Here is a 113674-nt window from a genome sequence, read left to right as displayed (position 1 = left end):
TTTGCAACGCAGAAAATCTGACAATTTCTATTCAGAACATAAACTCACTGAACTCAGACAGCTCTTTGTTTTATTGTGTCTTTATGTTGTGACTAAAAAGTCAATTTTACATTCTTGTTTTCCACAAATGTTCATGGTTTTGTGTTAGGCATGTTCCTCTTTCACAAACACCACTGTAAAGGTATCTGCTTGGCCACATTTTGAGTTATGTTGAGATAAAAAAAATATATATACATATATAAACCTCTGTCATGATAAAAACAAATACAGATAAATAGTGTTTTAATCAACACAAGACCGACCTTCAAACCGGCTGACTGTCTTGTGCCTTAGAAGAATGTTGGTATCTACCACATCTTGCAATACATAATAAACCCGACTCATCAGACGGGGCCAAAACCAAATGTATTAACAATCACCACAGAGTGGTTACTGTAGTTTTACGATTTATTTTTGTCGTCTTCTATACTTTATACCTCTGTTTCACTATGGAATCATTATTGAAAAGTATTTCATGAAATGTGTCACCTAATGTCACAATTGCACTTGTTATAAGCACTATTTAAAATCTCAAGAGCTGCCATTGTCATGAGGTATTCATCCTGGTACCGCGTGACTCTTTCAATGACTACCTTTGACTTTTAGCCTTGGTGATTTCAGAGATATCACTAATTTAATAATGAGTTACTGTAATGAGGAATGCTGTGATTTACACTTTTATTTTCTCTGAAATAGATCATCTTAAAGGCATGACTGTTCAGGCACACGTCAGGTTCAGCTTGCTGCCAATCAATTGTTCATGCCTGGAAATGAATGGGTATTTTATTGCCATTTTATTTATTTAGAGGCACCCCTGTTAGCAGATAATGTAAATAATTAATTAAAAGCAAGCATCACTGTTTGCTAATTGTAAAAATAATAGCTTGACAATTTTTAAAGGGAAAATTCGCCACCTTTTTATATGGATATCCAAACAGTGCTGATGGTAAATGTAGTCCACTCAAGAAATGTATTCCTCAGTGCATAGCATACCACATGCGGGTCGTACATGTGCCTGCATGTACCTGTTCTCTTTTCGTCTAATAAATATACAAAATAGACTCTCAAAATGTCGATAAAGGAAATATTCTTACTCTGTATTTTTCGGTTTAACGTTACTTAATTCCAGTCAGTTATTCTAGCCTTTAGCGACCTTTTAGATGTCGCAGCTGCGCCCCAGAGACACAGAGAATCTCAGCAACAACTGCAGGCGTTTTTCACACTTTACCTAAGAGAGAGATGAGGTCTAAAATCTGAGTCTTGAAAAACTAATAAAAACATACATTTTGTGCAGTTGCAGTATAGTTATAGGTTTGTATGACAAAATATATTGGTTGTCTATCTCAGTGGTTCACAACCATTTTGGCTTGTGACATCTTAAAACAGAGCGATGTCCTTGTGTGACATTTGGTCTTCAGTTCAGATTACAAAGAAATGCAGTGTTTTATTTTTAGAAGTTTTCAAGAGGTGAAACAATTGAGTGATTCATTAGAAAAATAGACTCTGCATTTTAACTTCAAAAAACTTTTATTACAATCATACATACAGGTTCCAACCTCTGCAATTCTAAGCATTTAGGAGCTGCTGTAAAGCTCCTGGGGAGCAACTTGGACTTCAGTGTCTCGCTCAAGGACATTTGGACATGCAGGCAGGAGGAGCGAAGTGGTTGAAGGACAACCAACAAGTTGTTTAGGTATAGAGATAGTTCAGTCTTCTCTGTTGGGCAGAAAACGCCTTTTACAGTGCAACAGATTCCACTCTTCTCAGCAATGTGCTGTATCACTTTATTTTCTCCAGTTGTTCCTTGCAGATTTGCATAAAGGAGAATTTATAACATCAAATCATATTTTCATTTTACTGTTTTGACGTTTTCACACAGGGATGTGGTGCTGTTCACATGCAAACGGATCAAACTATCATCATTTGAGGCGGTTGTTGTGGCTCATTTCGAAGGTTATGTAACCACACAATCAAATGGGGGATGATATGAAGGATGAATCCGTAGCCTGCTGCTTCACTGTGTTTACCGTCATTATTTTGCCTGAAAACAACACCAGCTGCTACAGTATAACAATGAAGAACTCGACACACATCAGACTGGTCAGTTATATCTCTGCTTTATGTGTGAAAGAGACGTTCGGTTACCACGGATCATCTTAGTCTCTTCTTCAACTGTCTTTTTAGCAAAAGTAGCATCTCATGTTTTATCCTTGAAACACATTGCCATGCAAACGCTGATGTGTAACATTAACAACTAAACTATGTTACCATATACGAGGGGAAATATATTAGAATTATTGCTAAAATAGTGTTGGTCTGACACAGTATCATACTCCATCTGTCTTCGTGTGCAGATTTATGGTGTGTTCATGTTACGTCTCCATCCAGACATGAGGTAAAACTTTCCTTGCTGAGCTGCCGTTACCACGTTTATCTTTGATTGGCTCAGCTGTTACAGAGCTGTGAGATCAGTGATGTGACTGGCCGATAAGGTTTTCAGGTGCAGTGTATCAATAGAGAAGAAAAGGGAGAGGATAGATGCCACCTAAACGTATTAATAGCTGTTTTCAGACTGTGTGCTAAAACACACAATAAGCCTGATTACCCTTTACAATAACTGACTATCAGGTAGACAAACTCATTGTAATATGTAATAATTAGGATCAGTGTATATCATGAAAGAGTGGCATTAAAATGTGCCAGAGGACACCAAACATGTGCTTTTAGGGACAAACCTTTTCTCCAGGAGTTCCTTTGCCTGGACCTGCCTGTACTCATTGGGATATAGCTTTAGATAAAAACATAAAACAATGCACGTTATAGCTTACAGTCCTAAAGAACATTCATATTAGTCGTTGGTGACCAACTAACATCTCTTAATGGCCCACATTGAAACCAACACGACATATGTTCTGCAGAACAAACAGGTGTAGGCAGAAGCTATGCCAACCTGATGCTTAATGCCACTTTAAATAGTTGTGTATATTGACATTAGTGGGTGTTACTCGTTTGTTGCTGACTGTCACAATGCTGCCATGACTAATGATGCATTTGTAAATGTTTGATGCATGAAAATGTGAAGGTAAGATATTTAATGGCATTTTAGAAATAACAGCAGAACCGGAACAGAAGCAGGAACCAGGAGTAGATCCCCCGAGATAAATTCAAAACAACCAAATAATGGATTGATGCTCACTTTCTGGTTTATTACTTGTGACTGTCACCAGACACCCTCATGGGGGCTTCTATACTGATAAGACCAAGGACACTTTATTGAAACTTTCACACCCAGTTTAGTTCTTTAATCATTGACCAATAACCCAAACAGATATGCATGTATACTGTAAAGCATGTTATATATTTAAATATATTGGTAAAATATTTGTTTACAGTACTGTATATTGTAAATATGTTTGCTAATTGATTGTGTTGCAAATGTGTTAAAATCTAAATAAAGTGCATATGTATAAAGTAACTAGCTGTCTGATAATTAGAACATTTCCATGCATATTATAATGAACTGAACTTATTTATTACCTTATACTAAACTTTACATAACTTATAACAGTTATGGCACAACTGATCTACTTTGTAGATCCAAAACATGAATACATGATCTATCCTCTGTGATAAATTCACAAGCTACTGTGTGATATACACATTAAACATAATTATAATTCAACAATATGATATTCATTATTCTGAAACGGACCATTCCTTTGCTTTTGTTACGTTTGAGCATATATTGATTCTAAAGCTATTTTAAGTAAAAGTAAAAGATACTTCTTTACAAACACTTTCCAGAAAAATAACTTGCGTCATCTATTTCATGTCCATTAGGGTGTATCATTTTCAGCACACTATAAAAGAGTATTCCTTTTTGAGACGACGTAGCCACTAACAAATCTTGTAATTGCTTGTGTTTACTCACCTTTTAGTTTTTCTACAGTCTTTAGTAATAATTCACTTTAATTGTCTGTGTTTTCAGATGCAGTGACTTCAGGATTCATGTGTCCCTCTGTTCAGCCAAGGCAGGAATGTAATGTTACGATCAATTCACAATAAGCATACCGCCATGTTAGCTTGCTAAACACAGAGTGTGAATTGCAAATGCTAGTAGAAAAATGTAGCAAACTTAAACTAACTCAATTATCCAGTGCATACGAAGGTTTACTAGAGAGAGAGTTCACTGTTTAAGATGGTCTTTGTGAACGTCACCTTCACTTAGTGCAAACAACAGTTTATCGTTGAAAACATGTTTGTTATGTTTGCGGAAACAACTGCTTTCCATCAACTTTTATGTAAATATGTTTATTTCAGACATGATTTTATATATATATATATATATTCATATGAACATAAACTGCACAGACAGTTTGTGCAGACTATGAAGGTGGAGAGGTTCACAGATGAGTTAGCCAAGGCAGGACAGAAAGAGCAGAGGGCACCACACACCGGCTGTGTCGTCGTGTCATGTGACGTCTGAAGTACACACTTCAGACGGTAGTCAGATAGAGTAGCCAGGATGCCTAACTAGGGAGCCTATAGGATACATTTTCTACAGCAGCGACATTTTACTTTATGATTTACTACAAGACAGTGATGTATTGTGATGTCAGTGTGTGGGCTTACATGGAAAATGATGGTTGAATTATGTTTTTCTTTATGTGCATCATATCCTACCGGTGTGTGTCGCTCTTAACAGTACAAATATTAGTGGAGTGCAAATAATTAATGCAATGGTCTCATCTCCTGTAACAGAAAAAAGACAAGCGTTGGAGACCTCATTTAGATACGCTAGGAGCTCTTATTAGTCAAGTATATTATATAACCATGAACGACTTTTATGGAAAAATAATATTCTCATATTAACAATACTTATAAAATGCAGGACATACGGCAATATATAAATACATGTATGTTTTAGTAAATTCCAGTGGAGCTTTTCACAGCTCAGATCCAGTTGCTGGTCTGTCGGTCTACATTAGCGGCCATGATTCTTTCAGTCTGAAGGCCAGGACTTGTGGGAGCTGGTGGGGCTCCTTGGCTGGGCGTTTGGACTCCCCTGAAAGACATCAAACACATACAATTATTAATTATTCTGCAAGGGATTATGTTTTTTGAATCGTTTGAAGGGTTCAGAGCATTACATCTTGATGGAAAGGCTCCTTCATTGTTGACTTTTATTGGTTTGTTAATATTTTATTTTAAACTTAAATTGTATTTACATTTTTTTGTTTTTGTTATAAAGTAATCATTGAATTATTCAGAAAACATAATCCACGGGAGCTTGATAACACCTATAGGGGGCAGCAGTGCCCCTTCAGTCAGTGCTGCCCACACCCATACTAAAGCCTGGAGTGCTGCCGAGGAACTGACCTGACCCACTTTAAATGAAACAGACATTGCTCACTATAACGTTATGTTGTGAGTGTGACCTGCACAGACTTCAGCCTGCTCACATTTTCCCAGCAGATTACAAGCGGGTGGCTTTTTAACCGTTCAGCTTGTGAAACCAAAGAATTAAACTGCCAGCTAAACGGTTAACTCTTGACTCAACATTGAAAACCAAAGGGGACTTTGCATATTGCTTAAATAACGGCCATACTTGAACTCTACATAACGCTGTAACATTGTTTTTTTTTGTGTTGGTTCTGTTACCCGTGTCTTTTTACAAGTGTGACTACCCCATCTCTACAGAGGAGGAAGGAGGACTCACCACAGGAAGGGTCTTAGCATAGTTCATATGGGCGTAGAGCAGCACAGCTGTGTCGTTGTGAGACGCCTCCAGTGCGATGGACAGAGCATTGCTGCCATCCTACAGACGGAAGAGAGAGAGGGAGAAACAGATGTAGCAGAGAGAGTAAATCTGATCCACATTACACACATTTCAAGACTTCTCCGTCTTGATGAGTTACATCACTCTTGTGATGGATGTTGGAGCTCATTCATTCCCCTCAGTAAAGTCAAGATTGGCCTGTAAAGAACCACAACATCCATTCATCCTGCATCCTCAGCATTTCTTTGATGTAATGGAAGGGGACGTACAATTACAAAAATAAATGTTAGGTTCGAGATATCCTGTGATTTTTTTTTAAAGGGATCTTTGTCGAAATGTTTATTTACGTTACGTGTTTATGTAATATCAGCCGATACGTTATCCGTTTTGTTTAATACCACATATTGATATTAGTAGGGAGTATGAATACTGGGAGAATAATGCCTGGATTAGTGCAGCTTGACACCATCGGCCAAGTCGCACACGTGGAGAAACATTCTAGCGTAGTGTAATAGACGAGGCATGGAAGCCGTTGGAAATGGCTTAGTCTTTTTGTATTTACCAAATTCACATTGGCACAAAGTCTTCATCCGTCCCAACTTTGTCTACTGTAGCTACAACATACTGGGAAACCCTAACTAACCCATCCAGCATGTTCTAGCTAACAAGCTGTTCTGGTAGAACTCTCACACTTTGGCATTCATGTTCCACACATCAAACACATAGACCTATTTAGACAATATTAAGCCAACAGAAGTTATTTAATTTATATAATACTGAACTAAAAGTTGTATACCCTCACACCTCTAGTTAGAAGAATGCATAAATTGAAAATCTTTGTACATCTAACTCCACCGTTTCTTATAGTCATGGTTTGTCATGTTGTTTTTGTGTTTTCAGTACAGCGGAGATGGGGGCTTTCCCAAATATTTTCCATGCCCCAATCCAGCTGTGCTGCACTGAAATACAATCCAGGAGCTGCCTGCGCTGAATGGTCAACTCATTCATGGCACAGATGTGAATGCTCAAATATCAGTCTGCCTGGCCTCTCTTCAAGCATTCAGACCAATCCTCTGTGAAATCACTTTTAAACACACGGCTGTGCAGATTAACACAAAGTGAAGCGAGTAATGTCACAAGCAGCTATGACAAGAGTTTCGGTTCAGGGTGAGATTCCGGCTGTTTGAGAAAAGGGAATGTTCCCACTGACAAACTGATGCACTTACTCTACAACAATTTGATACGTTTGGTGAGTAATTTAAGTCAATTAGTTGACAAAATGATAAATCTGGCAAAGTCTGGATCCTTCAGAGTTTAAAAGTAGTCATTTAGGATTTTGAAGATTTCTTTTAGGATATGAACAGTGGCTGCTGACATGTGGGTCATGTGATGAGGTATACAGACGAATCGTGTAAGAGCCTGCAGGGCATTGTGTCTGAAATCTGCGGTTGTGAATATAGGAGTTGTGGGTTTTTAATTCATCCCTCGGGGCTTGTGAGTAGCCCATTGACTGTTTCCTGTATACAGCACTGCTTTAAGCCGAAGGAAGCTGAAATTAATCTGATCGTGTCTCTTTAGCTCTCAGCCGATCTTGTTAATGAAGAAAAACACATAAGAAAAGAGGCAGAAAAGGATGCAGCAAGGAAACTGCAGAGACCAATTTCCCATGAGGATCCGTTTCCTGAGCACAGATTAAGCTGAATCCCAGACGAGCAAGTGCTCAGATGGTTTTAGCAGACAACAGTTGGCCTCCTCTGTAAGCTCAGTGTAGGTTGCTGAAAGGTGTCCTCAATGTGTGCATCAGCTAAATGTAAATGCCTTACATTATCAATAATGGATATGTCGCAACCAGGCTGTTCCAGGAGCAGTTTGACAATCTCAGCACGGCCATGTTCGCTGGCACACATCAGAGCTGTGGATCCCTCGTCGTCCTGCACGTTAACGTCAGCGCCACACTCCAGCAGCGCCCGCACCATCTCCTGCCGACCATGGCTAACAGCCAGCATCAGCGCTGTCTGGCCCGCCTGCAAAGGTAAAGAATGGAATTTCTTCTTAAGAGAATACCGTATTGTAGAGCTTGTCTTATTGCATAGCCTATTTATTAAGTGAAGACAAAATTACACCATTTACAGCTTGAAAAATATTGCAAAAAAACAACACTGACTTACTGATACCAATCCTACAGTTTCACTATCTGAAATTGTCGACTTTATCGTAGTTACCTACAAAAGGTATTTACATATATAGAGATAAAGTTTCCGAAGCACATTTGCTTTTTCTGCAACCATTCTTCATTTTAATTCCAACACAAGCTATTCTCAGTCGACTAGTTGATTTAATTGACAGATCTGTAAAACTGAGTTTCTCTACAAAGAATCACACCAAAGCACCACTTTAAAAATTGTGTTTACCAGAGATGTGCTCATAAGTTGTATTTAGACATCAGTCATTCAGCATGAAAAAAGCACAAAACAAGGACAAATCAACTAAAGATTAGATGACTAAGACCAAAAAAAACGATTAGTCAACTAATCGACTAAAAGTTAATATCATTTGTTTATGCAACCCAAATTTTCAATGCCAAGGGGTTCCGATTAATGCCTTAAGTTTGTCTTCTTGCCAAAGTGATGAAACTAAATCTTTATTGTTTTATTTAGATGCATTTTGGAAATACCAAAATGCATCTTGGTATCTCCTCTTCAATCACCATAAATTCAGTCATTGTCTTTTGTTCAACTATTTATTCCACTTTCAAGAGACCGGTATGGGTCCCTTTAAATTTTCTGGGGTAAATTGTTACAAAGGACATTCTTGCAACACATAAGTGAATAGTAGCTCAAAACACTTAGATCAAAGGGTTTTCCCGTACAACATCCATTATGGTGATTTTATGTGAGGGCAACCTTGGCCGAAGTCGTTTCATGCAACAGGGCACCGATTCTAAAATTGCATTGCATGCCTTGTGTTTTGTTCCCCACAGCAACAATAACAAGCGCCAGTAATTGAATTTATAGCATCACTGGATATAAATCCAGAGTCCTATGACTTGGCAATGTGAGAGCCTGTCAGGCGCTGTGTTCAAAACACAAACAACACACAACCTGATTAGATCAAGCAAAGAGATAAAACCACTTAAAATACAACAGATTCTCACGAATGTGTCACGTTAGGCTACAAATTTCTCTTAACGCAATCTAACCTATAGCCAATTACTCATCTGGCTTCCTTACAACAACACAGGACAACACAGGACACACTCTTTTAACACTTCCCCCGTTGACGTAAACAGGGAACAAAGATGGCTTTTATCCCCAGAACACAGTTGTGTTTTTTTAACCTTCGCTCAAACTAGCAAGTGGGAATCAAGTAGATATTCATTCAAAACCTGGCTTCTGTTTTGCCTTATCTAAAAAAAAGATTAAGTCACATTGAACTTCGTTGACTGTTTGTGGTTTTGTGTTTGAATGTCACACACTCAGTGGGGAAAAAAGCAAAGTTTAGATTCAACTAAGGAATTCTGTAAAAACTCAACTCTGTCCAATGTAATGCTCGTAACAGCAAATCAGTGACTCATTCACCTCACATGTAGACTCCATCCGATGTTTGGTTTTATAATTGAATATTTTCACATTAACGGTTTAAATAGGTTCAACTTTAACAACGCCAGCTGAGTCAGGATTCAGTCTTAAGTGATAAAATGCTTCAGGCTGTTGGAGCCGACTACAGACTCACAGTAAGTCTCTGTGCTCTTGTGTTTGCTCACACGTTTGTCATTCACACTTCTCAGGTGAAACCTTTTTAAACACAAAACTATCTTTAAAAAAAGATGTTGCCACAAGTCTTTCAGCTGTCACAAGTGAACGCGCATATTAAAGACACGCACAGAAAAGTGGCTACAAGCAGCACTTCACAGTTTACAGTTGTGTGCGTGTGTGTGGGTGTGTGTGTGTGTGTGTTGTGTTCCCCGCTGAACTGTGATGAACTGATGATGACTTGCCTGGCTGGCCTTGGCGTTGACATTGCCCTGACTGAAGAGCCTCTTGACCACAGCCATGTCCTCCTCCTCCTTCACAGTAGAGAGAGCAGCCAGCATGATGGCCGTGTACCCTGCCTTGTTCTGCTTATCCACACAGCACATACCTGCAGGGAGCACATGCTTGTATTACCGCGCATTTAAGCATACATGCAAGTGCACAGCTGTACAGAACACATCGCTACTTACATATAAATGCACTCATATTTACACTAAGTTGCCAGTGAACTAGGGAGGTACACCTAGCTCAATTATTGACTGGATAAGACCTTTTATCGTGTAGAGTGGATTCGTTTCAGAGGGTCCCTGACCTGTGTCCAGCAGCAGCCCCACCACGCCGAAGTTTGAGTGGGAGACGCTGTAGTGGAGAGCCGTGTTGCCGTTGCCGTCGGTCATGTTGACCACATGCTCCAGCAGCGCTGACGACACCTCAGAGAACGCCATCAGATAGTCCGACACCCGGGGAGATTGAGCCATCTTGGCGCTGGAGATACGGAACCACTCAAGCTGGACGGTGTGGGTGCTGGAGAGCTGAAGGCGACAAGGGGAAGTAATATATTATCTATAAGTATACATTACACACATAAGCAGCATCTGTAGGTAGAATGTAATAAAGCTGTGTTTTACCGTAATACATTTAGTCCAGCACTGTGCTAAAGAACACATTTTTATGTACTGCTACTACCCAGCAGTACATAAAGTAGTTAAATTAGCTCCACCTTTACCAGCTGTGTCAGTGATGATCGCATTAATGCATCGATAATTATAATCCAATAATGTATATTAATCTGAAATTGTTATTATAAGTACTTAAAGTACATTTTGAAGCCAATACTTTTGTACTTTTACTCTAGTAAAAACTTACATAAAAAGATCTAAATACTTCTTCCACCACCACTACCGCTTGTTTTTTTGGGGGTTTTTTATTTTTATTTAAAAGGGACCATAAACAGTTTAAACATAAATGTCACCATTCGATGCACTGTACCAGATTGTAGCTTAAGCTAATTTGCATCTGCAGTCCCTTGGCAAGTTTCTCACACACCTTTTCTCATGATTTGGTGAAATTAAAAATAATTGTGTAAACAGTGTATTTTGGCAAAGTCAACGTTTATAGAAGCCGGTCACTCCACAGAATGTAAAGAGAAGCGCTGGATCGTTGTTGAGTTGAAACTCAACATGATCCAGTTCAAGAGCCTTTTCTCATTCTACACACTTGTTATAGTTAAATGAAGCTTATACTGTTTATAATTAATGTTTGCTAGTGCCAAAGATATAGCTTTACAATACAAAAAAAACCAAACAGTTGCACAGCTTTTATCACCTTTAACTAATTACGATTTTGCATAATTCCAAAAATGAAGTGAAGTTAAATGTGTAACTCGGTGATAAATGGTTTGAAGAAGCATGCAGGGACGCACCACTTCCTTACTCTTCAGTGTTTTGATGTCATCGTTCAGGTGGTTCTTCAGAATGAGGCACGCTTCACGCATTTTTGAGCTCAGCTCAAATCTGCAACAAAACACAAAAATGTCTAAAGTTGAAACACAACGCAATTTACTACATTCTGTACATAGTTTATCTTTCCCTGCATTACAAGTGTGTGTGTGTTTCAATGAGGAGACTTGCTCTTTGTCATCCAACATGATTTGGTAGCATTCACATTTACAGCACTACACTTTAATCAGGAGCTCTGAAACTGAATTCACCGCTTAGTATCATTCTGTACTTTCAGTGACAACATACTTCTCTTTCACAGCTTCACATGAATAACTTGTGGCTCTCAGGGTTTCCTCATCAGTGTCGCTCTCGTCCAGGTTGATGTTTCTTTCCTCCTCTGATGTTTCGTCCTCCAGAGCCGCCTCGTCCTCTGTGCTGTCCAAGCACTCGCCTTCTCCACTTTCTCCAGAAGAACTCCCATCTTCCTCCTCCTCCTCTTCTTCCTCCTCTTCTTCTTCTTCTTCTTCACTGGATGTAGATTCATACCTGGGAGACACAAATATTTGCTGGAATACAGAGCAACTTATGCAGTTCACATTTAAGGCATCTGATCTGGACAAAGTGTTATTTACAACCTAGTCTAGACCATCTGTCACTCTTATTTCATTTTTACTGTGGTAAAAAATAAAATACGGTTTCATGTTACCCACCCTCCATTCAGAATGCCAACAAACTGCAGGCTCTTCTTCTTCTCGCCTGCGTTACTCCCGTCCTTCCTCTTCATGATTGATTTCAGCATACCTGTTACCATGAAGATGGATCAAATAAAGAGAAACACAGAATCATATCGTTTTGTTTCCATCACGAGTTATAAGTCCATCGCTGGAGGATTGAGCGGTCTTTTTAGAATACCTCATTTTTGTCTTTCTAGTGGTACTAATTATAAAAACAAGTTGCCTTTTTTGTTTTTATAATTTCAGTAAATATATTTCATATCAGTGTGGGCAACGCTTTATTTTCTGCAATTTCTGAATAATTAATTTCATGGAGAGAATAATGTAATTTGTAACTTTATATTTGGGGGAAAAAATAGATTTTTTTCAATTGCTACATTCGTAAATAATTAATAGTGTCACCTAGTGAGTCTTTTAGCCAGTGCACAAGAAATCAGGTTGTTGTGCAAGAAATGAGAGCTTGCCCAAAGCCAAACAGACAATTCAGCGTACAAGTGTCCACTTAAAACAATGACTTCAAATATTTCAAGCCCATTCCTATTTCCCTTTGAATTAGCACCAGATTACATAGTCTGTAGTTTTACTCAGTAGACATTTCAGGGAACTTATTTGATATTATTAAATCTCTCCATTATGCTCCACTTGTTATGAATTTTAAATGATGTTCTCTCTCTACCATGTGCCCTGGGATGCACTTACTAATGACGTGTTACATTGATGCACCAATGTTATAAAGACAAAGAATTCTACATTTGATGCATTTTGATTAGATGTCCTCAGCCAAATGAAGTTCGACCCAACGATGAAGCTAAACACATTTTAAGTTCTCACCTGTCTTGGTGTTGCTGGCTGCAGTCTTCTCTCCTTGGTCTTCCTCTTTCTTCTCAGCCATACTGACCACCTCTTCTTCTGGCGAGACCTTGTATTCAGCGATGGTCATCTGTCTCTTCTTCAGAACGGTAACTTTTTGCTCCATCTTTTCCTCAAACACGTTCTCCCATTGGCACCCAGTGCTGACCACTGCAACTGGTGCTGGCTCAGCTGTTACCACTACAGCGTCGGTCTGGGTGAATTGTTCGATCTTATCTGCCGTTAAGTTCTCCCCTACACATGCATCGTTCACCTCAGGACGGCACAGAACTGCAACATGTTTTAATGCAGCAGTCATTGTCTCTACCTGGGCATTCACCATGTCTGGTTTGGCAAGAACCCCCTTCTCAAATGTGACTTTAGAGGTTTTCTCCTCCATCTGGACTTTAAGGATCCCCATGTCTTTGTCGGCCACACTCAATCGGTCCTCTAGAGCCACAATGGACTCTTGCTGGAATTTAATGGTGTCCTGTAAGGTATCAATCTCCCGCTGTGCCTCGCTGGTCAGCCCAAGTAGTGACTCCATAACCCAAACTTCAGCCTCTTTTGTCTCCACACTGACCTGTACTCCTTCCTCTTGAACCAGAGGGGCCTCTATTCCTGTGCCTTTATCACAAACATTTACCTCGGTGCCCTCACAAGCATCCTTCACACCCTGGCTGTAGTAGAAAACAACAGAGTCCATTGGCATGTCACCCCCAACAGCCACTGATTTCTTCTCAACAGACACTTTTTCTGGAGCTTTTACTGAAACTTTTGATGAAGGTTCTGTAGCTTTCCCTTCCTTCCCCTCAAATTTTTCAGTCAGTCTTTTCAGCTCGGCTCCTAGGCTTTTATGTCCAGGTGAGATCGGTGTAGTCAAACGACTGTGGATACCGTGGTCAGTTTGAAGAATCTCTGTGGTTTGGGTAAAAGACTCAGTGGACTGTTGCTTCAGCTGAGCCACCTCCTTGGCCTCTTTCTTCTCCTGCAGGGCTAACAGGAGCATGTCTTTCTCTGCACGAAGCTTGGCCACCTCTTTCTCCAGCGCAGGAACACCCTTAACCCTCTCTTCCATCTCCTTCAGCTGTTTCAAGGCTGTAGCCATCTGCTCTCTAACCGTCTGCAGCTGGCTGGGTGGGATCGGAGTCATTGTGGTGCCAACTGCTGGAGTGCTGCGCCCAGAGGTCTGAGGACTGGGTTTAGTCCAGCTGCTCTGCAGCGGCTGAGTGGATGGCGAGGGTAGGAGCTGTTTTGGAGGATCTGCGAGCTGGAAGCGCCCGCCATTCTGGTGCTGGTGGGTTTGTTCCTGTTGTAGCCGCCGGCTGGTTTCAAGAAGAGTGCGCTCCACTCTGGGGTTGCGCTGCGGTGGAGGAGGTGGCACTTTGGCTCCGGCAGACAGGGGAGGAACACTGACGAGGGTCACAGGGGAAAGACGGAGCCCCTCACAGGGTGCAGACCCAAGGCGGTTGCGTGGTGGCGGAGGCGGAGGAGCTCTGCCGTCCTCACTGGCCGGGGACGACAGAGACTCTGTGGACGTCCAGCCACTGGTACGTCCTCCAATACTCCTCTGGGAGAGTTTGACACCTCGGCCAGAGCGGCGGGAACCAATGGGTGCCCGGCGGAGATTGTGCCCACTTTCTATCTCTTCTACGTATTTGAGGAAGTCCAGATCCAGCTGGAAACCATACGGAGTCTGGACGGAGTAGGAGCCTGACTGGTCAGCCTCCTCCTGACTGGGGTAGATGAATGGAGAGCCCAGATCTGAAAGAAGAGGACATGTGACCAAACAATATGGCTACTATCCCTGTTACTTAAATGTGGCCTGTGGAGCACACAAAAGTTAGGTTTACATTTCGTGTTTTTCAGGCATTGGGGCGATCCTTGAGGTCTAACAAATGCGTTAAATGTATTTCCAGTCTCATAAATCACTGGAATAGCTATTGTATTTTGAATATTTCAAATCATTGTTTACAGTACATCTATGTCTACTGGCTTGGAGATATTAGTATTCGTGTCAACCAACTGAATGATAATGTGTCTGACCTGTAAAATAAGTAAAATAAATACACATCAAACTATTTCAAATATATTTAGTTTCCTGCGGTTAAACAGCATTGTTATTACATCTGAGCCATCTTCATGTGGTAAACTCCACAAACTACTGGAGGCTACTGGCAGGTTAAAACAAGTCCATTTGATTTATTACAGCAATAAATTTAATTTAAGTTCAACCTCATCTCAAAGAGAAGTCTAGATATGTTCACAGTCACAACATAAATTGGGATATGAGGTTTCTTACCAGGCAGCTTTGGGTTAACTTGCACCGACTGAGTCATTTTTCAGGACTGGGACCTTTCAGCACACACAGCTTCAAATAAACACCTGGCTAAAGAAAACACAGTGACATTATAATAATAATAATACATCCGATTTATATAGCTAAAGTTAAATAACGAATGTTTTTACTAAAAGGAGACAAAACAAACAACAGGCTCCTTTGCTCTCACTTTCATTTCATAGGAGTTGTGAACTCAATACAAAGTGCAGAAACGCCTAAAGAAGTTTCTGTGTTCTTGTGGCTCATTAATGCGCGTGACTCTTCAGCGATGTTGGACGATGTTGAGCCTGACATCATCCGTAGGTCAGATTGTGTTTGTGTGTTTCTAACTTTCAAGCTCTCTGCCTCTTTACTAGAAGTTGCTTGAGCTGTGAGCGGATCTCTACAGTAAACCTTCTTAACTATAAGAGTAAAATACATGCCTAAAATTAAAATATATGTTTCATTGTGTAGAAACTTCTGGCAGTCAGGGGAAACACCTCAGAACAAAGTCAACAACAAAGAGCTCAACACTATTCACAAACCACAAGACAGCTGCTCCATTAACGACAGCATCACACCATCCAACTCCACTGACAAACCACAGGATTCTTGTCACCACAAGACTGCTGAAACCTGACATACATACGTACGGTTTCCTTTGGGAATAATGTCTGTGCATTTAGACACAAAGAAACTAAGGCGTGTAAAACATCATTGCAAAACAACAAAGCTAAACACAAAGATTATAAGAATTCCCCAAGATTAAAAAGTCAACTTTTAAGTTAATGCATAAACTTATTTTTCTGATATTCATCATCTTTAAGTTCAAAAAGTCTCAACAGAATAAACAAAGGTTTAAAGCTTGTCTTCGTTCAGTCATAATAACAATGTTCTTCTTGTGTTTGTTCCAAACAGACACTAAATATTCAAAAGCTTTAGGAAAAAGTGGGAAAACCATTAAACTGAACATTTTCTGGATAACCGTACACCAAGTACAGAGAAAAGAAGGAAAACATCAACTCAAACATGACAGATTTGAACTTCAAATGAATGCTGTTGTGTTGAAGAGAAGTTCACCTCTCAGCCCCTCAGTGAGTGAATCATACAGCTGGAGTTCAGGCTGGTTCCCTCTTTCCTGCTCCACTCAGCCCTGCGAGAGAGAGACACACACACATCCACCATCAGAAACATATCGCAGTGCAGTTGCACGAAGAGGAAACACTACAGCATATTGACCATATAATCATGGGTCACGTCCTTCACAGTTCACCAGATCTAAACCCACGTATTGGAGATTTTGGACTGACGTGCAAAACACACCACCACCACCACCGAAACACCAAAACGACTGAATACGTCCTGTAAGAATGGTAGTTAATCAATCCAGTAGAATCTTTGCAGAGGAGCAACGAAGCTGTTCAGGAGGATTGTGGTGTTCTACCACCTTGAGACGATTTGTACACATCTGTCAGATTTGTGTAAATACCACAGTGAGTCATTTTTCTCTTTTGCAGAAATCCAAGTATTTTTTCATCTCAACATAGGACGAAGAGAAGCATCTAGTAGACCAGAGAAGATGTGCCATCATGTGACAAGCTAGAGAACGGAGTATGAAAAGGCCTTGATGCTGGACAGCAGGACACTGATGTCAACTGTGACACGGTGTGCATCCACCTGCACCACCACGAACCTCACAGGTGTGTTAAGGTTACTGAGAAAATGATAGACGTTGTCGTCCATGTGGGTCTTACGAAGCTGGTGTGTTTGGGTCATAACACAACTTTGAAAAACGGAGAGAAAGATTCATTAACACACAACTACAGATGCACTGTGTACGTGTTTTCATGTTTCAAAGACAGTCTCAGATACAGTAACTTGATACTGTAACACACACACACACACACACACACACACACACACACACAAAAACCTCACGACATGAAGTGATTCATTTTGTTTTAAACACATACGGATGTGTTTTCCAGCAGCCTCGGGCACATTCCTAACACATGCTGTTGTAACACGCCGGCTGTCCTTCTAGCTGGCTGACTACTGATAACCTATAAACACACACATCATGTGTCGTCTCAGACCGCAGCAGACAGACGGCTTATTGTCAAGGTCAAGACGACAACATTCAGAGAGACAGAGGACTAATTATGACAAATTATATTCTAAGACTAATTCCCAGAGAATAGATCAATTAGAATATGCGGTGGAAAGAAAAAGAATCCTCTGTTACTGATAACGACGTTTCTGCTCAGTCTCTGCTTATCAGCCACAGCTCTGTTTCTCCTCAGAGTGTCAGTTTCTACGCTCGGGTCAAACCACAGTAGACGTGATGATGCTGCGGCGTCCGAGCCAGTCAGACACGAGCTGTACAAAAACCTTTGGTTTACGTTGGGTCTTGCCAGAGGGAGGTAGTTTACTGTACTTTGAGTTTGTTTAGGATCGAATACAAGCCGACCAGAGTTTATAAACAAGTCACATGACTCAAAGATGGTCTACTTTTTGTGCAAATTTAGCGAAATGTAATCCGTCGATGTGGTTGGTATTAGAGGAGATGTAGAAGTTGAGACAAATCTGGCTTCAGTTTATGAAACTAAAAAATGCCTCGTCTGCACTCGTTCTGCTCAGATGTGTCAGTAATCTGAAATTGTTTCCCCCGTTTCCCTCTCCCTTTATTTGGAGCTGTTCCGATGTCTCCAGTACAACCTCAAATGCTAGATCGGGTATCAGAGAGTAGCAGAGCCTATGCACCTATCCTATAGCACCCAGAGCTCTTAAAAAGATACCTGATATTTGTACGGAGACCAGACATAACTATGCATATAAAAGTATGTTTATAAATGTTTATATGGGCAGGGGGGGAATAATGAAAACTGCTGAGCATTAGTACGCTTTTAAAAGACATTTCAGTGACAAATAATTGTGCTCTAATTTTAGAGACCCCTCAAAACTTCCCCTCTGGAAGATGAACCCAGTCACAACTGCATTTGGTTTTCCTACCCCCCACCCCTCCTCCCCGACACGTAGAGCACAAGTGACGCAAATAAACACAAATGATCCCACAGTCAAACTTGCATTAGGCAAGGCACACATTGCTTCTTCCCCATTTGGTGTTAAAACACCATTACAGGGTTAAAACACCATTACAGGGTTCCTAAAAGTTCAGGTTTTGGAAAGCTCTAGGTTAGAATTATAATGCAGACTAACCGAGTCCATATACTGGAATTGTATGATAGGATGAATCGCTGGTTTAACAGCACCAAACTGACAGCATTTACACTATCGTTGTCATGAAATAGTATCAAACTTAAATAGCTTGAAGACACATTAATGTACTTTAATCAGTCATCCACAGCAGCAACCAGAAAGATGAGCATTTATTCATGAAGCTAAATGTGTTGCAAAGTTAAGTAGACTGTTGAACAAACAAAATAAACAAGTCTCTCCTCCTCCTCCCCACTATCTTCTATTCATTATCATCTATTTTATTATCTTCATTCTTTCATTCTTCATTATCCTTCTTCTCATTTAAACATTTATTTTCTCCTCCTTTCTTTCTCACCTCCTCCTTCTCCTCTCCCACATGACTAATTTCTCTTCTCACCCTCTTATTTTCTCACTCAAACACACACACACACACACACACACACACACACACACACACACAAACACACACACACACTCCTCGAGTGTTACTGTTTTTCTCTCTGATTTGATGACAGACAGTAAATTACAGACCTCAGGGAGCTGCATTCCTTCTTTCTACACCCCCGAGTCCTCACCAGCCGAGAGCCACTCTGTCAAGTCTCTCACACACACACACACACACACACACACACACACACACACACACACACACACACACACACACACACACACACACACACACACACACACACACACACACACACACACACACACACACACACACACACGCGCACAACACTGAGTGCCAATGTTCATAATAACACTTGCACAAGCCAAAAACAAAATAACGAAAAGGCCCATAAACGCATGTACGCGAGTGCACACAGCAACAGAAACACAGTGCATGTATTCTTTGTTACACACACACACACACACACACACACACACACACACACACAGACACACACAGTCACATGATCCTGCAGTCAGAAAAAGACGACGCAAAGCTACAACACATTGTAGGCATACCACCTTCATTTAGTAAGCGCTAAACTGTGTTTTTATAGTCTACAGATACATTTCATTATTCTTCAGACTCACTAAACAGCCTTAGACGTCTGTATTTCCATGGCTACAAATTACATGACATTCTTCAGTTTTAATGTAACACCGCAATCAACTTTAAACTGCAGCTGCTCACAAGTCAACACTACAGTCGCATTTCCTAACATTGCAGCCACACGATAATCTTCCATGTCTGCCGGCACTATCTGCAACTAAAAGTCTCTGTGAAACGAGGCAGAATAAATGCTCTGAAGATCAAAACATATTTTAGAAAAACACACATCTTGTAGTTTGTTCATTGTGAAACTCTACATCTGTTTCCATTTGTTGAAGGAATAGTACAGTGTCATTGTATGCTCACAAAATGTCCAGAATTTAAACTTTGGTACTAATTACCATTACAGTTTTCAACTGGTGCAATTCTAATTAATTAATTCCTATTTATTTCTAGAGTAGCCTCTTTTAATTAGTGCACAGCAAGGCTCACGTTAAAACTGAAACGCACAGGGAAACCCAGTGAGCACAACAACAAAAGTCTAGTACATTTGTTTAATTTAAACTGTGATGGATGTTTATAACCCGTTATCATGACTTTGCTTGTGTTCTTTTCCTTCCACTGCTGGACGTGATGGTGTTTGCAGAGCTCAACAATTAACTTTAGTAAGTAAAGGAATTATGGACACATCCCGACAGTCGGGATAGAAGCAGATTTAGGATTATTGCGCACATTTATTTCTATAAAAACATTGATCTGTTAGCTAATGATAGTTTCCCCCCTCGTGCTCAGTAGGAACATGTGACGAGTGGAGAATTAGCACGTCGTCCAAGAGCAGACTCACGAAGAAGAGAACACTTGAGTTGTCCTGCGCTCAGTGGAAGAGGAAATGCTGTGCTGGTTGGAGGCTCGGGGGCCATGTTTTGGAACAGTGACCTCATCCACACCGCCCGCCACACTTTTCCCGAGAAGAGAAGTCAATCTGACAGACGAGGAGAGAGCGAGAGCCGACATCCTCTCTCACTAACAGCAACTTTTACTATCAGAACAGAAATACACACACACACACACACACACACACACACACACACACACACACACACACACACACACACACACACACACACACACACACACACACACACACACACACACACACACACACACACACTGCAACAGAGATACAAACCACAAATATAGCCCTCCACCCCATATGACATTCCAGGATTACAACACTGTAAGGACATTCACAAATTGTTCCTTTGTAATCTAATAGGAGACGAATTAGGAAGAGCAACTGAGGAGGGATCGCTCCTCCAGGACTGAAAGAAGTGCAGAATAGATCAACATGTAAAGCAGCTTGTTCATAACAAATTAAAACTAATTTAATAAAAATGGTATGACAGGATCAAAATCTACAGAACATCTAAATGGATCTCGAGATCAGCTTGTGAGTCAAGAATGAACTTTGAACATCGACTCAGTTGTTGCTTTCTGAAACAGGAAACAGCATCTCGATGCAAATTGTCAATTTTAACAATCTTCAACTCTTATCCCAGTTAACCTTAAACCTCAATACTGCTAATCCTGAACTTAATCTCTTGTAATAGGGAGGAGTAGATTTGGTTCATGTCTTTATCTTTGTGAGGACTTTTAGGCCTAATAGACATATAAATTAAAGCGCGCACACACACACACACACACACACACACACACACACACACACACACACACACACACACACACACACACACACACACACACACACACACACACACACACACACACACACACACACACACACACACACACACACACACACACACACACACACAAACAGTAGAGCCTTTCTGCTGCTGGGATAAATCTGCAGTTTCCTAAAGGGAAGCCCACTACTCCCCCAATAAATCCCCCTCATCACCACACACACACACACATAACCCCTTCATGCCCCTGTGGGAGACCTCCCATTGTCTCCCTGTAGGAACTGGGGGTGGGGGGGTGGGGGCCTGCCAGGAAACCCATCAGGCTGTCCTGAAAGCTGCTTCCTGAAGGCAGCAGGAAAACACCGGAGAGAACGCAAGCAAAAACTGAGAGCTGAACAAATAGAGCCAGTGTGACATAACACACACACACACACACACACACACACACACACACACACACACACACACACACACACACACACACACACACACACACACACACACACACACACACACACACACACACACACACACACACACACACACACACAGCGACTCCCTGCAGCCAACAACAGCACCAAGGCCGAGATCGCATGATGCATCACATGGAGGTTAGATAACGTGTTATCACTTTTGGCTGAAGACTCGAGTGTTTTAAGTGTCACACAGTAACACTCTGTCACCTGTATATATATATATATATATATATATATATATATATATACACACACACAAACACAAACATAGAGTAGTGTGACTTCCTCTCCATCATCTCTTCAACATAAATCACACACTGGCGTCACATCTCTAACATCTTGCGTGTCCTGCTGTATCCAGATTGAATGCGAGATCTTTTTTTTTGTAAATCACCTTCAGGTTGACTTCAAACATCACATGCGTCCTCTGCCTCCCCTCCCTCTTCCTTCCAGAGTCTCCAGCAAACACAATCGGGCACATTCAGCCTCCACAATGAGGCTTTATGCCCGTTTGGTGGCGCCGCTGTTTTCCAGAAGTTTTGTGAGGCCTCGTTGTTTTCTCCACACCAGACGCCCCCGAAATGCCACAAAGTAAATTAAATAAAGTTGCCGGGGAAAAGCCGTTTCACACCGAGCACGAGTTTTCGTAAGAAATAGTTTTCATAAAATACTCACATGCCCACAGCGCCTCTACTACATACATGCGACTCACTTGCTATTGTAGGGCACCAAGTGCTAGAAGGGCAACAAAACAGCTGGACATGGTTGTGCTGCCTCGACAAATTTGGAAACAATGGCCCCAAAAAGGCAACAAATGGAGAGACAAATGAAGAAACTGTGGGAGGACTTGTGCATCGCTTACAGGTATGTTTAAAAATATAAATACTGTAGCCTTTCTATATTTATATATCCTTACTGCTGACCCCGAGGCTCCAGCGCGGCCCTGAATATCTTATAGCCACACGTCATGACGAATCAGCTGATGTGGTCCCGTGGAATAACGTGATTCATGCAGATGTATAATTACATGAACTTTCACTTCGTAGCTGGATTCTGTCTGCATCATTTTACAATCCGTTTGAATCTTTGGCTACTGCCCAGTGTGCTGCGTTACTGAGCTTCTGCTCCATGAGAGCTATTGATCTGTGGACATAGTTGCATAGTTGCTTTGTAACCTTGTATGCATTTTTAATTGATCTATCATGGATTGTGTGTGAGTTGAATCAAGGAACTAAAGGTCTATTCTTTAATCTGGTTTTCATTTCCTGTATGAATGTAAATGTAAAATATAAAGTTTTGCTAATCACATCAGGTTTAATATTAAGCATACATAAATAAAAGATTTGTTCCATTTCGTTTTTTAACCCTTTAAACCATTGTTCCTAGTTAATTACTGAATTTAGTCTGAAAACATATTGAACTCTGCATGTATATGCTAGTTAATTCCCCTTTTATTTATAAATTCATGCAGGATCCATTCTGAAATTCGTGCACGGAGAAACCCAGAGCCAAAAGGAAGATACTGACCATCAACCATCTACCAACAGTCACAAGATAAACCACAAACAACCAGCAGGTCTGAAGAGAGCAGTCAGGGTGAAGAGGGGGGGAAATCCAAAGTCTTTGTTCTGAGCGTTCACCTGAAACTACTAACTTGATTTGACAAACTCAGTCAAAAATCCCACTTTGGCTTACAAATTGTAAAAGTATTCTGGTATATATTCTCTCTTACCAGTAACAAACTTCTGCATCTTTTGTGAAAACTGCATTGTGGTTTCCCATCCAGTAAAGATTCAAATATGTTCGACCACAGAACCAAACGACCTGACTGGACCTGATTGAATTCTTGGAATAGCAAAATTATATGTTTCTTTCTGGAAACAATGATGCGAGCATCAGTTTGCAGAGCTGCACAGTGTCCCAGTCAGCTGCAACAGCAGCATCCAGTCAGCTGAGACTGAGGCGGTCCCATGGCTGACAACCCCAACCCCACCCGACCCTCAAACAAAGCAGCGTTCACAAATCAACTTTTCCCCAATTTCCACTTCTGATGTCACTTTGTATTTTGGACTGAAACACCTTGTTTTCCCTCGGTGGTGAGACACACTCTCCAGGCCCGTTTTCCTAACAAGACAAACTGAACCTTTGTAGAAGCTGCTTTTTAAATATGCAAGAAAAGATGGAGACTGAGTTCTCCATCTAACAATATAGTTTCTTTCTGCACATTTACTTTTTCCTACATTCACTTCAGCTGTTTGTTTTCTAGACAAGCAAATATGGAAAACAAACCAGCTTGATGCATCTCTAAACGCCTCTCTGAGTTGACCTAGATATTCAACAGTTGTCTCTTTCACAACAGTAGCAACTGGAGTCTCCAGATGTTTGATTCTCATAACTACAGAACAGGACCAGATGTCAGCAGCTTTCTGCCCAGAAACAACTGAAATATGTATATCATCAAGTTGTTTCCTTCACTGGTGGAAATTATACCAGTTCAGCATCGCTTTGATGGAGAGCGTCGGGGTAATGACAAGGCACTGGGTGCACGTAGGTCTTTGAAATGTCTCCCAAAGCTCCTGCGAACACACCTTTATCACCATGTGGAAAATACATGTTTGTTGGGCTCTAATTCAGTTTTCCATGTAGGCACTGATTCAGTTAGCTTCTCAACTTTGGGCTGCTCATTACTGCTGAGAGGCAATCTGATGTCTGCCAGGCATTGCAAAACATAATTGAACATATCGATGCCATGCAGCAGACGCCGAGACAATCTGCACATTGATCTCAGCCGAATTGCAAAGGAGACTCCTTTCATAGAATTTGGCTTTTACTTGCTCTTCTTCTGCCGCCTCTTCTGTTACATTACACAACTATTTACCTCCTCGTTTTTGCCGTTTTATTGGTCTGTTTTTCAATATTTTGGTTAGAAAAGGTTGATAAATAATGTAGTAGATTAGTTTTAAGCAATAACGACCAATATTCAGGCTCTTTAGTTCAGACTCTCTCTAGTCAGACTTTCCAATGGACCGTCTGAACTTCTGGAAAAAGAAACAACTTGATGGCTTTTTAGAAAGTGAGAAACTCATCCCTTTATTAATGACTTCACTATAAATGACAAAGAGATGTTTTACAACATGGCTACCCAAAAAAGTTATTATTTTGAATTGCTAATAACTGATCTGTCAAGGAGTAGGGAAGTTATTTTAAAACATGAATAAAGCCGTTCGTTACGACTTTTAAAGAGAACTCTATTAGATTTGTTTTGCCTTTTCCTTAAATAAAGCTTTTCACAGAATGCTTTACAAAATGACTGATATTCATAAAAGCATTACATTTTTCAAAAGTCATGCAGGAATGTAAAAACAAGAATAAAATGAGGAAACAAAAGATAGTTTTCATGTTGGTGGCTGCAGTGGGAACTGAACATGTCAGTGTTGTTCAGCCTCCGTGTATGACTTCATAGGGCAGAGGTGCTTTTCCACAACATTTCCTCCATTATGAGCCGGTGAACAGAGGTGATCTCTGTGCTGCAGAACACGTACTAAACTAGAGTTCAAGGCCTCGCTCTCGCTCTCACCCTCACTTTTTCCCTTCAGGCCTCAGATTCTAAATCTCGTTACGGCGTCAGAGAAAGTTTGAGTACAACCACAAAACGTCTCGCTCTCTTTAGCGGCGCACAAAAACTTTCATTGTTTGATCCAAAAAATTTAAATTGGGTTGAAAATGTTTAAGGCCTCACAGTGACATGCAGGAAGTGTTTCCAAAAGCAGTCGCGGTTTGGTTCTTCCACAGAGAGAAGTGGTCAGCTCAGGCAGGACGGGAGTCTGACCTTTTTGGTGCTCAAGCCACAAGAGTCAAACCAGTCTTTCACCATTTTACCCGCCAAAAAGCCTTTCAGGGTCAAGAATCACAGCCTGTAAATCATGATCCTAGTCTAGACTAAACAGATCCTCCAGATGAATCAACATGCAGCAGTGATTGGTACGTTTGACTTTTTTCTCAGCCTGATGTTAGTGCACACAGTTTGATTAGTGCTTCTTCTTTTCCCAAGCTCTGCCCAAGCACTTCAGTGAACGTGGGTATTTTTAGCCCTGTGTTTTTCATTCAGAATTTCTCAGGCAGTGGCGATAGCAGAGGGAAGAGCGTCTGATTGGACCACCGTGGTAGACGCTGACCTTTTAATTCATACTATTGTCCTGTTTTACTACAGTCATTAGAAGGCATTGTTCCTTTATGTACAGTCATTTGCGACATTGTAAAGGATAAATCTGGTGACATATGTAATTGTATATAACAAATCCTGTGAAAAGACCAAAACAAACAGTAAATTGATCCCACTAAAAAGTCACCAAAACCTGACGCATGTTATGTGTATGAAAGTCATAGAGACGCCTGTAGATCCAAACAGAGACACAATCTTTGACTCATTTTCGATCAGTATATTAAAGTACTGAACACAAGGGTGGTCTGTTGTCTTAAGATCACAACTTAAGTAAATTAAATGATCTGAACATCTAGATCCCTTTTCCTCCTGCCACCACTCACCCTTATTATCTCAAGATGTAATAAATGTGATTCGGAGAAGCTCTTATTCGTTTCTAAAAAGGTCCTTAAGTTACCCCAAACAATCAAACTATTTTCTCATGATCACTACTGAAATATCTCTTTTTTACAAGATAATTGAGTTTTCCAGGGTCTCATTTTTACTGAAGCTGTTCAGAATTACACAAGAGACTTGATTGAATTCATTCAAAAGGCCAAGAGGAAGGACTTCATAATAAAAGATAAGCAGACAACTCGCCCTTCCCTGTTCTGTGTTGAACAGTCCTTCATCATGTGAAAGTTGCACTCTGAATTGGCCATGTCTTGTTTTATCCTTTTGGAGGATAACAATTATTTATAAAGTAAGTTGCATTTCTACAGAACCATGAATCTGGGAATATGTAAGTGCCTACCAGCTACAAAGAACGAAGACAACACAACAGCCTTTGTTTTACTGTTAAATATTTGTGTCATTTCTATTTATTACATTCCACTGTGTACAGTGTTGTGTTCTTGTATTGTAATTGCTCTAAACTTCCTGTCCAGCTGGAAGTCAACTCTGGAGCCATTGTTTTAAAATATTTGAACATGGTGTCTACAACGAAAATCCGGATCAATCAAAATAAGACAAGGTTGTTTTTTTCTACCTTGTGAAAACTAAAGCTACGTGTAGAAAACTCACAGCTGCTTCACTCAAACACACTGAACTTCTGAAAGGCTTCTCCCCTTTCAGGGACAATTGGGAAAGCCACTCCAATCAGAGGATCTGGCATGAAGCTCAAACTGGTCATTTCCATTTTCTAAGCCTGGATGCCTGCTAATTATGATGACAACCTCCTGCTATCAGGTTCCACACAGCTCCGACACTTAAAACTAATTGTTGCCTTAGAAGAATAAAAATTGCTTGAACTAAAAGGTAAACGAACCACATAGATTCACAGAGCAGAAAATGTCTTCCTTCAACTAATAAACAAATGGCGCCACTTTTAACAGGGAAGCTTTCAGACCAACTTTGACACGGCATTAAAAAAACACGCAGCGCTGTCATTAATTTCACAGAGGCCGGTCCAACAAGTAGTGGAAGAAATATACAGAAAAATACCCCATAAGAAGTGAAAGTCCTGCATTCAAAAGCACAAGTAAAAGTACAGAGGCACTATCAACTAAATGTATTTTAAAGTATTAAAAGTAAAAGTACTCAAAATGCAAAGAAATTTTTAAAAAGTAAGTAAGCTCAGTCCGTAAGCTGTTAAATAAATGTAGTGGAGTAATAATTACAATATTGTGTGTGATGGAGTAGAAGTATAAAGTAGCATAAAATGGAAATAGTCAAATAAATGTACCTTAAAGTTGTACTTGAATACAGGGCCTCAGTAAATGTACACAGTACGTTTGCCAACACCTTCAAAACAACACAGTGTCATCCGGAAAATTCCAGTGTTGGCGCCCTGTAAGCGCACAATCCTGGTGCCTTACTTTGTAGCGTCAGCTGTGTATTCGCACTGTTTACTTTGTGATTGTTCTGATAAAAGATTAAATAGTTGCCACCGTGATATCTCTCCAGGAGTGATAAGATGTTGTGACAGACCCTCTGTACAGTGGTTTGGCATCTGTTGAGCCTTGAAACAAATGAATTTGTTACTCAAACTGTTTCATTGTCTAACCGGCTTCTGAAACAACACGTCCCAACCAACGCCCGAATGCCCACTTAAAGCTGCACTCAGTGGCACTTCAAATGGACGTCATTCAACACAAAAGCAATCCAGTGAAGATGATGAATGAGTTTCTGCACACAGCAGCGATTTTATTCTCATTCAGGGGTTTATTTAGGATTGCAAACCCACCAGATTACCTGTGAAACAATGCAGATTCTGACTTTAGTGGACTGACATCTTAACGCTGGTGAGTCCAGCGTTCTCTTCGCTCATCGTGTCACTGCGGTGCAGAGTCACTCAGTCTGGAGGCGCTAAAATAAAACCACTCGTAATAGAGCTAAAAATACGACAGCATGCATCTTATCAAGCTCGTGAGTGAGAGCACACACCCACATTTAATTCAGTTTTAATTGAATAAACTGTCTGTTTCTCTCTGTTCTTAGGTGCAAGGCAAGTATGAGTTAGGGAGTGTCTATAAAAAATAACAGGAGCAAGAGAGGAAATATCCAGAGTATCAAAGTGTAACACTGACCTCCTGACACCTCCAACTAAACTTACAGTCGATCTATTTTTGAGACGACAGCAGTAAGTGAAAACCCCAGAGTCCTGTTTCCCCTCAGCCAGAAAGTTGTCGAGCGGTAAACACTGACTCTAAAGGACAAGCCTCTGCTTACTCATGTCATCTTCGTACAGCAGGTTGTCTCGTGGTTATCAATTTGAGATATTTGCCTTGGTTACATATCAAAAACAACATTAAGAAACACCCTCCAACTTTAATTTCTGTTTCATTTTACAAGAAGACGCTAAAGAGGAAGTTCAACAAAAAGGCCACATTCCTGACTGAAATAAATAAACATGTATTGTTTCTCTGTAGCCTTTTATCCAATGAGTTTAAAATATATATTATATGGTTGCTATCAAATAATTTAGCCATACTCGTAAAGAAGAAACATAAACGTACAATTAGGGACGCACCGATCCAACTTTTTTCAGCCACGATACCAATACTGGGGCTAAATGTGTCTAAATTTAAACAGGAATTGAAATTCCAGTAAGTAACGTATATAGTATATAATATAGAATTGAATAGAATAGATCAGCCACTTTGTCACCAATACCCATTCCAGCTATTTGAGTCAGTAGACTGTATCGGCGTAATATCGCATAATGGCAGAAACGCTGTCCCATCCAGTAGCGGCCATCACCATCGATCAACAAACTGGACGATCTTTCAAAGAAAACATCGAGGATGCAAACACATCGTTTGTTAACATCCAACGTCGATATTATTTTAAAGGATTTAGTGCTTCAGTATCTGCATGTGGCTAATAAAGTATGTTAACGGTTTAGAGAAAAAAGGATGCTGGTTATGGAACATTTACTTTGGTTAAACCTGCAATAACTGACTGGTTTTGGCCACTAGGGAGCAGCAGAAACAAGACGTGAACACAACATTGACATATCATCACTTTTTAAGTTGCTATGTTGAGCTTGATAGCAAATAGCTTATTTACACATCCAGAAGAGTTGTGTTTGTGTCAGCCTAATGGATATAAGTCACATATTAACTGTTTAGCTCTGTATTTGGTCTCTACCAACTATATATAGGGTTCAACACTTCTAACAATAGAGGGGGGGTCATCCCTTGTAGGAGCCTCACCCACAACACTATCAGAGAGATATTTATTCTGCTCTAGTAGCAAGCAAACACTTTATTTATAACACTTTGCAAACAGAAGTCCTTAATGGGAGAGAGAGACAGGGAACAAGATAAGTAATAATGCTAATAGGATTAAGTATTATAGAAATGACAGAGTCTTACAGTAACTTTGTAGGGCTATAAAAAGCGTTAATAGACATATGACTTTAAAGATAGAAACAATAGGTCTCTATTGAAAATCAAAGGATTTTGGCTACATTCCTGGAAGTTAAAAACGCACAAAGAAAAGCACAACATGATTTATAAACACATAAGCGTAGTAGGACAGTGAAAGTCCTGGAGATATTATAGGAGCATCACAAATATTTAGATTTCCTGCAGCCGACGAGTGCAATAATTCACCGCAACACTTTGAGGCTGTTAACTAAATCACATGCAGAGTAAATCTTTGTCTCGCGTGTTCCTGGAGCGTGGCAATAATCAGCTAATCAATACGTATCAGTATCAGTGTGTGGTAGTCGATCCCTCGGGCTGTTTCCTACCTTCTGCCGTGTGTCCGTCCAGTCTCACTGAGACTTGTCATGACTCTCTGGAGAAGGTAAGAAAAGTTTGGGAGGAGAAGATGAGAAAAAAAAAAACTCCTACCCCTCTCACTCGTGTCAAGTTACACAATATATTACATATGTTTTCCGGTTTGGGATTTAAAAATAAAACGACAATGTTGATCTTTTTGTTGTTGTTAGTCGTATATAAGCAGTTGCCACTTTCGTTGTGTTGTTTTCCCCCTGCGTTGCTGCTGCTTATACTTTTTTTTTATCAATTTCACTACAATATAAAATCATTTTTTGCGTACGCAAAACCTGCTTGTGTGGAACCCATGATGTTGCATTGACAATAAACATGATAAGATTTGAGAACAAGAAGTAGACACGAGATTTATTTTCATATAGTGATACATTTTTGCCTCGACTGTAGGATGAATTCAAAATACATGGAAACCACATAAGCTCACTATGAAAAACAGCATTGGGCTGAACGCATCGTGTGGGGACTTGGCTGAGAGTATGGAGGTGTGATGAGCAAGACAACAGAGCCCCAAACTACTCCCTGTGAGCTGTATAGTGGCCGCTGCTCCTAATACTACAATGGGTTAAAAACAGAGGCTACATTTGACTGTGTGCAAGTGTGAAGTAAAAGTTGATTGACGTGTCATTTAAGTTACACAATTATATTAAATACATGCCCAATAATGCTATAGTAGCCTGACATGGCAACAAGACAAATTGTCTGAGTGTGAAGTATGTTTTTTTTTAGCATGCGTTTCATTGTACCCACCATGTGCTTTTATTTTGAAGGCAGAATCCCGTTTGACCCAGTCATTTCCGGTCTAACTGTGGATTTTGACCAGCTCCATTGAGCTTGCTGTTAGTTTGCCGCTGGTTACAGCGCGAAGGAATCAATGACAGACAGCAGAATCCTCCAATCAGGAACGAAAAACACGGGGCCGGGCTGGTGACGACTGAGGGGCGGGACGTGTTCGTCAGTTTGGCCGAACGGTGCCAAAGTGACAAAATGCGTCGTTACATTTGTTCATAGTCGCAAAACAAATGCCAATCAACTGATATATATCATAATGTTTTCACAATATCAAAATAATCCACATACTTTAAACCCATTTATTTTGTTTTAGAAGTCCTAGGGTCGATATGGTCTGTTCGTATCAAAGTCACCCAACTCACACAATATTTTTCTTTTTTATGCCTGTCACAGTTAGAGACGAAACCATATTTGTTTATATTGAAATAAACAGCCAAGACTACAACCATAAAACATCAGAAAGTACAATACCGTCCATCAAGCAGACGAGGACGCTGTTGTCTTTCAGTTTGAAGGCAGTCAGAGCATTTGTGTACCTGAAACCGACAGTCCACAACATAGTACTGTTTAATAGTGCTGGAAAGTACATTTTTGGAGGTAGGCATACTTTTACTTTCCTTAAGTGTTTTATTTTAAGGCTACTTTATACCTGTACTTCACAGCTGGAGTTACTTTAGGTTAGGATTTTAAACAGGGATGTTCTTATTTAGTTTCCACCGCATCCGGCTCAAGCTGTTTCTTTTTACTTCTAAAGTCATTTAAATTAGGCTCATGTTCAGTTCACATCTTTCAGCTTATGAACAGTCCTTTAGATTTAAAGGATTTATTAGGTCTATATGTCAAGCGGCAATATGGGGTTCGTGTTAAGGGTCAATGTTAATTCTTGACTTGAGAAACATTAGTTTGAGCTTTGAAGCTAATATCATGTTCCGGCAGAAACAACCCTCAACATGATACTGTCAAAACACCACACACACCAAGAGACAGGAGGAGTGATGGTAAAGAGACAGATATGTCCCTCAGGAGTTCATGGACCAAACACAGCTAAGGGTAGATTCATATTGACCAGAAACACAATTAATTATATAATGATGTTGCCTTGTAGCTCTGTAAATAAGCAACTGTTTGACGACTTTATAAAGATATAATAGTGAGTTGTTGTGTTGACAGCGTGTTCTGCTGCCCCCAAGTGGCCACAAATCACAACTATCATTGCAGCTTTAAAGAAACTGTAAATGTTAAAGGAGATAAATACATTCAATATAATAGGTTGACACAATAGGAAATTGAATAAAAAAATATTGTTTATTATTTTGTTGCCTCATTTAAATGCAAGTAATGAACACATGCGTGGATGTTTTAGATTTAGTTATCATTTTATTAGAAGATTATTAAAACAAAACTGAAACAGTACATTTTTACTTAATATATTTAGTCAGTGGTTATTATTCCCCTCTTATACAGGTGATAAGTAACAAAGTAGAAGTACATTTAGCTACTATATCTCTAATTTTTACATGTGAAAGTTAGTTTTTTAATAGCTGTATTTACATTTTTACCTATAGTAAGTAAATGTAAGTAAAAAGTCATAAAAAAATCTAAGTATAGTATGTTGAAAAAAGTCATAAAAAGTCATTGCATATTATGTCAACTATTTCTTTGAAGTCATAGTATAGCATGTCTGACAATCATAAAAATGTCAGGAATTCCTGCAAACACTGATCGGTCAGCCACTATCCTACCGGCCCGCTTTCTGGCTCTGGCATCGTGCAGAACACTCACAGGCACCTGTTCCTGGCCTATGAGCCACCGGGCTGTTTGCACAATGCGTTCCAGCGTGTGGTTTGTGTTGGCAAATGATGCTGGGAACCACACAGTGATGGATGAGGTGAGGACACTCTTGATGGTGGCTCCGTAGAATTGGGTGCGAACCTTCGGGAGGATGCTTATCTTTTTTTGGAGCAGTCTGAGGAAGAACATCCTCTGGTGAGCTTTCTCGATTACATAAGATGAGTGTGTCTCGAGGAAGCTGTGTCTATGTGCCTTCACAGAATCCTGCAGCACCTGGAGGCCCCACCATTTATGTAAGGGTTTTCATTTTTTGGAGTGGTGTAGGGAAAACAGCCTGATTGTAAACATCGCTATATGATCAAAGAAATAATAACAGAGATAGGGGAGAAGATTCCAGACACTTTTAAATTCCATAAGCATCAGTCAACAAGCACTTCAAAAGAAAAAAGTAGAACAGAACAAAGTAGGGTTTTATCATGTTATCATACATTTATGGAGAAATGTGCCAACTGTTTTCACTGTTATTGATGTTTTTTAGAGTACTGAGACAAATTCCTATCAACTGTGTCGACATAACAATAAAATATTGAACTTTGACCTCTATCATTCTGTGTCGGTAACTTTGTAGAAACCTTTGTACACACAGTGAGCAACCAGAGAGGGGAAAAAAGAGTTGGAGGCCAAACACCAGCAGCTCTTTATCAGAACAGAAAGCAATTTCCCAGCTGAGCAGCGAATGGCACTGACCGGATGGAGATAGAAGGACACCCGTCTTTCACGTTCAAATCAAAGTCCAGAGACACTGGCAACAAAACATGTTTTCCTCACTGCGGCCCGAAGGCGAGTCCAGGCGAGGCCAAACAGGAAGATGTTTCAAGGCCTCTGAGGAGGGAAAGGAGCTCCTTGTTTGGCTTCAGAAAAACGAGTTCAAGTCATGAATCATAAAATTAGGGGCTGCAATTTAAGATTGTCTTTATTATCAATTTCTAATAATTTACTGTAGTGTATAAGAAGGTGACAGTATCCATCTCATTGATGTTTAAGTTCAATGTGAAATTTGATTTGATTTGCACATTGTATTAAACTAATGTTTGTGTATAAAGATCAGAAATGCCTTGGCAGTTAGGCTACTACAGCTTCAAGAGCTCCACCTGACCAGCAGCAAACTTTCAGGATTAGTTCATGAGTAGATGAGAATTGTTTAAGATTTGGGGCGTGATTGGGACATCCACAGCTACATGTGTTGGTCCTGTCTGCAGCTGAACAATGGTTTTCCCTTTCAAATGACTGCGTCACAGTTATTGATCAAAACCTTTTTACGTCCATACTAGTGATGGTCCCTGAAGATTTTATTGTCACAGCTAACAAAGCTAAGTTTGTGCCCTTTTCTACACGACTAATTATCTTCAAATGAAAAGGGACTGAACCACCATCATGTCATAAACGCTGGCTGGAGGATTCAGTGGCACATGTCAAACTCCAATAACTAACACTAGTCTTGGCTAAAGCAGAAGGTTTTAGATCTAGAAAGCTTTTTCTGCTTTATTTTAGAAATTGGACAATTTCCTGTCGATGTGTACGACTTTACAATATTCTAGTATTGCTTTGTTTCCCTTTTGGTATTGTGTATGTATTTGCTGTAAACTGAAGTTATTGTTGGAATGTTGAATGGAAATTCAGTAAAAAAGAAATTATGAAATGTTTAATCAAGTTTGGTTTCAGCAGATTATTTTAATGTGTCTTTATTTTCTAAATATTCATCCAGAGGCCCTTTTCACTAACTAAAAAAAGATAACTAATTTTGGCACAATACAAAACACATAATAATAAGTAAGTGCAAAGTAGCAGTGATCAGCAACTTACCAGTAACGATTCCTCTAGATATGCGTTTACAAAATATAACAAATAGAACTAAACTAATATGTCAAGTGATTAAACTTTGTAAAATGTCTCCTGATGATGTTTTTAATCTTCTGATGACTACGATATTACTATATAACATTTGGGCCATGTTTAAAAACAAATTTGGATTATTTTCTCATAATTGAAAGATTAATCCCAAAACATAAAAAACAATAAAGCAAAGAAAACTAACTGGAAAAACCAACAATCAATAAGAAATCTGCATGTGGTTACAAGTAAAGTTATTTTCACACACCAGAGGCTTTCCTACCAGTTTCTGGGTAAAAGGTGAACTGTGTAAGGGAAGTGATTTGACCCTCTTACAGCAGAAGGCACGGCCAAGCAGAGCGTTAAGTAATGTGATGGTGGGTGCAGTGAACCAGTGAAGCCCCATGTGAGTAATTTTCTTGACTGAAGCAAAGGTTAATACCTGATGAATAACACCACAAAGAAAAGGTCAAACAGGGTTTCATTTTAAGAAATGAAGCAGAGGTCGGCGAGGTATTTCATGCAATGAGACGCTGAGAAAGTTGAAAGATGAGTTTAGACAGATTGTCAGGTGTAGATTTATTGTTCAATTTATGCTTGTTGAAATGAGGAACCAGCATCCTGTCTTAACAGGACGTAAAAGAAAGACATCATACAGGGAGGTGTCATGTAAAACAGCGCCGGTCCAAGTTGTACCCTACGACTGCTCAAGTTAGTCTAAACAAGATTAAACATGTCAGGATGCTTCTGCTGCCTGTCCGATGGTCAAAAAGTGTACGGAAGTGAGAAATTCTCTCTCTCTAGTCTTTTTTTTCACTTTAAAAGCAAATATTTCTGCCACTTTACATGTTTACAACCGAGTGCAACACGTCTTTCAACTAAATGTTATCCCCAATCAAGCTATTATCGGCCCCCTCTACGATGGCTGACTGTTTACCTCGCTCCTTCAAGTGTGCATGGTTGTCCAGCTATATGCACACTTTGCCTGCAGACGTGGTCGAACATGTCGTTCCAACTGGTTAGTTTAGAGCGCTGCATCTTTGTAAGGCTGTTACGCTCATCCTAAAGAAAACCTAACTGTAAGATGCATAAAAGTTGAAGTCAAAAGTTAGATTTTGATCCGAAAAAGTGAACGAAAAAAATGGTAGTGGTTGGTAAGAATCAGACAAATACAAATTGTATTTACCTGCATATCCATCCTCTGGGGACCATGAATGTACAACATTTAAATTCGATTCATCTACTAGATATCAAAATATTACACAGGATAAGTAATAACTTTGACCTGCTGTAGCCGCTGAAGTGCAATTCTGAGGAATCGCTTAAGTCATTAAAATGCTGTACATCCTCTGGGGATCATGAATGTCTGAATGAGATTTCAAGGCAATCCCTGGAATAGTTGAGATATTTCAGTCTGGATCAAAGTGGTGGACCTGACATCGCCATCACAACAGCCCAAACAATATATAAATTACATAAAAAGCTTGGTTACAAACAGAACTATACATTTGCTAAAAATAAATATAATAAGTGGTTTTATTTACTTAGTGTAGCAGATCATTTAACGGTAAGATACAGGATGATGAACCTAAAGTAGTGCTGATTTAAATCACTATAAAACTATACATTCAGTGTTTCACAGTAGCCATAAAAAACCTCATTAACTCACTGAAGAAAACAGGAAAGGTATTTACACAGCCCACCTCTGACTGACATGCCTTCACCTCTGTTATACTCTTTGATCAGGGAGTGGATGCCTCGAGGAAACAACGCCGCTTTCTAGGTTAAAGTGCAAGCTAGAGAATCAGGTTGTAAAAAAAAGGAAAAAAGAGGCAACCGGTCCCAAAGCAAGAGGGAACACCAGGACACAGATGCTGCGAGAGGGGAAACTGGGTAAAAGGTCAGAGTGATGCATGTGAATGAGCGGAGAATCAACCTTTGAATTGTAAATAACAGCTGCTTTGTTATGAATCCCCCATGACATCACAAACGTTACCTTTCACACACTTTGCTTTTCTGCCAAATTAACTGAGCTGACTCCCATATGTTGAAAACAGAAAAGAGACGAGACAGGACTAAAGACTGTTTTCCAAAAATGACATATACCATTATAAACCAAATAAATAAGTATAAAACATTAACATTAAGTTATGGTATTTCTTTTTTCTGTTGATTTGTGTCCCTTAGTTGAAAAAATATAGATCGAAAATGAATTAGACAGAACTGTGATGAAATAAAATAGTCTTTTAGTACTAGTCTTTTACTACTTTTGACATTTTGGCAAATACACCCATTCACTTTTCAGAGAGTGGTGTCGATCTTCTCATCCTACTCAAGATAAGAAAAGCTAATTTCCTAAACATATGAAACTACTAACCTTTAATTGTGCATGCCAACACTGAGTTAAGCAAAACATTACGCATGAGCATCTCTGTCAACATGTTGATCTGAAATCATACTAGACTAGAATGTATTTTAGTTGAGGGAAATAAAACTGCTGGAAAAACTTAACTAATAATAAGAACATTGGATATACAGTCATCATACAGTTTTCACCAATATCTGAAAACAACAACAAAGTTTTGTAATCTGTGACGATCTGAAATGCCTAATAATCAAACAAATCCCAAATCTCTGTTACGCTAATTTTAGATTTTCTGTCAATAGTTTTTCAATGGTTTTTCCTCATCTGTTGCTTTTGTGAATTGGCCGTGTTGATCTTTCAAGGTGACTGATTAACTCTACACAAACACTCGAGGTTGAAGATCACAACAAAAGTTAAAAATAAATTCTGATCCAGCTGCAGCTCTTCTCGACGCTTTTGTTGGTTGTTCTCGCCCTCAAGCTGAGCACATCAGATCCTAAAGAGAGTTGGGGAATCTTTTCTTTCCTTGAGAGGCTGATGCAACACACCAGACACGTGACAACAGCCTCACCTTTCACACACTAACCCACTGGTGCCTGAAGACACGGTCTACCCCCACCAGCACCACCCCGCCCCGTAATGGAAGCTCATGTGCTGTACATGTGCAGATCTGATGGTACATGCTGTGTTGTTGTAATCTGCCCAGTTAAAATGACCTCGGGGTTCAGGAATGTTTCTGGATGTTTTTGGAAGATGAAAACTGTCAAAGTATGATTTGTAGAGATGAACTAATCTGCAGATAACCAGTTATCTGATGTGTCGGGACAATATTATCAGATATCTGCCGCTCAGTGTCATTCACCTCATTTAAGTCACAGATACCGAAATGCATGTGTACAATGTTTGTTAATATTATTTGAACTTTGCCATACTCACATATTAACGTGTGTTCCAGAAAACCAAAACAATGAGCTGAAAGATGCTAAAAAAGCTTGGTAGAGCTGAGTGGAGCAACAGATTCAGGTGATAATTATGTCAGTATCTAACTGAAGATTTGGATAAATATTATAACTACCACCACAAATATATTTGAATACATCTTCTAGTTTCTGAAAGCCTGAATATTTATTCCCATTTACAGGAAACAGCCGTCATTAAAACAAGACCCAAGGCTGACTCTGAACAGAGCTGCGGACACAAAGCTGCGCCTCATGTAAGCTGAGAGCAGGAGGTTTAGGGATACGTGCAGGACGGCAGCCTGCAGCACAGACGATACGTGCACTGGATCACAAATCAGACACGCACAGTACAAACAATATGATGTAAATGTCCCGAGGCCAAGGCTTTATTACGAATACAAACAAATGAAATCAAGTATCCTGGTTCAAGTGTCAATGTTTGATTTACTTTCATCGTACTGTACTTTGTAACTGTGCAACAAAGTATAGCTCCTCTTTGGCCGTCTGGTTTCATCAGAAACATTCATGACTGCAGAGACAGATCTAAAGTTTAGTTTCAAAATGTGGATGGATTGTCATGAGATTTGGTTCAAACATTCATGGCTTAAAGAGGATGAATCCTAATGACTTCAGTGAACCCAGACTTTTCATCACATCACATTTGTGGTTTTGAATGAAATGTCTGCACCACTATTGGATAAATTGTCATGTTCCCCTAATGATGAATTGTAATAACTTTATTATCTCTTGACCTTTCCTCTTGCAACACCAACAGGATAACATTCTATTTCCTCCAATATTAATAATATATTATGAACTTTGTTGCTTTAAGAAAATACATGTAGAGCTGATTTTCCCATCAGCCTCAGCTTTACTTTGCGTTTAGTACTAATTAGCAAATGTTAGCTTGCTAACATGCTAAACTAAGATGGCAGACATGCTAAATTACATTACATGGTAACATTAGCATGTTAGCATAGTAACATGATGTACAGCCTCACGGAGCGGATATCAGGTCTGTAGATTCTTAGATTAGTTATTATATTCAGATGTTTATGAGTTCTTCATGTTGACATTTTGATTAGCGCTGTAATTACTATTTGTATTTTTGCTATTGACAAATATTTTCTTGATTAATAGATTGTTTGGTTTGTAAAATATGGGAATACAAAAATGCCCATCACAGTTTACAACGCAAGGTTTCGACCAACAGCCCAAAACTCAAAGATATTAAGTTTACTATCACAATAGACAAAGAAAAGGCAGATAGTTGTAGAATGTTTGTAATTAACTTATTAACTAATCTTTTTAGTGCATCATAACTTTAAGAGTTTAAGAAATCCCTTTTAATCTGACCATTTATAATTTTGTCTTGTCTGAGTAAAATACTCTTATAAATGTCACAAAGCCATGGTTTTCCATAATGTACTGGGTGTGTGCGTTTGTGTGTTTCAGTGTCTGGCATATCTTGTGGCATCTGTACCTCATCAGTGAGCTACACCCCGTGCCTCGTGTCTACGTGAGTGATTGTTGGACTTCGTCGCCAGGACCGTGTGTGTAAAAAGGCCTGAGGGTTGAACTTTCCCCTACTTCTCACACTGACTCCTCCATCTTTAAATGTTCTCCAGCATTCCTGAATACTTCGTACTGAAGACAGGCGGCGGCTCGCCTGCTTCACTCATTGAGATAAACAATAATATTGAATATCAGTGTTTCATTTGTGGAGGCCAAAGATCCAAAATCTGGAGATTACATCTTGTTGTTTACGATTCAACAAAACTGAACTATTTTGACTTTCTTTTTTTTTTTTTTTTTTTAATCAATCTGAATTTCTTCACAAAACTTACCAAAATAATAAAAACTACACAGCTATTTGGGTGTTTTGGATTAAATCTTGTTGAATTAACTGAAATATGGAAAACACAGTAGATAAATAGTTTTATTACAATCAGTGTGTTGGGGATGTTAAATGCATGCAAAAAGTTAGATGCAATACTTCATTAATGCAAATAGAATATGAACGAATGAACGCCTGTGATATACAGGATAATTATGTTACATAGAACAACAACAATAAGCCAATTAATTGATAAGTCAGACACTATTGAGTCATTTTGTACTGTTAGGGTTATGTACTGGTTCCAGGATCTCAAATGTGAAAATTCTTGGTCTTAGATGATAATTTGACTTGTTAGTCAGACAAAACAAGCCAATAATGTCACCTTGTGATGTAATCTTTGCCGTTTCTGATATTTCATAGATGATAAATCAGTTAATTAAGTGAAAATAATCAGCAGATGAATCAAAAATGAAAATAATAAGTTTAAAAGGTTCAGCTCTACATAGAATATTTGAGTCATTTTATGGAAACTACAAAGCGCACAGCTAGAAAAAAAAGACATGTAAGAAAATGTGTCAAACTATTTTTTTACTTTTGTCATAAACAAAAAACAAAAAATCAAAAGCAGACTTTGGTAGAAAAGCTCAGTTTGAGCTTTGAAAATAAAACCATCCATGTCAACTTCTTCCATCAGCGAGTGTTTAATCAGTAAGATTCAGACCTTTCATTGCATCATGAGCCAAGTCTGCATAAGGGTGACTACTATGAAAGACTTTCCACTCCCCCAGCCTCCCGTCATCCCACCTCCAAGCTCCAAAAGCCAATCAGAAGAGCCCTCTGCTGCAGCACTGAGCTATAAAAATCTCTCAGTGCTGTTCAGAGACAGACATCAAAACCAGCTTTCATACTGAAACAGACTCAGCGGACACGAAGATGAATATGCCACTGCTTCTCATCCTGCTGTTAACCATTTTGGTGCACGCAGCAGTCGCTTTCCCCACAGACAGAAGAGCTCAGCCTGGCCGGGACAAACACGCCTCCTGGGACGACGTGAACATTTTGGCTCACGGCCTCCTGCAGCTGGGCCAGGGTCTGAAGGAGCATGTGGACAAGACCAAAGCCCAGATGAGAGACGTCAACGCCAAACTGAAGGCCTTCAACGGCACGGTGGCGGAACTGGAGAGGAAGCAGCAGGAGCAAGACGAAGCTCTGAAGGCGAGAAGCAAAGAGGTGGAGGAGGAGAGAGCGAGGGAGAGGCTGGCGGCAGAGCTGGCCGAGGGGGTGAGGGTGAGGGTGGAGGAGGTGAAGACACAGAGCGAGGACATCCACACCAGGATGGACAGACTGGAGGAGAAGGTGGAGGAGGTTCTCAAAGAGCCGACACTGGTCAGCAACAACAGCGATCACACAGGAGTCTCATTTATCCAGGTGAGGAAAAAAAAAAAAAAAAGAGCATTTCTGAAAACAAAATTCACTAGTGCTAGTTACAAAACACAATCCTACAGTATGTAAACTTGTTCCCCATCTAAATACCTCCATGTTTGTTTACATTTGAAACAAAGCTGTACCCCTGAAAACACAACGATGCTGTGAAGCTGACCAGACATTGTATTTTTCCAGAGACTGGTAGCGGCTCAGAACAGACGCATTGACCAGCTGGTGGAGAAAATCAAGCAGCAACAAGACAAATTGGAGAAGCAGAGTCTGCACCTGCAAACACTGCAAATCAAGGTGAGCCTCGTAGGATTGAAGCCAGTGAGAGAGAATAAAACTGCGACCTCAAACCAAAAGAATTAACAAGATGATTGTCAGTGATTCATTATAGTTTCTTGACCTCCAGGTTGCACACAAGAGAGTAAAATCACACCGACGGAGAGATGAAGAGACGGCACTGAGGGGAGAGCCAGAAGAGCTGAGCAGAGACGCATCAGGTAAGAAAGTTTAAAAGTGATGGAGACAACGTCGCTCCGGGGGGGGGGGGGAATGGAATGAGAGAGGATATTGAAAAGACTTTAACCTGCAGTTCAGCAAACGACATTCAGTTTGCAACCATTTGCAGAAAGAGAACACAGGAGCTATTCATTTATCCTGAAGTGACATAGGAACAACAACAACAAAAAATCACCTTTGCACCTGAATTTATAACACTTGACTCGCTGGCAGAGCAGTTCACATAGAGTCCAAAGATCAGGAGAAAAAGAGGACAGCAGCTGTTAAACACACCTACTGTACTGTATGTTTGTAGGACACGGAAAACCAGATTCATCAACACATTTTTACAGATGTACTGATTTGAATGTCCAAAATCAAACCCGAGCCCGACTGACTGGCTCTGATGCCTCAGCCTGAACGAAAACCTCAATCATCTGATCAGTTTTCTGTGTTCTGGTTTGTCCTCAGGTTTGGCCAGAGACTGTCACGATCTGTTCGTACGAGGGCAGCGAGCCAGCGGCGTCTACAAAATCCAACCACAGAGCTCCCGGCCCTTCAACGTCCTCTGTGAAATGACTTCAGGTGAGTCACACAGGAGCTTTCCCTGAAGGTTCTCCAGTTTTAGTTCTACAACAACACGGCTACACAGCTAAAGGCCGAGTGTGGCAACTTTTTATCCAAAACTACACCTGTCTCAACAGCTTAAATCATAAAGCAGTCTAAAAAAACACTCCAGAGAGGGCCCAACAAAGAGGAGAAATTTAAACTCAAAAGGTTGCACATATCAGCGATACATGATCCCTAAGAAATTTAAACGGCGTCAATACAATAAAAAGTCAAGTATTTTTGTGTGCTAAGCCTCTTTAGCTCAATCTTTTCTCTCTTTCTCTCTCTGCAGAAGGTGGATGGACTGTGATCCAGAAACGTGAAGACGGCTCCAACAACTTCAACCAGCTGTGGGAAAGCTATAAGAAAGGCTTTGGCAACCTGAATGGTAAGAAACTTGGCTCAAAGAAGTTCTTAAAATATTACTAAACCTCAGTGAAAATTTTAAATGAATCTCAACATTTCTCTTCCCTTTCAGGTGAGTTTTGGTTGGGCTTGGAGAACATCCACTCGCTCTCCAAACAAGGCCAGTACGTCCTGCAGGTGGAGCTCTCTGATTGGGTGGGAGAGCAGCAGCAGCAGCAACGGGAGGCTCGTTATCGATTCCAACTTGAAGGAGAAGAGAAGAAGTTTGCTCTCCACCTGGAGCAGGAGTCTTCATCCGGGGCTCAGGAGAACATAATGACAACCGAAGAATCCGGTCTTCCTTTTTCCACAGCCGACAGAGACAACGACCTCGCTGCAGATGTGAACTGTGCTGAACTGCTCTCAGGTACGAAACCTCAACACATACAAACTGTCTGAGTGGCTTAGTGCCACGAATAATCAGAAAGAAACAAAAATGTTGCTATAAAAACGCTCTTCTTTTGTTGCAGGTGGTTGGTGGTTCAGTAGTTGCGGGGAGTCAAACCTCAATGGCAGATATCCCAGAAGGCCGAGCGTGCTCAGACGGCAGCGCTCCAGAAGACAGGAGATGTTCTGGTCGTCCACAAAGGGACAAAACAACTCTGTGAAGGCCACGCTTCTGAAGATCGCGCCCGCCACAATAAAACAATAAGCAGATCAGTCTGCCTCAAACAGCAGAGGACCAAAGAAAACACGACTCTATTTAATACTAATTAATGATCTCTCCTAACAGGCACTGGATCATCAGATATTTCTATGCTGTGCCATACGATCAATAAGTGTCACAGTGGACACGTTCAGTCATATTGACAGTTGTTTATTCCCTTTATAAGGGCTTCTTGAGCTTCTTTTGTAATACTTACTGTATGTGTTTTAAGTTTTCTACTTAAATACTACACAGTGTATTATCTTCATCATTTATACAACATTTTATATTTCATTTATATGAAGTGGATGAGAATAAAGTTTTTTGAAAGTTTAATAGGTCTTGGTTCTTTCTTCTTGCTTGAAGGCGTAACAGCAAACTTCTTCTCAATAAAATGAAAAACCATACAAAGAAACACATTTTACACTTCAAGTTCTTCAAATGACCGTCTACGTACATGTATGAGTTACGCATTTCATAAAAATTCATGAGTCTTTATAAAAAGGTCAAAATAAACCACAAGCTGTACATGATTATATTGAAAACAATGCCTCTTACTGGAGAATCCTACATCTGGGGTGTGATGTAAATAAACATAAATTTGTTTGTGTATGGTTAACGTGAGTCGCTTGAAATCTGATTTTGAATGAATGTCTCTTAAGGGCATTCTTTATTACGTTACAATATTTGGCACATAGTGTGATGTTTGTTTAACGTATTGGACAAAGGGGTTGAAAATGATTTCTTTTAAACTACTGCTCCCTGCTGGGGAAATGAGAAAGACCACCGGTGTGTTCAAACAAGAGGCAGAACGCTCACAAGTGTATTTGGTATCAGGATTATTATCTCTCTCTAGAGCATAACTTTCCTTAAGATGATTTTCTCACTTTGTTATTAATGTGAAATGGTTTGTTGGGCCTGTGTTTTACTTCTGTGCCATTTCTTATTTTTACACACGTCTTCTTGCTGCATTAGGGTGATTCATATTTTTTGAATGTATCTAATTTAATCCCGTTCTGTTTCATCTCCTTTCCCCTAAACTCAAACATCAAAAGGCCTCACACTGTTTATCTACCAACTGCCTGAACCGTCAGAGGAATTTTCAGATATTTTACCAAAAAGAATTACGTCTAAAATACTTTTAAAAAAAATTGGATTTTCATTTGGTGACAAGACTTTTGGGGGAAAAAAAAAGTTCACTTCTGTTTATTTCTTCATGATCTGAGAGTACATTTAACCATAAACAGGTGACGGTAGCTCATCTGACAGATGTTCATCAGACACATGCGTAACAAGGCATTTTATTGTCGTAGGTCCTCAGACAGATTCCCTGATTTATACTATACGAGCAAGGCACCTCAGACTGCTAACAGTTGTGTCATACATCATCTTATAGGTGTTGGCACCAAGGCAAATATATGTAATATGTGCAAAATTCCTCAGCAGCAGCAGAAGAAAAAGAAGCTCCCCACAAAATTTAAGCAAGCGAGTGAAACAGCAACAGGTCGCTACATAGTTCCACCTTTTATGAATGCATAATAATTCACACAAATATTTTTCAACACTAAGCAAAAAACAAATGTGGCATGTGATTTTTTTTTTCGTGTAGATCTGCCAAAGTGTGGCACAGCACATAAGAAGTATTTTATGATAGCACAGAGTATACGACAAGGGGGCTTGAGAGCTTGTATGCTCTTATAGAGCTCTACGTTTGCTAACATCACTCCAGTGTTTATTCACAGACACAGGACGACGATCATCCGTCGGGTCCCAGAAAAACGTGAAACGTGAGAGTTCAATAAAAAAAGGAATTGTAAGAAAAAGAGACAGTAAAACAAGAGCTGCAGGTCCACTGCTGGACTTGTTGCATTGCTGACAAAGTTCTGTCTAAACATCAATTAATTTTTTTACACAGCCCGTTTGTTCAGGACGAACGGCGCCCTCGGTTGGTTTTGGGGCTGAAAGCAATCCAGCAGATTTCCCTACACTGTAAAATACAGTGTAGACTACTTTCTCTCAGCGAGTGACTCGTTCATGGTGATGCTTCTAAAAATCTGTAAATTAATCTTGTCATCATTTATTGATGCTAAAATGCTTCAGCACCGTTAAGACTGACGACACAACTCTTGAGGTGTGATGAGGTATGGCATAGCTTATCAGCGAAATATCATAAAATCGAGAGAAAGGAGAAGAAGATGCAGGTTTAAATAAATGGAAGAAAGGGAAAGAGGAGACAAGGAGAGGAGGTTAAGAAGCAAGGAAGGGAAGGTCAGTGTGTAGCAAGGCTTATCAGAGGTTCTGCTGGAGGAAGTGCAGCAGCGTAATCTCGTAATGTTCTCCGGACTCTGGACATCGGATGCTGTGTCGCTCGTTGGGATAAATCTGGAAAAACGGAAACAAAAAACCCCACATCCAATCATCAAGGATTCTGCTAAACTCACTTCAATGTGCTTTGTAATGTGTTGGAGGATGAAGGCAAAACGCATTGGCTCATGACAAAGTTGTTCTTTATACAAGTGTTGCTGGAGTTTCGGCGTCGTTAGACTTTATTAAAAAAAAAATAGAGTCGGACTTTGTTGCACATCTTTCTCACAGACTTCAGTAAAGTCAGTATAAATAAGTGAACCCTCTTACCTGCAGGTTGTAAGGCTTTCCTGCCCGGATGAGTTGAGACACCAAGAAGTTAGTGTGAAAAAAGTGCACATTCTCATCTAGAAACCCGTGCAGGATCAGCAGTCGGTTGGGCCTTTGTTTGACAGAGAGATGCAATTCTTAGTTTCTTTGCTTTTGTTCACATATAAACATGTAGGATCAATTTAACTGATACCAACAGGAATACAGAAACTAAATTAAACCGTGCACTTTGACGTCTACTTCTAACTTGAGCCCACAAATGATCAACAATCTGTGTTATTTTGTGACATTAACTGTAAAAAACAGCCTTGCTGGACAAAGGTGGCGGCTGACAGAAGGTGCCGTACAACATGATGTAATAATATGACTGCTCTCACTCATTGGGGAGTTTGTCGACGTGCAGGGCGACAGAACAAGCCTCGTATCCCTTCTGGTTTTTCTCAGGCGTGTCCAAATATCGCTCTGTGTAGCCGGTGTCATAGGCCATCCACAGCGTCACTGGAGCTCCTGCAATGGCAACCTGAAAAAACACAAACAGGAAGTCAAACAGCAGCACTTTAAAAAAAAAAAAAAGCCCACTAAGTTTAAAATCTAATTGAATCATGACCATAAAACTGAAAGTGAAATTGAATAATGGATTTTGGAGAATTACGACACTCCTAGTCCACTGAAAGTGCTTGTGTTCACCATGTCAGGATGATTGGAAGTGTCTGATATTATGGAAAGAGTCTCGTTCTGAAAGCTCGCAAAACTTTATATTTCCCTGTAGGGTCCTTTCCATCATGTTGTCAGACACAAACAAGCACTTTTAGTGGAAGTAACGTGGTATTGGTGCTGCTCACTTTTGTAGCTTTGTAGCTGCCGGTACAGCAATACCCCTCAATACTGGATCTATTAAAAATAATGGTCCCCATGGGTCACTTAGACCGAAAACCATGGAAAATAGGGTCTAAGTTAGCCTTTCAGTCTCATACTCACTTACTGCACATCCTTTAGCATAATAAGAGAGTAGACGTTAATGGCTTTCACCTTGAAGATGTCAGGTTTGTGGATGAGGCCCATGAGGGAGAGAAAGCCTCCGTATGACCAGCCATGGATGGCAACACGACTCAGGTCCACAAACTTGTACTTTTCAGCCACGTAGTGTAAACCCTCCACCTGGTCGTCAATCTCCACCTGACCCTGATTGGAGGAGAACAGATCTGTCACTCACCGGGCATTACAATACACACATTTACTTCTACTACAAGTTTTAAAAGGGCTAAAACAAATAAACTGTAAATAAAACACTCGGTTCCTTCCTCTCCATGAGTCTTTAATGTGTTAACTACCATTTTGTCCTTCACAGCTCCTTCAAACTTGAGTCCGCGCTGACAGGAGCCTCGTCCATCGATGACCAGCACAGCGTAGCCCAGAGAAGCCAGCGTGCTCAGACGCAGGTACTTCACTCCTTTATAAGAGTTATTCACTAACTGGACCTGGAAGGAAAACAAACAAACATGGTTACAGCAAAAGCAATTGGTCAAAAAAACATGAGGATGATGATATGACGACAAAAATATTGCATTTTACCATTAAAATGTAATTGAAGTATCAAAAGCAAACATCTACGTGTGCATGACATGACTCTACTGTGACAGTGGGGGAGATCAAACCTGCGGGCCACCGTAAACAAAGACGACAGTTGGATGCTTCCTGCCGGGGACCAGGTTGTGTGGTTTGTACAACATGCCGTACAGCTCGAAGCCCGACTGCCCCGTGAAGCTAAAGATCTCTGGAGGACTGGAGTCGGAAGGAAAACCTGGAAATGTACACAAGTCTGAACATTAACTCAGTTTAAATCAGTAGATATGAGTGTAATCTTCAACAGGTGATAGAGGATAAGAAACTGTCACACAATATTGGATCTGTTGTAAACAAACTGTATTTAGTACCAGAGGACTCCATCATGCTCGCCCAAAACTGAGGCTCTTTGTGCAGCGGGTCGTCGTCTGAGCCCTGCAGCTTGTAGACGTGCACACAGGGTGATGTGGTCAAGCTGCTGTAATGGCTGACGAACATGTCAAAGGTCTGTATGAAAAAAAGAAAATAAATCACACAATACAAGGTTAAATTACATCCTTTACAATTTATATTTCTGCTGACACCTGAATACAGGATCACAAACTGACATTGTTTTTATTTTTCTTAATTAAGGTTATACTCGTGGTATTTTGAAAGCCAATACTTCTATTCTGAGGGTGCTAATGGGTGATATTTTGTGCCAAATTTATAAATAATGTTATAATAAGATTGTGTCAGAAACAGGAGTGAAATAGCCTCTGAACACTTTTAACACACATGGAATAAACAAATAAAAGTACAGTTTTATGTCTGTTTGAGGTTCATAGAAATTAACTTTCTAGTTAATTGCGGATGTGTTGTCCAGGTCTCTAAGTCAGTGAAAAAAATGAATTGGGCTGGGTGGCGGGTGGATGATTTATGTGTATTTGTAGTTCAGGTCCAGGCATCACTGATGGTACATACCTGGCTCACTGAGCAGCTGTGGGAGAAGCCGGGTTTGGTGAGTCGGACGATTTCAGCCGGCGAGTCGTAGCTCACAACATAAAGGTGATGCTCCAGAGGAGAGTCTTTGGTTCCCTGGAAGTAAACCAGCTTTGCTGCCTCGTCAACCCAAATCTGAGGACTTGATGAACGCTGGAAAAAAAACCAAAAGAAAACACAAGAAAAGAAAAAATCAACATCCTGTTTTAAAGTAGTGCTTTTTCATTAGTTTGCTGTAGTTACAGTACCTACCTGTTATTTACTACCTGTAACTGACAACTACTCTTGTTGTTTTGTGAAATTTACAAATTATTAAGGCCTCATAAAAATATAATTTATTTAACTTCTTGATGCAGGAGACCCGAAGAACAAACCCTAGAACCGTTAACTCTGCTCATGTCAGACATACTGCACATCAAGCAGAGCATCTCAAACGTTATGTTAAACTCAAAGTGTTCTGATGAGCGGATGCGGTGGTTCACTTGTGCTGCTCTGGAACGGAAACCGTTAAACGTCAGCCACCTTGAACAGATATGTGGGCGGGGCTTTACCTTCGATCCGTGATTGGCCAGCACCTCCCACTCCCCACTGGTTATGGTGACCTCCTCTTTGACTGGACACTTGAAATCATCTGGTGAGAGAAGACAGGTGCATCAACTGACTTGTTTTACAACAAAGGAATCATTACATTACTTTTATCAATATCATAGTACTGAGCCAGCACCTCAGGGTAAGAAATGGCCTTTTAATGAATGCTGACGCAGGCGTGTGTACAATTCTTGTGCTACTGGATAGAAGTGCTGCCTGTGAACAATTGATCCTGACATCCTCTTAGATAGACTGAGGAACTGGGTGGACATATATGGTACCGCATGAGACTAGTTCTCATCATGTCTGTTAAACAGCAAGTTGCGAGTCTCCTTTCATGTTGTCTTTTTACTAATATGAAGTATGGTGTGCCTCAAGGGTCAATTCCTGGACCAATTTTGTTCTCCCTGTATATGGTCCCCTTGGGCGATGTCATCCATAGATTAACATGTCACATGTCATCCATGTTTTAGGACTGATTTAAGATCTTGTTGACGCATTTGAAGGCTCTTCGTGACAGGGCTCCAGAATATATTTTTGACCTTTAATCTCATTGCTTGTGGTGCCTCATGGAAACACAGATATGTTGAAATGAGTCACTGAGTTCAGGATTTGTTTATAATAATAAAACCAAAACTGAAATAAGTCTGCAAAACAAAAACTACGACAGACAACCAACTACTCAAAATTAAACTGAAACGAAACGGGCAAAAATGAGACCAACAGAATCGAAAGTCTGAAAAACGTTGTGGCTCATATATGAGAAAACCAAATCAAAATGTTTTCCCCAAACTGATTTTATGAATTGGGCTTTATGAGTTAATAAGTTGGTATGGTACCGTATGGTTGGGTTAAATTATAGACCAAAACTACAAGGTATACAAAGGATTCCTTTGATTTTTTATTTTTTTTTAAACTCTAAATATGAATTAATACATGCTCGTCACTAAAGTCAATAAATTAAGTAAAGATTCCTTCTAGGGGGACACTTTGTCTGGTGCACCTGGACTGTGAATGTGCTTGTTGAAGGCGTTACCTTCAGAGTGCACGTATCCATTGGCCCAGTTGTAGCTGCCCAGCTGTAACACCGAGGTGATCTTATACAGGTGACAGAAACCGGTTTTTGATTCATTTACTGCTATGAAGCTGATCTCATCATCGCTGGTTTGGATGAACGGGTGGAAGATGTCGTGCACCTGAAAGACAAATCACGATGTGTTTTTTCCACTGAAGACTGCACTATTTTTGCAAGATTTTAGAATGATGTGGTGTTGGGCCTCACGTTGATCCAGGTGTCGCTGGTCTCCTCGTAGATGATGAAGGGATGGACGGTGTCTCCGAGGGCCTCGAGGCTCTCCTGCCTGTTGGCTCCGTCCTGACGCGCAGGGATGAAGAGCGCCGGAGGCAGCAGCACCAACTGGAGACGCTGCTGCCGTCGCTCCATCATGACCGCCCATGCACTGACACACAGAAAGAGGAAGAGCTGTGAGGCACGTGCAGCAGAGGGACTCTGCAAAGTTTAAAGACTACGAGTGGTGGTTTTAAAGTTGTGTTTTTTAGGTTTTGGAGAGAGAAAAAAAAAACATACTATCTGCCGTCTTTTGTCCATCCGGCTCTGGTGATATATTCAGCATTAGGGAACAGGCTGGTGAAGGGAACAGGCAACTCCTTCTCCTGCGTGCTGACAATCTGAGGGAGAAAAAAAAAACAAGAAGCTGGCATTTGAACTTCTCTCTGATGAACTCTCTGGTAAACTATGTTTTATGGCACTGAACAAGCACTTACTTTGCCAAGATTGTCTGTCCGGATTTCTGCTATTTTGAGATTAATATCCGGATTCTTGCTGCCTGAACACAAAACAAAACTTGAGTTGCGTATCCACATAAAAATCCACATGATACCTTTCTGCTATAACTCTAGACTTCAGTTAATAAGTCATGCTGTATTGAATGAGCTACACAACATACATGCACAGAGTAGCCCGTGGAGTTTTTGACCTGTAGCTCTCTAGGGCATCCTTAAAAAAACTTGCCTACTGCATATTTCTTTTTATCATACAAAACCAAGAAACAACAAATGCAAAATGTATAAATCAAAAGCTGTGAGTGAGTGAGTGAGTGAGTGAGTGAGTGAAGTGTAGTGTAGTGTAGTGTACTGTAGTGTAGTGTACCTGCGCGTGGGTATCTGTAGACGTCGGTCTTCCGCTCTTCCAAAGCCGGAGATGGAACATGGATGATCTCAACTTCAGACTCATCCACTTCCTCGTAAAGAATCTGTAGAGTCTTACCACCATCTGATTCTGAACCAGAGAGAAACCAGTAAAGGACGGGTTTGTTTACAAGACAAAACTGCAAGCCGGTAGGTATCAGAATCATTTGAAAACTTAACACAGGTGAAGTCTCATATAAATAAATGTGTGTTATTTAAGTATCTAATAATAGTAATCCATCTTCATTTGATTGCCTCCTTGCTAAGAGAGCTACGACAGCAATCTATGTTTGTATTTCACGCTCACCTTCACGAGCAGCTGGTGACCACCAGTATCCGGTGAAACGGTCAAACTCTTCCTGCGTGACAAAAGTGGCAACACCGGCAGATTTGGGGTCGTCTTTTGGGTTATCGATACCTAAGAGAAAAATAAAACGATGTGTGAAAACTTCAAAGTACCAGGTAAGACACTCTCCAGGAACACCCGACTGTCTCCATCCTGACCTTTGTGGCAGAAGGTGAGCCTCCTCTCTTCCCCCGTCTCAATGCTGGTCACCCAAATGTCATTGTTGTTGATGAAGCCAATGAAGTTGGGGTCCCCGGGGCAGATCTTTGGGTCCATGCGTGTGCCTGAACTCTGGCTCTTGATTTCAACAGGGTCCATGGGAGAAGTCTGCACAGACAGAGAGGTCGACAGACATCTGAGGTCACAGCTGCTGTAGTTGCACAATTTGTCATTAACAGACGGAAAAAACAAAACAAAATCTGCCCAAGACGAGGATGTTTCAGACCAATAGTGATATTTCAGAGTGCAAAAAAATCTAAGAACATATCAGATAGGCTAGGGCGGTATCTAATTGTTCATATCTTTCACTGAGGTATATGGTAGATGAAAGAAATTGTCTAAAAAACTAAATTCTGTGTATATTATTTTTAATATAATGCTACTTTTCTGTAAAAACATGTCTATCCGAATTAGGTGATTTTTGGATCAAGTTTGACCTATTCAGGTTGAGAACATTCTCCCACTTCCTCAGCTAAATATTCAATTTAAAATATTAGAAAAATACTTAACCTCACAGCAGAAAAGAGGAATGATAAAGATCCTCTATTTTTGGTTAAGAAAGATTTCTGACTAAAGCTGAAGCAGTTTTCTGACATTTTATGGAAATAAAAAGATGTTTTAACAATGAATATAACAGCTGGTTGCTGTTCCGAATTGTGTATACATGGTGTATGTAGTGAGGGGGAATTGTACAGTTGAAAAATAAACGTATCAGTGCTCCCTGGTGGACAAACTGTGTAATAATGAAACCCTGTTTCCAAATGACCTCAACCATATCTTTGCCATTTCTGTGATGTCACTACTTGCATATGACAAATAGGCCAAAACAGATACATCTGTTCAAGCTAATAGACCTTGATATTCTCCTTTAGTCACACTGAAAGTCTTGCTTTATTATCCTTTAACTCACAGTGAAGCTGTTGTTTCCGCCGTCACGGCAATAGTACAGATTGCTGTTGGCCTGGAACAGGAAGAGGCCGCTGGGTCGGTGGTAATCATAGGAGGTGATGCCAGACACCCCCAAGCGTTTCCTCTCTCGCAGCAGCTCCTCCTCCCGCGAGAAGCCCCCGTGGTGAGGGCTGGCCTGAGGTCAGGGGTGACAGGAGGACACACTATGTGACAATTCTGGCCCGAGCGAGGTCAAAGTCGAAGAGGGCACGGAAAACAAACAGACGGTAAGAAAACATCACCGGACTTAATTTAAGAGAGAAATGCTATGTACCGATAAATAGAACCTCTTATCTGCTCTCTCTCTCTCTTCAGCAAAAACAACTTCTGTTTATGAAATCAAGTGGTGGAGGGGAAGATTTACAACAGTAGTTTTAAGCTCTGTGAGGAGAGACGCTCTTATGAAAAGGAGTGGTTCATAATCATCCTCTCAACAATAACCCTCGTTTGAATCTGGTTCGGATAGTCACATTAAAGTGTCAGAGTGGGCTAAAAATCCTTCTCACCTGAAAGCGATCCAGCATCTTTTTCCATGACAAAACCAATAGAGCCTCTTTGCGGACCTTCTTGGGAATGTCGGAGTAGAGCAGAGCGTTGTCCCTGCTGGCGTAAGGCATTCCTGTGAGAGCAGAGACGCTTAGTCAACAACCGAGCGACCATGTGTGTGGGTCCTACGGGTCTCTGGAAAGGCTATCACACGCTACATCTAACTGATTGAGAGCAAAATGGCGTTCCTGTACGAGTTATCTGCCTGAAGATGAATACATATTCCAACAACTGTGACAGGTTCCAGCTTTCAGGTCCCCGAGCTCACCAAGGTAGTACATGCGGTGGGAGTGCGGACTCGTCTCGTCCTTCTGGATGAACTGGAAGTCGTGTGGCGCCTTGTTGATAACCACGCCTGTGTTCTTGCGGCTGTTGTGGATGATCTTCCGCAGGCCGTCCCACGTTTGCTTCTCCACCTGGAACTGGGTGGGATTCACATCCTCCATCTCCACCACCTCTGTGCTGTCCGAGAGCTCGTCCACCCCGGTCATGCCTGCCAGTGCCTGCCTGATGCTGTGGGAGGAACTCGGACTAATCAGATACATCTACAGTAAATCACAATGGGAAAGTAACACTACAAACATGTGTATATCTCTGATTGAGGATGGCAGACGTTCTGTCAGAAAACAGCCTATTTACTGGTCTACTAATCCTATAATGTAGGTGTTGGATAACGTGGTCAAAGCATATTAAAGAAATCCTTTAATGTTATTTGCCACGCTAGCAGTGTGGCACTATGGATGGCAATGGCGATCTGTTGAATAGAGTTTGACTGCTGCCACTCCAGCCATAAATGTGTGACTTTGAATTACACTTTTTAATGTAGACGACATCAGAGATTATGTTGTCAGAAAACAATTCCCTACTCCACAAAAACCTTTCGGGCGATAGGGTCAATTTTGTCGTTCTCTCTTCCAAATAATCCAGCAACGCAACAATCCAGTCGCACACTGTAGGGTCCTCCTCAACCCGGAAACACGCCCCAACATAATGGTTTGTAAGAGTGGCTTTTAACAATGAGACGGGACATGCAACAGAAGCAACAGAAGCTCTGTGAGGAGAGAGAGGCAGCGGGGAAAATAAATTAAGGGTTTATTACCACACACATGTACTGCCCCGACGGAAAAGAGACGTTCAAATTCTAACATTATCGTGATGTGTTCAATGGAAGTCTGGTAAAATGTAGTTTTTGACGTTGTTTGAAGGATATGTTTTCACAACAATTTATAACAAATTGAGATGGAATTATGACTTGTTTACCTTCCTAACACTAGCTCTAAGCTGCTTTTAATACATCATCAAATCTACTAATGTCAAGATTGTTTTTCAATCAAAGCAAATATAAAACAAAGGCCAGTTAGTCTGGTGCTGTAATTCTGGTGCTTTGCTGTAAATTATAGTTCTAAGAAAGAAAATCTGCTCATCGGTTAGTCGGCAAACACCGGAATCTGCAGGTCCGACTTCAAAAAAAACTAAACGGAATCAGCAAAGAAAATTGCAATCTGGAAAATTAAAAACAAATAAACATGATTCTGACAGCTGTGGGGTTGGATGTCCCCTACCTTTCCTGGCCGTCTTCTGTTTGGTCTTCAGTTTTCAGCCTCTTTGCTCTGTGCATGAACCGTTCAACGACCCAGGACCAGCACTGACACCCTGTGGGAAACCAGGTGAACACATAAGAACTGAAGATGTCAAACAGATAAAACTAATTACACATTGTTGCATGGCAGCACCTGGTCCTACTGACCAACAGTTGATTTTAACAGTGAAAAGCTAGACGATGCCTTGAGTTAAGCTCCCATGCTGTAAACAGTGAATCTTGTTACTGAAGTCAGGGCCCTGTAGGTCTCTCTGCTGCTTCATCGTGGAGCTGCAGCTCTTCAGCCGACCACGCTCACAGCTGTGTGTTCCTGATATGCGGTCTCATTGAGTGTGACTCAGCTGCATGGCGCTCACACTTCAACGTCTGTGTCATAACTGTGGCAAATGTTACACTGTCCCTCCACATTTTACTGTAGGCCGGTCCATTGCCCTGGGCCTAGCTGGAGTGCAAATTCTTCACAAGTTCATTCCCAGAAAACACAACAGCCGGTCCCTTCAACCAAATCATGTCTGACAGAGAAACAAATACAGTATTTGTACATTTGACGTGACTTGAAACATTCTTCATTCTCCCTAATATACAACCACCTGTTATCACGTGACTGAGCATCCAGGTGACATGACGACAACTGTTGATGAAGGCTGTGAGATGGTTTAAGGCTCCACAGAAATCTACTGAATGGGGTTCAATCTTTTTAAAGCAAATTACTAAAAAATATGATTTTGCTCAATTGTATTCTACTTTATGATAGTCATTTATTTAAGATATATACAATCCTTATAAATTATATTTTAAATGTATGAAAAACTCTTTGGATTGTCTTCATGACCATTGACTCTGTTCAGCCTAAAAGATGAGGCCATGAATACATATTATTTGAGAATAACCAGTGAGATACTAATTATTCTCGATTGTTTTTCCCCACAAAATTCATAGTTTTGTTTTGTAAACACAACTGTGTAGGCTTTTTCAGTGAAACAGCAAACAGTGTTTTAATCGAAAGCTAAAATAAACTTCAAAGGGATAAAGGCTGAATCACTGTTGATAACGACTCAATGTATTCTCCTAGTCTGTGCCACATACAGACACATCACTAGTTCAACATGTAACGTTATATCTCTGGCATCATCGTCTCAGTTTGTCTGTTTTTAAGCATCCATGTTAAATCATAATTTATTTGTAACAATAAATTGCGTTAGTTTCGCTTTTGACACATCTGCTAACGTTAAAGATGCTAAAGTCCACACATCTTCTGACCACACGCACACGCACACACACACACAGTGTGTCGTCCCCATCAAACATGACCATAATTAACTATAACTGACATCCTGTTAACGTTATAGCTCTACGGTGCTTGGAGCTAGCCAGTTAGCCGCCCATTACCGCTAAACAGGCTAACGTACTAAAACAGGAGCACATCTAAACAGACAACATTCATTCGTGTGTACCTTACACTTTCTGCCCCAAAACCTCGAAAGCTTTTCTCCTTTTGTCGAAGTAGCATCCGTATAAATACAACGGCCCGTATCTGAATAAATTACAGAAATCAACTAACGACACTTTCCAAAGAGATGGTAGCTTAATGCTAATATGCGTACAACGCGGAAATAGCTGGAGAAATGAAGATTACGACCTGTGACCCGGATGTTGTATTCCGTTACACTACAGTGTAGAACCAGCTTCTTTTTTACATCAGAAATAACCCAAATAAAAGTTAATACATTAAAAAACATATGAATTAATTAATCTCTGGTCCTTCCTTTAAGAGCATCTGAATACTGGTGAGACTCAGTTTGTTTAAACCTCAATTTAATCTCAGAAAAGTTACCAATGACTCCTATTTTAGCATAAAGGCTGCAACTAATGATTTATTTCATTACTGAGTAATGTGACAATTATTTTCTCTAATAAATAAATCGTTTAGTCTGTCAATTGTTTTTTAGAAATGTTAAATGTCCATCACAGTTCTTAAGAGCCCAATGTGACGTCTACAAATGTCTTGTTTGATCATCAGTCCACTTAGAGACACTTAATTTACAATATAATACAGAGAAAAACGTCATTTTTTGTTGTCATTTTTGCTTGAAAACCACTCAAACAATGAATCATTCAATAGATGACGACTCATTTCCTATTAATCCACTAATTGTTTCAGCTCTACTTTGCAGGTCTTCCACCAAAACACCAGAGGCAAATACATCCACAACCAAATACAAACATCTGGGACAAGCACTGTATCCTTAAAACATTTATTTTTGTAATAATTTGTCCTTTTTTTTCTTTTTGCGTAAGTGCAAAAAATGCACCCAAAAGAGCCACCTGAGGGAAGTCTACATCTTTAAATAAAAAAACAAGCAAAGTGTACATTTATAGTACAAAATTCTCTTTTTAAAAAATTGCACAGTTTGTGTATAATATATATATATTCATAATCTCCATTTTAAACAAACTTTAAAGGCTCAGAAAGTAAACAAAATCCACCAAATGAAAAATAAAAACATTTTTCCCTAGAATTTAAAGCTGAGGAAACTTGAGACCCTGTTTTCATTTGTGTCCACCATAAATATACATATTTATATGCAAGTCTCTTTACATATAGTCTCTGTGCTAGTGTTTGAACAGACAATCAAAATTATTGCAAAGTAGTTTAGTTCTACTATAAAACACGGGGTGGGGGGGTAGGGGGATAAAAGCTTCTCTCTGCTGAATGTTCATTAAGTTATGCAAAAAAAAAAGAACTGGGTTTCTTTAGACCCCTTTTGAATTTACTGAAGTTCCTGCTTTCACAAACTGTGTGCATTCAACATTCCCACAGAACAATCCAGAACTCCAGTTTTGCTATTTAGCGAGAACACACATTTCCCTGACTTCTTTTTTTTTTTTTTTTTTTTTGAACTTTACACAGCAGCCCTGCCCAGTGGGATGGGATGGGGGGGGGGGGGTCAGCGTCGATACGGGTGGAAGCCCTGTATGTTGTGGTTCTGCCCTCTGCCGAACGCAGTGGCGGCAGTCTGGGGGCCGGGGGCGGGCTGTGCTGTCGGGGCCCCGTACGAAGCCGTCGGCTGGCTGGGGTCTGCGAAGCTGTGACTGAAGGCTGTCAGGTCCTGCCCGTACCCTGAGGACCACAACAGAGAGGAGGAAGCAGGAGGAAGAGAGGAGGAATTTAATGTCAGTCACCAGACGCTGTTTAGGGAGAAGCCTTACGCCATTAAAAGTACTGGTAAGTAAAAAACAATTTTAATCTTAAAAGAATACTTCACCCACAAAATGAAAACTTTGTCTACTAAACTATTATATAACAAAAGTCCAAATCTCATTTATCCAGTCGTATGCTCAGTACTTCCTAAACACGTGCATTTTTGCTAAAATCATATTGTTATACTGCACGAGTTGTGCAAGTATGTAAACAAATGTCTTGATGATTTAAAGTAAATTATATAGTTATGCGTTCAACAACCAACTTTGTATTTTCTATTCGTAGTTAATTATCGAGGCATGCAAGAAAAAGGTTTATTCAAGAAGTGAAGGTCACACGGGGTCAGTAACGGATATGAAATGGCTATTACTATACAATCCAATTGTTATTTTTCTTTTAACAACAATTACAGGTGCTGTACTGCAGCTGTTTGAAGTGTTGGTACGTCACAACGTTCATCATCATGCTGCCTTCTTGTTCCACTTTTACCACTTTATAACCAGCCATTGATACCCATGGAGTAGAACAGACAAGTTTAACAGGCTGTCTTGTTTTATGAGCTTTTTTATTTTTACTTTGTTCAGTAATTCAATCTTTTTATTGTTTGTCAATGAAGGGATCTGAGATGCATTTGTGATTGTTATATACATAAATTAACTGTGACACACCAAACGACTTAATAGATCGAAAAATGAAATATGCATTTGGTAAATGATGTCAAGGCTTTAAAAGTTTAATTTTTTTCTCTAGATTGAAATACTGTATTCCTTCAATGAGCCCTTTAGCGTTGAACATTATTGTGTAACATTGTTAAAATGTATAGAGAATTAAATAAACACTTAAAGGGGGCTTCATTGAGGAAAACAATCTCTTGATTCTCTTGATGATCAGTGCAACACACATAATGTTCTTCTATTCAGACACTGGATGGCACCACCACCCCCCTGCAAAGAAACAAGGGAACCAAAGTGACACCTGGGGAAGGAAACTAACCAATAAAGGCTGGTGCAACCCAAAATTCACCAGCCACGGTCGAAGCCAAAAGGACATTAAAGTTAAAAAAACAGAGGGGTTTGCTACCAAATGGTAGAATATGAAAACCAGCTGAAGCCAAATCTTTCCAGCGTCTTGCTGGTTAATTTCCTGCCCTGGAATCATCCAGTCAGCACTGATTTTGAAATGTCACCGATATTGTGGAGTGGAGGACCTTTTAAATAACTAGAATGGAAAGATAAGAGCCAGAAAGAAATAAATAAAAAGGTGAGTAAAGTTAGAAAATACCACACATATTTTAGGGTGTTCAACGTGCTCCATGAACGGAACAAAAATATGAAATCTGAAGAACAAGAGCAGTCCCAACAGGACCACCCGACAGAAGAGAGAAGAGAAGTGAAATTGTAAATTTACTGCCATCGTCTCCTTCTTTAAATCTTCTTTCCTTTCTCATCCCTTCAGCTATAATGTGGAGACAGTACATGGGGGGGGGGAATACAATGGGTGAATGGACTGCTGATGCATAGAGACAACTGAACCATGAACACATTTTCTGACAATTAGATCATCCTTTTATAATCTGCAAAGCAATGCGGACAGAGAGACTGGACAAAAAAGGAGGACATGGTTCTTCTTGGTATAGTAAAGCTACAGCCGCTGAGGGAGAGATGACTGCTTAGAGCTCTGGATGACAAATTTCAACGTAAATGTATTAAATCCTCTCAGCTAGCAGTCGTGGCTGGGTTTTACTATACAAGAGTATACACAGTAATTTGTATGTGCATGTAAAATGCACATACAAATACAAAACAGAGAGCAAAAGAAAAAAGGAAAGAACCAGGTTGCAGCTCTATAAACACTACAGTACTGAACAAATGCTACTTTTGTGTGGCACCTACCTGCACTATATCCTCCCTGCTCATCCTGACCATAACTGTGAGGACGCGTTGGTCCGTAGGCAGATGGGTCCTGAAGGTAGTTACCCAAGCCTATCAGGGAGATGAGGAGACCAGGTTGACTGAACCCAGATACTGCTGGCCAACTATATAGTTCCCCCTCACTGACCTGACAGAGCTGCACACTTATACTCAAGTACTGCGTCTGCACTACGCTCTGAGAGGCATCACTGCTCAGCTTTGTCCTAAAGTCAAAACAAAATGGAGTGCGAGTGTGTGAGCTATCTGCTAGCATGCCTGACTTTTTAATTCATGCCAGCTTTGGTTCAGGAAATTTTGTGAAATGTGCATGATATGCTACGGTAGGTATGCGAACATAGGAAATATGTTTTCTAGAACAACACTGGTGGTTCTGCATGTTTTAGTCCATAAAATATGACTTGTACAGACGCCACATTGCTGATTAATATTTTTTAAAGAATGACAACATTTTGTTGATCGATTTCCTATTTTCTAAGCAGACATTGGTCTACATTACTTTCAGCATGTTGTGACAACCAACTTGAAATTGACTTGATTTATCTTTGTTACTTTTCATCATTGTTTTGTGTCAACCAACCATTTTCAAAACTTTAGGTTACTTGCGTAATCAAAGTTGAATGAGTCCTTGGTGTGTCATTCAAGCAACTTTCTCATCCCAAAATTGTCAGAATGAACTCCATTGATGAGCTATTCTGTTGAAAAAATTCTGACCCATAAAATCAACATGGGCATAACTAAAGTGAAGCAAAATATGACGCTCTACGGCAGTCAAGTTCTTGAATGCACCCAGAAGTTTTGACAAAAGAAAATCAACTAAATGTTTATTATGACACAGTATAACGAGAGCAAAAGCCAGAGCCTGCCTGGAAGGTGGGAATAATTCATAATATACGGTATGGATTACAAAATGATTGGCCTTGAATCAAATATTTATGCATTGAAACATCCAAAACTACTAGTTTGATCTTTATTCTAACCAAATTATTTTAACTTCCCAACTCCACGTGAGCCAAACTTAACTGAAGTTAACTAACTTCAACCATTTACTAATATTACACAAGTAAAACTGTCATACCCAGCTCCTGCTATTGTTACTTTCATGATGTGTGCGATTTGTGTCCACATCATCATCAACGTTTCCGATTTTCTGTTCATTTCATAAAAACGTTGCGAGACTGTGTTGCTACTACTGACTAAGTGGCCTGAACAGGCAGCATTAAATGCAAAAAGCTGGATGGAAGATAAGCACAGACGAGAAACACTGAACAAGATGAGCACCTGTCACGACTGCTTTAAATGTGGATGCAGCAGTGTGAAGCAGCTGTAAGCCAAAAGACTGAATGTAGCTTCTAAAGGAGCGTCTGACTCTTACAAGACTGTGTGTTTATGTGACTGAATGGGTGAATGCTGAATGAAGCGCGTTCATTTTCCACAGATGCTGCTTAGTTATCACAGTCTTTGTGAGTATACAGTGTTTCACTGGAGAAGCAACCTCCTAATTGTTTTAAGTCATAGCAAATAATAAGGCACATCATCTCCTAGAAGAGACTTGATGAAATGTCTATTTTCTTTCAAGTCTCTAGCCAAGTTTGGCCAAGAATTCAGCTCAGTACAGATCCAGGTGGAATAACTATCCTGGCTGAACACAGTCCAGCTCAAAGACCACAAAGACACCAGACACGTTATTCAAAAAAAGACTTGCTAATATCTGCATGTATCCACAAGGCAGAGGCTCAAAGTTCACATTTTGCAGGCAAACATGCAAAGCTCTGGGGTGATAAATTGATGGACATGATGAACAATTTTTGATAAGTAGCTTGGCAGGCTGGACATGCCTAATTCCATAATACTGTCATGCTGGTGCTCTTCTATGGCTATTTGTGCCAAGACCAGGAAAAGAAGCCAGCAAAGTCATCAACAGGGAGGAAGAGAGGGAGGTGGAGGAGTAATTAGAGGTAAGAACATTTGAAACAAGTCAAATCGATAAGGAGAAGGTTGCACTCTCTGGAAAATAAAAACAAACTAAAAATGGAAAACAAAATAAACATTGCAAGGCAGGATGATCTAATTCAAACCTACGAAGACCTACCAATCTTTTTACCAATCCACAGCCCAGCCGGAAAAACTTGACAGAAATGTCTGCTGAAGACTCCTGGATATGGTGAAACTTCAGCAGCATCTTCACCGCAGACCCAGAGGCCTTCATGTATGCAAGAAGCATGTATGCATGTGGAGCAGTTCAAGCTACATGGTACCGAGAGCAAGCTCCTGCTTGTCTAAGGGTTGTAGGTATGCACTTACATGAGATGTAGTCGCACCCAATAAAAATATCCAGGGAGATGGGCAGTGCCGAGGAGTGAATTTAAATCAAATGGGAGAGAATAGGGCAGCAAACTGCTTAATGCACAATGCTATTCTTACCATACTGGCTATAAGAGAAGTCAGGCTGCCCAGTGGGAGCTTTGCTCAAGTCCTGAGTTGGTGTGGTGGCAGGGGCAAAACCCAGAGGTGCACTTCCTGGAGTGGTGGGCGGAGGAGGAACCTGTGGAGCATACTGGTCTGCTTGGGGTGTGCTGAAACTGTAACCTGTTGGAGAATAATAAGGTAATGTATATGACTGTTGCTTTATCACAGACAGTACAAAATGTACAAAATGATCTTCTACACATAGTCTAGACTAGTCAATCTAGTTGACCACACCATCATACGAAAACCACTGCTAGTCAATGTTTTGAACAATCCAACAAATCTCTTCTCATTTTAGCCGGTTAGAATACAAGTTGTACGTCCAAATTTCTCTTACACAGATCAGCTGCCGGAACAAACTGTGACTAACACATTTGTAACGCCTCATTATGGGCTTCTTTTCCACAGTTTGTTTCTAACATTTTGTCAAAGACGTAGAATAGGCTTGATTCTTGTAAGGTAACAAACCCCCTCACAGGCTTTTTAGCAAGATTTCATGAAATGCTGGTTATCTGCGAGTCACTCTGTCTGTCTCTGATAAGGTGGAGGTTCCTCCCTGACAACAGCAACAGCAAAGCTGCCTGGAAAACCTGACGTAGATTAAATTAATGATGTTTGTCCCAATCTCCACCTAACTCACAGTGTCCCATTTACATATGCTATATTACCTGTAAGTACTTTGTAGTGATGTCAAAACAACAACAAAAGGGTAAGGCATGAGTGTGTCAGTATTACTGACCAAACTGAGGTGCTGTGGTGTAGCCCTGCTGAGGGTAGCCCTGAGGTGCAGCGAAGCCACCCGCCGGGCTCGTGACCAGGAATGCGTTGAAAGGTGACGGAGACTGTGTGGGGGTTCCACGGCTGGCTGTCAACTGAGGTCCATACCCGCCTGCTCCAATACAGAACAGATCTATTTTACAGAAATGTTTTTACATGAATATATGTTTTATATGTTGGGTACACAAGCAATACTAGTAGTATCTGTGCCAGCACAGATCAATTTGAATGTGTCTTATTGAACGGCAGAATAACAGACAGACAGTCGATACATAACTGGATTATAAACTGAATTTGCAGAAAAACAATCTTAAACTGAATGAGTTAGCGCATGGCCGAGCGCTGCAGGTTGACCCGGAGGTGGCGATATGAAACTGAGCCTGACCAAAAGCAGAGGGAGGCTGGAATCTATTCAAGACGGCCATCTGTGTCAAGCAGCACATTATCAGCAGCCTCAGCCATTATGAATCAGTGATAACATGTGCCGTTCAATGCGATCAGCCCATTGGCCACACAGGGTGCACGTCCATCTTTGTGACACAAGCGTTTCAAGATAAGCACTTGATCGCACGTCAAAGACGTAAAATCTATATGCAGTTAGATCAATTCACAGTTATGCAACACACTGAAAAAAACAACTAATTCTCTAAAATAAAGAAAAGATATTTTCTGTGTTGTCAAATGGAGATCAAACACCTACCTATCGGTTGGCCAGTAGTCGACACCCACACTCCTTCAGAGAGAGAGAGAGAGAGAGAGAGAGAGAGAGAGAGAGAGAGAGAGAGAGAGAGAGAGAGAAAAAGATTTAATCTGGGGACAATAACTGAAATTGTTAACAGAAACCAGTTTAATATTCAACATGAAAGTGTAACAAATGTAATGTAAAGCAGCAGGTTTTTACACATTTAAGCAGTTACTACAAGCACTTGGACTTGTTCACACTCACCCTGTGCCCCGTAAGGCTGTTGCCAGCCCTGGGCAGGCTGTGCGGCCCAACCATTAGCTGCACTCAAGATGCCCCTGGGTGCCCACTGGCCAGGGCCAAGCTGGCCAGGAGCTTTGCTGTCACGGGGTTCGGCCTTCTTTACTTCCACCTGTACAAAAGGACAAGGAGGGCACATTTGGCATCACCAGTATAAGGTCTACAAAGTGCCTCACCTAGACAGACCTGTCCTACCACTGAGTATTAAATCTCAACATTGGGCCAGTTTGAAATCTCTCACTTTATGTTTATTGGACTAATGTGGGGCAATTACGTTAGTTTATACTACTGTGTAGCCAGGAGAGCTGTGCAGCTATGTGTCTCAGGTAGTTATTATCAAGCGGGGATTTCATGGTGGCCAAATTCATAATGTAGATAGTAATTGATCAACTCTTTTTTTTTTTTTTTAATGCATCATCTCCAGATCACAGCCTCTTAAGATGTACCTGAGAAACATAGAGCTATTTCTTTCCTCCAATGAATTACGCTAAATATGCTAAAGACATCTAATGGAAGGTCATGACTTACCTTTCTCCGGTTCTAACACTTATAAAAAATCTCATCTTTATTTTATTTGGAATAATTTTTAAAGAGGGGAATGGATGTAGAGAGAAATTTGTATCTAAGGTCTAACAGAATATATAAAAGGTAAACATGCAAATATTATAAATAAACAGTTTTTTTCAGTCAATCTAAAATTGAATCTTCATACTGTGTCAAAGGGGAGAATTTTGTTTTTTCAATTGAGTACAAGTGACTGATGCACTTTGACCTCAATGTAATGTAAGATAGCTGCTGGAGGACTCTGCCTTTATACAACAAAAACCTCAAATGTAAGAAAGGTGACTTTAAGTTTAAATACCTTGGATCAAATATAAATGTATTGCTCCAAAAACAAAAAAAGTATCCTTCCTGTAACTAGGCAAAGCTACCAGCAGTTAACCAGAGCAAGGAAACAGGCTGAGACTAAGGGGGGCCAACCAGAAATAGACTGAGGGGTTGAGTTATTGGGGTCACCTTGCAGGAGGAAAACGAATCACAAATTCCTCTCCGCTTTAAGGTGTTGCCACCTTCCCCAGCCTCCCCTCTTCCTTCTCTGTCGACCTAATTACATGCACATGTTTCCGGCAGTGGCCCCGCCGCCGGCAGCTACCTGAGCGCTTTCTCCCGTGGGCATCACAGCTACGGGTGATGGATACTATGACTTCTGTACGGTCCCCAACAGCAGAACTGGGATTTGTTCCACAGTTTGATGTGCTCCACTTTCTAATTTTGTAACTCATATCTCCCAACCTCCCTCAAGTCCCAGCATAAGGTAATGTCAAGTCAAGAACAATGGATTAAGTCGAGCCGAGATTCCTGCTGGAAACCAGGGCAAAGTCAAGGAGTGGAGGTACCACTGGAGAGTGTACAGGTTGGGCTAAAATCATATAGCAAGGTTTCATCTTTTTAATGCAACGATCAATGACATTTCAATAAAAATGCCTCAATATCATTGATTATTATAACAAAAATCCAGCTTAAATCCAGTTCGGGAAACCTTTACATTTCCGTTTCCAACTAAAACAACCGGAAAAAAATAACTAAATCGCATCGTCCCTGGTTGCAGGTCATTCCCCATCTCTCTCTTCCTTTATTCAGTGTCCTCTAGCTACTGTCCACCCTCAAATAAAAGCACAAAAGACCCCAAACATACTTCTACAAACAAGTTGACTGACTGACTGACTGACATGACTTAACAGAGTGTTCCACTTACAGAATCTCATGCTTCATCTGGACGCAAATCCATAAAAGAAAATACACCGCTCTCACTATTCAGTGCAGAAACACCACAACAATTAGCGCTTTTCAGCAACAACAACAAAAAAGGCGCCGCTTTCAAGAAGAGTTAAAAACCTGAACCAAAAGCAAAAATATAAGCAACGGTCTTTGAGTGTCAAATATCACACACTGACCTTTAACTATTTAAAAACACCCCCGCGACCATGTAACGATCAAGGGCAGAAACAAGACACGTGTGATGATACGATAGGATTGACTACACGGTGTGAAGCAGAAAGGAGACCGTCTCTCCTCTGGTATCTCTGTAGAGTGGTGTAAAAGCTTCCAATTACAAAATGTCTATTGGGGAAAAGGGGGGCTGATGAATGAGAGCTTTAAAACCCAAGTGTCAGGACCAACCCTAGCCAGATATGTACCAAGTAGTACTGTATTTCTGACTGGTTTGTTTTACTCAGCTGAGGTGCCAGGTGGATGGTGTTTGCCACAAGCAGTAGAACAATAGAAGGCGTGCCAGAAGGTTAGGAGCTGTGCTTAAATATAACACCATAATGAATTTATAGTTTTTTCCCGGATGAACAGCTTACCTGACACAATCTGAATTGTCTTTGCGCAGTAAACCCCATCCCAGCCGCCTGGTACACACACTGAGTTAAAAACAAACACTAAGAAGTGACATGCAAATATTATTGTGCGACTCGTGTCTCATCCTGAGCAGCATTTCAGAGAGAACTGTCATTTGTTATTTAGAAAAACTGAAAGACACAGTATGGAGATTCTTCAACTGAGGTCACCGAGTTGAGCTTTTTCTTTAACTTTTCAAAATGTACAAAAAAAAAGAAAAACATGTTGACGTGTAAGTGACCTGCCAACAAAATATCAGAAAACAAAAGAAACGGAACTGATTGGACCAATCCTTTAGGTGATTCATATTCAGCAAAGTGCTGTATTGTATCCCAATTATGTAAAAAAAAAAAAAAGAAAATGATGTAACTTTGATATTTTAGGGACAATCTAATGGACTTAAGACATCCTAAAGGAGTGGTCGATTTAAACAAAGCCTTAGGCGACTACAGAAGCTGTGATATAACAGCATTACTGAAGGATCCTTGTGCCTCTAGAAACTATAACTTATGGCAATAAGTGAGAAGGCAGAACATGTTTAGAGCAAAAAATATTATTATCAATAATAATATTATGATGAGTAAATTAATTAGTGGCCTGATCAGTTGTTTTCTTGTTTGATGTGAAAGGCTAACTATGTGCTCTGTGATGCTGCAGCCGCAAATGAGAAGCCACTGGAAAATGACCAAATCAAAACAGCATCATAGTGTAATTCTCACTCTGTCGCCCAAGCCTCTGTTTGATCTTAAGGGTAAAATAAAACTACAACTACACACTTTTTTGCCCATGATGTCGTGAAAATGCATGTTGACAGCCTGGTCCACTGATTGTTCGGCCTCGAAAGTAATAAATCCAAAACCTAGCCAACGACCAAGAGTGAATCAAGGTAGCAGGGGGGTTGTGACAACACAAGATGAAGAACAGTATTGGGCTTCAGCAGAGTGAGGATCCGTCAAGACTGAGCAAGAGGCTCCTGGGGTTCGGATGATGTCGCAGAACAACACAAATCCAAGACTAATGCCTGGGGGATTGAAGGAAACCTTCTGTCTTTACTGTGCAGGGAAATATTTAGTGAAGATAACAATACAGGACTGCTTAACTGCTAAACATGAAGAACGACGAGTGCAGCAATTGATTTAATGTGAAATGTCACGTCAAAAAAAAAAAATGAAGTCCATTTTCCGCCCTTTAACATTGATAAATGCCAATTGAACCAATATTACATTTTGTTACTTCATGCTGTTTCATCCAAACCCCACCTTGATCTGTCCCTTGGTATATTGCTGTGGAGCACACACTCGCAGCAGCCATTGTTAATGCATCACAAAAATATGGAGAAACACAAACTGTAGAATGCCTAAAGCTTTCTCCAAGCTTTCCCAAATTCAGTATTTCACTTTTGAGTCAGCCAGGATAAGCCTAAAATGGATAATTAAAGTATTGCTCACAACGGTAACACAAAGATATAGGCCACAACTGGTTCCCCAAAGTCACAAGTTGCTGATTGTGCTCAAAAGTTTTCATGGGGGATGTACAATGTTCATCAACAAGAGGGAGAACATTTAACATTTGGGCTCAGTAAACTCATCCGACTATCTGCAATAGTGCAATAGAGCGTCAGCGGGCCGCGGTGCGCTGCAGTGATCTACATTCAATTTGATTAACTTTCCACGATGGCAGAACTGGGTTGTGTGCGCTTCTCTACTCGGGGACCTAACCTGAATCCAATTAAAGACAATACTACTGAGATTTTAGAGACCTCTAGTGCCGTGCCAAGCGTTCCCCAGCCTCATGATCTATTGCTATTAATAACATCTGTCAATGACCCGTCCTTATTCTAAATTCAAAACCGAGTTGACACATTAAAGAGTCTGACATCTTGTTTACAGCGACGTGTCTTGGTTACACTCAAGTTGACAATTTAAACTACTGATGATGTGAAATAAAACTAGCTGTGGAGTGTCTATCACTGTGAGATCATTTAAAATCAGCATTTATGCAGCAACAATAACTATTTTGATAATTTACTCATCATTTTTGGGTTAGGGATTTTTTTTTTTTACAAAAAGATTAAAATAAAAAACACTGGTTTCGGCTTCTTGAATATAAATACTTTGTTTTTTGTAAAATTGGTCAAAAAAAAACATTATTATGGGCTCTGGGAAATTTTAATGAACTGATTTTTTTTTTTTTTTGCTGGAATCTTATACATTAAAAAATAAATCTACTAATCATAAAAATAATTAACAGATGAAAACCTGCCTGAAAATGAAGACAATCTGAAACGATTGCATGAGCGTCTATGTAGGACAGTCAGATAGGTGTCAGACCCGGGTCGACCTGCCAAATGCTGCGCTACGATTGGCCAGTCTGCGTTCGAGGGGCGGGACTTAGCGAAGGGTTTCTTGCTGCTAAACTATTGCTCAAGTAACCTGGAGTTAAATCCTCATCACATTGTCTCTCTCTAGTCACAGAGCATAGGTAACCCTTCAGCCAGATTCACCATTTGATGCAACTTTGTACACACCCCACTTTGACCAGGTAAAGAATTTGAGTGCTTTTTACATTTGGCCTGTACCTCTGTGCTACCAGTCAATGCACAGTAACCTAAAGGAGAAAAGACAAATCTTAAGAGACACCGTTAATCACATTCAAACCATTCACAAGGAGAAGGGGGACAGAAGAAAGAAAAATAGAAAAGGGCTTACTTACAAAAGTACTTAACTCTCTACATATGGGAAAACACATACTACGCCATTTAAGATAAGATACACGTATCAGTTACATATATAGCAAGTTAAAGAAAACTTATTCCAACGTTGAAAGTCTAACGTTTTTAGTAAAAGAAACTGTTTACACTATTAAAGGTTATGTTATGTTTGTTACTGGTGCAATACATGTTAAATTCCAATGACAAACTATTCTGGGTTTCTCCCAACAGAGGATGAATGGGGGCTTGGACTGGAGAGCAGTAAAACACGTAGCGGGTCAGTGGCCGCTGCATCATTGCTATGTAGGACAAACACAGAGGAGCCGAGACTGTAAGTCAGCGGGCAGAGACTGCTGGTGGCACAGGGTCTGATTCCCAGTGAGGCCGTCCATGATAAGTGTCGGCACATGTCATAAAAAAAATGATGAAATTAAACTCTTCTGGGATTTTAAAAAAGGTCTCATTTATAACTGTCAGTAAATAGGTTAGAAAGAATGTTGTGATAGCAAAGTAAAACCTGTTAAAATAGTTCCATTGTTCTGATGATAACAATATAATATTCAACTGCAGCCTCTGTGAAGGACTAATCCCCCCTTGAGATGCTCAAACTGTTCTCAATATGCCAGATGCATGTAGTGATAAAGTACTGCTTTAGGAGCACCTACTCTCTTTTCCACAACATCTTTTTATAGTTTAGTTTACTGACCTTTCAGCATTATCACAGGTTCATAAAGACAATTCCCAAAATTTAAATAGACTAAAATTTGGTGTTTACATTACATGCTTTTACATACTTCCAATTAAAGGAATGGACGTTTTGCATTTAATACATTTTAGAGGAGATACTTCCCAGTATTTCTGGGGTTGCACTCTTTAAAAATGACACATCTTGTCGCTATATTGAATTCTGCTATATTGAGGCTACTGTGGGCATCCCTACTTTATAGTTTAACTTTCTTTTTGTCAAACTTCCTTTTAAAGGATAGATCAGTAAATCTCTATAATTGTTCTAAGCAAACATGGCAACAACAAACAATATCACTGAAGATGATGTTGGTTGGATAAAATGATCAATTTAAGGGTTTGGGGAAATTGTGAGACACATTTTACTATTTAAAAAAAAACACAAACAAAAATTGCTTAATTAATTTAATAATTAACTAATTTAATTGAATTAATTAGTTATAATCACCCCAAACATAATTCTTAATTTCACATGTAGTAAGAGTAGAAATGTGTTCATGGAACAGACTCATGCTGTCACACAAGGTCATGAAGGAAACAATTGTCGGATTTGAACGTCTGACTAAAGGCTGAGACGAGGTTTTAAAGTCTGCTGTTCTGTTCTGTGGACAGATTACATGTAGCATTGCACACATGTATAACCATCACCTAAACTGAAGGTAATTTCATGAATTTCATAGGAGAGCAGTGTATCTCACATTACAATCAGCTTCTCATTCCACCTCTAGAAATGTTGAGTCAGATTTCCCATTCGATTGTAAGCTGTGTTGACTTTTTACGGGTTTTATCCAACATGCGTTTGAGTTCTATTGTGGGTCTTCACCGTACATAAAGTTCATGCTATGGCTGACAGCTTTTAAATTCAATTGGATATCTGGTGCTCGATGGGCTTTTTTTCTCTTTGGGCCAGAATAGTTTGTCATGAGATTTAAGATGGTAAGGTATGGAGAGGGGAGGAAAAAACGGGATCAGCTTTTACCTCGGGGCCTCTGCTTCTCCGCATCATAGATCATTACCACCTCTGTGACCTTCAATGGGACAAAAGGGAAACAGTGGCTCCATTTAGATCACAGGACATACTCCAATTAAATATTCTGCCTCAATTTGAAAGAATAATGAATTGTCCTATCCCATCCCTCTAAATATCAACTCTCACATCTATTCACGCAGTCTTAATATGAACGGCATTATGCACTTCTCCATACTCACCACTCCGAATCTATTGAAATAGTCCCTGAGTTCAGGCTCGCCGCAGTTATGGGGGATTCCACCTACAAATATCTTCTTTGATTTATTGCTATCGGCTTTGCTGCCCTTCTGAAAGAAAACAGGGAGTGTATGGATTATAATGTCTGTTAAAGGATCACTCTGGCTAGGAGAATGTTAGCCATCATCTATTCAACCAGTGCAGAAGAAATTAGGTTCTCCTCTTGCCCTGGGGTATAATTCTTAACATGTCATGTCAATGCAAACACTAGTCTCCACAGATCAGAGCGCACGGCTTCCTCCACTTACTCTCAACCACTAAGCATTTCACCATTGCTGCGCACTGCACTCATGCTGCAACGGCTAGAGGCTGCGTACAACAATGACTTTTAACAATTACATCTTCTGCTTTGTTAGTAAAAAACATTCAGTGGCGGCTACTTAAAATCAGTGAAAAGAGGTTCCAGTGGGACGCAAAGGGCTTCATTTGCAAAAGCTTCTGACACACAATTTAGGCTTACAGCTAAATATATGACAGACAAAAAAATGTTTTATTGACAATAACTGAAACCATCGATGTCCAAAGGGACAAGATGACTATAATAGATCTGCAGTGGCTCGTTGATCGAACCAGAAATTACCCAAGTTGCTGCAGAGATTTCTGCCTTTCTAAAAGATTCACTGCTGAAAGCAATTTCCTGTATCACACTATCCTGCTCGTCTCTAGTTCTACTTGTGTTTTCTCAGTTTTATTCAACAAGGGACAACAGTTATAAGAACAACATATTTAAGCCGGGAAAGCGTGAAAACTCAACCATTCTTTTTTTTTTTTAAATAAAGAAAACTGTTCCACGTCCAAAAAAGGCAATGCGCAAGTGTTGTTACAGTTCCACTATGACCTCTTCATGAGACCTTTTTGTTACTTCTGGGAAAATGTGACCACAGATCTGCTGATATTGTTGCAGTCGCTCGATTACAAACAGAGGTCGATAAAAGTCAGAGATTCTTTGATGCTTCTGTGATTTATCAAAACCCCCAAAACCAATTTCTAGTGTTCTCAAAGGCATTAAGGCCATGTAGATCATTTTTTTAAATTGCAATCTTCTAAGAAACAACATGTAGGTCAAAGTCAGACTGTTTTTGTAAATGAAGCTCAATGTCTCCTCATGGCCGTGAAAACAGTCCTCAGAAGTAGGGGATGGAGAGACGGATGACCTGAGTCCTATATAACACCCATCATACCCAGTAGAAATCAGATTTTTCTTACCCAGCCCTCCTTGGTTCGAGACTTTTCCGGTTGCATTCCTCTGGGAGTGCACGGCTTCGGGTCAATCTGACAGCAGAGAGAGAGAAAACGTGCCACCTTAGTCCCAAATAAAGGCACCTTCAAATGCTCTTCTTCACCGAACCCATTACAGTATATTGACTCGCCTCACACAACAGGGAAACACATGTACGGACATTCATTTGAATATATGGCCAATCAAATGTTATGCCCTTCTCCGCCTTCTTAAACAGAGCAACGGTAGCAATGTGTCACGGTGAGCTGGCTGCATTGATACAAGTAATTATTGAAACCTGAAATGCAGAAAGGAAGATTAACAACTGCCAATCTCTGCTAATTGGACTTAAAACAGGTAAGTCTTGTTGGACAAACCAACATCAACACTTAGCTAAGTGCGTCGTCTGTACGAACGCCAGCAGGCAAGAACAACTGTGCTTCTCCTTGAATAACTTCTAACTTCTCTGAATGGTGAAATGCAGTATGAGGGGTTTTTCACATTGCTCACACAATGCGCAGGCAGATCACTCGGGTTGATACGACTATCTGCTCCTTTGATTTAAAATACTCACATTTCTTCCATCAAGATTATGCGGCTTTGTCTCCAGCACTGTCCGTACACAGTTGGGGTCTTTGAATTTGACAAAGCCGAAGCCTCGCGACTGATTTGTAGTTTTGTCCTTCATGATGACACAATCCACTACTTCCCCATACTGTGAGAAGTAGTTCCTAAGTGTCTCTGGGGAGAGGAAGAAAGAAAATTGCATAACCGTGGTGCTTCATGACAATTAGCACAGAAACATACAGCTACACTGCAATTATAATTGGAGCTATAACCCAATCCAGCTTGCCTCGTGTACACAAAGAAGTGCAGTCATGACTTATAGATCGATCATTATGATAAATGATGCTAAGAAAATATCTCCAGCACTTCAGCCTGCAGTAAAACAGGTGTGTGGGGAAAAACGCAAGCACCACTCCATGAAAGTACACAGGGAACACAAGTCATCCGGTGACATTGGTTTTGTCTTATGGCATAACATTGCGATGCAGTCACGTGCAACTCACATTATGACATTCCTAAAGAGCGAACAAAGCACTGACACACCGTCATGTTAAATGGCACCAAATATACAACGAACTACTGTAATGCCACAGCAGCAAAGCGTGCCAGTTTGAACGAACGAGGAGCCACTTCGGAGGAGAGGGCTATCGTAATTGCTTTTCTCATTGCTGGGAAGCCCTGGGGCATCGCTGAGGAAACAAGCTCAGAGTTAGGCAGAGCTGTGGTTGGTTCACATCGTAATGTTAGCAGTGTGCTGTTAACACAGGCAAGCCCTTGTTTAAAGTTACACAATGGCCAATCAAGCATGCGCCAGTAAAGGACTTAAGAGAAACTATACCATCTCTGGGCTAGTCTGTGGAGAGGAATGTATACACCCAATGTAGACCGTCTAATGTAGACTCCACCACCGGGGTTTGCAGTCTGCAACTGATCATTAGTCATTTTGCAAAGTGAAAATGGAGAAAATCCCAATGACATATTTCAAATACAAGAAAACTGCATTATATAAAGAGGAAAAATACTTATACCAATGTAATGTAAATAACGTATCTTGATATTTTATACTTTTCATGATGCATCAGTGGTGTTAAATGATCTAGTTGATGTCATATGATGTTATGTGCATCACTGTCATCATACACTTGATATCGTTGACAATAATAGCTACTAAATAAGCAAGACCATCTCTATCTGTTAGACCCATGTTGGTAATGATTGTCAGACACCAATCATACAGGACACCCTTATTTGAATTATTGTATGACAGCACCAACTGTCACATGCAAAATGAGTATTTTATTGCCCAGTTCTACTTCTATTGCTTATAACCTGATAATCTATTAAGACTTTATTCAACTTTGATTCAAACTCCAACAAATGACCAACAAGGTCCTTCCGTCTGACAGCAAAACAATCCAATACATCCAACAAATTCCTGTTAATGAACAATACTGCCTGCACGAAGTGACTGCAACAGCGCAACTAACCTTGTGTGGTACTCCAGTCCAATCCTCCCACAAAAAGTTTCCTGAAAAGAGTAGATATATGATGATAGATGACTCAATCATTAACCATCACTTTGAATCAGAGTAAAGGACAAAACATATAGTTATACAAGTCACGTACAAAAAGGCATTATAACGAGCACGGAGAGGCTGAAAACCCAGGCAGAGAAGATTGACAGCACAGCTTCAGAGAGATAACAACGCTCCAGCTGACTGAAGAGCTAAGTACACAGATATTACACAACATGAGGCAACGCTGGTGCAGAGCAGGGAGATACACACACACACACAGCTTCAGCTGGCCGGGTTTATGGTGACCAGCGTTATGGTCCAGTCCTGGTCGTGGAGGTCACTTTGGACTTCCGACACTGGCCGCGATGACCGCGACAATAACGGTCTTTTGTATGAACCTCCCTGCCACGTAAGTTACCCCGGGACAGAGCCATAGAGCCACAGCGTTTAGCTAACACAGCACTCTGCTCACAAACTGAGTCCAGAAGCTGCAGCAAGCCAGTGACTGTGTACCACCGGCTCCAGCCTCCACCTCTGAAGCGCCGAGTATTATCCGAGCGGAGGACGAGAGAGAGCGGCTGCTCGGCTCCATGCATGCGGACCGGTGACTGCAAAACTGGAAGTTTAACGACAGTTTAAGTGGCGCTAATATCAAAACCAGCTTGCGAGTTAATTCATGTATTAAAGATCGCTGCTGAAACACGCATCCGTGATTAATGTAGCGGCTGTGACAGAAGCGTGGGGGTTAGTGCAGGAGGAGGAGGCTCCATCCTCCAGCAGTGCCCGCTAAATGCCCTCCTCGCATCGGCGAAGTCGAGAAGAGGAGACTCTCGCTTCGCTGGCAAGCGTTAGCTGAGCTAGCTCAGGTGCTAACTGAAAACAACACTGAAATAACTAATTACGCTTTCCTGCATTCCCCTGACAAGCTACGCGGCAGTACTCCAGACATGCATGGTGTATTTCACCGTAAGCAAAAACAGTAACAACTGAGCCACTTTGACGACTACTTTCACTTTTTTGTCCGTCTCTCCCCGGGCTAGCGATCTCTCGCTAAGTTACTACAGCTAGCTTAGCTTGATAGCTAACGTTAGCTGTCAGATGACAGCTTGGCAAGTCAGCACGCTAATTATAAGTTAACAATGCAATGCACATGCACATGCACATGCATCCGCAGTGGAAGGCTTCGTTAAATGGATCTTACCCGACTTCATCTCCGACTAAGTTGTTGTTCATTTCTGAGGCTAACGCGGGGGACCGTCGGAGCTGTGACCGGCTTATTGCTTCAGTGCTGCCCGTCTCAGACTGAGAGCGGAGGAAGGTCACTCCGCTTTTTGGTTCAAACTGTTCTGCGCAATGACGACGCTGCAGGGGGGCAGCGGCCTTTAAAGGGACATTACAACCAACCAGTCACTCTACTACTTCTAACTGTCCCACTATCTAAATGCTTTACATCCGGAGGTCTTTTAAGCATTGTGTTAAAGAAACAGCCCTGACAACAATAAGTGATAATGAAAACAATGAGAAGTAGACAGCCCTCTTAAGACATCATGGGTTGATGACAGAATACAAAGGTATCTAACGTGTGGACTGATTATTTTAGGTGGGATAAAATAAAAGATAATGTGTTATCTGATGGTTATCTTCCTGTTGGGAGCGTTCTGTCTATAGGTCAGGAGGTTATATTATGTTACTCCTGTATTCAAACATTTAGTCTAAAAGAGAACAAGATATATTTTAAGATAGACCTGAAAAAACATATATAGTACAAATGGATACAAAAATACAAGAAATCACAATACAACAAATCTCCTTCACGTCCAGTCATTACTGTTGCTGATCTGAGATGATCACATGACATCTACTCTTTGGCTGAGTTAAAAGAACACCACACAAGTAATGTGGCAGCAATAAACGGTGACATTTAAATCATGAAATGCAAATCTAAGGGACAGAGGTGAAACATAATGGGGTGCGATTAAATATCACCTTTCAGGCACAATTCACATGATTTCTTTTTAGAAATAGCCTGTTACAAGATGAGCGATCAAAGTCTGAGTGTTCTGCACAGAACAAAGTGTGTAAAACTGTGCTCATGTAGCTCAGTTAGAGCGAGTCGACCTGTCACCACAAGATTGGCGGTCTGATCCCTGGCTGCTATGTCTCCTCCTACTGAACCCCAAGTTGCTCTGTTCCTAAAATACTGACGACGATGGGTCAAATGCAGAAGTCAAATGCATGCACCGTATGTACGTATGTGAGAAATGTAATTTATTTATTTTCTTTACAATACATTTACTGAAGTACTGCACTTAAGTACAATTTGGAGTTACTTGTTACTTGTACTTTAGTAATTTCATTTTATTATTATTACTCCATGACATTTCTATTTCTATTTCTGCTTTTATATTCCACAACATTTATTTCACAGCTAAAGTTAGTTTATAGATTAATATTTACTCATAAAACATAAGATCAGTTGATATAATATAATAAATTGTGCTATAGATTCAACTATATAAAGTCCTGCTTATATGTTAGTGCATCAACGATAATGATCCAACAGGAAACCGCTCTGCACAATGAGTGCTCTTTTGTTTGCCAGTACTTCTGGACTTTTTATTATAATTTTTAATGCATTACTTTTACTTGTAATGTATGAGTACTTTTATTATGGTGAATTATCTAAATGCTTTCTACAACACTGGAAATACATTATATATTGCTATGGTTGTGAATAATCTTATGCACTTACTTATACTTAACTAATATTCTCTTTTTCTTTTGATTTATTATTTTCTTCTCCAATGAAGCAGTTTTTCCATGAGACTCATTAAACTATTATAACCAATCAACAAAATAACCTTCTCTTTCAAAAAAATGGAAAAGCAGGACAGAACCATATTGTCAGATTCAAGCTTCTAATGTATAATAATGTGCACATAAACAGGAAGGTTTTCCTTTTCATGGTAAATCTGTGTTTTAGTTTAGAAGAAATCTCACAATATGTTAAAACAGATATGTTAGAACAGCTCTCTGCTACACTTTTCAGTTTTTGAATAGTCTAACATCCTATCATAGATGTTTTATTGAATTAACACCTAAATACTTCCTGAAGGCAAAACAATGCCTACATTTAAGTTGTGTAAGATTTAATGAAGAAATGTTCTGCCGGATGGGAAAAAACAAGAATATCAGCCTCGACCAGTGCTACGAAGTGGAACATTTCTCATAGATTCATATATCATAAATTATGGCAAATAATCTACTAAAGTTGGCACCCTTCACTTGCAAGATCTCTGAGAGTGTATCTGAATAAAAGATAAAAATACCTTACGTAATACTTAAAGTGGACCATCACATTCACACACATGCTGTCTATATACCTGCAAAGTCAGACAAAAAGCTTAGATCATGCAATAATTGGATAACTAATTAACAATAAAAATAGAAGTACACAATTATCCATTTTGGAGTATTCCCCAAGCGTATGCACAACTCAGTTACTGTAATGTCAGAATGAGGTTCACCCTCTCATTCAGTGTCTTGTTTCCTTTTATCTATTTAATGACACTTTTAGAGGACAAAATGAGGTCACACTTCAGTCTTTCTCCACTGGGAGTCCATCAACACAGTTTTATTAAAATTGTATGTGGGGAAAACAGCTTGATCATGTTTCTCAGAGGGGATTGGCTACTGTGTTAATAAAGAGTCAAATTGGAGCAGGAGGAGGAGAGGACAATGTCACGATGGCATGCATACTTCATGTCCTCTGGATTGTTAGTAACCATTCACTGTTTCTGTGGGCTTTAAAATCTGGTTATGTTTATTAATTTAATTATTAACGGACCATGTACAATATTAAACATATTTATTGAACCAGAGTTAGCTTACAGATAATTCTCACGGGCAGGTCACGTCTAAAACCTCAGTGACGGAACAGTCACAAAACAAACAGACAAGACACATGATGCAGTAACACAGCAGCGGATATCTGCATGAAAAAGAACAAACAGTAAAATGCTGAGTCAGTGGTTACAGGGTTGAGAAGCATTTAGTACACTCAGTGAAACACAGATACAATGTTTTCTAATGGGTCATATTTTGTTTTATTTACAATCTCTGTTACAGTGAGGTGATGTGCTGTTCAATCCAGATCCCAGGGCATTGAAGATACAGGCAACTTTACAACATACAGTCTGTCAGGGAAGACTGCCACGAGGGTCAATCTTAAATCATCCATCTGAGACAACTGTTATAAAGTCAGCGTTGCTGGAGTGTTGGAGTTATAGAATTACTCCATTACAAACAAAAGTCCTGAATTCTGTTAAAAATGATCAATATCATATCAAATCATGTTTTGATTTTACATTTTCAAATAAATGTAACTACCTTTATCTGTCAAATAACTGTAGAGGAGTAACAAATACAATATTTCTCTCTGAAATGTTGTGAAGTAGAAGTATGAAGTAGTGTAGAATGGAAGAACTTAAGTAAAGTAAAAGTATTTTAAAAATGTAATTTAAGTAGGCATACGGTACTTGAGTTACCCTCCACCACGACATAAAGGTGTAGACTGTGATTGACATTCATTATTTCTCCATCGGCTTTGGGGGAGAAAACAGCACCCTCTTCCTGTTGTGAGCTGCACAGCAATCCATCCGATCCCAAAACCAAATCTGTACACATTCACTGGGGGGAAATACACTAACATATAGTACATACGTATATTTTATATATATATATATATATATATATATATATATATATATATATATATATATATATATATGGGTATATTGCAATGGAATAAACTCCTCATATATGACTGATTGCTTTGTATTTAACAAAGCAATACAAACTAAAATGACAACACATTGATACAGACTGCAAAGACATTTTACTTTATCAAAGATGTACACAATATAATTCTCCATCACACTTTTCTCGCAAATCCATTATTCCCTTTAAGAATACATCTTCAAAGAACAGCCAAACTTGTAAGTTCTGGAAGATGTGATTCACATTTCTGATTCTTTCACTCAGCTTCTGTCTCTAAAGTCTGTTGGCACGTGAATTGAAAAAAACAAACAAGGGAACTCTGAACTGACTGATAATAAAATGATTTGATTTTATCTGGTTGACGTGCAAAGAGTTGTTCTGCTCTTTGACTCTTGATAGCTGGACGTTCCCTTTAGTTTGAGCCTGCTGGTGAAATGCTGAGGGCAGCAGGATGTTATACGGGAAGGGGAAAACAGTGAAAGAGCAAAGCAGGAGACCTGTGATGACACAGGTTACATGACAAAGTAACTGTAATTATTGACAATGAGGCCGTATGATAAACTGCCTGTGGTAAATGCTTTTGAAGAAGATGTTAGACGGATAAAGTATAAAGAGTGTTGGGATACCAGAAGAGATTAACATCATGTAAGAAGTTAGAGTGGTGTTTCAGGGGTTTTCAATGAGTTATTCAAGAAGTAAATAAATAATTAATCAAATATAAGCTATGTGAACATCAAGAGTCATTTTATTTTAATCAGTTTGTTTTCATGTTTGAATGTCTTTTAAAACATTTTTTAATAGGAATTGTAGTTTTGTGTTGTTTTTAACAATTGTATTTATTCATTTTCTATGTTTTGGTCAAATAAATACAACAATTAAATGATGTTTTTTTAATTATTATTTTGCAGTAACTTGGACGTCATGTGGCTTTGAGAAAGGCTGATCCAAAGTTCACCTTTAGGTTCCAGTCACCAGTCCCTGCTGAGGGCCGTTACAGTGGTGCGATGGGTTAGCAGCTTGTTCATGTTTTGTAAGTCCCATTATGCGTTGGTATAACTGATATTCTTGAAAGTACGGTAACTGAAATCACTGGAAATGTTCCCAGTTAGGTCTCACTCTCATCTGCCGAAGTGGTTTTGCAATTCAATATCAACATTTACCAAAGTAGGACATTTCCTGGAGCTAAATCTCATCAAAAGGTTTCTGATGGGCTTTTTGGGGTCTGTGACATGACAACATTTGAGAACTGCAAAAGAGTAATGGTTTATTGTTTTCCGTGTCAGAGTGCTGTGGTTGCTGCATGAATGTGAGCTTCTGTGGAATTAAGTACTATTCAAAGGCAGTGTGGATGAAGAGTCTTGCGTGAGAGCGGTAGGTGGATGAAAACCTGCGATTTGAAGAGGGCCCTCAGTGAGGAGCCGGTTTCCACTCAGCTTCACCTAATGGGACTGAAGTGGATGATGGGTAACTGGGCCAGAGGGGCTGTGAAGATGATCAGATGATCCAATTTTGACTGTCGTTCCGTCTCATTGTGCAGTGAGTCATACAACACATAGGAAGAGTGACATTGGAAACGGTGAAATTATGCTTTATTAGAAGTTTTGTTGGCAGAGTTTTCACATCCACTAGCATTTTTAAATAACATGTTTGACATCTTAAATAAAAAATGATCCTAATGCTACTAATATAACAGCATCGCTGTATTCATCAGGGAATTTATGAGAACCTAAAACCCCATTCTAGGACTACATCCATTCTATAATATCAATTAATCAATCAATTATTTTCTAGATTAATCAAATAATTGTTTAAACTCTTATCCTATATAACCGTGATTCACTGCGCTGCATTTACGCAATTCTTTTGTGACTATTAACTCGCACAATTCCATGCATTCTTTATACTGTGAACATTTTCACATCACATCCTGCTTCAAATAATGTACAGCTCTTTATATTTTGAAATGAGATAGTTTACATATGATCTTTGGTTTATTTTTTCAGGGGCAGCAATGATCCCTTTCCCACTTCCTACCCTCCTGCACATGCAGACTCACGAGGTGAAAACAATACCAGAAACACGCTAATAATAAAGGATCTATAAATCCAGATCATGAAGCTGCTCAAATGAGGCGATGCAATAGGAGCAAAAGTGCAAGTGTGATTTAGATCCACTGAAATAGTTGACTCCAGCTGTCCATGCTCAGAGAGCGTGAAAATAAACAAAGAGCTCTCACTCTGCTGTTAGTTCAGTCTACGCCAAACAAGAAACACCGCTTAACAAGACAGAAGGCTAAATGAAGCGTGATGCAGTTCACAACTAACCTGGAGCATTGTGAACAATCTTTGAAGTTAATTAACAAATAGGCTTTTTCTTTTAAAAGGAGTAGTTTGTCATTTTTGTTTTATTAGATTCTGTAGATGCTGTTAACCTCACAGTGACTTGAGTCCTCACACCCAGTAGTGCTTAACATTCCTTATTGCAGCTTTAAACAATAACAACAGCCTGATGCAACGATGCCTTCATGGTTCAGAGCTCTAGAAAGTACTAAAAAATATAAATAAAATACAAATACCAGCTATGCATTGACTGCTACGAGCATTGCAAGAGCAGGTTATAAACTCCTGCATTTTTGTTTAATGATTAAATATCATACATATTAAACACATTTTTTGGCTTGTGTACACATTGTACTTGCAAACGTGCAAATCCAGAACCTTCCTGTCAGGCGTCACTGGGCATACTTGGGAACTGTGGTAAAGCATCTGTGCTGCTTCTTAGTGTGGCATGTTCACTGCATGAGGAAGGAGCCAGTTATTTACCGCATAGTGAATCATCTTCTCTACAAAGGATCTTGGACGCCTCCTCGCCCCTCTGGGAATGTGTGCGAACCTTTGACCTGTAGTGGAAACTTACGCGGTGTCAGCACTACTGAGCCCGATATAAACTGCCGCCTCCTGCATTTCACCCTCTTCCGTGCGGAGACACAGTCTGCAGAACCAAACAACCACCACTGCCTCCACCATATCAAAACAAAATGAGCACCGCAGCCCAGCCCATATTCTGCAAGGGAGAGGACTGTAAGCCCTCTTGGCACGACGCTAGCGCCGGCTACAATGAGACCGACACACACCTGGAGATCATGGGGAAACCCGTGATGGAACGCTGGGAGACCCCGTACATGCATTCCCTGTCGACCGTTGCGGCCTCAAAAGGTAAAAGTCGCAGTTTCAGGGAAGCGAAGCGTGGTCCGTTATCGGACACCGTACTTTTGTGATGAACGACTGTGCTTCTGATGAGGGACTCCTGCCACTAAATAGCCGTTTTGTGAGGGACATTTATAAGTATAACAACAAGTTAATGTCATTAATTATATACATTAGTTTTGCAGACATAAATGTGCCGTTAATATGATACTATATCATTTAAAATGTAGCTGTCAGGTGAATAATCTGTATCCTCAATACACAGAAAACCAGTATGTTATTCCCAATAAGCTGTACTTGTTATGCATATTGCATACTTGCGTACACCGTTTGCCCTAAAATATTGTAAATTAAAAAATAACATGAAATGCATTCATGAAAGTAGTGTTTTGATTTTTGAGATTTGGTTGATACTTAACAAGGTGTGATAATGTTTGTACCAGGGTAATTGTGTTTTTTAACACATACTTTAACCTTTTCTTTAGTATTTTGTTGAATGACCTGGAGAACACGTGTGAGAGTGTGAGCAGCATGGCGCTCAGTGCTGTGTGAGTACTACAGCAGCTGTTTCTCTACTCATGGGAACAGGCCAAGAAGTTAGGGGAAACAGCTCATCTGCTCTGAGCTTTAAAAAAAATAGACTGATCCACACACCCTTGCCGACATATGGGAAGGGACAAGCATGTGCACTAAAACTGTCTGCACAACACTGTACAACTGTCGTGTATGCTGTATAACCCAGCACACACAACATATTCACAATATATTCGGATAAATTCTTAATTGCAAGTTCAAATTGATTGTTTCAGCATTTACTGAGATCCCTTAGACAAAACTGACATGCAAACCCCATTTGTGACAAGACACGTTCATTTGAAGCAGTGGTCAGTTTTCAGATTTCAACCTAATTTTTTAAATCAGATAGAAAACATATATTTTTTGGTATTTTTTGTCTGACAACTTTGATGTGAAATATAATTTTTGCACATAAAAATGCAAATGCGAAAAAAATCTCCTGTCACGAGTGTCTGTGGCCATATCTAAACTATTTATAATTTATTCTTTTTACTTAACCTTTATTTATCCAGGATAGTCCCATTAAGATTAAAATCTTTTTTCAGATGAAACTCAGGCCAAGAACAAATCAACAGACGTAACAGCAAAACAGAAACAACATGAGAATTTCACATGAAAGAGACACGTAGCACTTAAAACAAACAGCACATTTCAGCTCCATGCAGTTTGCTCTCACTTCTCTTTGAGTATATACAACATCTAATGAAATTAAAGTGTGAATATTACACTGAATGGCGGATTAATGGCTCAGTAAATCATCATGAAGGGGTCAAGCAACAACAAGTAGCCTTTACCCCTCATCTATTTATATGCTTCTCTGAAAGGAAATGAAACCCTTTGGCTTTTACTGTCGCACCACATGTTACAAGCAACTGGCTTTCCCTCCACACCCCACAGAGGGAGAAAACCTCAACCGCAAACTACAAAAATGGTCTATGGTCTTGATAGTCCATAAGAGCAATGACTCAAAAATAATGCTGAGCCCCAACAACCTGCTTCCTTCCTTAGTGTGAGAATTAACCGTCGATGGGAAATGAATGTCAGTGTTTCATAGACAATCAGCAGTTGGTAATTATTGGTTGATTAATCAGATGTACGTATTCTCATCGTATCGTTTTGTTGTGTTCTGTCTGGTAGGCGGTCGTGTTCTGGAGATCGGTTTCGGCATGGCCATCGCCGCTACCAAGATTGAGTCTTACCCCATCGAGGAGCACTGGATCATCGAGTGCAATGACGGCGTCTTCGCCAGACTGGAGAACTGGGCCAAGGCTCAGCCACATAAGGTCAGCAGATCCAACTGCCAATATTATCTGCCTGTGTTGTTAATCACAGCTGCGGGTGTTGCACGTTTACACGTCTAGTTTACAGTTACCGTACTTAACAGTGAAGATGAGTGAAGGTGGCATTTCTGTTGCTGCAGGTCGTCCCTCTGAAGGGCCTTTGGGAGAACGTTGTTCCCACCCTGCCAGATAACCACTTTGATGGTAAGAAATCAAACCAGACATTCAGCTCACGGTTTTGCTTGATTTGAGTTTACGGTTCACTATGTTTTGAAGACAACTGGAGCAGACAGTTGGTATAAATCAAAGAAATCTGTCTAGAAAGCATTTTTTTTTTTAAAACACCACAACAACATTGTGAGAGCGTTTCATCCCTTCATCAAACTCTGACGAGTATCTGTTACCACATCAGGATACATAAAACTTTACTGAACCCTGGTTATGCCACTCAGTTTAAGTTATTGATTGCTGAAAGTCAGTGTGAGGAGGCATAATCCATTCCAAGGTCCTCAACACTTTAGCCACTGTTGTCTGAGATCTCGTGTTTGATGAACAGACGAACACATTCTGAGACATTGTCCCATTCCACTTGACAGATTCAAAATATTAAGAAGCGATAAACAACACACACACACACACACACACACATAGAAAACAGAATGAGTTAGTTGTTGTATGCACTCTGCTAACACTGTGTCCTTCCTCTCTCAGGTATCCTTTATGACACATACCCTCTGTCAGAGGAGACATGGCACACTCACCAGTTTGACTTCATTAAGGTAAGTAGTTAAAATCCTCGTAAAACACTGCAGTAAGTAACACAGAGTCCTGAAAAAATTACAATTCTGTAGGAGGATAATCTTGGAATTGTTTGTATGAAAAGTGGATTGAAGATACTGCGTAACAGTAGAAAACACGTATGAATAAACAGTATGAATGACTTCAGTATTGAGCTATTGTGTGGTGCACATACTGTAGTCTTCTTCAGGTCGTATCCTTACAGGGCTGAAGGACTGATTGATTTGGTCCGCTTGTCTCTGCAGGGTCACGCTCACAGGCTGCTGAAGTCCGGCGGCGTCCTCACCTACTGCAACCTGACCTCCTGGGGCGAGCTGCTCAAGACCAAATACGACAAAATCGAGAAGATGTTTGAGGTTGGTCCCCTTCATTACGCCCTCGAGGAAAATAAATTCAACTCATCTGAAACTGTATAACCTTCTGTGTTACTGCATTGTGCGTTTTCTTAGTTTCCATCCATACTTTTTCTCTGCAATAGAAGTTTTGTAGAAGTAAAGTCACTACATGGCGGGCGTTAGAGGGGAGACAAAAAGTCTGAGTGATGCTACCAAAACATTTTGTGTCCCAATCCCAAACTATTGTATACAGTATGTACTTTATACTAGTCATCATAGTGTTCCATTTGGCATAAAAGAAATCAACATATTTCACCATTATTATACTGACAAGAAATGATACAATAGCTGCACTGTAGGAAGTCAACTAAACTGCGACTTTAGAAGGTCACTGCCATTTAAATGTCTTTTCCAAAGATTTAATACTTTTGTTTGTGTTCTTCCAACTTTTTGAAGCTGTTTCTCCAACATTTGCAATTTATTGTAATGTTATGGAGATGTGAGTAGCTCCTACATTTCCTTTGTGCAGTGCATTGTGGGAAAATAGTGTCCATCAACAGCAAACACAATTTATTTTCATGCAAACTGACTTTTTCCACTATGAATGCATGACATACATAAAAACCTGCTTTAAAATAGTATGCAGTGTAGAATTGGGACACAGTTATTGTCATCAAAGTTATTTCAAACATTTTCATAAGACGGGTTGAAGTTACTGAATACTAACAGTCATAATACATACAGTAGGCCTATCAGTATTTGTGGTATCCGTGCCTGTGAATCATCAACATGCTTGTCTCAACAGAGACGTGTATTTCAATAGGACTGTTTAGACTTTAGCGTTTAATATTTATCCATGGTGCACAGCGCCGAGCGCCCGTCTCCATCAGGGCTGAGCTGAGTGCAACCTGTGTTACAGGCTGCGATAATCGCAAGGTCAAAAATAAACAGGACTAGCGCGCCCGATAAAGCCAGCGAGCCGCCTCACAATCACCAACTCTGTCTGTTAATGATTTTCAGGAGACCCAGGTGCCTCATCTGCTCCAAGCCGGCTTCAAGAAGGAGAAGATTAGCACCACCACCATGGACATTGCTCCACCCACCGAATGCAAATACTATTCCTTCAATAAGATGATCACTCCAACCATCGTCAAGGACTAAAGTCTGAAAATGGTGCTAGAAGCTTTTTTTTTATTTCACTGTCTGCCATATTTTCAATAAACACAAGTCCATCCCAACTCAGATTACAGGTGCTCGTATTTGTTATACATGTATTGCATTTGTTTCTTTTCCCATGTGGTTTCAATTTCAAACTTTACCGACTAACTTCTTGATTTGAGTTGTAGTTTTGTTTGTTTAGTACCGTTGTGTAGCTGCGGACTGTGCTTTATCACTGCGTTGATACACTTTATTCTTCACAGCAGCAAATATGTGTGACAACGGCAAACTGAAACCACCAAAAATGCATTTACACCCCAATGAGGCTCATTTCTTTCAGGTCTTAAATCACCCAGAAAATATATCACTGATGCTTAAATGCATAGTTGTCATGAACTTCAGAAAGTCTTCTCTACTCTCAATGTTAAACACGGCAGACTCGTGTTATTCCTGTGGGAATTTGTCTATGAAATGCTGAATCAACGTATATTTGATCAGCAGACATTAAGTCAAGAGCAGTGGTGGAAGAATTACGCAGATCCTTTACCTATGTTAAAGCCCAACATAGTCTAAAATTACATGTGAAAGTTTTGAAATATGTAACTTAGTTGAAAGTACAAAAGTATTATCAGCAAAATGTTTTTAAAGTAAAAGTACTCCGTGTGCAGAACAGCTCCTTTCAGTGTTATATTATTATCAAATATTATTCTTTTTATCAATAGCCGATACATGAAAGAGCATTTTAATGTTGTAGTTTGTCACGATGGAGCCACTTTTTATACCATAGGGGTAGATTAGTAGTACAGTACTGCATCATATCATGTAAGCATAATGTGTTGATTTAAAAAAAAACAACAACTAATAGATAGTTTCATATAAATGTAGTTGAGTAAAAAGTACAATATTTACCACCGAGATTTTGTGGAGTGGAAGTATAAAGTAGCATGAAATGGAAATACTCCACTAAGATAGAAGTATATATACATTTTAAATACAGTACTTTTACTTGCATACCACCACTGGTCAGGAATGAGCTTCTTCAAACTTAGTGTGCAGTTTTTACTTTATAAATCTCTTCTTTTACTTAGTTTACAACACACCTGTAAAGTGAGAATAAGACAACTGACAATACGCACAACACACTGTTGTCATGCGCCTCGAAAAAGAGTTGCCTAATGAAAAGCCTTCATTAAAACAATACGTCAGCTGTTAAATAGTCCACTGAGATGGACACAGAGTGCAGCACACTGTTTAATGTATGGCTGTAGATAACAGTGCATGTTATCTGAACACTGGGAATAAGCTACCACCTGGTGAGAACACATGAATCATAAGATGGATGGATGATGCAACACCAGGCTGCAGTCAGGTGGGAAACTACAGCAGCTGGTGGATCTCAGATGTGAATCATGAGCACATGACTGTTATATTTTAAGAAGTTAAGTCAACAGTCTCACAGAGAAATATGAGCAGGCAGAAACTGAGCTTACAGCCAAGAGGGTAAGCTGAAGCCAAAACATTTTTCAGGAAAAATGTCAAAATATTCTTTGTTTTCAACTTCTCAAATGTGAAGATTCGCTTTTTCTTGTTCCTCATATTTGGTAGCGAACTGAATACGTTTTATGTTTTTATACAGTTGGTCAGATAAAACAAGGAATGTGAAGATGCCTTCTAGGGTCATGGGAAACTATAACATTTTCATAATCTTTCTTTTATAGACAAAACAATTAGATATCAAAATCTATAAAAGTAGGTTTTATCTATCTATTGTGATAGATTTGGGTCTCTTGTGATACACAAGCACCAATATGTTTGATATGTGCTGGTGTGATAATGAAGCCATGGTGTTACCGTCTTTATTGCCGCTATTTGACTAAACTGTGTTGTAGTTTGTGTTTTTTGCTCCTTGACGTGATGTATTTTTAGAGAACCATTATCTTTAGAACATATCAGATATATCGGCATCAGCAAATATCTTAACCAAATACAGATAATTGTAGTAAAGCAAAGCTAAAGATTAGTCTGAAGTCATTCAGAAAGTGTAACAAAAAAAACACACAAGTCAATCAACCTCTAACCAGTACGGTAATCATCAATGACAAGAGGTCAACAAGGACGTTTTACAAACAACCGTTATTGGAGGAACTGGCTGATGGCGGCGTAACCACCGGTCACACAGGGATGTACATCACCATTTTGAACGTGTACATGGGATATATTTTAACCTAAGTTAACTATATTTAAAACATGAATTTTAAATTAAAACAATACGCACAACTATCTATATATATATATACGGTCAACCATATTTAATCTTTTTGGTGCTGCACAGCCATCCCAGCGCGCGCGCGCACGCACACACGCACACGCGCACGCGCACACACACACGCACACGCGCACACACACACACACACACACACACACACACACACACACACACACACACACACACACACACACACACACACACACACACACACACACACACACACACACACACACATTCAGAGCAACTTAAAACAAATAGGTGAGAAGGAATCAAGTGTCTCACTCAAGAACCCTTCAACAGCACTGAGGACTGAACCGGCGAGTCTGTTGATTCACACTGAAGATGCTTAAAAGCAACTCTGCTTTCTCTCTCTGCATATATAATATAGCAGATGGCTTCCAGTTCTAGCTGAGAATACAAAATACTGCAGCTTTGCAAACAGAAATCAACCTTTGACGTGGTGCTCTGGTATTTCACTTTGTGGGTTTGGATAGTATTTTAGCAGTATTTTAATGACTTCTGAGTTAAATATCAGCAAACTCACAACATTCATTCAACCACGTAAGTGTCGACGCAGACCAGTGAAGGTCCGTTAGTGATCACAGGAGCCACCTAGTGGATACAATGTGGCTTTAGTGGTCACAGTGGAAAGAATGGACACACCAGATGTTGAAATACAGTATTTTCATGTGAGCCCAGTTTATTCAAAACGATATTTAAGATAATCAAGGATGTTTTATCTCGTTTTACGTTTAATTATAATGTAAACGGTGGGTGACACGTTTTTCCGGTTAGAGAAACGCTCTCATTAATACTGAAGCGAGTGGCCGCTGCTGTGCTTGGTTGAAAATAAGGCGCAGTGCACTGTGTGTAAATTACAATAATGGTTTTATTCAGGTAAGATCCTGCAGCTTTACATGGAGGAGGAGCAGCACTCCAAATGAAACCCAAAAAACAACATTTACAAACAAGCGCAAACATAACACATTCACTTTCTATACCAGATCTTCAACTTCTTCTCACGTTTGATTTTCTTCTGCAGCTGTAATGTCCCGTAGAGCAGAGCCTCTGCACTGGGGGGACAACCTGAGGACAGAGCAACTCTTATTGTTTAAGGGATATTTAAACTCTCAGAGACATGACGGCAGAGTTCTCCTATCTGATTAACTGGTAATTCATTGCTGATGACGCACATAGATCAGTCTGCAAGACACTGCTGCATAATGACAGGACTCAACTATGTCCAATAGTATTATACATTATGAATGCTGCTGTATTTACATATATACACTGACAGAAAACAAGTACTACTAATATTACCAGTATTTATTAATAATCCAAGTACAGCTATGACCAATAATAGAATTACTATTATCATTGTATGCTGTAGCATTAGGATTTATCCAGAACTCCAAGGCTGCCAATATACTTTTGGCCAAGTGTATGTTTGAAATATCCAAATGTAATGGACAGTATTTGTCATTGCTGTTTATAAGGAATTTTTAGAATTCATCATTTCCATATTGGGCAGTAAAGATTACCTGGAACATAAATGTCCACCGGTACGATTCGGTCACAACCTCTGACCACAGCGTAGGAGTAGTGGTAGTAGCCTCCTCCATTAGCACAGCTGGAGGAGAAGAAACATGTTTTATTTCATCTTTATTTAATCGGGCAGTCTCATTGAGATAAAGATCTCTTTTCCAAGAGAGACCGAAAAATAACAAACATTTACAAAAACACAATCAGCAAAACAACAAACTACACAATACACAGGAATTAAAAACAGCATTAAATAGTTAATATCTAGACTAACTCTAAACCACAGAGTAGGAATCAGACAGTACGACCGTTTACATTTAATGTGAATACTTGTGGCCATAAAGCAGAAAGAAGAACAGTGGACTTAACAACAAGCTTAACATTCAGAAACAGAGTATATGTTGAATCAGATCAGCTGTGGAGACTTTCGGGATACAGAGTAGACTATAGATGACTGGCAGGTGTTGGTGCATAAAACAAATTAGCCGAGGAAGAGGAGGGCGCACTGCTGTTGACTTACCTTCCCATTGAAATGACGTATCTTGGCTCAGGCATCTGGTCGTACACCTGTTGGAAAGAAGAAGCAGTTCAGTGACTCTTATATAATGTCTGACGAAGAACTAATCCGTCATTTCAGCTGGAGGACAGCTTCACGCCAGTCTACCGATCCAGCGACAGGCTGGTGATAATCCAGCCAGCATTAAAAGAGCTATACTGTTCTCAGCGCTGCCATCCTGCCGACAGAACGGGCTGAGAGGGAGAAACTGTCAATGTATTTGAGCAGTGCAAAGAAACGCGTTTATACATTGTTCTTCCTTCATTTCCCAGCTTTGAATCAAACCTGAGACAGAGATTGGGGTGTTTGGAGCGTGATAAATTGAATTACACTTATATGCAAGATGCTGCTGTTAGACCACCTCCATCCTCACCTTTCGCAGAGCCGGAGCCATCTTATTGGTCAGCGTTCCCGCCACAATCATGACATCAGCTTGTCGGGGACTTGCTCTGAACACCACACCGAAGCGGTCCATGTCATAGCGAGGCGCCGCCATGTGCATCATCTCCACCGCGCAGCATGCCAGGCCGAAGGTCATGGGCCACAGGGAGCTCTGAGAGGGCAGCAGAGCGGCAATAAGCCAACAACACACTCACAGAGCAGTCACGTTAATCCAGGCACTCGTGGTTCTGACCCAAAGTCACATCTTCAAAGCACTGTTCAATTAGTTGAAACCCAACAAGGAGCATACGTAGAGATGCATCAATACGACAACAAAATGTCAATAAACTGCATATCAACGTTATTCTCTCTGCTGATATTTGGCAGATTGTGAAATGAGTCCTTTGTCTTAGATTGTTGTTGTTGCTACATTACATAGTTGAGCAACTCTCTGGCTTGTCAGCAACTCTTTCATTTGCCCTTTGTGTCGGACCTCTGACACATACTGTTCATTGGTATTCAACTCAAGATACTTCACAACCTCAGAAAGATAGAATTCAGATGCCTAAAAGAAGGACCTGTGGCAATCTGAAGCTGAAAGTCAAAGAGATCCATTTACATGTGACGTTTCAGACCAACACCAAACAGTCATACACTGCAGTGGAGTCACATCACACGTCTGGGGACAGAAAAACACTGCAGACTGTGATGAATTCACTCCCCACATACGTGGGTGGTAACGGAGCCGACAGCCTCTCATCGACTCACCCTGCGTGCCCAGTTAATCAAGTCGTCCAGCTTCGTGATGGCATACTCCCCCTTGCTGCTGGCTACAGCTGCTGGTTTGGCTGCTGCCACCGCCGTGCTGCTCTCTCTGACTGGAACCACGCTGCGACAGAAGGGCGGAGGGGATCTTTACCGTGTGCAGAGAGCTTACCGAGTGTCTGTTCCGCTTTCTGATATTTACACCAGAGTATATTTGGTAAACTCACCTCGTGGTGGTATTCCCGCTTTTTGCACTGTTGTGCAGACTCCTCTGGTGAACAGCAAACACTGAAATAGGCCTGAAAAAAAATAATATTAGAAGAGGTAATGGGTAAAGTTGATGTATAAATATCTTAAACAGTGAATGAAATAAGGGATAGCCCCAAAAGCTGTTTCACAAGAGGGCAATATTTTAATACTACGGTGTGAATTCCACATTTATTGAGGATTAACACAATTATCTTCAATTGGAAATAATCTGACCGTATCAAATAACCAAAGAAATTAACTAAATTAAAACTGGGTAGGGAGTTCGATACAGTAAAGACTGTATGTACTTATTAGTGTTACATGATATTTTTGGTGGATATTCTCTGGCGGTACAATCTGCATTTACTTGAGGTTGAATTCTATGAGTTGTACTTGTACAAAAGCAGAGTAATACATGTGTTTATGTGGGTATGAAAGACATACGCCATCCCTCTAAAGGGTGTATTACGAAAGCAGCCGCAGGACAGCACTGAATTAAATGAAGTTTTGATAAGAGATTAAGGATTAGAAGGTTCTTACCTTGTTGAAAAGCAGCCAAACAAGGCCAGGCGAGGCGCTGCAAAATAAAAGCATTTCACAGACTGAAGACATTTTATAATAACAGAGATATATTATAAGTACTTAAGATGCGTTAACAGCGGTGCACTCCGGTGTGACATAACCCGTTACCTTGCTATGAAGCAGCAATAACAACAGTAGTAGACTTACTACTACTGTCCTAAGTATAATCTAAATAGTCACAAGTGAATGCTACATGTTAAAGGTTACCCTAAGGTACATATTCACGCACATAATGTTCACAAATACAGATGTGAACCCCAAAAACAAGGCACTTTTCAAGGCTAGCTTGGTTAGACAACCGTGTCCATAGCGGAGGACGCGCACTAGTTCTAATGACAGACTCAGTGCGGTAGTCCACCAACAATGTAGATGAAAACAAACACTGCGGTTAGTTTCAAGACGACATCTGTCGTTCCGTGTGATCGCTAATGTTTGCTTTTTGACTGCAGCTGGAGTTCAGTTCACGTAAGCGCTAACCTGGTTAGCCGCCATGCTAACGTAGACAGAGCAAGGTCAGTGTGCGAATTCACTAAAAGTTACAAATCCGATTACCCACGCAGTCAAACCTCTGGTTAGTGCAACTTTATGTGCTTAACTTTCCAAGTACTGCAAGTAGCATACGTCTGAAAACACTGTAATGTTTGTTAAAAGCGTGTACGTTTAATCATAACATCACTCACCAACTAACGCCGCCATCTTTAGGATTCTGGTTACGTCAGACTGCTTCCCGTGCGGTTATGAGCTCGAGCTGCAGAGGGCGCTGTTGTAACGTCGACAACCTGTTTATCTAAACCACAGAAGATCAACATGTCACGAGTCTTTGTTCAGAATGTAGGGGTTTGTATTGAACGCCATTGATAGCTGATCATATTTGAGCCATTTTATCCTCAATACATTTAGTTGATCCAGTCTGGAAAATGTCCTGAAGCAGTTAGACTTATGTGCATTAAAACTCTCCACTGAAGCAGTGGACACACCGGTTAAAAACATCTTATTTAATCCCAATTTAAAATACACACAAATCATTGTTCATAGAAAGTAAAACTGTATTTAAGTAGGGCCCATTCGATAAATACTGAGCTCACACAAGTAAACCAAGACACAAGATTCTGACCAGATACCACAAATAATTGTTTAAAATGTTCTATTTATACTGATTCATATTTATCTTATTTACTATTGATCTATTCTGTTATATTGGCAATTTTTGGCTGGTTTTTGAACACTTTTAGATCAATTTACCTTTTGAAACACGTATTTAGATCATAGCTAACTAGTCAAATTGAAGAATATTGCCTCAGGATAATAACACGTCAGAATCAGCCTCAAAACACACTCGGTGTAATATAATTGTGGAAGGTTAACATTTTCTCAAGTTGTTAAAACTCCCAAGAACCAACATTGAAGATGTTTCCTCACTGTCCTCAGTGATAGCTGCAGCCATGAGTTGGACAACACTGACACATTGATATCTGTTTCATTATATGTTGGCCATACATAGGTAAATAGACAGTCTGGATACTGTAAATTATATATAGTCTTTGTTATAGCTGATGAGCTCCCTCCAGTGGGGCAAGTTGGTGTAATGTAACAGACTTTTTAAAGTGCATTTCTTTCAAATAAATAAACTTCTCTATGATGATTATATTAAAAGGTATTTAAACTAAAGAAAAACTAAACTGAGCAGTGTACACAGCTAGGCGCTACTGTCAATGACAAATTATGAACATTTTGAACAAACAGCGTTTGTGCAGATGTGCAGTAGCAGAAAGTGGATGGACTACTGACAGCTGGAGATCAGGATTAATGCATTTAGAAACTCACTTGGAAAGCACTTGAGCAAGGCATGAGCCGCACAGTGGCAGGCTGTGGTTTTACTGGGCAGCTTCCAGTGGAGCTGATGAATGTGAAGTGAAGTACAGCTGACTTTATATTAAATTGAAAGAATATATCCTAAATCCCACAAGGCCAAAGTGAATTAGCAAAACACAGGCAGAGCAGCCTGGCACTGCCACTAATGGAGTACAATTAATCAGACAATTATTGTTTAATGAATGACTTGGTCTCTAACAGGAGTCGAGAGCTCATATGACCTTAATGGCAAAAATAAATCTCCAGTAGAGAGAAAATTCATACTCAATGCTGGGAAAAAAAGTAGTTGACCCAGTTGTCTTGAAAATTAAAAGAAATTCTCTCATCTTAAGGAAGATTGTGTAACAGGATCAAGAAGACCTTTTACCTACACAATCCCTCTCCGTTCTGCCAGCCTGCTCTGCAGTATGCAATACTGTATGTATGAATATCTGGAGTGAGGCAGCTGTTTACCTGCAGATGAGACAGGAAGCAATCACATTAAACAACTATCATCCACCTCTCTTTAAATTGTCTGTTCTACAGGTCCTTTGTTTTAGGTTTAACAAGACATTTTGGTGTCTGCGCTATCCCATCTATTGATTGTCTATCTTTATTGTTTTACTTTATGTATTTTTGTCACTGTAACAAGTTGCACATGTAGGCACAGCTTGCCACATGGTTTTAAATAAAAACAAACACGTTTAGTGTTCAGATTTTGCAAAGATAAATACCATTAGAGAAAGACTACAAATTAAAATTTGATTTAATAACATATTAATAATAACTGGTTTTTCATTAACTTTGATGAGGGCTTGTGAGTTGGTGTTGTGGGCTGGATCTGGTCCAGGTAGTTTGAGACCACTGGTCTACAAAATGTCAAATACGATGGCTTTACCCAAAGCGATAAGATCAAACTTTAAACTTGATTACTTAGTCTGACCTGCAGAATAATAGATTTTTATATATTCTATACGGGTATCAAATTGGTAAAACCTGCTGCGTAGGAAAATTTAAATCACATGTGAAAGAAAGACAGTCATCTCTAAGTTTATTAGAGACGCGTTTCGATCTTTATCTGACACTGTAGCATTTGAGGCTGACAAATGTCAAACGAATTGTCTTTAATTAAAGTAATTTGGAAAGCTCTTTAATCTCCTGTGATTAAACGGTTAAAAGAAGTATAAGTGCAGCCATCTTCAGCATCCTGTTTTGGCCTCATTTTACGCCACAAACCCAGTGAGCAGCAGCAGCAGCAGCAGCAGTGAGGACGCCAGCAGGGTGGAGATGGAAAGCAACCAGAGAACATCGAGACTATGTTATCACATAATGACAGTCGCAGCACTAAAAACACACATTGCAGTTTCTCCAAGAATAGCTGCTCAGTCAAACTGGTCAAAGTCAGCGAAGGAACTGAAAACTAGCTGGAAAAGAGGTTGTTAAAAAGGGCTTTTATTCTGTCTTCATCATGTACAAACTTTTTGGACAAGTTAAAATAACAATAAAGTCTGACAACTGCAGCTGCTTTGCTTGTGGTTTTTTAGGTCAAACCAAATGAGCCGTATATATAGCAGAGCTTTTAAGTACTTCAGAGTTCAAAACATTAAACATAGGCACTGGAATAGGACAAATGCTTTAAGACTACAGCATGGTTCAAAGGCGTCCTCCGCCACTAGCAGGGAAAAAGCTCTTGCATTTCAGATAATAAGCATGTATCCACAAAAGAAGGTCCTGTATAGGAGGAGCAAAGATACAAGTTAAGCTGTCACAGACTGGGAGGTTATAGTGGCAGCGTGTGTTGCTGTGCTGAACTGGAAACCACAGGAATGGCCTATTTTGGGAAAAGATCTCCTCCTCTGAAAGAAGAAAGCGCAGCTCGCCTCCTCACTGAGCGACCAGGATGTCTGTGGGTAGGATGTCTGGTTTGCCACTCGGGCTCTGAGATGTCTCCCCTAACCAGGAAGAGGGGGTGACCTGATTATAGAGGACGTCCTGAGAGACAAAAATTGGCTCTTTGAGATTCAGGGTGTACATGAGGAACAGATTGAGAGCCACCATGGCAAGGAGCGGGAAGACGGTCAGGCCGGAGCCGAAGCCCCGCCAGGAGCTGCACGCGTTCAGGCTGATCCAGTAAACAAGCCTGTGGAGGATTGAAGATAAAACAGGAAATCAGATCAAGTTCAAACTTCACTGATACAAACTCCTCCCTGACGGTGTTTTTTAGAGCAAGATTACCAGTTAAACTCCAGTTAAAGAGGGGAAAGAGGTATTCAGAAAACCTTTTTAAAAAAGTACCAATACAACCATGTTAAATGATTTGATTTCATTCTTCATATTAAATGGGCAATATGTGCTGCTGCTCTGTGGCCAGCTGTTTCTTAACACGACACTTTTCTATATTGTGAATTGATCTGAGTTTCATGTCTCAGAGTCATGAAGGAGCCCTTTTCAAAAGGACTTTTTTTGAGCCTCACCTTCCAAAGATGAACAAGACGACCAGAATAGGCACCAACTTCAGCTGGTCTTGAGGCAGTAAAGCGGCCATGACCACAAGGTTGAGGATGTAGAGGAGTAGCTGCTCCAAGGACGCCGTGACGAACAGCTGGTGCACCGCCCGCCTCCTTGGAAACGACTCCCACAGACCGAAGGAGGCTGTGCAGAACTGGCACGCTGCTCCCATGAGCATCGCTGCGAAGGGATAAAAAAAGGAGCAATAAGTCAGTAAGCGTCTTGAATCGTGGCCATCTTTCCACAAACAAAACTCCTAACTGCACTTGATCTCGTCTGACAGAATACTTTGTCATTATAATAATCTTCATTTGAATACAGCAACTGCCGGCCGACAGAGGAGCCTGCATGCAAATACTCCTCACTGTCCTCAGCTTGACAAGTGGGTGAGAGGTAAATGATCTGGACCGGCTTTGGTCTTGGGTGTTTCTGCCACCTGCCATCTTGTATCTGGTCGCCCATGGATGGAAAATGATTAAAATATTCTGAACAATTAGGCCACAGCCTGGGAGATGAGAGACGCGGCCAACCCCTTTTTGTAGTTTCCATTTAAAGCTTTGTGCAGGAGAAGGAAATTATGCTTCTCTCCAGAGGCCCGGGGAGACGTCTGCTGCACACTGAGGTTGCAAAGCGCATGAAATTAAAGGGGACAGGAGACATTGAAACATTCCGCGACGAGGCGGCCAGACAAACTAAATCCTCTCTTAATCTTTATCTCATCGTTTGTGGGGCTCACGCGGCTGTTTTTTATTTATGTCAGCATGCAGGTTTGTGATGCATACCAAGCAGGATTGGGACGGCTGCCACCACGCAGCAGCAGAGAGTGAAAACGATGCGGCTGGCCATGTCGGGGCAGTCTGGGGGTCTCATGGGGACATAGAAATAGAGTGCATAGAGGATTCCGGCTGCACACAGGAGAGAGGCCAGGACTGAGAAGAAAGCAGGAACTCGGCCGCTCTGACAGCATTTACACTGGCAGCAGCGGCAGCAGCACTGTCCCCGATCTGAAGCCTCGTCTGCGGCCTCGCAAGTCTCTCCCCGCCCCTCTGAGCTCCACACAGTCAGCTCCACGCTCTCCGGCGGAGGACCTATCAGAGGCCGACCCTCGTCCACGGTGCAGTCCAGATTGGTGGATTCTGGACTCCATCTCGGTGTGTCTGTGCCGTTGGGAAGGTCTCCCTGAGAGGCGGGGGTTGGAAGGCTGATGCAGTTTTCCGTGGCGTCGTCCAAATCGTGCGCCGTGATGATCGGACTGGAAAGAGTTGGATCCAGCTCCCCCTCCTCTGCCTGATCTCCTCGGGGCTCCTCTGGGAGGTCGTCGTTGGGCTGATGGTGGCAGGGAGCAGAGCCTGTTCAAACCAGAACACATTTTAATACCCAATCCAAAACCAGACACTGAGCCATCAACTGCAGACTCACACTAATCAATCATTCACTTCCTGCATGTCAAAGTCTCTCATGTAACATTTTGGAGAGGTGGGCACATGGCTGCGTTCACCTATTAGGATGACCGTAGGAGGTGAAATGCTGTTGGGCCCCTACTGATCTCACACTACCTTCAACCGTGTGGTTCCCTGTCACTGAAACCAACCAGTACTCCTATGCAAGAATATTACAACATGATCACAAGTTTTCTTTTTGTCATTAGTTTGTGATATTTGATTGAAGTAATTCAGGAATATGCACCACATGAAGACAATATGAACGGACATAACTACAGTCCTGAAACCAGACCCTCTAGTACAGGACCACACAATGAGGTCACGATGCACCTTAGTTGAAAATTGTACTTCAGTGTTGCAAAGTCAGGAACAAAATTAGCAATTATTCAAATACACAAGACAAACAATTGACAGAGAACTCAGAGCCTTTGGGGTCTCTGGGGATCTGGGGCCCTGGCCGGTTGATAATTGGGTACCTTATGAATAAATATTATATTATCATATACTATATAGAAACAATTGTTCACTGTCCATCAAAAATCTGGTGGTAATGTGCAGAAAGAGGAATTGTAGTAATCTACAAATGTTCTCTCAACTTTTACAAAGGTGTTCATCCAAAAGTTGAAGGATTGCAAACATTCACCCACTTCACATTGCAGAGGTCTCCCTTCTGCAGCACTCTAGACTCTAAAGACTCTAAGACTCCTTCAACTTAGTCTCATATCTGTTTCAAACTATTTTTCCTACCAAGTTAGTTCATTACAGTATTTAATGTGTCATACACATAGCCGGTCCACATGGACTTTATATGCTGCTGTTGCAGTGGTGAAATGTTTGTCAAACAGGAACAAAGAACTTTGTCTGTCAATGCAAAATTGAAAGTCAAAGAGATGTTTTCTACCACCACACAGTGCGTTCTTATGTCCTCACCAGCACTACAAATAACGTTTATTATTATATCAAAACTTGTATGCAAGGCATGGATGTGGATATGTGCTCCTGCAGGTAGATCTACAGTACACATCTGCTCAACCTTTTATTGTGCACATGCTTATTAACTGTTGCTCCGCTGTAATCAGCCCTGACTCTGTCTCATCTCTTTTTGGATTCAGTCTGGACTCAAAGTCATCTTCAGCCTTTGTTCATTTGTTCCGGCTTCCCCTCAAATCCTGCAGCTCCATCAGACAGACAGTAAAAAACAATAATAACTCACTCCTTGGCTGATTAGTTGCTGGTGGCGGTTCAAGGGAGCGCTGGGAGCCGCAGACGGAGTGGGAGGACGAGTGCAGCTCCTCCACCGAGGACTCGGGACTGTCTGATACCGGCGCCAAGGAGATCTGAGTGTCCAGGTCCAGGAAAGGGGAGAAGGAGAGTCTGGTCGGGTCGATGTCCTGCAGCTGGTTGATGATGTCGCTGATGGACTCCTTCATGCTGTCGAGCTCCTTCACATTCTGCCGGCTCGTGTCCTGAAGCCCCGAGGTGCTCATAGTCGCAGCCTGAGAGGAGCAGGAAGAGTTCCAGACAAAAAAAACTAAAAACTGTTAAAAACAGCAAACCAGGGACAGACAGTCCAGTAAAACCACCTCCATTCTCCTCCAAGTGTCAGAGAAGCCAAACCAGAATAGCCTTAAAAGGCATCACGCAGCATTTCATCTGTATATTTTTATTAAACTGAGTTATTATTTACTGTTTTTCAAGCATCTGGTGGCACACAAATCATCATAAACCCTGACAGAATATTGAAAAGCATTAAAAAGCTGTCAAAACCAAAAAAGTTAAGACGAGTTCATTGTTGTTTTTAGTCCCCTTTATTAATTCTGTTTTAAAAATATTCAGTTTACCACTTTTAACAAAGGCAGCATTTACCCTCCAAAAGACATGCATAAATCCTAAAACCAAAACTTTACTGGGACTTTATGTGGCGTGATGTGAGGGAAGGGGCTTTTCTGGAGGGAATAAAGGAAATCAGTGTTGATGTGTCCGTGGTTGTACAATCATCAGCACTGACAGGAAGTCAGAGTTTATCTCGTCAAAAATACATATGTCTACTCCTGTATCCAAAAGATACTGCACACAAAACTGAAACATTCGATCATGCAGCCGTGACACTGAGGTCATGTCTTTATTTTTTCTAAGAATCTGGAGGTTTCGACAACAGTGTTGAAGAAACACTTTAAACACATTCGACAATTAAAAACGTATGAATGGTGGATTATGCAGGTTCGTTGCAGTGAGTTTAGACTCAATATATTTGACTTAAGTATTTGGTAGAACTAAGGTTAGACATCAATATGAGTCTGTAAAATACTTAAGTTTGGGTAATATATCAATACTTTGCTTTATATTTTGTAAAAGTACACTTATTTGCTTTCATTCCGTGAGTTAAATGATTGATACCACTCCCATATATACATTATCTCATCTTACTTTTTGCTAGAAAGCGAATAAGCATACCCAAATTATTGAACTTTTTCTTCAACTAAACGTATCAAACTGCTAAATGGCTCAATGTTGAATAAAAAGCTTTTCTTATTTTCATTATGGGCCAAAGGTAGAAATGTTACCTGCTTTAAAGCCACGATACTTCTACTGCAGACACATTTCAGTTGATTACGATTGAGGTTTGATACCCGGATATTTATATCTCTCCACCAGAATTTAAACCCAGAATTTCATGACCTTAGTGTTTCTAATATCTAATCCCCTACATGCAGCTATGTGATGGAGCAGTATTTTAGCACAGTGGTTCCCAACCTTTACAGCTTGTGACCCCGTATCTCAGGTTATGACCTCAGTGTGTAAACAGTGATCTTTGTCTTCCAGGATTTTAAGGAGTTTTAAGGTCTAAAAAGTTTAAAGTATCCAGTATTTCACTCATTTTTACACGTCTAGGGGCATGGAGAGGTGACTGTATCCGATATTTAATTTCTAATTTAAAGTGTGTTTATAGGCCTAAGGAAGTGAAAGTATGCAGTATTTCACAAGACAATAGAAAACATAGATGAATGGGATGAAATAAATTAGTTTCTGTAATATATATATTTTTACTTGATCGTTCCCTCAGATTCATCATGGGCCCCTTAAGGGGCTCCTGCACACTGTAACAGCAGACAGCTGATTAGAAATAACATAAAGAGGATTATGTCACACAACAGGGCAAAATAAGTTAATTCTAAAATATTACTGTGATTTCCTATAGGGAAATATATACAAGACCTATATGTATTACCAGCAGTGGGAAGTAAGTACATTTACTTCAGTTTTTGTTGTAAACTGAAGTAACTTTTCAGATAATAAACATGTGATCAGTTTATTAAATGTGATGAATTGTTATCAACAGTACATGAAACAGTTGTAATACTAGCTACATCTCGACTAACTACAACATAAAAGTAAAATAATTTAACAATACAACACTGACAGTTGACATCCTGCATAATGAGAAGCCTACTTTAACTCTTTACACGTAAAGTATTTTACAGTATGCTTTTACTGAAGTAGATGGTCCTGATACTTATTTTACCACTATAGTTACTTTTAGGCTCCAATATAAAAACGCTAAATATACTTCGAGGAGGGTGATTACTACAGAAGCGTCTTATAAATAACACCTATCTGCCGTTATTTGAACTGCATGGTGAATTTCAGGGGTTTTCATTAACATCTGCAGACTGAGTTTGGAGCATTTTCTTCTGGATGTTTTTGGCGCACTTCCAACCGATCTGCAGAATCGGCACGCAAATCTGCGGCGGGGATGTTTTTCCAAACAAATGGGGACTTTACCATGTATAGAGCGCAAATTAGGACTCGTCGGGCTTTTGGGTCGGAGGAAAATAAATCTAAGTGGAGTTTATCGTGGCTGTGGAAGCACGCGTAGGGGGGCAATGTGCTCCTACTCCCCGCTGAAAAATGACCTTTCTCCCGATGCTGAGCATTCATTTCTTTTAACAATTACTCTTCTACAAATCAAGTAAAGTGGTTTAGTATAGCGGCTGCAGGAATTACCCAATTTGATGATAAATAAATCCAACGCGCCCGCATGAATGTGCGCGTAAAGGACACACACGTCTTTCTCAAATAGCAGCGCTGAAACCTTATATTATGAGGCCATTCAGCAGCAATTACAACAGTTAGCAATCAGATTGCAGACACAGATGTGAATTAATTTAACTCAATGAAATGCCGGTCTAACGCTTTATTCAAGTAGAAACATGCTGCGTATATAAATGGACTTACTTTAGTCGGAGGTTACAGAGTATTTGGTGAGTTTACTCTTCTCGCAGTAGAAAAAAAAAACCTCTCCGTCCTTCTCTGCCTTTCTTCCCTCCCCCTCCGTTTGCTTTTTGTCTTCCAGGATCCTGAACTTCTGAATCAAATTTCAGGACGGACAAAATACTAGGATTTTCCTCCGCCCACAAAAGAGTTTTTTTCTTTCCTGGGTACCATGTCCAACACCATATGGAGCAAATAAAGCCAGAGGAGGAAGAAGAGGAGGCGCTTTGTCTCAGTTTACCTCCACATTCAACATTAACAATCACATTCATCACAAACACGAGTTTAACTAAACAGGACAGTAAACATTTACACTCAAACTAAACCTCAGTACTCCCGTAATACGCACACAGGGTGATAGTGTGTACTACTGTGTAATTACTTTACTGCAGTTTAAGTCCTGGATCTATTACTATTATATCATTAATGAACTACAAGATGTTCACAGGAGGATTGTATCTACTGTGAAATACGTGAACATGCGGCCCCTTTGTTTACTTATATATAAACATTTATTAAAGGCGGGTTACATAATAATACATTTATAGGCCTATTGAAATGATTAGTCGATTGATAGCTTATTAATCAGCAACTCATTTTATAATGGCTTAATACTTTAAGTCAGTAATTTAAAGTCTAAAAGCATAAATACAAATATTTGCTGTAGATAAAGTATATTAGTGTATTGGACCAAATAAAATACTATTCGAACAGGTCACATAAGGCTTTCTTACTATTTAGTACGTTTTTATTTCAAAACAATTCATTAACTGAAGAAATAATCAGTTTATTTCTTTTGGTATCACTAAATTCATATAACATACATATAATACATCTTTGTTTTGGTATTTCTGTAATATACTTATAAAACTTAAATTGCTGATTTAACTTTCTCTCAACAAATTAAACCTTTTTGTCTTATTAAGCAGTTTTTAGATTATCTATCAGTGATGCCAGTTTTAGATAAAAAAAATCAGAGGCACGCAGATGACAGTTTAATATGATAGCAATATTTCTTCTACACATCATTTCCATTTGCTCTTTTAAACCCCGACACACTGGCGGCTCTTTCCTGCTGCACAGGAAGTGATGCGCTTTATTTGCTCAGCAGCAGGAACAGCATTTTAAAAAAAAAATAAAATAACTGCGCCACAGAAACACCCCTGAAGACCCAGTGAAGACGTTCCAAAAGAAAAACAATAACACCCGACTTTGATGAAACACACCAGCAGACAGGCTGTTGACCAGGATCAGGCAGTCTTGTGGAAAACGTATTATATCATTTTAAACAGTGACAGGATAAAACATAAACGTGATTTCATTGTGCTACAACACTGACAATATCCACAGCTGTGCACTTTATCCTCTTCATCACTGTGAAGCAGCTTTCATGACACACTGCTCACCTCACATGTTGAGAAACGTAGATCTAGTATTAAATCAAATACTATTTCACTAAACTGAAACAGATTACATGCGACAGAAAGACAATATGACAGAAGTGCTTTATTTTCTGATTTATTATCGATGATTTCATTGCATACCAACAAAAAAGCATACCTAAAATATACAGAAATAACAGCCGTGGATTAGCAATTTAATCAATAAATTAAAAGATCTTGACTATAAAGACATTTCAAGTTTTTTCTTGTAAATATAAACATCCCCTGGGCAGCAGTTTGTTGCCCTGTGGAACGAGTCTTGGAGAAACAGGGTTTTGGTGACAAACGACCAGCAGCATGTTTGAAATACCGACGTGCCGTCTTTTCAAGTCATCGGGGACGAGAAAGGAGGGAGAGCAGGTCCACCACAAAGGTTAGCTAGTTCTTACTGGATTCTGCTTTTAGCCAAAGCATAAAGAAAGCAAACATGAGCCGTGAAAGTTACAAAGTAGTTAAAGTGAGGGAGGGGGGGGGGGGGGGGGGGGGGGAGGGTCATGTTAGTCCTCCGACAGCAGCCTGTGGAAGTGGTCCTTCCTCTTCTTCAGCGCCTCCCGAAAATCCTCCTGAAAAAACACAACAGGAGATATTGGAAGTGAATGATGAAACCGGGGGAGGAAGGAGCGCAGATGCTGCAGCAGATAATCAGCCGCTTTATTCACAGCTGACTGAAACATGTACAGGCTGCACTGACGATGTACAAACACTTCAAACTATAGTCCTGAAACAAGTACAACGTGACACTGAAACACACATATTAAGGGCTCAGTTCTTTAACCCTGCTAATACTTTAATTATAAGTATATTTTAAGAATCAAAGTTTTCCTTCTCTGATGTCGATTCAGATATTCCAACTTAGGATGTTTTCTAATACGATTACTGATCTGATACCAGTGCCGTCTTTCTCCCAAATCTTGAATCTGTCGGGCTGCAACTAACAATTACCTTCAGTATCCATTAATCTACCGATTATTTTCTAAAGGAATGGCTTGGTCCATATGTTGGAGATGCTAACGATCTGTAAACCTGGTTTTATGTCGGGTAACATGTGGCCAGCGGTTGCTGTAGCACTAAGAACTGAGTCGGTGGCTCGCTGTGGCCGAGTGACATCAAGTAGTACAGTTAACCCCCGTCTTTAATACGGGTCAGCCACATGTACGGCCAATACCCGACCTGTTTCATAAGATACTTACTTAAATCCCAGAACTCATAGGATTAAAAAAAAAAAAAAAGACACAGAGGCAGCAATCTACAATCGAATACTTGCATGTGATATGTAATAATCATAGCAGCTGATAAAATGACAGACATACCGCAGCAGACAGCTTCTCCATGTAGGGGACGAGCTTCTGGAGTTCTCGGTCGCCCGACTCTCCGGACCAGCTCTTGATGGGAATGGTGTTCATCAGCTGCAAAGACACCAAAAAGACAACTTTGTATTAAACCGTCCTGTAATAAACCTGGTGACTCTGAAGCAACGAGTCTGTTAACAGGTGTCAAATGAATATAAACGACGACGTAATTATTGTCACAGTGTAGTCGCAATGGCAAGATAATATCTGACCATCATCTGATAACCAACGTGGAGGAATTTCTCTTACAAGTCTGATGAAAGTCTATATTTTTCTTATTATCAAAGATATTATATTTGCATCCCATTTTTTAAAGAGATGGATAAACACGTTGATGACTTTGGTCCTTTCATTGGATATGCTGGTAATGATAAAACTGTAGACTATCACCATCCAATAATGACACAGCATTACATGGTAAACCAGTATCCAAAAGTCGGCGTGCTTACGTGGTACGGGTATGTGTGGGGTGCGTTGTCCAGAACAACCGTCTTGGCGAGATCCCTCCCGAGAACGCCGAGATCTTTGATGTAGTGGCCGAGAACGCAGGCGCAGTCGTCCTGATACAGGCGATGTCTATAAGAGAAGTCATCAACATATTCACACCCGTTTCTGTGAACCAAGCACCGTCTTTCGATGAATTGTAATATGGAACATAGGTGCTCTCAATGAGAAGCAAAGTTTGAGGAATATTTCACGATACAGGCAGCACACAGAGTTTACTGTTGATCATTTACTGTCTATTTGACATCAGCAACGTGAAGCCAGAAGGAAAGCTAAACTCTACTGTCTTCACCATTATAACTCACTCTGGAGCTAAATCCCTCACACTGTCAGACATCACAGAGTGACCATTTAATCCACCGACAGATATCTGTGTAACATCTCTGAGCAGCGTCAGGAGGTCAGTGTGCTGCTCACAGACGGGTCAGCAGCAGGCCAACACTGAGCCCGATGAAGCTGACTGAGTGCACGTCTCTGCGGTCGAGCAAAGAGTTTATGAAACACAAGTGGAAGCAGATCTTACGGAGACATACCGAAACAGTTTTCTCTGAGGGTCCAGGATGTCCAGTATCTTCTCAGCATATTCCTTCTTAGCACATGTGTAAACAAACAGCTGGAACAGAACACAAAACAGCAGCTGGAACCAATTCCACACAACGACTACATTTTGTTTTCATATAGAAAGAAGAAGAAAAAAAAAAAAAAAGGTTGAAATATATTGGTTCAGATGAAAACTAATTAAAGGGGATGGTAGAGCATGGCGATATGGCCTAAAAATAAAATCTCTTATGTTTTCACATCACATCCGATTCAAGAGTTTCATCTCTTCTATCTTTTTCATTCATTCACCAATGTGAACTATAAAACTAAATATGAGGTGAGTCACTATTGAGTCAGTAAAAAAAAAAAAGAAAAAAACATACTGTGGACAGAACTGGTCCAGAGCTAAATGCATCGTTAAGAGACCAGACAGTTTCCTTTGATATCAGATCAAACTCTACCTCATAGCTCTTTGCCATGGACTGCAGGAACTCTTTGACGTGTGGCCGTAGGATCATGTACACCTGTTGATGAGGGGGAGGAGAGAGGAGAACAGAATAAAGTAACACGTTCATACAGACGCAGTTCCTATTCAACTATCTAAAACTGTCTAGTTCACTGAATCTGAAAAAGTATTTTTTTTGCAATTCACTGCAGCACTGAACCATAAACAGTTGGCTGTTAATGGTCTTAACATGCTAACCCATCTTTAAATCACAGATTACTGAATAAAATAAAGAGACAACATGGTGAAGATGAGTGTGTTATTGTTAGTTCTGGTATTTCTCCAGATTAAGACTAGATTTCCTCATATCTCCTGCTTGAGTGAGTGGTCACCTTGTACTGATGGTCCTGGAAAGCCGTGTTGAAAGTGTACTCTGCTTCCTCGATCACATTCAGAGAGCTGAACATCAGGGTCTCCTCCTAGAAGGACGTGAATCAATGTGACTTAAGTTTATTTCACATTAAAACCCCAAAACAAATACTTAATGGGAGGGCAGTGTTAAATTATTTATAAACGGATTATTGTGTGGCTCAGTGGAGAGCAGGGTCGTCCTTCAATCAGAGGATCGGAGGTTTGATCCCCGGCTCCACTAGTCGCATGTCGTTGTGTGCAAGACACTTAACCCCAAACTTCTCCTGTGCTGTGCCTACGGTGTGTGAATGTTGCATGGTAGCCCCTACCATCAGTGTGTGAATGGGTGAATAATGACATGTAGTGTGAAAGCACTTTGAGTGGTCGGAAGGACTAGAAAAGCTCTATAAAAGTACAGTCCATTTACCATTTACACCTCAGAACTCATCCTGCTACTCCTAGCAGCTGTGACATAATCAATAAACACCAGTGACCCAGTTCCATTGGCAGCCATACATGCCACAGCATCTGTCGGATAGGTCTGTTAAGTGTTTTCAGCCTAATAAAGGCCTCCTTAACCTGCATTGACACCTCTTTGGTCCGAATGCTGAGAGGTCCAAGGACCAGCTACCAAATGCAAAGTCTTACTTTATACTTTCATCTGCTTAATGTGTCATGGAATAACAAGGGAACGGACCATAATATGGCCATGAAACCGTTAGACAGCTATTCAATCACTTGTGCACCTCTGAAAATGGGGGAATTTTGTTAAAATGGCTCCAATTCCTAAACGATTAATGTGATATTTTTGTTCTACCCGGTGAATTAAAGCTGAAAGTCTCCACTTCAGCCACATATTGACTGCTTCATTTCAAATCCATTGGAGTCGAGTCAAGAGGCAAAATTAGAACAATTGTGTCACCGTCCAAATACGTATGGCCCTGACTGTATCTGACTTGCTGTGCCCATGCGTGAGAGCAGGATGCTCCAGAGGAGGAAACTCACCAGGTCGACCACCAGCGTGGCCTCTGGGGTGCTCCTGGTCTTGGGGCGAATATCTCGGAGTTGGGGTTGGGAATGCTGAGACTGCGACTGTATGTTCTTGATGAACGTGAAGCTGGAAAAGTCAATAATGCTTTTAGAAATAGAAAGAATCACTAACAACATTAATTAAAAGAACAACACTTGCATAACAACACTGCTACATTTTTATTTAAAGTACTAGTCTCTGTTAACTTTAAAGAAAGAAAGAGGCTTTATACTTACGGATTAAAGATCTCATCATACTCTTCTCCAGCCAGAAGGTCAATGGAGCCAAAACCAAACACGCCTTGTTCTGGGCTCATCAACACACTGCTTCCAGCACACTTCCCATCTGGACAGAAAAAAAATCAACGAAATTTACAAACTGTAACAGGAACACTTATTACTTCCAGCAAATGTTTGCCATATTTAATAAACTACACATTGTCTTAACGATGGGACGCTCTTCTGTACTTAGTTCCGGTCTGTTCTCAATGTTGAGGTCTTGCATTCATGTAAGCTCAGTCGGATTAAGGCACTGCAAGCCTTCTGTAGAATGGAGACTTGCAGTGACAGTAGCTGTACTCACTCTCTTTGGTGGGTGTGAGGAAACGCACGATGGGCGAGTAGATATTTCTGGCTGTTTTATTGCGAGGAGACACCGGGTCGATCTCCGACAGTATGCGCTCATGACGCATGATGGGCCTGATCGGAGTCTTGAATGACAAATCTAGACCACAAGAAGACAATCAGTCAGAAAATATTAAAAGAAGAGCAGTGGACAGTTTAAGGAATTCATATTCAGGAAGAAAGCCCATATTAAAAACACACCAGTTTCTCTGTCCTCAACAGCGATGGCTCTCTTCCTTGCCCGGCCACGGGGCAGTGGTCGCCTCGTCATTGTGGGAATTTCCTCATCTGAGTGGTGGGAGTCATCGTCCAGGGTCTCTTTATCCTACACAGTAAAAAAGTTTATTTTATTAAGTCAGGGGTGAAAACTAGAAGTGCGATTGTCAAGACATATGAGGACTAAAACACCAAACGCCACCATAATTGCTGCCCCAAGAGGTCTTTTATCAAGCACGGCAATGCCCAAAGACGTCCTATTGTTTCACTACAGTTGGGGGAATAATGAGAAGAATTCCAAATTAATTTATCTTACCATGTACAAATTGTAAGATTGGCTTCAGAAATGCATCCAAATATCTGTGTAACTGAAGTGGAACACATACGCCTAAAATACCATAATAACCTTTAAAGCAGCAGGAATACTGCAGTCACTCACTGCCTCGGTAAGTGTACTGATTTGCATGGGCTTTGAGCTACATTATGCATTAATCCTGAGCATTTGAAACAGACAAACAGCAACATGAATACTACACGACTGTGCTATTATTGAAATGGAAAACAGACACAAAAAGACACAACTACAACAACGCAGATCTGTTTCAGAGTTCAAATGCCAACACGGTACTATAGTGGCATATCAACAATGCATCGCAAAAAGCGCCAGATCGTGCACCATATGATTGTGTGCATCTGTTTTTCATTTGCCTATTACTGAAACAATCACAACAAAAGGAAATGACATGTGAGCCATAAAGAAAATGACCCAAAACAGCAAGCACACATTGCTGGAGTCCTGTTTGTTTGTCTGCATGCATGTGTGTGATGACCTACTTTTACCAGGACACTCTTACATGCAACTGGGCTGTTTAATCCTCTGCTGCAGCACCAGACACCACATCACACAGCTGCATCTGAACCTTGTGTAAAAGCTTCACAGGGGGAGACGCTGAGGTCTGGTGTTGTCTAAATGTTGAAGGCTTAAAGCATCCATTGAATGATTTATAACCACGTGTTGGATACGAGTGTATTGCTTTGTCTATTACATTCTGTTGACATTTAAGTAAGATCCTAGATTGGGAGCATTTCGATTGCCTCTAAACGGCTCTCATGATAGCTAACAGTGCTAGCAGTGCTAACAGTGTTCCCTTGAGGGGGAACCGACGGGGTCAGGGGCTTTGCTTCTGTCGGGATCAGCTAAACCACCGTATGATGACAGCATGTATGAGCGGTGGTCGCGAGTTTACCTCTGGGGCACCTAAGCACGTGTAACATCACACACAAAAGCTGCTAGCTAACGTTAGCGACGCCGTCCAATGCTACCGTTTAGTTTCAACACTGGCTAACGTCCGTAGCATTAGAATCAGACCAGAACACTGAAACAAGGGTACTTATACTACTAAACCCGGCAATTTAGTACACGCTGTGTATCGTTTTTATTAACGTCTGTGGGGCTGTTACAAGTCCACTGATTGAGAAACTAATGTTAGTAAAGGGTCGTGTGTTACCTGGGGTAGAAGAGGGCTTTCTGCCCCCGATACAACATCTTTTATCGGCGTCGCTTTGTTGGACCGTCGGCGGTTGGTCCGCGGCGTCTCCAAACAAGCTGTAACGGTTTTTTGAGACCTAAGTCTCATTTTCTTCTTCAAGTGGGACCTGTAAAAACATCGACACACGAACAACTCTACTGTGATGAAGCTACTTTCTCTAAATCCCGTGCTTTGCTCTTCTTCTTTCCTACACCAGGCTCACTTCGCTTCAGTAGAACAGTTTGTTTAGCACCGCCTCCCTCATCCTTGTGTGTTCTCGAATCATTTAAAACTGCCGGGGTGCGATAGGTTCACCACCGCAGACACCATTGTTGGGCGGTGCTTCAGAAAGCCCCAGCGTCAGCGCGAGACTCGGGCCATCTAGAGACCGACACAGAAACGTTGTTTTAAATGCTAATTTACATCTCGTTTATTTCAAATGAATAAATAGATGAAGATGACAGTAAAAATACCTGTGAAAATCCTAGATCACATGTTATCTCCAGTAAGTTGACTATTGTCAAATATACACAGAACTTAGTATTGCACTAACCTATAGTCAACAAAAACTTATTTTAACGGTGATAGAAAAAGTATTCTGATCAATTAGCAAGTACATTTACTCAAATACTGTTAGCTTACTTAAGTACAATTTTGGCTCCTTTATACTTCGAGTCCACTACAATTCAAGGGCAAATATTGTACTTTTAAAGAAATGTAACTATAAGACAATTAAAATAATAAGTTAATAAAGGTAACTTCTGGATTCCCCGTAAAATTGACTCCCTCATTATGCAGAATAAACTGCTACAAGTTTTAGCCCTGTTAACTAAAATTTGTAAAAAGGCTGATGTTGAGCTTTAAGCACTTTTTGGTGCCAGCATCAATATAATGAACACATTTTAAATAAAGACTGAGCTATCCCATTAAAAAGGATGGAACATATTTCATATAATGTATCTTAGGAGACATAACAAAAAAAACATCCCAAACTCTGGTAACATTTAAGAAAGGTGATATTTTATTAATTTCAGATTCAAAATAAAAGTATTCACACAAACACATATTGAGTAAATAGACAAGAATAGCTCTTCACCCTTCAAAAACAAAGAAAACAAAAACAGATGCATTTCCCGCGGCCACTTCACTGTTACTGTGGTTACTGGTAGACATCGCATTCATTAAAAAATAATCAATTATTTATAGAAAAAGGAGGAATAAGCACACATTAATAAAAATAAAAAAGCCACTCATAGTACTAACAGTGGTGCAAGAAGCAGCACTTGTTGTAGTACTAAGTAGTAGCTGTTGAGCTGGAGGTTCCCTGTTGTTGATGCTCAAATAAACCTGTAACAGAGAGAGAAACAGAGAGAGGGAGAAAGACACCCCAGAGTCCAAAATAAACCTCTCCGTCACTTACCAGGGTGATAAATATATCTGCAGATAGTATTTTTATTTGTTTCCAGTTGAGATAATGATATGAATACACCACCATACTTTCAATTCAATACAAGCTCACATGATTGTAACTAAGCTTAAGCACTAACCAATACTGGTATGTTGGAGTAAATTTCAGACCCTGGTGCCAACTCTCACTCCCTCTTTGTGTACCCACTAAACTGTAACTTGAACTGGGTTAAATACATCAAACTGGAGGTAGAGGTAGATTTTCCTGAGAACTTGTAAGAGACAAGAGCCTTGTTTCAGTTCTGAAGTTAACTTGAAGACACGCGAAGCCAACACGCACTTCACATGCATCTGTAAAATAATCATTATCGTCACTATATTAATGAATCTGCTCTTAATGTAATCTCAGTGTGCCGGTGTTGCTACAGCATATTAAAAAAAAAAAAAAAAAGCAAATAAACAATATGAACATGATATAATTCATAGCCCTAAACAGCCATATTTCAGAAATATTATATTTAATGAATCTTTGTAATACAGGTTAATTCATACAACAATTGTCACAGCAGAAGGCATCTTGTTAATTCTCATTTTCCTTGTCCACAGTTCCCCTGATGGAGGAAAGGTCTGTGGTGAAGTTCAGTCAAAAGCCCCTAAACCCCACATGCACCTTAACCCGTAAATGGTAAAGAATTTCCATGTCAGCAACATGGGAACAGGAGTCTGAGTCAATTTTCCAAGAAAGACACTCTGGATCTAGTAAGGTTTCAAGTGGTTCTTTAGCTACGGCTCTGGTGGGAGTGAAAGCAGCAATATTTCAAGGTAAACATTTGAATGTTTTAGCATAGAGCGAGCAAGCCGGCCACAAGAGACTCCGAGGGTTTGTGCTGATTGGGAGTCAGCCCCTGAAAATCACTACATTTACTTCCTTCCTTGTCAGGAAATCAA

The 113674-nt window shown here is 40.3% G+C and overlaps 8 protein-coding genes across 11 annotated transcripts; 2 read left to right on the top strand and 6 right to left on the bottom strand.

Annotated features, from left to right (window-relative positions):
- Positions 1 to 4437: 4437 nt before the first annotated feature.
- On the bottom strand, positions 4438 to 30050 carry kank3 (KN motif and ankyrin repeat domains 3). Of its 2 annotated transcripts, XM_079157737.1 has the most exons (12): positions 29995 to 30050; positions 16275 to 16347; positions 15177 to 15263; positions 12857 to 14638; positions 12002 to 12092; positions 11598 to 11837; positions 11273 to 11363; positions 10163 to 10382; positions 9816 to 9958; positions 7642 to 7842; positions 5759 to 5857; positions 4438 to 5104 (listed from the first exon to the last, which is right to left on the bottom strand). In XM_079157737.1, the coding sequence occupies exons 3-12, from the start codon at positions 15211 to 15213 to the stop codon at positions 5042 to 5044; spliced, it is 2967 nt and encodes a 988-aa protein (XP_079013863.1). In that variant the 5' UTR covers positions 15214 to 15263; positions 16275 to 16347; positions 29995 to 30050; the 3' UTR covers positions 4438 to 5041. The 2 variants fall into 2 exon arrangements, with proteins under 2 accessions (XP_079013863.1, XP_079013864.1); XM_079157738.1 differs by lacking the exon at positions 29995 to 30050 and having other exon boundaries at positions 15177 to 15259; positions 16275 to 16349.
- A 10368-nt stretch (positions 30051 to 40418) lies between these two features.
- Positions 40419 to 43539, top strand: LOC306694473 (angiopoietin-related protein 4-like). Its single transcript, XM_079157351.1, has 7 exons — positions 40419 to 41102; positions 41295 to 41405; positions 41515 to 41605; positions 42075 to 42188; positions 42505 to 42600; positions 42691 to 42984; positions 43088 to 43539. Exons 1-7 carry the CDS (start codon positions 40608 to 40610, stop codon positions 43267 to 43269), a joined length of 1383 nt encoding a protein of 460 aa, XP_079013477.1. The 5' UTR covers positions 40419 to 40607; the 3' UTR covers positions 43270 to 43539.
- A 56-nt stretch (positions 43540 to 43595) lies between these two features.
- Positions 43596 to 56492, bottom strand: LOC306695338 (dipeptidyl peptidase 9-like). Of its 2 annotated transcripts, none has more exons than XM_079158562.1 (21): positions 56351 to 56492; positions 54859 to 54949; positions 53565 to 53809; positions 53257 to 53369; positions 52713 to 52886; positions 51742 to 51910; positions 51545 to 51655; positions 51200 to 51328; positions 50815 to 50876; positions 50618 to 50718; positions 50312 to 50489; positions 50066 to 50225; positions 48993 to 49072; positions 48424 to 48594; positions 47832 to 47967; positions 47553 to 47698; positions 47229 to 47375; positions 46927 to 47079; positions 46275 to 46417; positions 45898 to 46009; positions 43596 to 45645 (listed from the first exon to the last, which is right to left on the bottom strand). In XM_079158562.1, exons 2-21 carry the CDS (start codon positions 54912 to 54914, stop codon positions 45553 to 45555), a joined length of 2679 nt encoding a protein of 892 aa, XP_079014688.1. In that variant the 5' UTR covers positions 54915 to 54949; positions 56351 to 56492; the 3' UTR covers positions 43596 to 45552. The 2 variants fall into 2 exon arrangements, with proteins under 2 accessions (XP_079014688.1, XP_079014689.1); XM_079158563.1 differs by having other exon boundaries at positions 56356 to 56492.
- Positions 56493 to 57178: 686 nt separating this feature from the next.
- On the bottom strand, positions 57179 to 76002 carry dazap1 (DAZ associated protein 1). Of its 2 annotated transcripts, none has more exons than XM_079158209.1 (12): positions 75883 to 76002; positions 74652 to 74692; positions 73172 to 73338; positions 72585 to 72650; positions 71321 to 71428; positions 71091 to 71139; positions 67434 to 67516; positions 64219 to 64366; positions 63973 to 64005; positions 63235 to 63405; positions 62451 to 62615; positions 57179 to 58017 (listed from the first exon to the last, which is right to left on the bottom strand). In XM_079158209.1, exons 1-12 carry the CDS (start codon positions 75912 to 75914, stop codon positions 57845 to 57847), a joined length of 1236 nt encoding a protein of 411 aa, XP_079014335.1. In that variant the 5' UTR covers positions 75915 to 76002; the 3' UTR covers positions 57179 to 57844. The 2 variants fall into 2 exon arrangements, with proteins under 2 accessions (XP_079014335.1, XP_079014336.1); XM_079158210.1 differs by having other exon boundaries at positions 63235 to 63384.
- Positions 76003 to 82411: 6409 nt separating this feature from the next.
- On the top strand, positions 82412 to 86900 carry gamt (guanidinoacetate N-methyltransferase). The gene is made up of 6 exons (XM_079157418.1): positions 82412 to 82675; positions 84380 to 84525; positions 84663 to 84726; positions 85234 to 85301; positions 85566 to 85676; positions 86676 to 86900. The coding sequence occupies exons 1-6, from the start codon at positions 82498 to 82500 to the stop codon at positions 86814 to 86816; spliced, it is 708 nt and encodes a 235-aa protein (XP_079013544.1). The 5' UTR covers positions 82412 to 82497; the 3' UTR covers positions 86817 to 86900.
- A 3051-nt stretch (positions 86901 to 89951) lies between these two features.
- ndufs7 (NADH:ubiquinone oxidoreductase core subunit S7) lies at positions 89952 to 93881 on the bottom strand. The gene is made up of 8 exons (XM_079158596.1): positions 93838 to 93881; positions 93116 to 93152; positions 92554 to 92625; positions 92330 to 92450; positions 91554 to 91733; positions 91145 to 91191; positions 90624 to 90712; positions 89952 to 90168 (listed from the first exon to the last, which is right to left on the bottom strand). Exons 1-8 carry the CDS (start codon positions 93851 to 93853, stop codon positions 90071 to 90073), a joined length of 660 nt encoding a protein of 219 aa, XP_079014722.1. The 5' UTR covers positions 93854 to 93881; the 3' UTR covers positions 89952 to 90070.
- Positions 93882 to 96533: 2652 nt separating this feature from the next.
- LOC306694591 (uncharacterized protein) lies at positions 96534 to 103304 on the bottom strand. Its single transcript, XM_079157497.1, has 5 exons — positions 103195 to 103304; positions 100172 to 100454; positions 98299 to 98865; positions 97483 to 97696; positions 96534 to 97148 (listed from the first exon to the last, which is right to left on the bottom strand). The coding sequence occupies exons 2-5, from the start codon at positions 100443 to 100445 to the stop codon at positions 96893 to 96895; spliced, it is 1311 nt and encodes a 436-aa protein (XP_079013623.1). The 5' UTR covers positions 100446 to 100454; positions 103195 to 103304; the 3' UTR covers positions 96534 to 96892.
- Positions 103305 to 104691: 1387 nt separating this feature from the next.
- ctdspl3 (CTD (carboxy-terminal domain, RNA polymerase II, polypeptide A) small phosphatase like 3) lies at positions 104692 to 111554 on the bottom strand. Its single transcript, XM_079158263.1, has 11 exons — positions 111299 to 111554; positions 109776 to 109899; positions 109534 to 109674; positions 109188 to 109296; positions 108927 to 109038; positions 107903 to 107989; positions 107527 to 107589; positions 107059 to 107138; positions 106471 to 106597; positions 105983 to 106078; positions 104692 to 105235 (listed from the first exon to the last, which is right to left on the bottom strand). Exons 1-11 carry the CDS (start codon positions 111425 to 111427, stop codon positions 105170 to 105172), a joined length of 1134 nt encoding a protein of 377 aa, XP_079014389.1. The 5' UTR covers positions 111428 to 111554; the 3' UTR covers positions 104692 to 105169.
- Positions 111555 to 113674: the final 2120 nt, after the last annotated feature.

This window comes from Pholis gunnellus (genome assembly GCF_910591455.1).
Source record: "Pholis gunnellus genome assembly, chromosome: 4".
Lineage (NCBI taxonomy): Eukaryota > Metazoa > Chordata > Actinopteri > Perciformes > Pholidae > Pholis > Pholis gunnellus.
Note: the sequence above shows the minus strand (reverse complement) of the source record. Positions and strands in the feature narration are given on the sequence as shown.

What these genes read in the sequence shown, in the direction of transcription:
- LOC306694473 (XM_079157351.1), top strand. Translation starts at nt 40,608, where the DNA reads ATGAATATGCCACTGCTTCTCATCCTGCTGTTAACCATTTTGGTGCAC. An exon ending in TGCAAACACTGCAAATCAAG is followed by an intron (nt 41,406 to 41,514) that starts GTGAGCCTCGTA and finishes CTTGACCTCCAG; the next exon opens with GTTGCACACAAGAGAGTAAA. An exon ending in AGGCTTTGGCAACCTGAATG is followed by an intron (nt 42,601 to 42,690) that starts GTAAGAAACTTG and finishes CTTCCCTTTCAG; the next exon opens with GTGAGTTTTGGTTGGGCTTG.
- ndufs7 (XM_079158596.1), bottom strand. An exon ending in TGGCTCCGGCTCTGCGAAAG is followed by an intron (nt 91,192 to 91,553) that starts GTGAGGATGGAG and finishes TCTTTCCAACAG; the next exon opens with GTGTACGACCAGATGCCTGA. An exon ending in TACGTCATTTCAATGGGAAG is followed by an intron (nt 90,713 to 91,144) that starts GTAAGTCAACAG and finishes CTTCTCCTCCAG; the next exon opens with CTGTGCTAATGGAGGAGGCT.
- LOC306694591 (XM_079157497.1), bottom strand. Translation starts at nt 100,445, where the DNA reads ATGAGCACCTCGGGGCTTCAGGACACGAGCCGGCAGAATGTGAAGGAG. An exon ending in AGCCGTCCCAATCCTGCTTG is followed by an intron (nt 97,697 to 98,298) that starts GTATGCATCACA and finishes ATCCCTTCGCAG; the next exon opens with CGATGCTCATGGGAGCAGCG. An exon ending in GTCTTGTTCATCTTTGGAAG is followed by an intron (nt 97,149 to 97,482) that starts GTGAGGCTCAAA and finishes AATCCTCCACAG; the next exon opens with GCTTGTTTACTGGATCAGCC.
- ctdspl3 (XM_079158263.1), bottom strand. Translation starts at nt 111,427, where the DNA reads ATGAGACTTAGGTCTCAAAAAACCGTTACAGCTTGTTTGGAGACGCCG. An exon ending in TGTTGAGGACAGAGAAACTG is followed by an intron (nt 109,675 to 109,775) that starts GTGTGTTTTTAA and finishes CTTGTGGTCTAG; the next exon opens with ATTTGTCATTCAAGACTCCG. An exon ending in CCACGCTGGTGGTCGACCTG is followed by an intron (nt 107,990 to 108,926) that starts GTGAGTTTCCTC and finishes ACGTCCTTCTAG; the next exon opens with GAGGAGACCCTGATGTTCAG.
- kank3 (XM_079157737.1), bottom strand. Translation starts at nt 15,213, where the DNA reads ATGACTCAGTCGGTGCAAGTTAACCCAAAGCTGCCTG. An exon ending in AGCCAGCAACACCAAGACAG is followed by an intron (nt 12,093 to 12,856) that starts GTGAGAACTTAA and finishes TCATGGTAACAG; the next exon opens with GTATGCTGAAATCAATCATG. An exon ending in ATGCTAAGACCCTTCCTGTG is followed by an intron (nt 5,105 to 5,758) that starts GTGAGTCCTCCT and finishes GATGTCTTTCAG; the next exon opens with GGGAGTCCAAACGCCCAGCC.
- dazap1 (XM_079158209.1), bottom strand. Translation starts at nt 75,914, where the DNA reads ATGAACAACAACTTAGTCGGAGATGAAGTCGG. An exon ending in ATAATCTTGATGGAAGAAAT is followed by an intron (nt 72,651 to 73,171) that starts GTGAGTATTTTA and finishes CTCTGCTGTCAG; the next exon opens with ATTGACCCGAAGCCGTGCAC. An exon ending in CTTCTCTTATAGCCAGTATG is followed by an intron (nt 58,018 to 62,450) that starts GTAAGAATAGCA and finishes TGTGGTCCTCAG; the next exon opens with GGTACGGGCAGGACCTGACA.
- gamt (XM_079157418.1), top strand. Translation starts at nt 82,498, where the DNA reads ATGAGCACCGCAGCCCAGCCCATATTCTGCAAGGGAGAGGACTGTAAG. An exon ending in GCCAGATAACCACTTTGATG is followed by an intron (nt 84,727 to 85,233) that starts GTAAGAAATCAA and finishes TTCCTCTCTCAG; the next exon opens with GTATCCTTTATGACACATAC. An exon ending in ACCAGTTTGACTTCATTAAG is followed by an intron (nt 85,302 to 85,565) that starts GTAAGTAGTTAA and finishes TTGTCTCTGCAG; the next exon opens with GGTCACGCTCACAGGCTGCT.
- LOC306695338 (XM_079158562.1), bottom strand. Translation starts at nt 54,914, where the DNA reads ATGCACAGAGCAAAGAGGCTGAAAACTGAAGACCAAACAGAAGACGGC. An exon ending in GCTCACCTTCTGCCACAAAG is followed by an intron (nt 51,656 to 51,741) that starts GTCAGGATGGAG and finishes TTTTTCTCTTAG; the next exon opens with GTATCGATAACCCAAAAGAC. An exon ending in GTCACCAGCTGCTCGTGAAG is followed by an intron (nt 51,329 to 51,544) that starts GTGAGCGTGAAA and finishes TCTCTGGTTCAG; the next exon opens with AATCAGATGGTGGTAAGACT.